The sequence below is a fragment of the Nycticebus coucang genome, chromosome 6 (assembly GCF_027406575.1).
Source record: "Nycticebus coucang isolate mNycCou1 chromosome 6, mNycCou1.pri, whole genome shotgun sequence".
Lineage (NCBI taxonomy): Eukaryota > Metazoa > Chordata > Mammalia > Primates > Lorisidae > Nycticebus > Nycticebus coucang.
The window spans coordinates 77551826-77668084 of NC_069785.1; the positions used below are offsets into that span (position 1 = coordinate 77551826).

Consider the following 116259-nt stretch of genomic DNA (forward strand, 5'->3'; position numbering starts at 1 on the left):
TTATATGAGGTACCTCAAGCAATCAAAATCTTAGAGATATAAAGTAGGATGGCGGTTGTCAGGACTTGGGGAAGAAGAAATGGAGAGTTATTGCTAATGGGAACGATTTCAATTTTACAAGAAGAAAAGTGTTCTAGAGATAGATGGGGTAATGGCTGCACAACACTATGAATGCATTTAAAACCAATGAATTGTACACTTAAAAATGGTTACGATGATAAATTTTATGTATATTTTACCAAAATAAAATATGGAAAAAATTAAAAGTGATCCTCCTGCCTCAGCCTCCCAGGTAGCTGGAATTACAGGCGCATGCCACAATGCCCAGCTAATTTTTCTATTTTTGCTTTTAAGCAGAGATGGGGTCTTCCTCTTGCTCGAGCTAAAACAATGACAACTCCAACCAAAAAATAGCCGGGCATTGTGGTGGGCGCTTGTAGTCCCAGCTACTCGGGAGGCTGAGACAAGAGAATCGCTTAAGCCCAAGAGTTTGAAGTTGCTGTGAGCTGTGTTGCCATGGCATTCTACTGAAGGTGGCATAGTGAGATTCTCTCTCTCTCTCAAAAAACAAAAAAAGCAATTTATATTCATTGAGCATCTATTATGTACCAGATAGGATTGGGTGGGGTGGCTGTAATCCTAGCACTCTGGGAGGCCAAGGCAGGTGGATTGCCTACTCAGAGGTTCAAGACCAGTGTGAGCAAGAGTGAGACCCCTGTCTCTACCACTGTCTCTAATTTTTCTAAAAGTAGAAAAATTAGCTGGGCATTGTGGCAGATGCCTGTAGTCCTAGCTATTCAGGAGGCTGAGACAAGAGGATTGATTGAGCCCAGGAGTTTGAGGTTGCTGTGACCCACAGCACTCTATCCAGGGCAACCGAGTGAGACTCTGTCTCCAAAATAAAAAATAGAATAGAATAATAAAATAAAATAAAAATGGGCAGTGCCTGTGGCTCAGTGAGTAGGGTGCCGGCCCCATATGCCGAGGGTGGCGGGTTCAAACCCAGACCCGGCCAAACTGCAACAAAAAAATAGCCGGGCGTTGTGGCGGGCGCCTGTAGTCCCAGCTGCTCGGGAGGCTGAGGCAGGAGAATCACGTAAGCCCAAGAGTTAGAGGTTGCTGTGAGCCGTGTGATGCCACAGCACTCTACCCGAGGGCGGTACAGTGAGACTCTGTCTCTACAAAAAATAAAATAAAATAAAAATAAAATATTATGTATCAGGTGCTGTGCTGTGCTGGGTAGTGTAGATACGGCAATGAACAAGATTACCGTCATATCTTCTGTTCTCATGAAGCTATGATCTAGTGAAGAAAGAGACACTAAAATGATAAACATGCAAATAAATATTCAATTACAAATTGTAAGGAGTGGTATAAAGAAGAAGCAAGGCTTCTAGGAATGGTTAAACAGAGATGATGACTTTAGGTAAGTTGATCAGGAAGGCTTCTCAAAGGAGGTGGAATTTATTTCATAAGAAGAACAGAGGAAAAACACCTCTAGGCAGAGCAACCAACAAGTGCAAAGACCCTGCGCCAGGGAAGGGCAAATTAGCACCCCTCTCAGGGAAAGCACAGCCTCACCTGTGAAATGACCACAGCTTAGAGACAGAGAGACAGAAGCTCAGAGAGGGGGCATGGCTTCCCCAGAAAAGCAAAAGAACAAGAACTAAAACCTAGATCTTTGGGGCTCATGAACTCAGTGGTATTCTGTCTAAGCATTTAGGGACCTTTGGCAGCAGGGGAAGGGAAGTGGGGGAGAAGATGGCCACTCACTCCCCTGGTGCTGTCCCCACATCAGGGACTGAGGGAGGGAAAAATGTCAGAAGCTGCATGCATGTGCAAATGTGTACACAAGTGCCCTGAACACCAACCACAGACCTCAAACAGGTAAGCTGATAACTTACTGCAGCCACCTTGGGCCTGAGTGGGACCTACCTCTTCTTTGCCCCACCCCCACTCCAACCCTGGAAATGCGCCCTTCCTTAAATGCTGCGGCCAGTGTGTACAAACCTGAGGGTATGTGTCCCTGTGCAGCTGCAAGCTTTTGTGTGTAGCATTCTCAGTGTTTCCCCTTCTCAAGCTTCCCTTGTTCGTTGCCGTATCTCCACCACCCAGCACAGCACAGCACCTGGTACATAATATTTTATTTTTATTTTATTTTATTATTCTATTCTATTTGCACTGAGGGCCCCTGAGCATAGTCACCAGTTCTCATTTTCCTCATTACTTAATAATTTTATCTTCAGAACCATCCTATTAGGTACACACAATTATTCACCCCTTTTTACAGGCTAGGAAACTGAGGCTCAGAGATGTCACATAAAGTGCCCACAGCTAAGTGGTCACAAGGGGTGGGGGCTGGGCAGGATTGCCTCCCCAGCCTGGGATCTTCTGGGCTCTGGCTGAGCGCTCTGGCCCCTGTCCTGTACCCTCAAGTTGGATCCCAAGGGGGTCCTAGCTATCTCTGCCCTTCATTCTCAGACATGCACCTGATGACTTTTACAGGGGGCTGACTTCTCCCAGAGTGAAGTCACCCAGAGAGGGCCCCAGTCCTGGGTAAGTCAGAGAATGCCTCATTGCATCACTGTCTCCCAGGGGGTGTCTGTGCTAAGCCAGCACAAGGCCTAGGACCTATGAAATGAAAACACACGCTACACACAAGCAAGCACCATGATCCTCCACTCAAGGGATGACAGAAGGGCTCCAGGAAGGGCCCCAGTCCCTCCTGTCCCACAAGGTCACCACTGTGCCCGAATTCCACCTTAACACTTCCCACCTGGGCGTCTGGGCTGCCCTGCAGGGGCCCTCTCTTTCTGAGTGTTAAGTGACCTTCCTCCCATTAGCCACTCTCTGGTTACCCTGCCCCAGAGGAAGGGAAATCTGTCCCTCAATGTCGAGCCAAAAGGCTTTCTGGACACTTGCTACAACTGAGGTCTTTAGATTCTGCAAACTTTTTCCAGGGGCAGTATCCACTCTTCAGAAAAAAGCTGCTCATTTGCCTACTCTCACCCACCCAAAAAAGTCGGGCCCACAATCTTTGGGGAAGAGAGTAGCTCATCAGCTGCCTGACTCTTCTCCTTTTTCTGTCTCCATCTCTGTTCTCAGGCCAGGATCTGCCCCAACACCATCTCAGTAAGGAGCCCGAGTATGCAGTCTGGGCCACCCCCTCGTGGCCACTCTGAGAAACGCACGTTTGCCGCAGTGGCTGACTAGAGGTCCCCACCCCAAATAGACAGTCTAAGGAAAAGTGACTTTAAGGCCCGCTACGGTGGCTCACGCCTATAACCCTAGCACTCTGGAAGGCTGAAGTGGGAAGATCGCTTGATCTCAGGAGTTCGAGACCAGCCTGAGCAAGAGCGAGACCCCCATCTCTACTAAAAATATAAAAACTAGCTGGGCATTGTGGCAGGCACCTGCAGTCCCACCTATAAGAGTTTGACCCCAAGAGTTTAAGTTTGCAGTGAGCTATGACATCACAGCACCCTACCAAAGGGTGACAAAGTGAGACTTTGTCTCAGAAAAAAAAAGTGACAGTGGCTCTGCGGCTAGGGCGCCACCCACATGCATCAGGGCTGGAGGGCTCAAACCCAGCCCAGGCCTGCCAAACAACAATGACAACTACAACCAAAAAAAATAGCCAGGAGTTATAGCAGGCTCCTGTAGTCCCAGCTACTTAGGAAGCTGAGGCAAGAGAATCACTTAAGACCAAGAGTTTGGGGTTGCTATGAGCTGTGACACCATGGCACTCTACCTAGGGCAACATAGAAAAAAAAAAAAAATGATGGGCCAGGTGTAGTGGCTCATGTGGGTAATCCCAGCACTTGGGAGGCCAAGGCAAGTGGATTGCCTACACTCACAGGTTCAAGACCAGCCTGAGCCAGAGCGAGACCACATCTCTAAAAATAGCCGGGCATTGTGGTAGGTGCCTATAGACCCAGCTACTTAGGAGGCTGAGGCAAGAGAATCGTTTAAGCCCAAGAGTTTAAGGTTGCTGTGAGCTATGATGCCATAACCCTCTACCAAGGGTGACAAAGTGAGACTCTGTCTTAAACAAAAAAAAAAGTGACTTTGTTTTGCAAATGCAGATTCAAAACAAGCCTTAAGTCCTTTCTATGTGTAAATTCTTTTTTTTTTTTTTTTTTGTAGAGACAGAGTCTCATTTTATGGCCCTCTGTAGAGTGCCGTGGCCTCACACAGCTCACAGCAACCTCCAACTCCTGGGCTTAAGCGATTCTCTTGCCTCAGCCTCCCGAGCAGCTGGGACTACAGGCGCCCGCCACAACGCCCGGCTGTTTTTTGGTTGCAGTTTGGCCGGGGCCGGGTTTGAACCCGCCACCCTCAGTATATGGGGCCGGCGCCTTACTGACTGAGCCACAGATGCCACCCGCTATGTGTAAATTCTGAATAAGCCACTAAGAGTGGTCAGAGGATAGTCTCCTCATTAGCTCCCCATAATTCCTTGGCCTGGTCTTCACAGATTTACCTGAAGTAGAAATTCCTAGTCAACTTCTGTTCTCATACTTCCAGGAACAGGGAGCTCACTGCCCCCACAGGTGATCCATTCATCATTTTTTCTGTGCTAGGGGCACTGGGAACATTGATGGTGTGAATACATCCCTGACCTCCTGGGACTCTCCATCTTGCTCATCAGTGGAGCAAGAAGTGAGCAAACAAGGGTCATAGTTGCAGCATATGCACAGAGATGGGAGTGGCTATTTCCATAAGGACCTACACCCCTACCTACCTTTTCACAGGGATCAAATATTCAAAGAAATAAAATTCCAGAATCTTGGAGATGCCTGGAGTTCTGCTGCCCCTGAGAATCAGCCAAGTTCCCTGAACACCCTCCCTAAGCCAGGACCCTCCTGGTGCTTTGCCCCCCTGGGCAGATGAGGGCAGAGGTGCAGAGGTGCAGAGGTGCAGAGGGGAGGTCACTTGCCAAGGATGACACCTCTCATCATTTGTAGAGTTAGATCAAACTTCAGGCTTGCTGGTGGCTCCTGTAACTCATACAGAATTGCCTAGGCCAACACATGATACCCAGCCTGGCACCAATGACTTGTGCTCCCCCTCAAAGAGCCTGGCCAAGCCAAAGCCTGCTAGGAAGGCTGAGGCAGACTGTGACACTACCAATTTGACTCTAGCCTGTCCCTTCATGAGCCTCCTTCCTGGCCCTGCCTTTAACCCTGCCCCATCTCTGCTTCTCACATGGGGGTCCAGGACCATTGCAACCAGACCCTTCTGCCCAAACTGTTTCCAGTGGGAGGCTGCCCTGCACCAGCATCTCTTAAGTGCTTATGTCAAGACCAGCAGGCACTTCCACCTCATAACACCATTCTGCCAAGCAAATGTAGGTCCCTAAGGCCTTCTGCAGCTGCCATCTAGGGACCCCTTCATGAGGCAGGAGAAAGAGCCCAGAATTTGGGGTGGTTATACAAATCACCCTCTGTGGGCCTTCCTTGTCATACAGGTGATATCTAGATGCTGCTGTTTTCTTGGAAGGATAATGATCAAATGAGAGTAAATATACAAACACTCAGCACATAGTAGATGTTCAACAAAGCATGCTTTCCTGCCCGTCCTCATCTTGCCCTCATTATACAGAAAAATCTAGGGTGTCAGCAACGCTGAGGCCAGTCCAGGAGCCCTAGGGGCCAGCATGGTGGTGGCCTTAGAACCAGAAACCAGCCCCAGGTAGATGACCCTAGAGAGTCCCGGCAGCCGGATAGCCAATCTGGCTGAGCTCCACTAGCATCCCATCTAGAAAAGCCCTCCCAGAGATATATGGGTCCTCTGGGAATGGTTTCTGGATGGAGTGGCTTCTGCCAGCTGAGAATGGATGGCCAACCACCCGTGCTTTCTGGAACTGGCCTATCTTCTTCCCTTTCAGCTGCCCTTGGCTTCCTGCCCTTAGCTACCCAGGGCCAGCATTGCCCAGCACCTGCCCTGCGATGCTCCCAGTTGGGAACAGCCAGCTTGGGCTCCAGCCTGGGACAGAGTCCTCTCGGGTCTCCTAACAACCCACAGCCAATATGCATCTGCCTGGCCAGAGTCATGCCACTTGGCCTACCCGTGTAACTGTGCTCTGCCCACCAGGAGGCGCTGTTCCCCCTCAGACCAGAGCCATCCAACCGGCCAGCGCCATCGCAACCCAAACTTAGTTTTAAAGGAGAGCAGAAGGCAAGTAATAGCCCAAAGTGCAAGGGGAAAACAATGGCCTTTGCCTAATTTCTACTATGGATCTGACACTTCCCACACAAAACCTTACCTCATCATCACTCCCTCCACGACAGGGGGTGGGGGCACCAGTCACAAACAACTGAAACTGGCCTCCTGCTAACATCAGCAAACCATAAATGTACTGGTCATAAATGCAACAGAAAAGATGGAGAACTGAGCTGAGAAAATGGCAGTCACCCAGGGAAGATGAGGCCTCCAGTGCGGTTTGAACAGGATGCTGCCCTGAATCATCTCCCAGGGCCTCTGGCGTCTTCAGTGCTGCTTCCCAGCCACATGCCCTCACTCTAGCTGATGTGCCTCCTCCCCAGCTCCAGTCCTTCAGTCCAGCATCCAGTGGTCACCCATTCAACAAAGGCTAGGTCCCTGTTGACACTCAGCAGGGGAGGGTTCTCAGCTGTGAGCAGGCAGGAGGCTCCAAGCTCATGCTTACTGCCCAGGTGGTGGAGAAGGGCCATGAGGGCTGGCTACACTAATAGCAGCTCAGGACTTGAAGTTGCTGAGGGCCACAGGCTGCAGGAGCCAAAGCATGCCCCGCGGGGGTAAGGGTGGGATTCTCTTGGAGGTAAGAACTGGCTCTGGCTGGAGGGAGATGACTGGGACCTTCAGGGACTACCTCTGTCAGGAGTGTGCTCCTGGAAACCCAGGGGGTAAGGTTAGGGACTGGGGAAAGAAAAATAGGGATGCATGCAGGGACCTTCTCCTTGGAATTGGAGCTCAGTGACCTTTGCACCAGTGACAGCCAGAGACCCCAGGGAGAATTCAGTCACCCGCTTATTCATTCAACACATATTTATTGCTACAGGTTCTGTGCCACCTCATGGAGAGAGAGAAGAAAGGGAGCCAGTTTCTGTCCTCACAGAGCTCACCAGGCCAGATACCCACTCTCTAGAACAGAACTCTGAGCAGCTTAACAGACAAAGGGAAGGGGCGTTTCACTTTAGGTCCTCTGGCCTCCCTGAAGAAGGGCCCGCCAAGCTCATCCCTGACCACAGGTGGCTTCTGGAGCCTCCTCTGTCTCAGGGAGGATCCCTCCCCCATCTCCACGTCACCCGCAACCAGGCAAGGGATCTTTCAAAAGCTCCCCAGTCTCTGACAGCGACAGATGTGGCACACAAGCCACACCTGGGCAGGAAGATTTGCATGTGACTTGCTAAAGCTGGGCCTGAGGCGTACCAGTGCCCACTTGCTCTCCCTTCCCAGCCCAAGCTAAGCAAACCTCTCTCTCCTTTTCCTTACCTACCCCACCCTGAGCCAGGTCTCCAACCTTTGCACTGAGGGAGTCCCAGGGCCTCTTTCTCCCAAATAGTTGCCATGAGGAAGCCAGAACAGCACCAAGGGGGCTCCTAGTCAGCAAAGCAGGGCATGGGAACTCCTGGGTTGAGGTTGATCCAGTGCAAGAATGACACCTGGCAGTTGAAGGTCTCTGGGCAGCATTGAGGGGGAGTGTCAACCTGCAAAAGGCTTTGTGAGCCCAGGACTCCAGGTGGAAATCAGGTAGCTCTGGCCCTGCCCAATCCCAGCTGCTCCAGAGCCTGCAAAGTAGTAAACACACCCTGGGATACTGGGTGAATGGATGAAGGAGGGTTTTCAACAGCCATTGTGAAACTGTAGGCTCAGGAGCAGACAAAAGCCTTGGTCCTACCCTCAGAGAGCCCGAAAGCTGACTGAACGCAGCAGGGGAGAGCTAGGACTACAAAGCCTGTTTTAGGAGTGAGAGAAAAAAATATCTGACTGACAGTGAGTGAAAGTCCACCTTGTGCCAAAGCATGGTGCTAAGCTATTAAGTACATCATCCCACGTTAGCATCGTAATTCCCCCGTGAGGAGCACCCTTCGCTTCTATTTTGGAGATGAGGAAACTAAGGCTCAGAAAGGTTCAGTGACTTTTCCTTAAGGTCATATAGTTGGCAAGAGATGAAGCCAGGACTCTAACTGGAAGCTGTTAAAATAAATCGAGTGAAAATATGTGATGGCACCCCGGGTCCTTCCTCTCCTGACTGGGATCTGATGACTGACTTTCCTCATTAAATCCTTCTTCAGCCTCCTTATCTGCAAAAGGGAGGTAATAATACTTACACTGTGAATATATTAGGAGGATCAAATGACACTAAAAACATGGAGTGCTTAGGATGTGCTGGCACACTGTCAGCCCTACATTACTGTTGCCTATTATTATTAATTGAAATTCGTGTCCCTGCCACTCATTCATCCAGCCAACATCTGATGGCCAGGCTTCAACCCCCAGCAGACAATCAGGACACAAGCACAAAGGGGACAGTCAATGCTATAATCCTGAGAAGGGGGCCTTGGAGGGAGTATTCCGATTGGAGGGATGCAGCCTGAGATGTGGGAAAGGGTCATCTAAGCTTCCTGGAGAACAGTGGTCAATTCTCTACCCAGAAGCAGAAGTGATCTTTTTAACATGCAAATCCGATCAGAGGCGGCTGTGGTGAAACCCTTCTATAGAAGAGGGGCGGGGCCTTCTGCCCTGAGGATAAGGTCTGACGATTTTTGTGGTCCATAGGGAGCCTGTCGGGCTCCATCCACTCTGGCCTCTGCCCCAAGGCTCTGCACCTTGCATCCCCAGTACCCCACCCCACTCTGGCCTGTTTTCTCTTTCCCAAAGCTCAGCCCCTTCTAGCTCCAGGGCCCCTCCAGCCCCTCAGGAACCTTTGTTCCTGATGGTCCTTTGCTATGCACTTGTACCAAACCTGCACAACCTCCTGGGAACTCACATGCCCTTGTGAACAACTGTGCCTCCCACTAGACAGAACATTCCAGCAAGACAGGGACCTAGGAAGAGGAAAATGTGTACCTGGGGGAGGCCTGCATTTGCAGGGATCCCAGGCACCTCAGCCAATTTGTGTCATGGACTCGGCTCTGGGTCTGCCCTTCAGATCCAAATCCAAACTGGGAGGTCCACGAGCCATGACTTTTTTTTTTTTTTTTTTCTGGAGCCATGACTTTTGAGATCAAGAGTCAGCCAGTTCAGCCCTGAGGTGGTAGAGGCCCCTTGAGGCCCTGTGTGCAGGCTGCTGCAAGCCTCACCTCACGAGTGGAATCCTCCCAGTGGCCTCTTGGGTCATCACTGTGCCTACTATCACTAAAGTCATGAAGCCACTAAAGTCATGAAGCCAGCAAACCACCACCAGCAGGACTTCTAGTTACCACCATGAAAGAAACAAAAACTAACTTTGTGGGAAACCCCCTTGACACAACCAGAGCAGTGGAGGGAACAGACCTTGGTCTGTCATGAAAAGTGGTTGTGCATAGTAAGTGCTTAATAAATATTGGTTATTATCATCAGTAATAATAATGAAGTGCCTGGAACATAGAAGTTGCTCCGTGGTCCCAGGGAAAACAGAAGTTGAAGGCAGTCAGCAGCCCCCCCAACTCCCTGCACACCCAGTAACCTCCATTTATGCACAAAGAATCAGAACTGCAGATCACCAAATCTACACAAATGGAGAAACTGAGGCCTACAAGGAAAGGATGTGCCCAAAGTCAGACACCAGCTCTGTCCCCAGAGCCTGGGTTATCCAGGCCAATGCCTCAGCCTCCTAATAAACTCATCTAGTCTTGGACAGTAGGTTTCCAATGTGTGAGTCCCCTAGATTCAGGCAGGCAGGCTTCCTCTCAAAGACACCTTCAGAAAGGTGGGAGCTCAGGTTCTAAGGACAATGAGAGGGGATACCTAGAAGGCCAAGGCTTTGCCTCTACACAAGGCAGGCTCCGCTGCTTGACTTGATGGAGTCCCCAGGAGCCTGCTCTTCCATGGGTCAGGAAGGGAAGAAGTCACAAGGAGGCCCCTCCTGGCCTATAGTTCCCTGAGCCTTTTCAGCAGCTATCGACATCAGTGTGGTCACCCAATCAATGGGTGCCTGGCATTGAGATGATAGGGACCACTGTGACCTCTTCTTACCTTCTCCTAATTTCTGCCGTTCTATGTACTCTCAGCCCCCAGCACTGGTCTGGTCTCCCTGGCCACCTTCCCTTAAGGTCCCCTTTGTACAACTTCCACCCCCAACCCACTCCACAATTCATTAAGATGCTGAAGCAAGGAAGTGGGATTCATACCAAGCCGGAGTGACCCCAAAGCCCACGCCCTTTCTGCTTGGTCCCACTGTCTCCCAGGTGTCCTTCAGTGCTTTCCTCTCTGTGCCTCTACTAGGCCTCTTTCCCAGTGATGCTCCTTCCATAGCCTCTTTTGGGTGGTGGCTTATTCCCAAGGGCCTAGACAGAAGTCGCCTGGTGGGGATGGTGACAATAAGGCCAAAAGACAGTTCCCAAAGCTGGAGGACTGCCACCGTGGGGGCAACTTAGAGGTGCTGTTAGCAAGGAAGCTCAGCCTGAGCACCTGCTCTGCAGGAAATAGAAGGGGACTTTGCTGGAAATCTGCCTTTAATCTTGGTTTCCTGTTTTCTGCCCTAGGGGACCGCCCAGGCGTCTAAGTTTCAAGCTATTTCACACCAGCTTCTCTAAACTGCCATCTCAGAGCAAAGGGGCTGGGGGAGGGGAAGAGGCTAGGTGGAGAGAGGTGCAGCTCTTCCCTCCCCAGGGGACCCTGAGAACACAGTCCATCCATGAGGTTGCATAAGCTCTGGACTTGTGGTGACCAACCCAACTTGCATCAAGCTAGCCCATTTGGCTCCTCTCGTCAAAATCCAGCCAGAAGTCCCAGCACTGGTCCCATTCCCCACATCCTGCAGTTCTCCAGAGCCTGTCCTCTTTTTTACATTCCCCAGCCATGGGGCAGGCCCCACAGGACCAGGGACAAGTGGAAAGCTAGTGTTTAGTTCTCAGTCCTGTCTCAGCATCTGAGTATTTCACAGGTGTCTCAAAATCAGTTTCTCTAAAACCAAGCTTTATTTTTTTTTTGAGACAGAGTCTCATTATGTCATCCTCCATAGAGTGTCGTGATATCACAGCTCACAGCAACCCCAGCTATGTTATTGTTGTAGTTGTTACTGTTGTTTGGCAGATCCCGGCCAGGTTCGAACCCGCCAGCCTTGTTGTATGTGACTGGTGCCCTAACTGCTGAGCTACAGGCACTGAGCCCTCAAGCTTTTTTTTTTTTTTTTTCGCTTTTTTTTTAATTTATTATTTTTGGGCCAGACACAGTGGCTCATGCCTATAATCCCAGCACTCTCAGAAGCCAAGACAGGCAGATCACCTGAGTTCATGGGTTTAAGACCAGCCTGAACTACAGCGAGACCCCTGTCTCTAAAAGTAGCCTGGTGTTACTGAGCCTACCTCAGCCTCCTGAGTAGCTGGGACTTTCAGGTGAGTGCCACCTTGCCCCACTAAGTTTTTTTGTTTTTCTTTTTTTAGAAACTGGGTCTCCCTATGTTGCCTAGGCTGATCTCAGACTGTGAGGTGCAAGTGACTGTCACACCTTAGCCTCCCAAAGTGCTGGGATTACTACTGGCCGGCACCATCATGACTGGCCCCCAAACCAAGATCTTCTGTGTTCCCCTAGCCTGTCCCTCTCCCCAGGCTCTCTCACCTCAGAAAAGAGTACCACCATCTCCCCAGGTGCTCCAGACACACCTGAGGAGTCATGCCTGATTGCTTCTGTGGCCTCACTCCCCACAAACTGCCCCTCATAGAGAGCTGGCATGGGGACTCTCTTTTGTCCATCCATTCTCTATACCCACTGCTTCCACTAGGCATGCCCACCATCTCTGGTCTGGACCATCCAACTGCCTCCTCTCTGGTGTTTTGACCTTTACTCTTTATTATGTCACTCACCTGCTTAAAATCTTTCAATGGCTCCCCATTGCTCATATAATAAAATCCAAACTCTTATTTTATTATGCCACCACATGTTGTTCTGGCCCACAATACCCTACGGCAGTGTATCTCACAGCATGCTTGACCCTATGAGTTAAACTTCCACGGCACACTTAAATTATGTTGATCAAAAAAAAAAAAAAAAAAAGAGCAAAAAAGAATATAGTTACTGTGCTTTAAACGTCTTTCAAAAATAATTTAATTAATGCTCTTTAAATTTTTTCACAGCACACCAGTGTGCTAAGGAGCACTGGTTGAAGATCACTGCCCTACTAGGATCTGGGCCCTTTCTCTTATACCACTCTGCCCTGCTTGCTAGTGTCCTTGCCTTGGCCTTTCTGGCTGTCCCTTGACTCACTGAGCCCTTCTATGCATCAGGGTCTTTAACCATGCTGTTCCCTCCATCTGAAAACCCTCCCCCACTCCTCCAGCACTGCCTCAGTCCCTTCCTGGAGTCTGAAAGCTGAGATCTGTCTTTCTCCCTTGAGTTCTCTCAACCATGGGGTGCTCATGGCCTTCATACCAAGTGTCTGATTCCGCTATTTACTTATCCTCTTAGGCAAGAACCTTAGTGGTCTGTCTTACTCCTTTATCTTTCAGCCTCCAGAGCAATGCCTAGCACTTGGTAGGTATTCAATAAGTATTTGCTGAGTGAATGAATTATGAGGTTGGAAATTAATTGGCTTTTCCCCTGAAGGACAGGTCTGTGGGATGGTGCCCTTTATTGATTTGCTCATGGTTTTATCCCCCCGTGCCTGGGGTTCAGAAAGGTTGAAAAATTTATTTCACTCTGCTGTGAAGAGGTGGATTTAGGATTCAAATTAAGTCTATTTGACTCCAAAGTCCACGTGCTGGGCCACAGCACACCCTGGGGAAAAAGTCAAATGTGTCTAGGGGCAAAGGAGGCTAGGCTGGTGAAAAAACTGAAACAGATTATTAGAGTGTTCTCCTCAAGTCCCCATTCCTTTCTTTCCCACTCTGCCAGCTGATTCAGCCAGGCAAGGGAAGGAGATGTCAATTTCTCCTCTTCAGAAGCCTGTGCAGAGCTGCTGAAGCTCTTTCTTTTGGCTGAGGGAGGGGGGAAGGGGGACATCCGGACTCCACGTTATCATGCCATCTTGACCTCAGAGGAAAGAAAGGGAAGACAACTATGCTGAGTGCCCTCTCCAACCCCTCACCCCCAAACCGTTATCTTGCTGAATCTGCACCATCTCTCTTGAGAGAAGTATATCCTGAGTCTGATCTTACAGAAGAGGAAACCAAGCTCAGAGACCTTAAGTAACTAGCCCAAGGTCACACAGCTAGTTAAGTGTCTCAGCTGAGATTTACTCTGAGATCTGGGCCCCAAACCTATGCTTTCCCCCCATTACACCACACTTATCCCTGAGTTTTACTAGCTGTCTTCTCAAGGGCATCCCTCTTCAAAGGGCTGGCTCCAGCTGGGAAGGTGACCGAGGGGTGCTCTGGATCAGGGGGCCAGCTTGTAGTTTGTCAGGGGTGGGGGGCAAACCCAACTCCTGGCATTCAAGGCTCTTTACAATCTGCTGGCACACTGTCTCCCACAAGGCCCTTCACTCTCCCTGTCACTCCCTGAGCCCCTTCATACTTATTTTGTGTTCCAATACATTGTCAGCATGCCTCGCTTCCCCCTCCTTTATATCCACTGAAGCCTGACCCTTCACCTCCTACCTACACTGGAGTCTCTGGTCTATGTCTCATCACTGCACCCCATTCTGTGTCCCCCATGCCTCAGCACACTGTCCACTCCTGTAGCTCAGAGCAGTTCACTTCCTTGCTCATTATTAACAACGATAAAATAACAGCCCATGCTTAACTGAGGGCTCACCACATGCCAACCACTGCATGCTACCAAGCACTTCAAACTTTAAATGTATTAACTTGGGCAGCACCTGTGGCTCAGTGAGTAGGGCACCTGTGTTTCAGTGAGTAGGGTGCCGGCCTCATATACCCAGTTCAAACCCAGCCCTAGCCAAATTGCAACAAAAAAATAGCTGGGCATTGTGGGGGGCACCTGTAGTCCCAGCTACTCAGGAGGCTGAGGCAAGAGAATTGCCTAAGCCCAAGAGTTGGAGGTTACTGTGAGCTGTGACATCACAGCACTCTACCAAGGGTGACAAAGTGAGACTCTGTATCTAAAAACAAAAATAAACTTTAAATGTGGGTGGTGCCTGTGGCTCAGTGAGTAGGGCACCGGTCCCACATACCAAGGGTGGCGGGTTCAAACCCAGCCATGGCTGAACTGCAACCAAAAAATAGCCAGGCGTTGTGGCGGGCGCCTGTAGTCCCAGCTGCTGGGGAGGCTGAGGCAGGACAATCGCGGAAGCTCAAGAGCTAGAGGTTGCTGTGAGTCCTGTGACATCATGGGACTCTACAGAAGGCGGTAAAGTGAGACTGTCTCTACAAAAAAAAAAAAAACTTTAAATGTATTAACTCATTTCCTCCCTGCAAAACCTTAAGAAGTTGGTGCTATTATATTCCCCATTTTACCAAATGAGGAAACTAAAGCACAGAGAGGTTAAGTAACTTGCCCAAGGTAGCAGAGCTGACAGCTTCCTTATTGCCTACAGGCAGAAAACAAACTCCCAGAAAGACACGTGAGGCTCTTTGGCTCTCTCTTGCCCCAGCCTCGCGAAAACCCATCTCCCACCGCGCTCCCCCACCCACACTACAAGCTGCAGCCGTGCTGAGCTATTTTTAGATCCCAGAAGCCACCAAGCTTTCTCAGCACTCCTGCCTTTGTGCATGCTGTTCCCTTTGCCTGGGTCCCAGCTCTCTGAAGTCTACCCATTAGCCTTCCCTTCTTTTCTTCTTCCTGGAGACCTTGTACGCCACCTCTCCACTGTTATCAGTTATTCCGTTGCGATTGTCTGTGGCCATTCTACTCACACCTGACTGAGCACTCCTTGACAGTAACGAAGTGGTCTTACAAGCAGACCCCAGAGCGGGGTCTGTCACACTGTCAGTACCAGGAAATGTGTGAACGAATGCCTACTGCTGTGAGTGAGGTCCACTATTATGGGAAGGGGGCCTAGGCTCGGTCTCCATCGCTTCTGCAGTCGGGCAGCTGCGCCGAGAGAATGCTGGGCAGTCGCTCCAAGGCCGGCTGGGAGGTACCTTCGGAGCCTTCAACTTAGGCCAGCAGGTGGGGGCAGGGAGTGGGCGCAGACACACCCCCCGCAGTGCTCCAGGCGCCCAGCAGGGGTCGCCGCTCCGCCGGCTCACGCCCCACCGTGCGCTGGGCAGGCCCCCTCGCGCAGGCGCGCTGCCGCGGGCGGAGGATCCGGGCCGCGCTTCCTCTCGTCAGGCCTGCGAGCTTCCTCCCGGCGGAGCCCCGGGCGAGCCGAGGTTGGCTGCGGCCACCGAGCCCGCCGACGCCCTCCCGCTGCCGCTCCACCCCGCACTCTGCCCCAGGGATCTTGCTGGCGCGGAGTCCGAACGGGACGACCGCCTGGCCGCGCCGCCGTCTGGGCCGTCCCTGGCCAGCCGTCCCTCCCGCCCCTCTGGCAGCCGGAGCCTCCGGGGCGTGGAACACTGGGAGCCCCCGCGGTCCCCGAATCGAGCGTCCGGGGCGGCCCCTGGCAGCCGGCGCGACGATCCAAAAATCAAACCTTGCTGGCGGCGTTCGGAAGCGGAACTCTGCCGGAGCCGCGCCGGCTACATTGTTTCCTCCCCCCAACTCCCTCCCGCCCCCCTTCCCCCGCCTTTCTTCCCTCCCCGACCCGGGCCGCGCGGCCATCCCCCTGCCTCTGGCGGTCCCTCCTTCCCTCTTTTTGCACCCACATCTCTTTGTACCGCACCCCCTGGGGACTCCCGCGCCCCTCCCCTCCCCCCTGGCCGCATGGACCGTCCTGCAGGCCGCTGATGCCGCCCTCGGCGAGGTGGCCCGGACCCACAGCACCCCAAGAGAGGTGAGTGCCTGGCAGCCCCGGAGGAGGTGTGTGTCTGGGTGTCCTCTGGAGAGAGGAGAGTGGAGGTCGTATATCTAGCCTCTGTGGCCGCGTCCATTCCCATCCCCCACATCATTTACCCCCTTCTTTCTCGAGTTCGAATTCTCCCAGGAGCCCCTGTCAGACCTAACTCGAAGGGAGCGCACGAGGGAGGTACTGCCCTGCAGCCCCACAGGCCTGTCTTCTCAGGTCATCCCTAGTCCTCCCTGTAAGGAACATAGGGGAAGACGCTCAGGGCTCGGGCCTGGAGAGTGGGCTGGACTTGGGGGAATTTGGCCTTCCCTGCCCAGGGCCTCCTTGCAGGTGCCCTGGCCTGCTTGGTTACAACCCCTCCCTCTTTCTTCCACTGAGGCCCTGCTGGCTGCAGGCAAGCCCAGAGCCCAGCTACCTTACTTGAGCCTTGCTAAAAGCCCAGGTCTTGGGACTGAAGCTGTCACGTAGGCCTAGAAGACCAAGCCTAAGCCAAGGGACCTCTGACCTTTGAATGGGAAACTGGGCAGGTCTTTGATCCTGGGTGAAGGTGACACAGGGAATTGGCACTGTGCCCCCATCTTCTGGCATCCTGGTCAGTCAGTTCTCCCAGGCTCCTCAGGGAGATGTCAGGAGGGGGGTGTGTCCAGCCATCAGATCTTTGGAGCTTGACTATGGGTTCACTTCTCTGCCTATTTTATGGATCAGGGACCTGAGGCTCAAAGGGGGAAGTTGCTACCCCAGGCTTCTGGTAGAGTTAGGCCAGCTGTCCTTTCATCTCCAGCTCTGCAGAGCTGGACTGCTATGGACAGAAGGAAACCAGGAAGGCACCTTCAGCAGGGATGCAGGCCTCCACCCTGGCCCAGGAGGGACCTTGTGGGGTGAGCACGTGCTCCCCTGCAGAGGGCTGGAGGGAGGAAATGGCTTCCGGTCCCAGCTAGGCCCTTCAGGCAGCTTCAGCATCGCCGTGGCATTTCCCTTTGGTTTGCTAGCAGGTGATATGGTGAGTGTATGGCATGGGAGCACCTGTGTGGTATGGCAGTCAATTTAAACAGCCTGGTGGTCACTTCTAGCCCAGGCCTCCCACACATTTGGCCCAGCTGGCACAGGAGCAACCAACCAGGTTCAGAATATGAACAGGATCCAGATGGGCAAAGTGAGAGCCCTATCTCCACTGGCAGTACTTTACAAGCCTGGCATGGGAGCATTGTCATAGTGAGGGCACCTAGAAGACTATTTCAGGCTCCTACTGCCCTGGGGGTGTGGCCACAGCAGGAACCAGGCAAAAGGACGCAGGGGTGAGATTGGGAGCCTTGGAGGATCCTCTTGCTCCCAGGAGAGCAAACCATTTTCAGGAAATTGCTGAGCCATGTCTGGGCACCCTTGGACCTGCTGGCACTTTCATTCTACTCAGGCCCCTATTTGGTTTTTTTTGGGGGGGGTTTTGGTTACCCTGACATGCACAGTGAAGAGGACCCAGATGTCCTGGGCCTGTGAGACTCCCCTCACATAGCCCCACACCCAGCCCTATCTTTCCAGTCTAAAGGGATTTGGCTGGGGCCTGACACAGTTGAGTGCTTTTGTACCAACTGTGAGCTGTGAGGGTGCATCCTGGGGTCCCAGGGCCTTTGTAGAAGGGAGTCTGGCTTGTGGCTAGTACATGTGCAGGAGTGTGTTTTGTTTGTTTGTTGAGATAGAGTCTCACTTTGTTGGCCAGGAGAGTACCATGGGTCATAGCTCACTGCAACCTCAAACTCCTAGGCTCCAGTGACCCTCTTGCCTCAGCCTCCCAAGTAGCTGGGACTACAGGCACCTGCCACAACACCCAGCTAATTTTTCTATTTTTAGTAGAGATGGTGTCTCACTGTTGCTTGCACTGTTCTCCAACTCCTAAACTCAAGGGATCCTCCCGTCTCAGCTTCCTAGAATGCTAGGATTACAGGCATGAGCCACTGTGCCCTGGCCTGGGGAAGCATTTTTTATTTAGTGGATTTGGTGCCATCTTCCTTCTCAAGAGAGGCTGTTCTCTCTGCATTGGGTCAGAGGTGAGGAAAGACCAGAAAATTTTCCACTTCATTGCAGATGCACCAGACCACAAGAGGCAAAGCCACACAGAGTGGCCCATGGCAAGGGTTGGAAAAGGGACATAGTTTAGTTTTCCCCAAGTAGGCAGGAGCTGAATCCCAGGATCCACAGTGTGACATGCTTACCCCCAAAGGGCAGCAACCCTTGGGTCAGTTTTGGGCTCCATCTTTTGAGGGATTTTGAAGCTTGGACATGCAATCCCCAAAGAGCAGAGGTGTTGCATTTGGGAAAGATAAGGTAGGAAGACATCCTTATATATGTGAGGGACTGTCCTACATGGGAAAGGCCATCCCCATGGCAGAAGTGTCCCTAATACTTCAGCTGGATCTGGTGAGCATTTCAGTCCTGGGGAAGTGAACCTAAGCTTATTGTAAGGAAACTGTGTACATACTAATTTTCTTGATTTGGAAAGTAGCAAAACAGCAGTATAGAAAATTTAAACAACAAAACAAAAATCACCCACGATTTTTTTCACTAAGCAATGACTGTGTTAGCATCTTAAAGTTCCCTGCCAGTCTTTCCTGATTTTTTTTCATCACTGTTACTGTTTGAGTGTGCCTGCCATGACACCTTTTTTCATTGAATACTGTGTCTGTGGACATTTCCTCATAGTGCTTGCTACATGGTCTGAGTAATTTTGCCTCTATAAAGCTATAGAATATTCCAAGCAGCTCTGCCACAGCACCTTCACCTGTACTGTTTAACTGGGGTGTGTGTTGTGTCTTATATGTTGATAGGGTAGTGGTTGTCGCTGTGGGCCCCCAAAGCAGCCAGGGTATTACAGAGAACAGGTAACTTGGCACCTGATTGGTTTCAGGCTCAGCCATGCCACTTGGGCCAAGGTAGAGGGATCTTAGATAAGTCACTGATCCTCTGAGTCTCCTTTGTATAAATAGGGGATGGTGATTTACTTCAGAGGAAGGTGTGAAAACAGCATGAACTAGCTAATCAAGGAATTAGAAAGTGCCTGGCGCAATCCCTCTCCTCTGCTTACCCTTACCCAAGTAAGGGTTGGCATTGTTGAAGGAATGTCCACTGCAAGTTGCCTCAACATGTGGGAAGTCATGAGCCAAGGGCCAACATTGGCTGACCATTTACCAACAGAAAGATGAGATTCCCCTCTGAAACCATCTGCTCCTGAGGTTCTGGGCTACTAAGGCCAGGGCCCTGCCTAGACTCTCTGCCTTCCTTTTTCCCTATGCTATGTGATTGGCTGGCTCAGGGCATGGGGCTGGCCCTGGAAATATGGGCTGCTCCTTGGTGTCCTGACCCCACCCATTCCCCTTCCGGTCTCCCAATATCAGAGCTAAGTAGACAAGGCCTCCTCTCTGAGAGCCCAGCTGACTTCTGCCTCCCAACCTAGGCCAGCCCAGCCCAGCCCAGCCCAGCCTCTCCCCAGTAGAAATAGAGGCTTACTTAGCCTGAGACTTGGGCAGGGGACCCAGGCATCCTAGGGACAGCCATGCCAGCCTGATCTTCCCACCCTTTCCCAGTAGCTAAAGAAGGGAAGAAAGCTGGAGGGGGGAGCATTCTAGAGCCTTAGAGCCTCCCAGCTGGGAGTTCGAAGGGATAGATGGGAACATAAACAGTCCACAGAGTCACTGGAGAACTCTTGTGTGTTAACATCCTCCTCCTTGGCAGATGTTCCCTAGGTCTAACCTGCGCGTGTCCTGCTGTGACACCTTGCTTGCTTTTGTTGCACTTCAATGGAGACCATAGTAACTGGGAGTACCCTCCTGGAGCCACCTTGTAGGCAGTAAAAGGAAACCAGTCTTAGCTAGGCATTCCCTGGGCCTAATAGACCATAGCCCCAGATGACCCTAGAGTAGCCCAAGACATCCTAGGCCATTAAATATAGGGGTCGCACAGGCATGTGACCTTGGACTCTGGCTGCCGGACTTTTGCCCGTGGAGTGTCTACCTCCTCCTCAGTCTTGGACCAGGGGAAGTGGGCATTACAACTGCCCTTCTGTCCCACAGCTTGGACTGAGATGAGGTCACAGGGTGGGGTCCTCCCTAAGATGCTGGCCTGGCTCGTGTGAGCCCTTTGGATGTTTCTCAGTTCCCCCTGCCCTTAGTTGGGGACAGGATGGGTGGAGGAGCAGGCCATCCTCCATGCCTGACAGGGAGCACTGCCTCCCTTCCTTCTCTCCTCCCCTCCAGGTCCCTTCATCCACAGGCTGGAAATAGAATCCGCTAAGTAATGATTAAAGTCAAATTCAGACCTAAAAATAAAGAACTGGTGAAGAAAGAACTAGTGCTCCCTGCATGCCTGAGGGGAGAATGACGAGGGAGAGAGGGTGGCTTCAGGTGACTGAGTCCCTGCTCTCTAGTGTCAGAGGTGCTCCACCAATCGAGAGGTGCTCCTTTATCCAGCCTGATGCCCCCTGCAGTGCCCTTTAGTTATAGACTACACTGGCCAGGGCAGACTGGCCGGACCTGACATAGACTCCCATTTTCCCCAGGGGAAAACTGAGACCCAAAAGGGGGAAACAGTTTGTCCAGCAGCTATTTGGGAGCTCCCCTTAGCGGATCCCCTGCAGCTCAGCCCACCCTTTCTGCTTGCTCAGTTTCTCTTCCTGGTTTTGAGGTGCTGCTATGAGGGCAGCTTCTCATCACACACTAGCTGTGCACTGCCTCCAACCGCAGCTTCCCTCCCCCTCCCCTTCCGTGGTCTGGGCCCAGAGTCAAAGAACAAGCAGAAGAGAGGCCACTTGGCCTATTGGAAGCTTTATCGGTGGGTGAAAACCTGGGTGTCATCTGACCCCTGTCCACCCTGGATGCTGCTTCCCAGCCCTGACCAGCCCCGCAACCAGCTTAGTGCATCTGCAGCCTCTGCTATCTAAGCTGTAGGGAAACAAGAGAGGATGAAGAGCAAACCCTGAGAGCTCCCCTGCTGGCTGGTAGGGGAGACTTAGGGGAGGCCTGTGGTTCTAACTTCCTGACAGGGCTGGTAAGAGCTCAGAAGCTGGGGATCTGTGTGGGCTGGAGCATCCTAAAGGGCTTCCTGGAGGGGAAGGACATATGAAAATCTAACAGCATTTAAGGAAGAGGCAATGTTGAGGGCAGAGGTCCTTGTTTGGTGCTTGTGAACTTCTGGGGCTGCTAGCTAGTTGCTGTGTGGCCCTGGTCAAACTCTTGGTCTTTCTGTGCAAGGCCAGGGTATGCAGATGAGCAAGAAGTGGACACAGATGTACCTCTGCCTCCCCAAGCAGAAGATCCAAGCTCTGGGCAGACCTCCCCTCAGTGCCCCACATCTGTCCATTTTCTGGGAGTTATCTTGTCTGCCCAAGGAAAGGTCTCTTGATCAAGGTTCAGACAAAACTGGACTCAAGTCCCTGTTCTACCCAATTGGAAGCTGTGATCTCCCCACCACCCCCCCAGCTGTTTCTTACTCTGTCAGAGATCAACAATACTTGCCTCATAGGGTATTTTGAGGTTTAAATAACTAATGCAAGGTACTGTACCACACTGGGTCAGCAGGCTCTAATTCCCATGCTTTCTTTCCTTTTTTTTTTTTTTAATTCCCATGCTTTGTGCTGATTGTGTTGTTAACTCCCCCTTTTCCCAAGTGGGTAGCAAGTCTGTCCTCCTTGTTGGTCCCCCATAGCTTTGCCCTCCAACTGTGTGTTCTGAGAGTCCTAGTTCTGAAATGGGGAGGCCAGAAATCCCAGACCAAAGTTCTAGACAGTTCATGGACCTCAGCCCTCAGTCTCCCCACCTATAATGTGGCTAGGAGACTTTGGGGTAAAGGACAAAGACAGTTCATGATTTTCAATGGGTCATTGGAGGTTAGTGCTGAGAAGCTGTATGTAAATATAGGCAAATTAAGATGCTAAGACCACAGCCTGTGCTAAGGGGATGGGTGGAGCACAGGCCTGGTTAGGGCCCTAGGGAGGCCCAGAGTCCCCATTGCCCAGCACACGTAGGTAATTAGGCTCCTGAGCAGTAATTAGAAACCTTTCTGGGCCAGGAGAGGCAGCCTCAAGCTGCAGCAGTGCTGGGGAGGAGGCTCCCCGTTAGCCTGCTCTAACCCCAGCCCCCACCTCTCCCAAACCACTAGACGGGATTTCCGGTCCCACTGAGCCATGGGGGCAGGAAAAAAGCCAGCAAATTGCTGTAACTTATCTTTTAGCATTTTCAGCCTTTAAACCTACCCCTCCCCTTAGGGCAGGGGTGCGGAGGGCTGAAGTGAGCCCTGGGCTGGGGTAAGGCAGCAGGCACTAGGCCCAGGCATTCTTCTAGTCCTTTCTGGCCCATGGGGAGGCTTAAGCATCTCCAAGGGTCTTGTGCTCTGTTCTAATGCTGCCAACCCTGGACATCCGTGCAGTGAGGATGCTGGGGAGCCCTGCAGCCTGCTTGGGGGCGGGTGTCACAGCACTGTCAGCCTGGGTGCCCTATGCAAAACTAAGGGTGGAGCTGATTTTATTGCTGCCAAACCAGCCCAACTGCTGGTGCATGCCCCACCCTCAGGTGCACTGCCCTTTTGGAAGGGGCGTGACCAGATCTGAAACTTAATTCTGCCTGCATTTGTACTGTGACCTGTAAACTGGGCTCAGAGTTTCCCTAGGCCTTCTTCAGCCTTAATTAACTCCCTCTGTGCCACATTTTGGATTCTAATCCTGGCTTGCTCCAGCACACCTGTCTCCCTGGCATTTCTCCCTAAAATCCTTCCAGTTCTGGTTCCCCTGCCCCTTCTTCCTCAAAGCCTTCCTAGGTGGCGCCATCTCAACCTCAAGGTACTGAGTGAGCACACTAGGCCTTGGTTGTCCATCCAGTAGCCAGAAGGACAGCAGCCAGCTCTGTGTTTTGGGACTAGGGGGGGTGTCCACCAGCACCCAGCCCCAGGCTAGGCACAATGGAGAAGACCCAGAGAGATCTCTGGTTCCCAAAGGCAGCACCTTCTAGGCCCTTTCCTCTTGCCCACCCTGGCCCACCAAGCATGGCTCTGGGCACACAGAAAGTCTCCTGAAACTCTGGCTCAAAGAATGAAAAGGTAGGTTGCCTTTGCTGTTGCCTGGTGCTTCCAGTGGCTGCCCCCAGAGGATCCAGCTGGGTCCTGTGGCAGGACGAAAGTCTCTGGAGACCACAGCCTTAAGTTCCCCCCAGGTCTGTTGTGCACTTCCCTTTTCACTGGGTATTTTTAGCTGGGTGTAAACAGTTACTAAAGGCTCCCACGCCCCATCAGGCAGAAGAGTTTTGGTGAAGGGGGCAGGGCAAGGAGCCTTGACTTAGCCTGGTCCATATGCCTGGCTTTTGGAGGTTTACAGCTGTCTGCAGAGCAGGCAGAAGGCAACCTGGGAGTTTCTGGGCTCCCAATTCCCCTTTATCCTCCTTCTTTGCCAGCCTGGGCTCCCAAGAAAGGCCTGCCTGAGGCTGTGGCCACTGACCTCAGTGCCTGGGCACAATGCCCAGCCTGTTCCCAGGACCCCGGCACAACAGCTGCTGGGGGCAGGGTTTGGGGCAGGAAGTCAGAAAGAAGCACTGGCCCTATCACATCCCAAGCCCCTGTTCCTTAGCCCTGTGAGGGTAGGGAGGGTAGGGTGAGAGCTGTTGTCCCTGTGGGGTTAAATATAGTCCCATTAGTTAGAACGTCAGTGTGGTACAGCCAGCCTGGCTTCTTCCTTCTCATGCATTCATTCATTCAGCACTGGTTTACTGAGCGGCCACTCTGGGCCCAGCCCAGCTGGGGATGGATGCAAATGTGAGTCAGACCCTAGTTTTCCCCTGCAGAGTTCCTAGTCCACCCTAAACCACAGGCCACAACTAGTGGTATTCTCACTGGAGCACAGGGATGTGTGAGGTGTGGTAGGCCCTGGGCAACACAACTGGGGACCCAAGGAAGGCTCCTGGCAGAGGCAGTTTACAAAAAGTTACTTATTTTCAATTTTATTTTTAGGGAGAAAGTAATAGATGCAAGAAGTTTAAAAAAATTTTTTCCATTAATAGCCGGGCGTTGTGGCGGGCGCCTGTAGTCCCAGCTACTCGGGAGGCTGAGGCAGGAGAATCACCTAAGCCCAGGAGTTTGAGGTTGCTGTGAGCTGTGTGGCACCACGGCACTCTACCGAGGGCAATAAAGTGAAACTCTGTCTCTACAAAAAAAAAAAAAATTTTCCAAAGAACAAAATGGCAAATATATGGTAAAAAGTTAAGTTTCCCTTAAACTTGATCCCTTCCCATCTGAGAGACAACCTCTATGATCAGTTTCCTATATTGTTCATCTTCTTTAAAAACATAGCTTGTAGGGCGGCGGTCCCATATGCCAGAGGTGGTGGGTTCAAACCCAGCCCCGGCCAAAAGAAAAAAAAAAAAAACACAGCTTGTAGTATAGCATAGGTGATTTACACCTAGCTTTTTTTTTTTTTTATTGTTTCAGGTTTGTTGAGGGTACAAAGAATTAGGTTACAATGTTTGCATTTGTTAGATAAAGTCCCTCTTATAATTGTGTTACACCTGGCTTTTTTTGACAGCCTTTTATTTTGAATATTTCAAACTTACCAAAAAGTTGAAATAATAGTATAATGAATATTCACTCATCCTTTGCTCAGATTTACCAGTTCTTAACATTTTGCTACATTGACTTTACTTTTTTTATCTACATATTTTTTTACTAGTTAGTTCTAAGCATCATATCTTTTCCCTTCTAAGAACTTTAGCATGTCTCTCTTACATAATCTCAGTGCCATGATTACACTTATGAAAACTGACATTAATTTAATATTACCTATTATTTTCATTTCGACAATTGCTTCCAAATGATTTTTTTTTTTTTTTTTTGGAGATAGTATCACTTTATTACCCTGGGGTATAGTGTTGGGGCATCATAGCTCACAGCAACCTCAAACTCTTGGGCTCAAGCTATCCTCCTGCCTCAGCCTTCTAAGTAGCTGGGACTACAGGCCCCCACCACAGCGCCCAGCTAACATGATTTTTACCACTGAGGTTTTTTCCCCCAGTGAAGAATCCAATTCAGGATCGTTCATTGAATCTTGTCATGTTTCTCTAGTGTCCTATTTAATCTAGAACATTCTCCAGGCTTTTTATTTTTGTTTCTTATGACATTGATGTTAAGAATCTGTGCCACTTGTTTTGGATTTGTCTGATTGCTTCTTCCTGATTGGAGTGAAGTTAACAGCTCTGGCAGGAATATCACACAGGCGATGCTTTGTCCTCCATGGTACATTATAGGAGGAGGCACTTTGGCCTGTTGATGAGACTTAATTTGATCACTTGGTTGAGGAAGTGTCCACCTGTTCTCCCTGTGGTACAGGTGCTCTTTCCTCTTTCTGATTACCTATGGGATGGTACACAGAAGCTGTGCTTCTACGCTATTCCCCCAACAACTTCCCTTCTATGACTAGAACTGGTATTTTGCCATTTTACTTACTCTGTCATGGGAACTATTCTGTATCAGCACCTAGAGCTCTGTATGGCGCCACCATAGCTGGATGTTATGTTACCGTACTGAGCTATTCCCTTCTAGGGACATCTGGTGATTTTATTTACCCAGTCCCCCACTCGTTGACATAAATGCTGTCTCCCCATCTCTTGCTACTACAAGCAGTACTGTAGGGACTGTTCTGCTGTGTTTTTTTTTTGTTGTTGTTGCAGTTTGGCCAGGGCCGGGTTCGAACCTGCTACCCTTGGTGTGTGGGGCCGGCGCCCTACTCACTGAGCCACAGGCACCGCCCCCTCTGCTGTGTTTTTTTTAAGGCATATGTACAACAGAAGTGATTCTTCGACGGCACCCCCAAGACTGAGTGGAAGTTTCTTGGGTACAGAAGGGAGAAAGAGCAGGGAGGTAATGGTAAGGCAAGGAGGAGCCAAGGTACAGGTGTCCTGGGAACAGCAGATGGGAAAGAAGTCTGGCTGAGATGCTGGAATCCTGCAAATCCCAGAAAGGTCACAAAGTAAGTTAGTAGCAGAGGCAGGTACAGGACTCAGAGCCCCTGGCACCCAGGACAGTGTTCTGCAAAGCCTCCATAGAGTAGCCTGGCCCTGAGTTCAGATAACATGGAGAAGAACCCCCTGCCTGACCCAGGCTGCGTTGTGAAGGTTAAATTTGCAGTTGCCCCTTCAGCCACTCCTCTCAGTCTCCGACCTGGTGGAAAGGTGTCACCTTTTGGGGATGTTGTAAAGAGGGGCTCCAGTCTAGGTACTGGCTGGGGGCCAGCTTGGGCTTATGACTCCACCAGGAGAAGCTGTCCAAGAAGTCAACAGCCCCAGCTTACAGGATGCCTATGGTGAGGCAGGGAGCATTCCTAGTGCTGAGAGCAGCAGCTCTGGTCCTCAGGGCAACCCTTAAAGCAAGAGTTATCAATAATTCATTGTACTGGCTCGGGGCCTATGGCTCAAGCAGCTAAGGCGCCAACCACATATACCAGACCTGGTGAGTTAAAATCCAGCCCGGGGCCACCAAACAACAATGACAGCTGCAACCAAAAAATAGTCGGGTGTTGTGGCGGGGCCTGTAGTCCCAGCTACTTAAGAGGCAGAGGCAGGAGACTCGCTTGAGCCCAGGAGTTGGAGGTTGCTGTGAGCTGTGACGCCACGGCACTCTACCCAGGGCCACAACTTGAGGCTCTGTCTCAAAAAAAAAAAAAAAAAAATCCATTGTACAGATGGGGAAGCTGGGGCCCAGAGTCACAGCCAGTACAGTAAAGGTGATGAGTTTAGCTCCTCTTCTGTCCCCTTTCCAGGTTCTCTGTAGCTGTCAAAGATCAGCTCCTTGAGAAAACCCACCCTGACTGGACCACTCCTGGGCCTGCCCCTCAGAGCTCCACCATCTTTGCCCCTCATGACCACTTCTCTCTCCTCCCTCCTCTCTCTCTGTCTCACTTGCTCTCTGTTACTGTCTCTTGGTAGGTTAGCGTGGTCCTAGCTACCCTGTTTCCTCGAAAATAAGACAGTGTCTTATTTTAAGGTGTGCTCCCAGAGATGTGCTAGGTCTTATTTTCAGGGGACGTCTTATCTTTCCTGTAAGTAGATCTTATTTTCGGAGGATGTCTTATTTTCGGGGAAACAGGGAAACAACTCCTGGGCACAGTGGGGCACGTAAGCCAGGGAGGCACCCCTGAGCAGTCCAGGAGCCTGACACCTGAGCAGGACAGGATGCTGATCAGAGGTGTGACCCCAGGCAAGGCCACCTTGCCCCTCAGCCTCACTCAGGGTCCTCGTGTGCAAAATACGGAAGACAGGGTGGTGCCTATGGCTCAGTGAGTAGGGCGCCAGCCCCATATACCGAGGGTGGCAGGTTCAAACCCAGCCCCAGCCAAACTGCAACGACAACAACAACAAAATAGCCGGGCATTGTGGCAGGGGCATGTAGTCCCAGCTACTCGGGAGGCTGAGGCAAGAGAATTGCCTAAGCCTGGGAGTTGGAGGTTGCTGTGAGCTGAGACACCACAGCACTCTACCAATGGCGATAAAGTGAGACTCAGTCTCTCCAAAAAAAAAAAAAAAATAGGAATGACAGCCCCTCTGTCAGAGTTGTTGGAGAGGTTGATGAGCCATAATGTGCAAGGATAGGACTTGATGTAGAGTAAGTGTTCAGAAAGCAGGGCCTGTTATTATTGTTGTTATTATCATCATGGCAGCAGGGAGGCGGCGGCAGCAGCTGCAGGCCAGGAGGGGAGTGTTTGCAAACTGACAGCTGGAAGGGTGACTAACAGTGCGGCAGCCTCCGCGCCCTCCCGTGATGACTGTGTATTTGGGAAGTAGAGGCATGGGGATGTGGAGAGCTACCAGAGCTCTATTCAGAGGACCTGGAAGTTTGGGGACCCAGCCAACCACAGTGGGACCCAAGTTCAAGTTCTGGGCTGTCATCCCTAACTAGACGTTTGACTTCAGGCAGGTTGTTCAACCACTTGAACTTGGTTTCTGTTTCTGTAAAATAGGCATAAAAAGAGCTCATAGCATGCCCCACCCCCATAGCATGTAGTTCATGGTGGCTCAGAGGTGGTTTCTGTACTCATGGTAGTTCAGTCTCATGAATGCGGAGGGAAGTGGGGGTCCAAGCTCATCCTCCTTGGGCCTCAGTGTTGTTGCCTAGATAGTGGGGGGGTAATGGGCTGACCTTAGGACAGGAAGGGCCATGATTCCGGGGAAGGGGATACACTAGACACTCTCAATTTCAGGATTTCATTCCACCTTCTCCATGGCCTACTTTCAGGGTAAGGGACGTGAGGCTCAGAAGGCTCAAGTCACACACCCCACATTGAACACTCAGAAGAGCAGGTTGTAAGCACAAGTCTGCCTGACTGTGGAACTACATGTGAGGCCTGGAAGTGGTGTCGTGGTCTCTGGCTGTCCTTTCCCCAGCTCTTTCTGCTCTCTTAAGATCACATGCTCCCCTGCTGAAGTCCCAGGCCCCATCACCCACAGAATCAAACCCTGGTTCCTCACATTGGCTCTAGAAGCCTACAGAGTTTCTGTGGGCCCACTTGAAGCTATTCCCTACAGCATCCCCTAAGCAGGGGTGCTCAGGGTAGGCTCTGGAGCCCCAGAGGGGCAGAGTCCACCTCCTACCTCCCCTCACATTTCTCACACTGTGCCTGTCTCCTATGCTGACACCTTTGCACAGGTTGCCATACCAAGCTGGAATGCCTTCCCTGGCCCACCCTCTGTGAGCCCTCCAGTACTCTCCTCTGGGGAACCTGCCTGAGCTCTGCAGTCCTTACTCATTTCACACCCACAGCACTTACACATAAAATGTCCTCTCCCACTGCCTGGCCTGCAGAGTGGGGATGTGTGTGACCATCAGCCTGGCTCCCAGACCTCATCCATTCTGTCAAATGAGCCTGGTCATGGGGCTTACAAAGGAGTTTCTCTTCCAGTATACTGTGGCCATGGAGAAGCCACTGACCATGTTGAGGCCTCTGTTTCCCCACCAGTGGAAAAGAAACAGTATCCCTCTGCTTCCTGAGATGGGTTCTTGCTCTGGGCTGGGGCTTCCATGTGTGTGCACACAGTATTGGATGCTGCTCTTGGGTCATGAAGGTTGGCTGGGATAGCTTTTTTTTTTTTTTTAATTTGGCCAGGGCTGGGTTTGAACCCACCACTTCCGGCATATGGGACCAGCACCCTACGCGCTGAGCCACAGGCACTGCCCTGGCTGGGATAGCTTTTTTGGGGAGTCATATTTATTAAACTAAATATAGAATTGATCCTTAAACAATGCAGGTGTTAGAGGCACCAATCCCCGTGTGCAATCAAAGATGTACATATAGGCTCGGCGCCTGTAGCACAGTGGTTACGGAGTCAGCCACATATACTAAGGATGGCGGGTTCGAACTCGGCCCTGGCCAACTAAACAACAATGACAGCTGCAACAAAAAATAGCTGGGTGTTGTGGTGGGCACCTATAGTCCCAGCTACTTGGGAGACTGAAGCAAGGGAATAGCTTAAGCCCAAGAGTTTGAGGTTGCTATGAGCTGTGACGCTACGGCACTCTACTGAGGGCAACATAGTGAGACTCTGTCCCCCCCCCCAAAAAAAATGTACATATAACCTTTTTTAGTTTTTTGAGACAGTCTCACTCTGCTGCTCCAACTAGCATGCAGTAGTGTCATCACACCTCACTGCAACCTCAAACTCCTGGGCTGAAGTGATCCTCCTACCTGAGCCTCTTGAGGAGCTGGGACTACAGGTGTGTGCCATTACCATCCCCCCAAACTTAACCATTAATAATTTACTTTTGAGAGTGGCTCAGTGAGTATATGGGGCACTGGCCCCATATACTAAGGGTGGCGGGTTCGAACCTGGCCCCGGCCAAACTGCAACAACAACAAAATAATAGTCGGGCGTTGTGGGGGGCGCCTGTAGTCCCAGCTATTTGGGAGGCTGAAGCAAGAGACTTGCTTAAGCCCAAGAGTTGGAGGTTGCTGTGAGCTATGACGTCACAGCACTCTACCAAGGGTGACATAGTGAGACTCTGTCTCAATAATAAATAAATAAATATGGGGAAAAAAATTTTTAAAAAGGTGGCACCTGTGGCTCAAAAGAGTAGGGCACTGGCCCCATATACTGGAGGTGGTGGGTTCAAACCCAGCCCCAACCAAAACAAAAAAAAATAAATAAAATCTTAACAGCTGGACATGGTGGCGCATGCTTGTAATTGTAGTACCTGGGAGACTGAGGCAGAAGGATCACTTGAGGCTGGAATTTGAGACCAGCCTAAGCAACATTGTGAGACTCCAATCTCTATAAAAAAAAAAAACACAAAAATTAGTAGTGGCATGTGCCTATAACCCCAGTTATTTGGGAGACAGAGATGGAGGATCACTTGAGCTCAGTAGTTTGAGGTTGCTGTGAGCTATGATGATGCCATTGCACTCTAGCCTGGGGAACAGAACAAGACCCTGTGTCCAAAAAAAAAAGAAAAGAAAAAGTTATAAGGAAGAGAAAATATATTTACTATCCATTAGGTGGGAGTAGATTATCATAAAGGTCTTCATCCTTGTCTTCACATTGTGTAGACTAAGGATGAGGGAGGTAGAGAAGGGGCTTGATATTGCTGTTTGAAGTGGAAGAGGTAGAGGAAATGAAGCACATTAGGTGTAACTTTTATTGTAAAAAAAGTCCATGTTTGGGGAGGCGCCTGTGGCTCAAAGGAGTAGGGCACCGGCCCCATATGCTAGAGGTGGCGGGTTCAAAAACTGCAAAAAAAGGGCGGTGCCTGTGGCTCAAGGAGTAGGGCGCCGGTCCCATATGCCGGAGGTGGCAGGTTCAAACCTAGCCCCGGCCAAAAAAAAAAAAAAAGTCCACGTTTGAGTGGGCCTGCACACTTCAGGCCTGTGTTGTTCCAGGGCCAACTGCACACCAAAAACGTGTGTCATTCATTAGGGCATAGCTCAGTGACTTGCCATATAAGGAACCCACTCCATGGAGATGAGATAGTCCATATAACTAACACTCAGAGGTCCCCTTGTGCTCCTCCAGGCCTCCCCATCAAGGGCAACTGCCTGATTGGATTGGTTTAGCCAGGTTTTGAACTTTATACAAATAAAATCACATTGTACTTTTCTGTGTCTGGCTTCTTGGTTAATATTATGTTTATAAATTCATCAGTGTTATTTCATAGCTGTAGTGTGTGTTTTGTGTTTGCTGCTGTACAGTATTCCATTTTGTGACTATGTCATAGTATATTCATTTTCTTCTCAGTGGCCTTCCAGGCAGTTTCCAGTTTGAGATTTATCCATGCTGCTATTAGGCTTCTTGTGCCCTGTCCTCTTGTCCACATGTACCTAGAATTGGGATTAGTGTATAGTTAATGTTGCTGCCTGGGCAAGCCTTTGTAAGTGAAGGACATGAGGGCCCAGAGAGCATGAGTGACTTTCCCAGGTCGCGCAACACCTTCCCAGCCTCAGAGCTGCCCTGGGCCCTTCTCCAGCAGACCAGGTAGCTCTGGGCCTAGGGCTGACAGGGTTGCAAGGGCAGATGGCTCCAGGGCTGCTGATCCCTGAGTCTCTGTGCTTCTCTCTGCCATTCTGTTGAGTCTGGAAGGTTCCCTGTAGCCTTAACAATGGTGGGTTCCCTTTGTCCCTCATGAGGGTCTGCAGCCCTCATGTTCCTCCTCCTCTCTATCCAGTGCTCTGAGCCTGCCAGGACTGGTGGGAACAGACCTTGCCTCAAGTCTTAGCCCAGAATACCCTTGGTGCCTGTTCACATTCCTTGGGGAAGGAACCAGATATCAGCAATGTGGGGAGGGGTTTCATTACAACCTCCTTCATTTTCACTCTCCTCCCCACAGCTCTAATGGTACCAAGTGATAGGTCAGCTTTCCTGTGACGCAGGGACACCAGAGCTCCTGAGAAGATGTCTGCAATACAGGTACCACAGGGTGGGGTCTGGGCACATGAGCACCCTGCCACCCCAAGAGTTACTTAGCAGAGGGGAGTGTGTGGGGCTTGGGTCAGTCTACTTCCCTTTTCCCCACTCCTCTGTCCCAGCCTAGGTTTCCAATAAAGGATTCCAGCACAGGTCAGACACAGTCTGGGATTGGTGGGGAATCTCAGGTGCAGGGACCCAGAGTTCTCAGGGGAGGGGCGCTTCACCCAAGCTCACCTATGACCTCACTGGTGTGTAGGCGGGTGGGTGGAAAAGGGCCCTGGGCTGTACCCACCCACATGTCACCTGGCCTACAGGCCGCCTGGCCATCCGGTACAGAATGTATTGCCAAGTACAACTTCCAAGGCACTGCTGACCAGGACCTGCCCTTCTGCAAAGGAGATGTGCTCACCATTGTAGCCGTCACCAAGGTAATTGAGGACCTTACATTCCCATCACACCCTCTTATCTCTAGGGCTTGGTCCCCTTGCAGGGGACAACAGGCCTGAGACCATGTCTGGGTCACCCTCTCCCTAGGACCCCAACTGGTACAAAGCCAAAAACAAGGTGGGCCGTGAAGGCATCATCCCGGCCAATTATGTCCAGAAGCGGGAGGGCGTGAAGGCGGGTACCAAACTCAGCCTCATGCCGTGAGTACCGTGAGGAGGGTCGGGGAAAAATGAGGCAGAGGCCCTGGTCCTTCTTGTAAGAGCATCAGATGAAAGCGGGAGGCCAGAGGAAGGGGCTAGGAGCTGGAGTGTAGGTGAGGGCTTTGAGAGCAGGGGCAGGATGTGGGTGCTAGCCTCACAGAAGAGGAGGATGGGTAGGACAGCAGAAGAGGGACAGGGAGGCCCCAGATGGCTGACTGAACCATCAGTCAGGCAGTTCAGGCACTGAACTATCAAGTCAGGCATCCGGGGAACTGTGGGAAGGTGCCAAACAGAGGGAGCACCTTCAGAAAGGGGAGCCTGGCAGGAGGCACCAGGGTCTGCATCCCTGGACTGCTGTGACCTCTGACCTGGCCACCCCCAGCTGGTTCCATGGCAAGATCACACGGGAGCAGGCCGAGAGGCTTCTGTACCCACCAGAGACGGGCCTGTTCCTGGTACGGGAGAGCACCAACTACCCTGGAGACTACACGCTGTGTGTGAGCTGCGACGGCAAGGTGGAGCACTACCGCATCATGTACCACGCCAGCAAACTCAGCATCGATGAGGAGGTGTACTTTGAGAACCTGATGCAGCTGGTGGAGGTGAGCCGGGGCTGCCAGGCTCACCCACTCCCAAACCCATGCGGGAGCATGTGCACACACCCCTGGCTTCTAACTCCCATCCCCTACTTCTGGTTGGGGACCTAGGCATGTTGTGCAACTTCTGTGGGCCCTCCGTTTCTTTTTTTTTTTTTTTTTGTAGAGACGGTCTCACTTTATGGCCCTCGGTAGAGTGCCGTGGCCTCACGCAGCTCACAGCAACCTCCAACTCCTGGGCTTAAGCGATTCTCTTGCCTCAGCCTCCCGAGTAGCTGGGACTACAGGCGCCCGCCACGAAGCCCGGCTATTTTTTGGTTGCAGTTTGGCCGGGGCCGGGTTTGAACCCGCCACCCTCGGTATATGGGGCCGGCACCTTACCGACTGAGCCACAGGTGCCGCCCGGCCCTCCGTTTCTTCATACCTCAAGAGAGTACCTGTTGCATGCCAGAACTGACCTCTGACCCCAAAGTGCCACTATGAAAAGGGTAGCATTATCCCCATTTTGTAGACCAGGAAACAAAGGTTCAGAGCAATTAAGGGACCTGCCTGAGGTCCCACAGCTATAAACTGAAGGTGTCAGGATTAGAATCTACGTCTGTCTGATCCCAGGACTAACTCTCCTCCATCTAGGCACAGACCTGCATGCCCAGATGTGTGCAGATAAACATGAGCCAGGCACTTTGATCGCCAGAGCCCCTCAGGCTCTTGCATGGATGTGCCCGCATGTCCCTGCAGCTTCCAGGGTCATCTCTACCTACCCTGACCAGGCCATATCTGGCATCCAGTAGCCCCAGGTGGCCTCCCTGATGTCTCTGTACTCTGACTTGGCCTGTGGCTGGGGAGAAGGGGGGTTCTGGGTACAGCCAAGGTTGGTGTCAGAACTGAGTCATAGGCTGTCCTGGTACGGGAGAGGATACTTGTGAGCCCCAAAGTGGTAGTGACAACTGAGTGTCCATTAACTGTGTATGAGGTGACATAGGAAATGGGCCACATGTCAGAGTCATCTTCCTTAACCCCTGTCCTGCCGGAGATGGAGAGGCCCTCCCCTGTTCAAAGGAACTCCTGGCTAGGCAGGACCAGCTTCTGCCGCCCTCTGCTGGTCATACCTGGGCAGTGCATGTGAGCCAATCAGGCCAGGGGAAACAGTGGGGGCTGGCTCTGAATGCCCAGGTCATCCCCCACAGCACTACACCTCAGACGCAGATGGACTCTGTACTCGCCTCATCAAACCAAAGGTCATGGAGGGCACCGTGGCAGCCCAGGATGAATTCTATCGCAGTGAGTGAACCATCACCCACAAGACCTTTTGCCCACCCACTCCTCTCACCCAGGCCTTCTGGCACAGCCCCTGTCCTGTAGGCTCTGGGGACCTCCAAGGAACCCCACATACTTCATCGTCCAGCCTTCTTCTGCCATCCCAGTGATGACGCTCAGCTTCCATGCCTCTCACTGCTCTTCCCCGTAGGTGGCTGGGCACTAAACATGAAGGAACTGAAGCTGCTGCAGACCATCGGGAAGGGGGAGTTTGGAGGTGAGCTGCTGGGGCAGGGTGCCCAGGAGGGGCCAAGGGACCATAGAAAGTCCAGGGAACAGCTTCCACCTCTCTTCCCACAGATGTGATGCTGGGCGATTACCGAGGGAACAAAGTCGCTGTCAAGTGCATTAAGAACGATGCAACTGCTCAGGCCTTCCTGGCTGAGGCCTCAGTCATGACGTGAGTAGGGGCAGGGGTGAGTGAGGAGGTTGCCCCACGGGCAAGGGCTGAGGGAGAGGCTTGGCAGGCTCTGACCACCCTCGTCCTGCCCCAGGCAACTTCGGCACAGCAACCTGGTACAGCTCCTAGGTGTGATCGTGGAGGAGAAGGGGGGGCTCTACATCGTCACTGAGTACATGGCCAAGGTGGGTGCCCACCCAGAGATTGCCTTCCCAGAGCCAAACACTGGGGCTCAGGCTTTCTACCTGCCCCCAGTCCCCCCATTGTACCTTTGAGCTTCTGTTCCCTTAGTCTTCCCACCCCAACTGAGCTTTTTTTTGAGACAGTCTGATTTTGTCACCTTCACTAGAGTACTGTGACATCATAGCTCACAGCAACCTCAAACTCTTAGACTTAAGCAGTTCTCTTGCCTTAGCCTCCCAAGTAGCTGGGACTACAGGTGCCTGCCAAAATGCCCAGCTTTTTTTAGAGACGAGGTTTCACTCCAGCTCAGGCTGGTCTTGAACCTATAAGCTCAGGCAACCCACCTGCCTCAGCCTCCCAAAGTGCTAGAATTATAGGCATGAGCCACAGCACCCAGCCCATAGAGATTTTTTGTTGTTGTTGTTTTGAGACAGGGTCTCACTCTTGTCGCACTGGGTAGAATGCCGTGACATAATAGCTCACAGCAACCTCAAACTTTAGGGCTCAAGCAATTCTTGCCTCAGCTTCCCAAGTAGCTGGGACTATAGGCACCTGCCACAGCATCCAGCTGGTTTTTCTGTTTTTAGTAGATATAGGGTCTTTCTCTTGCTCAGGCCGGTCTCAGACTCCTGAGCTCAAGAAATCCACCTTCCTTGGCCTCCCAGAATGCTAGGATTACAGATGTGAGCCACTGTGCTCAGCCCCCAACTGAGTTTTGAATTTACCTGCCTTGTCCTGGTTCACATTTATTTACCATGAGATGGGACAAACCACATCAGCTCTCCAAGCCTTGGTTTCATGTCTATAGAATGGAGACAATATCAAAGTCTGCCTCTATTTGTGAGAATTAAAAACAATAATGCGTGAATGATTCTGAGCACAGTGTCCACTGGGGATGCCCTCTCTGCTCCTTCCCTGTTCTCACACTTTCCTTGGGTGGCCATTGACCTAGCCACCAAACCCACTGTTTGAGAAGGCTGCAGAGTAAGTCTGATTTATGGGTCTGGTTGGTCTTTCCTGCCCCCCCCAGGGGAGCCTGGTGGACTATCTGCGGTCAAGGGGTCGGTCGGTGCTGGGTGGAGACTGTCTCCTCAAGTTCTCACTGTAAGTGAAGTAGCCCCAAGGCTGGGTGGGATTTGAGGGGTTTCCTGCTCTGCTGTGGGAGCCCCAGTCTGAGGGGGCTTGGGGCTGGTCTGCCCCCAGAGATGTCTGTGAAGCCATGGAATACCTGGAAGGCAATAACTTTGTACACCGGGACCTGGCTGCCCGCAACGTGCTGGTGTCTGAGGACAACGTAGCCAAGGTCAGCGACTTCGGCCTCACCAAGGAAGCTTCTAGCACCCAAGACACAGGCAAACTGCCAGTTAAGTGGACAGCCCCTGAGGCCCTGAGAGAGAAGGTAGGGCTTGCCTCCCACCTGGGGCCTGAGGCATGGTGTCCAGGGGTCCTGGGTCATTCCCCGGCCCTAGATTCCCAGGATCTGACGCTGCTTCTTCAACCCACCTGACAGAAATTCTCCACCAAGTCTGACGTGTGGAGTTTTGGAATCCTCCTCTGGGAAATCTACTCCTTTGGGCGCGTGCCTTATCCAAGAATTGTGAGTATGTGTGCTGAGGCCAGGTTTGTGGGTAGGCCGAGGATGGAGCTTAGAGCAGGGGAGGGATTTACAGGGGTAAGTGGCCTCCAAATCTGAAGACTAGAAACCTCAGGCCTTCCCTGGGGAGCTTCTGGCCACCTCCTGGTAGGGAGGGTAGGGATCCCCTCCAGGGTCAGGCTCTACACTGCTTCCTACCATCCCCCTACCCACAGCCCCTGAAGGACGTTGTCCCTCGGGTGGAGAAGGGCTACAAGATGGATGCCCCTGATGGCTGCCCGTCTGCAGTCTACGAGGTCATGAAGAACTGCTGGCATCTGGATGCCACCATGCGGCCCTCCTTCCTGCAGCTTCGAGAGCAGCTCGAACACATCAAAACTCATGAGCTGCGCCTGTGACCACCAGCCTCTGCCCAGGTCATGGGCCTGTGGGGACTGAACATGGAAGATCATGGACCTGGTGTCCCTGCTTGCTGGGCCTGAGCCTGAACTGAGCCCCAGCAGGCTGGTGGGCCTCTTTCCTCTGTCCTGGCCTGTGCCCCTCTGGTCCCTTCTCTCATGGGCCCAAATGTTGGGCTTGGGAAGCCCACCGAGGGGCCAGGAAGGGGGCTGGAGAGTGGGAGGCCGTGCCCCAGCCTCCCAACACTCGCCTTCTTAGAGTTTTATTCCTTTCCTTTTTTGAGAATTCTTTTTGTGTGTTTATTTTTTATTATTTTTCAAGATAAGGAGAAAGAAAGTACCCAGCAAATGGGCATTTTACAAGAAGTACGAATCTTATTTTTTCTGTCCTGCCCGTGAGGGTGGGGGGACTGAGTCCCACTCCAGGGCCCCATCGCCCCAGCCTTGTTCCCCATTCTGTGTCTCGTGTCCCATGTCGCCTCGGTCGCCCATGTTTGCGCTTTACCATGTTGCACTGTTGCATGCGCCCGAGGCAGACGTCTGTCAGGGGCTTGGATTTCATGTGCCGCTGCTGCCCGCCCACCTGCCTTGTGAGATGGAATTGTAATAAACCACTCCATGAGGATACTGCCGTCCTGCCTCGGCGCTTCCCCTGCCGAGCCTGCCTGTCCTGCCCAGCCGTCCCCCCCATGCCGTATCGTCCATCCCCCTGTCTCTGTGAGTGGGAGCATGGCCGGGAGATGTAGCTGCTGCTTCGTGTCAGCTGCACGAGTGAGTGTCCTGTGTCTGCCCATGGGGGAACGCTCACTGCCTGCCCTGCCTCACTGTCCAACTGCCACACACACAGGCCTGGCCCTGGGGCCCTGTCCACGAGAAGCAGCCTAGGGGTTTCAGCTACCTCTTTTGCTGTGTTGGTCAAGCCTTTGCACAGGGAGGGTTAGAGCCAAGGTTTAGGGGGAGACCATGCCTAACCCAGTGGGGAAAGAAAGTCAGATCCCTGGCCAAGAGTAAGAAAAAGCAATGGTGGGCCTGGGAGTTGAGTGGGGTCCCATTGGTGGGAGACAGGTATATACCATGCTTTAGGAGGGTGTGAGAAAGGAGGCTCTGAGCTCTTGAAGGTTCTCACATTTCATCTGGGATGTAACAGCTTTGTCCCATCCCCATCTCTGCCATGTTCCAAGCTTTATGCCCCCATGTTCCTTTGCGGAGGAAAGGGGAAATTCAGGGCCCATCTGGTAGGGGAAGGGCACAGATGGGGAATGTGGACCTACTGTGGGACTTTCTCTCCCTCAAGTTGTCCAGGGCCGGTGTCAGTACAGAGCCTCTGGAGTTCTCTCTGTGGAGAGAAGCTTAATTCATTCACTAACACAAGCAGGTCCAGCTGGGGCTCTGACCCTTCCTGTCCCAGCAGGATCTGAGATCCAGGGCGTTCTGACTTTGGTGTGTACCTAGTGTCTGTTCCTTAGCCTTATTGTGGGTCCACCCACCATAACCTATCTCGTGGCCCAGTGTGACAGCTCCTTTGCCTCCATTCCATCCTTTGCACACTGCCAGACTAATTTTTCTAAAACTAGACTATTCGTTGAATAATGCATATTTGAGTACCTCCTGTGTGCTAGGACTGGAGTTTAACAGTGAGCAAAACAAACACTGACGTTCGCAGTTGGGAAGATAATCACACATAGATGATGACTAAGTACTATGAAAGAAACGCGTAACATGGGAATCTTTTCTGTAGACTGGGGTGGGAGGGCTACCTGGAAGAAGCAGCTTTTAAACTGAGATGAGAAGATGAACAGGGGACACCAGCAGGACTTCACAGTATTTCAGGAAGAGATGCTGAGACCGGAGGGAGGGCAGCTTTGTCCCAGGACCTCTGAGAAGGCAGGTCAGTGGTTCTCAACCTTCCTAATGCCATGGTCCTTTAATACAGTTCCTGTGGGTCGCAAACCACAGGTTGAGAAACGCTGAGGTAGGTGAAAGTGTGGTACAGACAGCCCAGGGCTGAGGTGAGGCTATAGCTGAGGACTTGGCTTTCACCAAAGTCATGGGAAGGCAGTGCAAGTTTTGAATTGGAGGGTGACATGTCATATAAGTACTTTTGAAATACTTATAAAGAAGGTTTGGAGGGAGTGCAATGAGGACTGGTCCAGATGAGAGAGGATGGTGCAAACTAGATGGGCTCTGGAGAGATACAAGAGGTGAAATTGACCAGACTTGGTAATGGACTCAGTGTGACAGTGGAGGAGAGGGAAGGGACCTTAAGCAAGGCCTGCCTGGCAGGATGGCTGTAGGGAGGGTGGTGTAGGGCCCCAGCTGAGCAAGGGGACTCGTGAGTTCTCCTTAGGGCAGTGTTTTTCAACCTTTTTTACGTCACAGCAACACTTGAACCTATACTTAAACTTCCACTGCACACTTAAATTATGTTGATCAAAAAAAAAGTAAAAAAAAAATGAATATACTTACTATGCTTTGAATGTCTTTTGAAAATAATTTAATTGGGCAGCGCCTGTGGCTCAGTGAGTGGGGCACCGGCCCCAAATACCGAGGGTGGTGGTTTCAAACCCGGCCCCAGCCAAACCACAAGAAAAAAATAGCTGGGCATTGTGGCAGACGCCTGTAGTTCCAGCTACTCAGAGGCTGAGACAAGAGACTCACCTAAGCCCAAGAGCTGGAGGTTGCTGTGAGCTGTGACACCATGGCACTCTACCCAGGGTGACAAAGTGAAACTGTCTCTAAAAAAGAAAAGAAAAAGAAAATAATTTAATTAATGACCTTTAAAATTTTTCAGGACACACTGGTTGAAAAATCACTGCCTTGGGGTATGCTGAGTTTTACATACTCCTTTGAAACTGCCAAAAGGTGTTGAGTCAGTTGCTGGAACCCAGAAGCTAGAGAAGAAAATTTAAGACTTAACTGCAGATAGATTGAGTCTGAACCATGGGCAAAGGGGATTAGGCCACTTTGGGAGGACACATAAAGGAAAAAAAGGCCAGGACTGAGCTTAGAGGACCTAGAAAGATCAAGAATAGGTTGACCTGAAAGGTGCAGAGGGAGGAAGTAAAAGCGTGCCATGTAGTAGAGGGGAGGGAGTCAGCCGGGTCCCTCCTTACCAGAAGGCACAGCGATGAAGGCTGAGCCTGTCTGATGGTTCTAACCTCGTAGAGGACAGCATTACTGATTTTTGCAACACCTATGTTTGGTAGGAGCCAAGTCCAGAAGCAACATGAGAGGTCAGCAATCGTGAAAAATGTGGCTGCAGTAGAGGATGAGAGAGGAAGATATGGGAGAGAGATTTGTCACTGAGGCTTAAGCAAAAGTGACAGCCAATGGAAAGGACATTGGAATTGCAGAGGAGGGAGACTCGCACGCAGTGGTGTAGTAGTGAATGTTCAACAACCAAGTCATTTACAGCATTTGTTACTATCTTACCACAGCCGATTTTAAGCTACCAACCTGACTTTGCTGAATGCAAGTGGGGATTTCAACAATCAGCTCTCACTAGTTGATCCAAACCAGCTGGGGTTCAGAAACTGCAGTGATGTCCATGGCTATGAGGTCACAACAGGCCAGGCAGGCAATATACAGAGAATTGGACAGGTGTAAGACAAACAGGAATGAAGGGACAGAGCCCGACTAAGGGGACCCTGAGCGAAGGCAGACCTTGGTAGCTGGGTGTTCCAATTATTATTTTTATTTTTATTTTTTTGCAGTTTTGGCTGGGGCCAGGATTGAACCTGCCGCCCTCGGCATGTGGGGCCAGCGCCCTACTTCTTGAGCCACAGGTGCTACCCCGTTCAATTCTTTCCACATGGTGACATGGGAGCCCTTCCCCTCTGCCCCACACCATGCCACCATTCCTTCATCGACCCCCTCTCTCCCTCTCCTGACCTTCCTCTCTCAAGTTTCTTGAGTTTTCTGGGGGGTTTTGGTTTTGGATTTTGGAGACAATCTCACTCTGTCGCCCTCAGTAGAATGCCGTGGCATCATAGCTCACTGCAACCTCAAACTCTTGGGCTCAACCGATCCTTCTGCCTCAGCCTCCTAAGGGACTGTAGGCACCTGCCACAACACCTAGCTAAAGTTTCTGTATTTTTGCCCCAAGATCCTTCCCACTGCCTCATCTTTCCCTTCTGCTTTGTGCTGGCCAATGGCATATCCTAGATGAGCAGGACATAGTTCCTACCCCTGAGGAGCTCATGGACTGATGGGGGAACCCCCTCAAGACTCAGGCTGGTACCCAGAAACCTGGTGAGGCATCATCCACTGCCTCACCCAGACAGTGAGGCAGAGGTGGCAGGAGACATGGGGTGGCTGCCCAGACAACTCAGGAAGGCAGGGACAGAGTGAGGGCATTCCTGGCAAAGGAAGGGCACTGCCTGGGCAGAGGTATGAGGTGCCTGTTAACATGTATACATGTGGCTAGGGCTCAGGTGCCAAGAGCTGCAGTTTGACGTTGAGTGAGGCTGAAGAGAAAGTAGGGCCCAGGGTGGTGCCTGTAGCTCAAAGGGATAGGGTGCCGACCCTATATGCCAGAGGTGGAGGGTTCAAACAGCCCTGGCCAAAACCTGCAAGAAAAAAAAAGTAGGGCCCAGGCCCCACCTGCTTTTGCAGGCCTGTTGAGCTTACCTTTACACAAAGGTCTAGGGCGGAGGAGTGACATGATTAGATGTGTATTTTAGGAAGATCATTCTAGTTTTAGTCTGGCCTAAACACAGTGAGACAGTGGGAGGCTGCAGGGAGCTAAGCAGGGGATGAATGATGGGGGCCAGGCTGGAGAAGCAGGTTCGGTAGAGAGGAAGATGAACACAGCTGACATTTTACTGTCTGTCAGTCCTGGTCCAGCACTTTACATGCATTATCTCGTGTGACCCTCCAAACAACTCTTGGAGGTATATGCTGTCACATCCCCATTTTACAGATAAAGAAACTGAGGCTCAGACAGATTAAGGAACCAGGTAACAAATTATGACAGCAGCCAAAAATAAATATAAGAGCTTGCTGACGGCTGGATGTAGGGGATGAGGCAGTGGGAAAGATCTGGGGGCAGTTCTACTCTGGTATGATGTGGGGCGGTGCCATCCATGAGACCCAAGGCCTGGAGGAGAATAGGAGGGGAGCTGGAGAAGAGGAATTTAATTGAGATATGATGTCCGGGGGCCTTAGTGACATCTAAGCAGAGATGTCCCCTGCAGAAAGAGACATTCATTCCAGCTTTCCAGGAAGAGGCTGGGCTGGAAGTATTGACTTGGTAATCAGACACAGAGATGTGCTTGAAGCCATGGTCATGGAATAGCTTGGCCCAGCCAGGAAACAAGCAGAATGAGGGGAAGCAAGCCCTCAGGCTTAACTTAAGAGGCTGCAAAGGTAGAGCAGCTGGCCAGGGAGTAGCAAGGGAGCAGTTAGGAGCAAGGTGAGTGCTAGAGGGGCTCAGGGCACAGAAGAGGGGTGGCTTCAATGATGAGTGGGGGTGAGCACGTGGATGTTGGCAGCATCTTTCAAGGCAGAGACTGGATTGAGAAGAGACCACTTGGGCAGCACCTGTGGCTCAAAGGAGTAGGGCGCTGGCCTCATATGCCGGAGGTGGTGGGTTCAAACCCAGCCCTGGCCAAAAACTGCAAAAAAAAAAAAAAAAAAAGATTACAGAGCACAGGGGCAGCTGCTTAGGCCTTGCTAGAGCATGTCCTGCGGTGTGATGGGGACTGCAGGGGAAAGGCAGGGCCATCAGGATCAGATGGAGGCGAGGTAGCAGCGATAGAGTGGGACCACCTGCCACCAGCTTGACTGTGAAGGCAGTCGGAGAAGGTGGAGGAAGTAGAGTGTTTAGTGTTGAGAAGTGGTGTCTTTTGGCATGTCCTAAAATGTCCCACTTACAAGCCTGAGTTTAATCAATTTATAGAGCTTCAGTCACTGAATCCTGCTGGGGACCAAAAAAGCGTGGTAAAACTTCAGCTATCCAGAATTATTAGCAAGTGGGCGGCGCCTGTGGCTCAGTCGGTAAGGCACCGGCCCCATATACCGAGGGTGGCGGGTTCAAACCCGGCCCCGGCTGAACTGCAACAGAATTATTAGCAAGTAAGTCACTCTGGAAAACTAATCTTTATTTGAATGAAAATGTTTGAAATAGGCTCAGTGCCTGTGGCTCAAGCTGCTAAGGCACCAGCCACATACACCAGAGCTGGCAGGTTCGAATCCAGCCTGGGCCCGCCAAACAACAATGACAGCTGCAACCAAAAAATAGCCGGGCGTTGTGGCAGGCGCCTATAGTCCTAGCTACTTGGGAGATGGAGGCAGGAGAATCGCTTGAGTCCAGGAGTTGGAGGTTGCTGTCAGCGGTGATGCCATGGCACTCTACCCAGGGTGACAGCTTGAGGCTCTGTCTCAAAAAGAAAAAATATTTTCTTTTTTTGGGACAGTCTCACTATGTTGCCCTCGGTAGAGTGCCATGGCATCACAGTTTGCCGCAACCTTAAACTCTTGGGCTTAAGCGATTCTCCTGCCTCAGCCTCTCAAGTAGCTGGGACTACAGGTGCAAAATATAGGCTTTCTTACCAAAGATGTTTTATTATGGAAATTGTCAAGCATATGAAAGTAAAAAGAAGAGTATAACAAACCCACCTTTCAGTTTTAGTAGTTACCAACTCAAGGTCAATGCTGTGTGGTGTACACCCCACCCACACTCCTAAGGCCTTAGAATATTCAGAAGCAAATCCCAGACAAATGGCTCGGTGCCTATAGCACAGTGCTTACGGCATCAGCTGCATATACCTAGGCTGGCAGGTTTGAACCCAGCCCGGGCCAGCTAAACAACAATGACAACTGCAACAGCAACAACAACAACAAAAATAAATAGCCAGGCATTATGGCAGGTGCCTGTATTCCCAGCTACTTGGGAGGCTGAGGCAAGAGAATCACTTAAGCCCAAGAGTTAGAGGTTGCTGTGAGCTATGACACTACAGCACTCTACTGGGGGTGACAGCTTGAGACTTTTGAGACTGTCTCAAAAAAAAAAAAAACAGGGCTGTGCCTGTGGCTCAAAGGGGTGGGGCACCGGCCCCATATGCCAGAGGTGGCGGGTTCAAACCGGCCAAAAAAAACCCCACAATATCATAAATTACTCCTAAAAATTTTAACAATAATTCATTAATCAAATATCCATTGGGGTGGCGCCTGTGGCTCAAGGAGTAGAGTGCCAGCCCCATATACCAGAGGTGGCAGGTTCAAACCTGGCCCCAGCCAAAAACTGCAAAAAAAAAAAAATTCAAATATCCATTGTTCAAATTTCCCCAGTTTCACTTTTTTCGCAATAAGTGGGTTAAAATTTGGCTCCAAAAAGGTCCATGCATTGCATTTACTTGCTCTGTCTCAAGACTCCCTTTCTTTTTCATGTAGTTTATTTGTTGAGAAATTAGAGGATGAGCTCTGGGGGATGTAGACGAGACCAGAGCATCTCATCTGGAGACAAGGGGAAGCTGAGGAGGAGAAAAGCGTAGGTGGACAGATGGCCAAATAGTTGGAACATCCACAGCCAGAGAAAGAGGCAGGACACGTGGACCATCCCTGCAAAAGGGAGGAGAGGCCAGGACTCCTGATGGGTGGGCCTGTGTGTCCCTGAGTGCCCCACCCGCTGCTGGAGCTGAGGGGAGGTGGAAAGATGGCCTGTGCCAGGAGCAGGGGCAGAGCTCAGGTTGGTGAGGGTTCAGGCTGTCCACAGCAGGCTGAGGTGAGGGAGGGGCAGGAACAGGATGTCTGTGTTAGGGAGGAAGGGAGGGAGGGAGAAGACAGGCCAAGCCCAGCTCCTGACCAGTCCCAAGCTCCTCCTGCCTGGCTGGGTTCCAGAAGCCCCTCCCTAGCCTCTCAGCTACAGTCTTGCACAGGGCCTGAACTCAGCTCCTGCACAATGCTTGCGGTCAGTGATCCAGATGCCTTGCTGTGCCTTCTCCTGCTCCTGGCCCCCCATGGTGCAGAGCAGGGGCATCATCCTCGGCGCAGGTTTGAGTATAAGCTCAGCTTCAAAGGCCCAAGGCTGGCATTGCCTGGGGCTGGAATACCCTTCTGGAGCCATCATGGAGGTGAGGGCAGGGGTGGGTACCAGCCATGCCCAGGGTCCCTCAGCATGCTGAAGCAGCTACAACTTGGCGGGAAGTGGGTCTGCTAGGTACAGCCTCTACGGTGGACAGGGCCTGAGGCAGACCATGCCAGGGGCTCCAGGATTCCTTCCAGGTTTGTCTCCTGCTCCACTCCTACCCCCAGTCTCAGTTTTCTCCTCTCTGCTCCTCTTCCTCTCATTGGACCCCCCCTTCTTCTGCCTCTTAAACCTGTGAACATACACGCATGCTGCCATGCTAAGTCCCAGACACAGAAACAAGGCAACTTTGACCAGCACAAACCCTCACTGTCCTGGCTCTGTCCTGTCAGGCCTGTGGCTGTCCATAAGAACTGAGGAACCACCCCCCTACAGGGCATCCTCATGCCCAGCTGTTTCCCCAGAGCAGGCACTAGCCCTTCCTGTATGTGTGCTGGAGTGGAAGCAAGGATGAGACCATCTTAGCCCATAGGTTCTATTCAGAGCCCTCTAAACCCAGACCTATGAAAGGCTATATTCTGCCTAATCTTGTTCCCAAAACAGTTTGTGATGACTTACAGGGACCTATATAATAGAGGTACTTAAATTAGGAGTGAGCAAGAAGAATGAGATGTAGGGTTAGGACAGACCATGGAATGAGTCCAGTTTCCAAAACATATGCTGTGAGATTTGTCCACCTCAGAATTGGGCCACAGATTTAACTCAGAGCCTCCTAGCAGCCAAAGCAAAGAGAGAAAGAAGATTACTGTGTATTTCTATCTATGAATTGTAAGTTCTGAAAAATGGCGATTCCTGACTGAGGCCAGAACAAAACATCCCTTGGAGGTAAGAGGCTCTGTCAATAGTGTCTTTCTTCCAGTCCTCCCTCACAGAGGCACGAGAGGTGGATGGGGTAGGCTGTCTTTCAGTACCAAGCCAGGTGCTGCTGCAGGGCCAGGAGGACAGAGTCTCTGCACTACTCACGTCCCTGGATCTTGCCATGTCTAGGCTATCAAAGATCATGTGGGGGAGCACAGGTACATTCTCCAAGATCACCCATTGTCTACTCATTCATGCATTCCTGAGTCAGTCTCTGGGAGCCCACAGTCCGGAGCAATGTCACACAAACAATCCGCACACAGCCGAATGCATAAGTGTAGCAGGCAGCAGACAGTCCTGGCCATCTGCAAGTCACTGCAGAGGCAGTGGCAGCTTCCAGAGACCCCAGGACTTCAGGCCTTGCACCCTCTGAGCCCCCTGCCCCCACCGTCCCTGGCCTTTGCAGGATAAACAGGATGCATTAGCATCCTCCAGAAAGTCCTGGCAGGGTCTGGGCCCTGGGCCAGGTTCCAGGCTGGCAGGCCAGAGGGGTAGGGGAGCCAGCTGGAGTAGGGCCTCTGAATTCCCTTCTGGTTCCTGCCAAATCTGCCTCGGTTTCTCTCCTCAGTGCTCCCTCCTGGCAGTGGGGTGGGCTTCTTTCTCCCACCCTACCACCACCCACACACTCCACCTTTTCCTCTCCGTCCTCCAGGCCAGTTCCCATCTCCACACCTTTGCCTTCATGCTTCCCTCACCTAGGAATGCCCCCTAGCTCCCTTCTACTCCCAGGAGGCCCCAACCACATCTGGCCACACTAGCGTGTCCCTCCAAGCTCCCATAGCCTGGAGTCCTGAGCCTCCCTGTGGCTGGTCTCTCGGAAAGTGTTCTATGTTCTCTGGCCTCAGGCATTTCCTTTTCCCTCACAAGGCCTCAGTTTCTTCATCTGAAAAACAGGAAGGGTTACACACAAATCTCTCTTGTGGTGGAAAAAGCTTGTACTTTGGAGTCAGATGGAGCTGAATTCCAATTCACTCAGTTCCTTTTATGAGCTTCAGTTTCCTCATCTGTAAAATGGGATCTTATACAAACAGACAAGACCATGGTGGAGCTTAAATGAAGATGCAGACAGGGCTGTCATTCATTGCTGTCCCTTGGCAAAGGCCCCCCAGCTGTTCTGGGCTCTCATTCTCACTTCTCATGAGATTTCTGCATCCGACCAGCTGGCTGTTGTTTAGTGGCAGGCCTTGGCATTCTCATTCCTCCTCCTGGAACCCAGCCCCAGGCAATAAGAGACAGTGAAGTGGGAACAAGGGTGTAATGGGCTTGGGTCCTGAGCTGCCCTGGTCCACAGATACTATCCTGGGCCTGGAAGAAGTGCGGCTGGCACCGTCCCTGAGGAACCGCAGTGGTGCCGTGTGGAGCCGGGCCTCCGTGCCCTTCTCTGCCTGGGAGGTAGAGATGCAGATGAGGGTGACTGGGCCAGGGCGCCGGGGAGCCCAGGGCATGGTGAGTGGCCCCACATAGGCTCAATGGTAAGGGAGGGCAGTGTGGTTCAGGGGGGTGGGTGATGAGCCCTGGGGTTCCAGTGACCCTCAGGAACCCCTGAGCTGAGGGACTGGGGACCTGCAGGCCGTGTGGTACACCCGGGACAGGGGCCACGTAGGCTCTCTCCTGGGGGACTTGGCCTCATGGGACGGCATCGGGATCTTCTTCAACTCCTCTGCCGAGGATATCCAGGTGAGTAGCAGTCTCCTGCCCACTTGCCCACCCATGCCTTCCCCTTCCTCCTGCACCCACCCACAGCTCAGTCTGATTACCCTCCATCCCATGCAGAACAGCCCTGCCATCCGTGTGCTGGCCAGTGATGGGCACAGCTCCTATGAGCAGCTTGGGTAAGGTCTATCTGGACTGCTCCCCAACACCATTCCTAGGCCCAGTGGGGCTCAGAGTCACCCGTATCACCAACGGGTGCCCCTGCACCAATCTCTGGAGCTGCCATCTCTGCTGGCCTCTCACTCTGAACTGGTGGTTGCTCCCTGCTCCCTACCCTCACCCCCAGAACCTCTCCACTCAGTTTCAGCTGTGCCTCCCTAACACAGACTCCTGACACTCACCCAGAGCACACACGTGTAGGGCTAGCTTGAGAACAGGAGTGTGGGGCACCTCCATGCCATTCTGAAGACAAGCCCTGTGGCTGTCTGCCCTCCTTCATGGCCAGGGCAGCCAGTGAGTCAGAGGCGAGGACGATGCCCCGTTACTGGGGTCAGAGGAACACAGAGTGCTCACTCCCTCCATGTCCCTCAGACTTTGCTTGCTCCCACCTGGGAACAAGGAACCACCCAATAGCCCCAAGGGAAGTGACATAGGCTGAGGCCTGTGATAAGCACATTTCTACACCCATTATCTCATCTCATCCCCAACATCTTTGACACTGGGAAGTATTAGATCATTTACAGGTAAGGACACTGGGGACCAGAGAGGTGAAGTGACGTGCCCCAGGTCACAAAGCGATGCGTGCAGAGCTGAAATTTGAGCCCAGACTTGCTTGTGGAGGATCCACACCCTTCCCTGAACCAGCTGCTCCTTCCCTTTCCCTAGATGACGTGGCTTCTGTCCGCTCCAAACCCGGGCTGGCTGCCTCCTCAGTGGCTGGGCCGGTTTGTCAGAGTCTCTCTCAACAAACAATCCTCAGCTCATAACAATTAGGATAATTGTTGGCATTCATTGAGCTGAGCTTACTATGCGCCAGACACTGCACCAAGCCCTTCACATTCACTGTTTCACTGAACCCTCATAACCTTGTTATGAGGTAGTTTCAATTAGCCTCCTCTTTTTAAAGATGGAAACACAGGGTTTGGGAGAGTGAAGTAACTTGCCCGAGGTCACACAGCTTGGAATGCAAACCCGGGCAGCTGCTCTAGCGCTGCTGGCTTGTGTCTTGTGCCGCCTCCCTCCTGGCTGAGGGCAGCAATGCCAGCTGCTCTGGTGTGGGCTGCCCACAGTGTCCCAGAGTCTCTGTGCCTGTGGGTTCATAGAAACTCAGGAATCTGCACTCTTCTTCTAACTCCCCAGAGCTTGTTGTGTTGCCCCTTGGGGAAGGTGGGGCTGGTCACATTGCCCTTGGCCACTAGGACATGTCCTGTGTTATCTCCCTACAGTCCGACCCATGCAGCAGGGAGAGGATAGGCAGGCCCTACCCAGAGGAGCAAGAAGGGGAGGGAAAGAGGGGAAGAGAAGGGCAGGAGGATGAGGTGGTGGGTCAGAGGGAATGAGGGCAGAAAGCCCACTGTTGGTCCATGCCTCTGTCCCCCTGGGGAAGGGTCACAGGGAGGGCCCTGCCCCTTTCTCTGTAAACTCCAAGTCCTGACATTCCACTAGGCAAGGCATCTTCCTTCCCTCCCTCTCTCCTAAGAGAGCAGACTACAGCAAGAGAGACTCAAGCTAGACTACAGAGACACATCCCATACCAGCTCACCCCTTCCCCCACTGTAGTGCCAACCTCATTGGGGAAGGCACTGAGCAGAGTGGCTTCCAGGACTTCCCTCACTAACCAGGGCTTGGGTCCTGTGTGGCCTTGCTGGATTTCAAGTGCCCACAGGGATGGAGCCAACTGGGTGCTGGGCTCCTGTCATCAGGACTTCCGGAACCGGCCGCACCCCTTCCGAGTAAGGATCACCTACTGGCAGCAGAGACTGCGCGTGAGTGGCCCCTCTTGCTTTTGGGGTCCTCCAGGTGGCTCTGGGTAACAGACCACGGCCCCATCAGACTGGTGTCTATGACACAACGCGGGGTCTCTATCCTCCACCCCTACACAGACTCCTAACACTCACCCAGAGCACACACGTGTAGGGCTAGCATGAGAACAGGAGTGTGGGTCACCTCCATGCCATTCTGACACCAAGCCCTGTGGCTGTCTGCCCTCTTTCATGGCCAGGGCAGCCAGTGACTCGGAGGTGAGGACGATGCCCCATTGCTGGGGTCAGAGGACCAGAGTGCTCACTCCCTCCATGTCCCTCAGGTGTCCAACAGCGGCCTTACTCCCGGTGATCCCGATGAGGTCTGTGTGGATGTGGGGCCCCTGCTTTTGGTCTCTGGAGGTTTCTTTGGTGTCTTGGCAGCCACTAGCACCCTGGCAGAAGGATCCCACTGGGCAGGTAAGAGCAGGGTGGTGGAACTAAAGAACCTCCCCGAGCATACTGGGTGTGGGGTCAGCTACTTCCCCACCATGCTACCTGGGCAAGTCATGAGATCTCTCTGGGCCTCAGCTACCATTGGGAGAAGTCATGTGTACCCTGAGATTTGGAAGTCTCAAATTGGATAAAACATGAGAAGCTTTTATTCTAGTGTGGGCCTCATGAGTGCCCCTAGGTGGGAACTGTAGGGCAAGTGGAAGAGGGAAGAAGAGGCATATTCAGGAAAATGGAGCAAAGAGATCTGATGCAATGGGAAGTCCATGGAAGGCTCTGCAGCTGAAAGGCAGGCGAGTGGGAATCTTTGAATGCCAGGATTATAGTCTTTAGACACTGGGCACTGGGGAGCCATGGAAGGTTTCAGAGGAGAAGAATAACATGGTCAGAGCCATGCAAAGTTGCCTCTGCCAGTGGCAGTTATACTCTGGGGCCTGAGGGTGTCGCTTAGTTTGCTGCCATGGCTCTAGCGCAGGGTATTTCAAGATCATCCACTTTTCCCATTCATGGGGTCCACCTCTGCTGAGTGTGAGGTTCAACTTTCACAGCCATCTGCCCATCTACTCACCTGTACCTCATACCTGTCCTGTCAAGCGAGTAAGACAGGGTCAGAGAGCCACCTCCCTGGGATATAATGGAGGCTGGGGGCGAGGGCCAAGGAAGTGGGTTCTGGGTGAAGGAGTCTTATTTCTTCTTCATCTACCCTCTTCCAGATGACCACGATGTCCTATCCTTCCTGACCTTCAGTCTGAGTGAGCCGAGCCCAGAGGTGATGCTAGCCCTGGCTACCTGGGAGAGGCAGACCAGGCACCCTTCCCTCTCCCACGTCATAGTGCCCTCAGACCTGCCATTCCAGCCTTATCCCTACCTGTTCTCTGAGCTCTGCACAGGCCAGGCCTTGTGTTGGGTGATGCTGGGGGCCAGGCTCTGTCTTCAAGGCCTCTCAGGCTGTCTGGACCAGGCTGTTACATTATAGACCAGAGTGATCACAGGGTCTCAAAGGGTGCAGGAAGGAGGCTGTGGGAGCACAGAGGAAGGGAGCTCCCCACTGAACCAGCCAGGGGATAGGGAAGGCTGCCTGCAGGAGCTAAGATTGGAGGAATAGAGGAGGAGCAGCATGTACAGGCCTGAGGCCGCAGCAGGGAAGGGTGTGGGGATCTGAAAGGGACATAGTTCAGAGGGCTGGAAACTACAGGGCTCGGTGTCTAAGCAGAGGGCTCTTCCCTGGGTGGGGTGGTGCTATTTGGTCAGGAAGGCAGACTGGGCTTGTGGGGGAGCCTCTAGATCGTCCATAGGTTCCACCCAACTTTCTGTCTTCCTCCTCCAGCCTTCCCCCCTACCCTTTCTGGAGATGGAGCAGCTCCGCCTGGAGAGGCAGTTAGAAGGGCTGCGGGCAAGGCTGGCTGTGGGCACCAGGGAGGACATAACTCCAAAGCCAACCTCTGAAGCTCTAGGAGATGGTAGGGACCCAGGAAGTGGGCAGGTGGGCCCAGAGCCCATCCAAATCATTAGATCCTCTTCCCTTAGAACCAGGAACTGAACCCTTTAACCAATGGGAAGATGGAGGCCTGAGGAGGCCATATCTAAATGGCCCATCAGACCTAGATGTTCTGTCCTATCCCTACTCCACAACGCAGACACATTTTCTGGGGGAGCATCTTGGAAGCAGCAGTCTCACCTCTGGCAATCCTCTCCAAAATGATCCCCAAAGATAGGCTCTGTTGCCCTCACCCAGCTGGCTGCCCATCCCAGTTCTGTCCCAATCCCCAGAGGAAAGGCTCTTTGACCTGAAGGAGACACTGGACAGACACAGCCGGATCCTCCAGGCTCTCCAGGGTCTCTCCAAGCAGTTGGCCCAGGCTGACAGGCAATGGAAGCAGCAGATGGGAGCCCCAGGCCAGGCCAGGCCTGAGGGAGGCTGGGTAAGTGGCTCTTCTGGCATCCAAGGCTTTACCTGCAGGCTCCAAAGAGGAGCAAAGTCAGGGACCAGCCTTCCAACAAGGTCTGGAAGGAAGGGGACAGGGATGAAATGCTGCAGGTCACCAAACCTGGCAGGGCAGCATACATGGGCACCTCTGCATGTACACGAGAACCACAGGGCTAGGGCTGAGGAAAGGAGATGCCAGGTATTTAGATTCGGGTCTGTAGATGAATGACAGAAATAGACTAGGTGCTAATTTGCATGTAGCTATGCATGTGATTTGCATACAGCTTGCTTAATGCTCAGTTGCATGAAAATCCTCATTTAACTCCACTGCCAGCTGGCTCCTCCCCTGGGGAGTCATGCCTCAGGTCATGCCCAGCTTGCGGCCCTGAGAGCTAAACTCAGCCAAGGTGCTAGGCACTGGGCAGAGGGGCCAGCAGCTCCTGCAGGGTTTGCTGGGCTCTGAGAGCCCAAGGTTTTAATCTTGTGTCCTTGGGCTAGAGCAGCTTAGGCTGCGCTGCTGCAGAGGGAAAGAGGGGAGGGGGCCCACACCCCAGAGCCAAGCCTCTCCGATCCTACCTCCAGTCCCTAGACCCCTCCTGCCAGGTGCCATCTGCCCCAGAAGAGGATGGCCCCCTCTCCAGGTCACTCAGCAATGCAGGGACCCAACCACCCAGTGCTGGGTGTTGACCAGCACTGGCCCCAGCTTGGATTATGCCTTCGTGCTTGTAGCTACCTCTTCTTCAGGTTCCCGGGAGAAGGGAGGCAAACAGGACTGGACTGGGCCTGTGCCCCCTGCAGGGGATACAGCCACTTTTAGGAAGGAGAGAGATTTTGAAAAAGCCCAGGAGTGGCCACTGTCGGGAGTTGGGGGGGAATTACCTTTAGGGAGAAGGGCTTGGGGTGCATGTGCACAAACCAAGATGAACAGGGGATCAAATAAACTTAGTGTGTCCATAACAAGGCGGGCCCTGGTAATCTGGGAAGGCCTCTAGGAGGAGGAAGCTGCAGTATTTTGGGGGGAATGTGGGCTCTGAGAAAAGTGGGGCTGTTCCCTGGGCCCTGGATAAGAGGCTGGTCCTCCTACAGGACTCTGTCAAAGTCAGTACCCTGCTCCGTGGACAGCAGACTCTGCTCCAAACCCTGCAAGCGATGCGGTAAGGGATGGGAGGTGGAGGGGGGACTGCACCTTGCTTCTCAGCCTGAAGTTCCTCTATTAGTCCTTCATTCCTTTTATCATTTCTTGAGTACACAAAGCCTGGCAGGTGGAAGTGCTGGGTTTGCAGTTAGGTTTGTTGATTTGACTTAAATTTAACTGTATCAAGTTTGAAGTTTTGAAAGTCCTCATTCAAAAGCAAGACCACTCTCTGGCCAAGAGCAGTGGCTTGTAATCCCAACACTCTGGGAGGCCGAAGCAGGTAGATCACCTGAGCTCAGGGTTTTTTTTTTTTAATTTTTTTTATTGTTGCAGTTTGGCCAGGGTTGGGTTTAAACTCACCACCCTCAGTATATGGGGCCAGCACCCTACTCACTGAGCCACAGGCACTACCCTGAGCTCAGGAGTTTAAGACCAGCCTGAGCAAGAGCAAGACCCTGTCTTTACAAAAATAAGCTAGACATGGTGGGTACCTATAGTCCCATCTACCTGGAAGGCTGAGGGAAGAGGATCAATTTAACCCAGGAGTTTGAGGTTGCTGTCTATGACAACAGGGCACTCTACTCAGGGCAAGAGAGTGAGACTCTGGGCAGTGCCTGTGGCTCAGTGAGCAGGGCGCTGGCCCCATATACTGAGGGTGGTGGGTTCAAACCCTGCCCCGGCCAAACTGCAACAAACAATAGCTGGGCATTATGGTGGGCGCCTGTAGTCCCAGCTACTTGGGAGGCTGAGGCAAGAGAATCACCTAAGCCCAAGAACTGGAGGTTGCTGTGAGCTGCGACGCCATAGTACCCTACCAAGGGTGACAAAGTGAGACTCTGTCTCTTAAAAAAAAAAAAAAAAAAAAGGCAGGGTGAGACTCCGTCCACTCACCCAAAATAAAGAGCAACTCTCTCTGGGAGAAGCCCAACATGAAGGCCCCCATGGGACATTCCCACCCCAGGGAGGGTTAATAAATCTGAGCCTTCTGGAAAGAAGGGACATTTTATTTATTTATTTATTTATTTATAGAGATAGTCTCCCACTGTTGCCCAGGCTAGAGTACTATGGCCTCAGCCTAGCTCAAAGCAACCTCAAACTCCTGGGTTTATGTGATCCTCCTGCCTCAGCCTCCTGAATAGCTGAGATTACAGGTGCTCTCTACAATGGCTGGCGAAGGGAGGGGACATTTTGATGGGGGTTCTTGGAGGGAGCAGAGCCAGTTGGAGGATCCAGTCCCTTTGGTTTTCCCCTTTCAGCTTCCCAGCATCCCACTTTAGGCCAGGCCTCTGGAGCTACCTATAAAGCCCAGAGGAAAGCAGAGCCCTGGGGATGCTAGGGAGGAAGGAGGCTGTGCCTAAAGCCTAACACCTCTAGATCTGAGTGAGGGTGGCAGATGGGAGGAAGGAAAGGAATTAAATCCCCTGGGGGCTGGGGCTGGAAGGCAGAGCCCATGGGAGGCTGGGGTTGAGACTGACAGCTTTAGAGAGATCCTTACCTGAGCTAAAACTATCTCAGGATCTATGAAGAGGTTTGGGGTGAAAAGACCAGGACTGGCCCATGTGCTGCCCGTGGGAATTATGGAAAAAGATTAAGTGATTCGGGTGCAACCAGAAGGGGTAATAAGTCCTCTCCTTTGGTTTCCACCCCTACTAGGGATGCAGCTGCCCGCATGGCCTCGGGAGCCCAGATCTACCTGCCTGTGGGCACCGAGCATCATTTCTCAGAGCTGGACCAGATCCTGAGCCTTCTGCACAAGAACCTTCGGAGCCCAGGGGTGAGGGGGAAGTACGGTGTAGCAGGAGACCCATCCTGTGGTCCAGGCTCAGCCACCCTTCTTCCACCACTCCTGCTGCCCCAGGACCCTCCCACCTTTGCCCTCCCTGCCCGGCAGCCCTGAAAGGCACAACCATGTCTGTGTCTGTGTCTATGTGTGTCCACGTACAGGGACAGTCATCTCATTTTCTCTCTGCCCTCTCTGCTCTCAGGAGAATCCCATAGACCCAGCACTAGCAGAGATCCCTTGGTCTAACCCCCAGTGACCAGAAGGGAAATGGGCTGGGCTGTGCCCAAAGTCATTCAGACATGGGTGGTGCAGCGGGCCTTTCCCCACACCCCTGCCCTGCTCTTACCCTCACCCTCACTCTCACCCTGTCTTTTGCTCTCTACTTCCTTTCTCTTCTTTTGAGCCGTTAGCCCTTAATGATCCCAGGCTCCAGGCCTTCCCAGCTGCCCCCTCAGATGGAGCCATGGAGCTGGGGCTGGGGAGGCAGCTTTGTAGGTTCCTGGATGAGAGCTGGTGTACCCCAAGCCTGGGGGAGGGAAACAGAGCACAGGCATGGCCCAGAATCCATGTCTCCTTCCTCTTCTGGATAAGAAGCTGAGGCAGGAACTTACACTTGTCCCTTTCAGAAAACAGGCAAGGCTCCTGGTGCACCTGGCTGTCCTCCAGGGACTTTCTTCTCATGCCTGCGGCCAGGCATCTTCCTGTTCTTCCTCCTCATGCAGACTGCAGGCTTCTTCTGCTATGTGCACTTCAGGTGCGCCTCCCTGTGGGCAGGACTTTGCACTCCACCTGGCATCTCCTGGTTCGGGGCTCTAGCCATTCAATTTGAGCAGGGGGCACTCAGGCCCACAGGAAACCTGCCCAGTCCCCAAACAGCAAAGAGCACAATGCAAGCCAGGACCCATTCTTTCACCCGGAACTACTGCCCACCTACTCAGCCTCCAGCTCTATCTGGGTCCTGCCCTCCCAGAGTTCATTCTCTAGAGTGTGAGACTGACAAGTAACTGACAGTATCACCCAGTCAGTCAGTGCTATGATGGAACGAAGCTCAAGGGCTATAGGAGAGCAGGAGAAAACAGTTAATCCAGCTTGAGGAGACCAGGGAATCGGCCTGGAAGGGAAATTTGCTGTGGGTCATGGAGGTGACTAGTTTTCCAGCCTAACAGGATATGTAAAGGCATGGGGGGAGCAGCATGAGAAAAGGCATAGAGGCATGGAAAAAAACTTATTTCAGAGAAAAAATGGCGAGTTCAGTTTGTGAAATTGGGCAAAGAGAATTGAAAAGGTGGGGTGGTCACTATTTTTGCTTGGCGAGTATTTGCTGAATGAATGTGCACCATTTAGAGACGTGGTTGTGCTAAGGGCCTCAAAAATGGGTATGACAGTCCTTCCTGGTAGAATTTCAAGACAAGAAGAGTCGATGTAGGCTGAGATGGTCCTGGAGGAGGATTGAAATGTGCTAAGCTTTAAAAGGCGCAAGGTGGAAATGATCACAGACTATGCACATGCACAGGAATGCAGGGGTGGCAGTCAGCCTGGAGACACCTACACAAACCCAAATGCCAGCAGGAAAGTGTGGATCTTTTGTAGCAAGTCAAGGGAGATATAGAAGGTCCCAGAGCAGGGGAGACTGTGGCACTGTGAGTGCAGTCAGGCAACTGTAAGTCTTGGTTTCAAAAACCCAGAAGGGAGAGACCCAAGTAACCTTCTGTCTTTGGCAGCAGACAGGAGCTGGACAAGAGCCTTCAGGAGTGTTTGTCCACAAGCAGCCTTCCCCTGAGCTCGGCAGCACACATCCCTCCATTGCTGCGGGCTCTGAGGAGGCAGCCCCTACCTCCTGGCATGCATGCCTGAGCCCCTGGAAGCAGGAAGTTGTTTGGGGAATGGAAGAGGGCCTGGCCAGTATCCTCTGTCTCTGGGGCTCAGCTCCTCCCCACACCTTAGGTTTTGGTGAGCTCCCACCAGATTAAAGGTGATTTCCCTTTGCCTGTGCTTTAATATGCTCATTTACCTTCCAGCTTCACCTTAATCTCTTGTGAAGCCTTCCACCTCCTCTGGGTGGGAAGCTGGGAGTGGACTCTGCTTAGTCAAGGAGACGAAAAGGCTTTGAGCCCTGGACCTCAAAGGGAGAGGAAATCATAACTCTAATTTCGTCCCCAAATTCACCCAGAACAAGGAGCAGTGTCTCCCAGTGTCCCTCATGCCCGGGCCCTGCCAGCATCACTGAACAACTCCCCTACCCCCACCCTCTGCTGCTCCAGGGGCAGCAGGGCAGGCGCGTGACCGAGGAACTCTGAAAGGCCAACTCACGGAACCATAACTGGGATTCCCGCTCTCGCTCTCGCTCTCGCCCTCGCCCTGGGTCTCCCTCCCTTTCCCAGCGTCAAGCTCTTTGGGCAGCTGCTGCGTTCAGCGCGTTGGGGGTGGGGGGAGCTGGGAGAGAATGGGAAGGGGCCCAGGGCTGGATTTTTACCCCTAGCTGTTGCCCGGATCTTCCAGCTGAAATCCTGACTATCACTGACCCAGGAAGGGAGAAAGTTAGAGGAGGGTAGGAAATAAGGTTCCAGACGTGTATGAGCTCAGCCCCTTTCCCCAGGGGAGCGACCCCACAACCGCAGGCCCTAATCCGCTGTCAGCAGTGCCCAGTGGAGCTTGGCGTTGATGGAGGCACGTGGGGGAGGCGGGAGCGGCGAGCGGGCACGTGGTCCAGCCTTCTCAGCCCCGTGCATGCCCCCCGCCCCCCCGTGAGGAGGGGTTTGAGGAGGTGGGGGCGGGCCCAGGCGGGGGCGGGCGGCGGGCGGTGCAAAGCGTGGGGCGCGGGCCCGCGGCGGGAGCTGTCCGCAAGCCCTAGTGCTGAACTAGGCGAGGACCTGCTGGGTGCTTGGAGCGTGGTAGCAGGCGCCCAGGGCTCGGGCCGGCGAAGACCATGGCGTTCATGGTGAAGACCATGGTGGGCGGCCAGCTGAAGAACCTCACCGGGAGCCTGGGGGGCGGCGAGGACAAGGGGGACGGAGACAAGTCGGCAGCGGAAGCTCAGGGCATGAGCAGGGAGGAGTATGAAGAGTATCAGAAGCAACTGGTGGAAGAAAAGTGAGTGAGATCCCTTCCTGGCTCCAAGGACCCCTCCACCCCGCACACACTCACACAGCCTCTCGGCCCACCCGTGAGCCGGCGTTAGGTTCCAATCTCCCCTTCCCTACTTTCCTAGACACAGTAAGAGTCTGGGAGGTGTCCTCTGGGCTGACCCCAGACCCACCCCGTCTCAAACTAAGAACCGAGCTCCAGCTCCATACTCCGGCCAAGGGGGAGCGGGGGGAGGGGCGATGGAGCCTGGGATTGGGGAGGGGGTGCACGTGCATTTCTGACAAGCCAGTAATCCCTTAATCCGATCTGGTCCCAGCCGCCTATGTCTTCCCACTGGAACTCCTCTGAGCCTGAGGATCTTAGAAAAGTGCTGCAGCCAGAGGGGCGCAGAATCACGGAGACAGATCCTGAGATGGGGGCGCTCATAGATACGGAGGCTACTTGCGTGCCAGCAGTGCTGGGACAGAGAGGAAACCGGAGCAGAGTTAGGGGCTGGACTAGGGCTAGGCTACTTAGATTCTTATTAGCTGGGCAACTTTAGGCAAGTTCATCTTTCTGTGCTTCCATTTCCTTTTCTGGAAAGTGGAGATAGTAATCATAATATGTCTTATATATTTATAAAGATTAAATGAAAGTGCATGTAAACTGTTTAGCACAGCACCTGAAAGTTGGTAAATCTTCACAGATGGTAACTATTATTTCACCTAAGCTTGATAACAGTTTTGCGAGTTGCAAACTCTTATCCCCATTTTACGGAAGAGGAAAGTAAGTGATTTACCCCAGGACATACCTAAAATGGTAATGTAGCTGGGAGAACCCAAGTTTGTCTCTAATGACTTTCCTACATAACACAGCTTGTCAGTGAGGGAAAGAAAGATGGAGTCAGAGGCCACTAGGGACAAATATTAGGGTCTGCAAAGAGAGCCAGCCAGACTGATACCCCTTCCCTCCTGGCTCAGTCCAGCAGCGGATACAGAGATGAGGCTATAGGGTGCTGTAATGGCAGAGAGCCAACACAGACTAACCTAGGCTGGCCAGGTTACACTCTCATGACACCCAGGCTGGCTACACACAGAGACTGATGCAGCAGCTGCCAGTATTCAAAGGCCCCTGATACCTTCCATTGCAGACCCTCACCTCTCTCTGCCCTAGCAGTGACTCTACCCCTGGTGTCCTCACAGGATGGAGCGGGATGCACAGTTCACACAGAGGAAGGCAGAGCGGGCCACACTGCGGAGCCACTTCCGAGACAAATACCGGCTGCCCAAGGTAAGCTGGCCATGGCTGCAAGGGCAATCAGGACCTTGAGCTCCCAACTCGAATTTTCTTCACCCCATTCTGGACACTGCAGTTCTCAGCTCTAAGACTCACAGGGAGCTCTGTTAGATCCTTCCCTCTCTCACTCATTCACTTGTCCATTCATTTATTAACTTACAATTAACCACCTCCTGCCAAGGGCTTGGCACTGAGGCAAAGCCCAGTTATCAAGGCACTGACAGGTTTGTGCTCCTGGAGCTGATCCAAGCCTCTTCTCTCCTCCACCCCCACTTCCCCAACCCCAGAAAGCAGTAGATTTTACAAGGAGTGAGTGATTTTGGAAAACAAACTTTACCGCAGGTATCAGTAAAAATTCTTAGGGCTTCTGAACATATATGGAAGTAAGGGTGGGGAGAGAAGACCACACCCTCTCTTTGTGCCACATATTTGACCTTCATGTCCTCACCCAACACCCCAATAATGCTGCCAGGTAGCTATCACCCATATCTACAAATGACCAGTTGAGGCTTGGAGAGATTAAGGGACTTGGCTAAGGTCACACAGCTAGTGAGCCATGGAGCTGGGATTAGTCCCTGAGCCTATGAATACTGAGCTTGCACTTGCTCTAGGACCCCAGGCTGCTTTCCAGGGTATGGAGTCTGCCTGCAGAGAGCAAAATACCCCCTTGGCTGGCCAAGCAGCCAGGGAGCTTGTCCCAGGAGCCCCCTGCTCCCACGCTCCCCAAGCACTCAGCACCTGATGGACACGGTGGCTGCTCCTGTTGCCTAAGGAGAGAACTCAAGTGCAAGTCACTCCCAGAACAGTGTGCTCAGAACTGTGCTAGACTCTGAGGGGAAATATAAGTACAGTGCTCTAGCAATCCTGACCTGATCTTTCACTTGAATTGTGAACATCACCTTCACTTATTCAACAAATATTTACAGAGCTGCAGCTGTCTCTGATTCCACACAGGGCACCAGTCTTTTGGAAGTCTGTCGAAGGGAAAACCAGTCCAGAAAGCCTGCCTCTCTGCAAACCCACCTAGGGATGGATGCTTGCACTAAATATTTAGGAGATACAACTCCAGACATGAGGGAATTCTGAGTCCAGTAGAGGAGGCAAGACTTGGATGCAACTGAGTAGGACACAAAGTGGAAAGCCCAAGGCCCCCCACGAGGACAGGGAACTGCAACGGCCATCAGTAGCTGCCATGCAAAGGAAGGACAAGTATTGGAATAAGTGACAGGTTTAATTCTAGCTCTCCTACTTCTTAATTGTTTTATTTATTTATTTATTGTTTCGGGTTAATTTGAGGGTAGAAAGAATAAGGTTACAATGTTTGCATTTGTTAGGTAGAGTCCTTCTTATAATGATCTCCTGGCCTCAAGAGGTATGCCGTGCACCCTAACATTGTGCCCTTTAAGTACGAGCACACCCATACCCCTGCCTCCTCCCCTCTCCCTGCTCCCTCCTTCTCCCACACCCACCTTGAATTTAGTTTTTCTCATATGTGGGGGTGTATTAGCTCATCTACTGGTTTTATATTAGTATTGAGTACATTAGATTCTTGCTCCTCCATTCTTGTGATGCTTTACTAAAAAAAAATGTGTTTCAGCTCCATCCACGTTAATACAAAAGATGTAAAGTCTCCATCTTTTTTGTGGCTGAATAGTATTCCATGGTATACATTTACCACAGCTTATTAATCCATTCCTGCGTTGGTGGGCATTTAGGTTGTTTCCACATTTTGACACCTTGGGCAATTTAAGTTACTTAAGTCACTTAAAGTATTTGCTTAAGTTATCTGAGCCTCAATCTCCTTATTTGTGAAGTGAAGATAACAATATTACACTAAAGGGCGGCGCCTGTGGCTCAGTCGGTAAGGCGCCAGCCCCATATACCGAGGGTAGCGGGTTCAAACCCGGCCCCGGCTGAACTGCAATCAAAAAAATAAAAATAGCTGGGCATTGTGGCGGGCACCTGTAGTCCCAGCTACTCGGGAGGCTGAGGCAAGAGAATCGCTTAAGCCCAGGAGTTGGAGGTTGCTGTGAGCTGTGTGTGGCCACGGCACTCTACCGAGGGCCATAAAGTGAGACTCTGTCTCTACAAAAAAAAAAATATATATATTACACTAAGAATTAAAAGCGCTTAGCTCAGTATCTGCCATTTACTAGATGTTTGATAAATGGTACCCATCACTACTGCTGGTTATAGTCAACACATGATGAGCTGACTGAAACAGTGTGACTCCCAAGTACTTGTACTTTGTCTTTGCACACTGTGACAGTCCTTCAGAATCTCAGAGTGAAGTAAGGTGACATAAATGTGCAAGGGCTCCATTTCCAATCATCAAATATTTGATCCTGGGATGGGAGGGTAGGGGTTGAGCTCATTGGAATATGGGGCTCAAGAATCTAGAGGCCTGGGAACCCAGTCTGGGCCTCCCTTTCCCCCTTCAACTCTGGGTCCTCGCAAACCTTTACCACACACCCCCCACCTCTTCCCTTCAGAACGAGACAGATGAGAGCCAGATCCAGATGGCAGGCGGAGACGTGGAGCTGCCCCGGGAGCTGGCCAGGATGATTGAGGAGGACACAGAGGAGGAGGAAGAGAGGGCCTCGGTCCTCGGGCAGCTGGCCAGCCTCCCTGGCTTGGACCTTGGCTCACTCAAGGACAAGGCCCAGGCCACGCTGGGGGACCTCAAGCAATCAGCTGAGAAGTGCCACATCATGTGACCACTTCCCTGGAGGTGCCCACTGGGATGACCAGGGGGCTGGGCCCTCATGAGGGCTAAAAGTGTATCTCAACTTCTAGGGGCCCATAGTCTATCTGCCCTACCTGAGCCCCAGAACCCTTCTCATCTGCACCCCAAGCCTGCCTTCTGGGCCCCTCCCACTCCACTGGAAGCAACAACCCCATTCCTCACTCTGCCCCTCAGGACCCATTCCCTGTCCTTAGCCTGTGCAGCCTCCCAAGACTGTAGGATTAGGCCCATTCCTCTTTGCCATGGCCCCAAGTTCCTGCATACAAGGAGCACCCATAGAGACTCACAGAGGATACGAAAACTCTGGCATGAGCAGAGGCATAAGCCACAGATGCATCCTGGCACACACAGACACATACGCAAAGTCCAGCTCCCCTGGGTACCCAGCGCCTCCAGACACTGATACTCAGATACTCTCAGAGGACTTTGGACAGATGCTCTCAGCAGACAAGAGGCCTGAGTTCAAGCTTCTACATTTATTGTCATTGCTCTTTCTGGGCCTCATTTCATCATCTGTAAGATGGGAATAGACTGGATAATTTCTAAGATTATTTCTGGCTTGGCCTCCCTGGCCTCTCAGAGCCAAGCCCACACCCCTCCTTGGGCAGGGCCGCAGCTGTAGCCATAGCCTCCAGTGGCTGCCACTGTGGGCTCTGGGAGCCGAGTGACGCCATGCAAGGGGTGTAGTGCCAAGAAGCTGGCACTGAATAGTAGCCCGGACAGCTCCAGGCCTTCTCTGGGGCCAAGGCCCAGCCAATTTCTATTCTGTTCCTATAGAACGCTCTTCTGGATTCCATAGCTGGAATCTCCTTTCCTAGCTCAGTGAAAAATAAAAATCCCAAATGATGTGCCTATCTTCCCACATCTGACTGACTTCCAGGAGTTGTGGAGTTCATGGCCTGCCATGGAGGTGTGCTCTTTACGTCCTTACGTCCTGGAGCTTCATGAAAAGGAGACACCTGGTGGTAGGAGTGGAAATGTCTTGAAATGTCTTATGTGGACCCCCTCCAGGTGCCAGCCCCTGTAAGATGCTTAAGCTCTATCCTCTCAGGGGAGAGAGAGGGGTCTGGGGCCATGACCCTGGACTTTGAAGAGGCTGTGGCAGCCAGCTAGATGGTGACGTACGTACATGGGGCATTACTGAGACCACAGTGGCAGGGGAAGCTCAACCACAGCTGTCTCTGGCACCTTTGCCTCTACCCCTGTCACCTCGGAGATGGAAGATATAAAAGCAGGCAGAGAAACTCCATTCCAGCCCAGCACTGCTGTGTGACTTTGAACAGATCCTTTCCCTCTCTGAGCCTATTTTGCTCCTTGTCAAATGAAGAGTTCCACATCTCCTACACTTGAGTAACAATAATATTGTTTCAAAGGGTGACCATTTATAAAGCCATAGGCATGTCATAGACCGTATCAATAAATGGTAACTAATTCTTTAAAGAAATTAAAAGCCTACATCTCATCCTGCTCACCTGTGACAGGGGCTGCAGGTAGAGAGGGTTTATCCAGGAAACCAGCCGGGAAGCAACCCAAGCAGGTTATCCCAGGAGCCTGGGCAGGAAGAAGGTGCTACAGGCCAGCTCAAGGTACCCCCTTAGGGTTTGGGGCCCTGGTTTGCTGCTAAAGCACCGGCCTGGGGGGAAGCCAGCTGAGATTTATAGGCAGGAATGGCCATCAAAGGACTTGATGGAAGGGCAAAGTTTCCATTAGGTCTCCTTTATAACGTAAAGACAAAGAACACAAACCCATGAAGTAGGTAATGTGGGGGTGGGAGCAAGGGACAGAGCAGGGAGGGGGACACATTGCCTCACTGGGGCATGCTGCTTGGGCTGTCATAGTTGGTCTTGCTCTCCTGAGCATCCAGAGAAAGGACCTGAGCCTCTGAGCTGTCCCCAGGCTGCTTCCTGACCTTCTCCAGAGCTGGAGGAGACTCCAGCCAGAGCCCCAAGCTGGGGGTGGGGTGGGTCATGGGCTGCCTCGGCAGCGTCAGCAGTAAGGCCCACGTCAGCAATCCACCCTCCGGGGCCTTCTGCCTAATGGGATTGGACAGACCCCTTCTCCCTCAGCGCTTTGCAGGGCTGAGAGCGAGAAGCAGGGGCGGCAGCAGCAGGGGACTGGGAGACAGCATTCACTGAACCCTGTCAAAGCAGGGCTACCTGAGGCCCAGGGTCAGGAACTGGGGAGGGCTGGAATGAGGTGATGGTGGCTCTGGGGCAGAAGGAGCCTGTTCTAGACACAGGCAGAGATGGGCAAAACCTGCAGGCTCAGGGCTCCCAGCTCCACTGGCCTCCTGGGCTACCCCTCTTGCTCCCTCCCCATCTCCATCAGCCTGTGCCCCTCTCATCTGTGTCCCCTCACCCTTGCCTCACTCCTGGCTCAGGAGGTGTCTTGCACCATGCCCTCAGCTGGGGGCTGACTGATTCAAGTGGATCCCCTCGTCTATACCCAGCCCCAGCTCCAAGCCCCCAGGCCCCGGATGCAGCCACACCACCCTTCCTATCCTGCTTCTACTGTCTGACAATCACGTGCTCTGTGACTGGTCCACTCACCTGGTGTGATGGGAAGGCCACAAAGCCACTGTGGCCACAAAACCACTCAAACTTCCCTTTTCACAGTGCCTCAAACCCCCACATTTGTGCCCCATAGTTTGGACCCTGATGCTGGGCCCACTCCTTCCTTCTTTACTCTCTCCTTCCTGTTCTTTTTCCCTCTTCCCTTCTTTTTTTTTTTGAGACAGAGTCTCACTATGCTGCCCTCAGTAGAGTGCTGTGGCATCACAGCTCACAGCAACCTCAAACTCTTGGATTTAAGTGATTCTCTTGTCTCAGCATCCCAAGTAACGTCTACAGCTGCCCGCCACAACGCCCGGCTGTTTTTAGAGATGAGGTCTCACTCTGGCTCAAGCTGGTCTTGAACCTGTGAGCTCAGGCAATCCACCCGCCTCGACCTCCCAGAGTGCTAGGATTACAGGTGTAAGCCACCGTGCCCGGCCTTTCCTTCTTCTTCACCTTGCAGGCAGTCTGAGGCTGCAGGACATATCAAAAGGTGGTGAGGGAGCCCTCCAACTCTGAGACTTTTTTAGGGAGTGAGGAGGAAAGATGCTAACCTGTTCTTCACCCCTCATTCTCAGGGACTCTGGCTTCCACAGCACAAAGAGCTTCAGGGAGTCCTGCCCAAGGAGCCCATAGTCCTCTTCTGCCTCCCACCCACCCAGAGGGCTCAGGCCCAACTCCCAGTGGGAAGAAAGGTGCAGAGAGAACAAGTGACTTTCCCAGGGCCAGTTGGTTCCCAGGGGGGAACTGGGGAGGGTGACCAGGGCTTGCAGCACTGAGGATCACCCTTCCCCTCCACAGCCAGATGGTCCCTCTTCAGATACTGGAGGCCCCAGGCAGCACTGGGGACATCTGGGACACATTCTTTGCTAAGCTGAGCTGCTGCAGGCCTATTGACCCAGCTAACGCTCAGCCCTATTAGGAGCTTCTGTCCTGCTACTGCATACCAGAGGCTGGGCTGGGGGTGGGGAGCCTGAGTCCACTGCTGTGCCTCTAGCCCTGTGCCTTCCAGGCAGAGCTGTTCCCAGAGACTGTGTGAGGCTTGGAGAGGGCAGGGGAGCCAGGGTGGCCTGGGTCCAGGAGGCAGCAGTGTTGTTGTGGCTGCTCAGCCTCACTAGCAAGAGCTGCGCATGCACCACTATAGGTGTGCGTCTGTGGGATCTGCAGGCTCTGTGAGCTTGCACCTTGTCCCATGTCCTGTGTGCTGTGGGACTTCAAACATATGGGTACGAGTGTGAGATACTCTGGGGGACAGTGGTCACTGGTGTGCCCATTCCCTCCTCAGTGTTGGCCCATCTTCTTCTCAGGGAGGGCTCGAACAGCAACCTGGCCTCTGGGGACAGAGTCTTTCCAGATGACCTCCTGCAGGAACAAAGATTCGATGTTCTTTCCTGAATCCCCAGTAGGCCAAAGAAGGGGCAGACTGGGCACAGGGACAGCTGCGTCCTTCAATCTGCTCCAGAGGCCATCTGTTTTTCCTACGGGAGACACAGAAGCCCAGGCTTGGGTGCTCCCCCAGCATGGCCCAGTACTAGCTCTGAGCTTAGGGGACTCAGCAGAGGTGGGGAGGACAGGGAAGGGGACGGTCTCCTGAACATGGTGGGGGCAGGGGAGGAGAGCAGTACTGCCCTGCTTTGAGTACTTGCAAAGTGTTGAAGGTGACAGGTGGAAAGCCCTGCTCCTAAAAGGAACAATATACTTTTTGAAAAATCAATTTCCATGTTTTCTATAGGCCTCCACCATTAGAAGAGAGCTCTGTACAGATAGCACCATGTCCTCCTGTGTCCCGGTCTCCAACTGGGTTTCCTCCCTGCTTGGCCACAGGTCCAGCCTAGAGGCCATCCGAGTGCTCTGCCCAGGGAGGGGCCCTTCCCAGGGGTTCCTCCACCAGCCTTTCTTGTACTCAGTTCTCCTGGGGGGCCACTCCTCCCCACCCCAACGTGTAAGAACCTCAGGCCCCTGTTCTCAGCCAACCAGCTATTACAAACAGCAGGGTCTGTGGCCAACACCCTCTCCTGTCATCCTTCAGTTCCATTTATCTTTCACCTGTGCCCATCATTTCCACTCTCCCTTTCACCGTCTTCTCCATCCTCCCTGCTCAGTGGGATCCCTCCATTCCCCTTTCCTTTCCCTCATTTTCCATATTGAGGCTTTTTGCCTGGCCCATTTCCAGAAATAATCTGAAGTACGTTTCTCTCCCTAGATCTGAAAATAACATTTTAATTCTTACTATGTGCCAGGCTCATGCACCTCATTACAAATTCACGTGGGGCACTTATCTTCATCCTCATGTTACAGAGAAACAGGCTAATCAATAGGTCCCTAAGCTTCAAGGCCAAGTAGCAGAGCCAGGATTTCTGTGACTCCTTGCGTTCCATGCTGCTTCCCTCACTCTCAATGGCCAGGTCTGGCCAGGCCCGGGCTTCAGCGAGATTAGTTTCTTCCCAGGGTCTATTCCCCTCCTGGTGTCAGAAGCCCTTTGTTGTACACATGGAAGATGAGCATTGCTTAGTCTAAGGACCTGGTCCCTTGCTGGCTGGAGATGTGCTCCCCCTCCCATAAGTCCCCAGGGATGCTCTCAAGTGCTGGTCAGATTGACACCTAGGAGGAGTTGGGGCAGGGAAGAGCCAGGCACAGAGCCTGCTGAAAATGATCCCAGGTTTTGAGGGGCCTTGGGAGCTGGATATGAGCATGACACCCGGAATGATGCCCTTTTCTCCAATCTGGCCTACTGCTCCCTCTGGGTGTGGAAGGCCAGGGGACCCGGTCTGGGACAGAGCACTTTAGATTGCCCTCTTGCAAAGGGAAAGCCTTTCCCAGCTCTCAGGTCTGTGCTCCTCTCCCCGCAGACGGTGGCTGGTCAGCCTGACTCTCCCAGATGCCGGGGGCTGAGGTCAGAAGGTAGATGTGGCTACCGCTCTCCAACAGCATCACCCTGACCTCCCCCAGCCTCCTCTGCTTTTGCTATGGTCCCTCTCATCCCAGCCTGTGGACAGCAGCTACCTTTCATCTTTTTCCCAGAGCAATAAGAGATGCACAACTACAGAAAATAATTTAATATAGAAACAATGAATTACAGTTTTTATACCCAGCCTCCTATAGGGAGGACAAACTCTTGCCCCAAGGAGGCATTTAAGGATAGAAGGGTTGGAAGTTATCAACACCTCTCTGACCATTTAAAAGACACCCCTAAGTAACTCTAGGTATGTACATTCTCCAGGTTCAATTCACTTTGTCCTCAGAAGCACCCATGTTGCTGAGGTACAGCAGCCCCACTGGAGAAGTGGGAGATCCAGGCCCAGAACTGGGCATCATGGAGCCCATCCTCTGCAGCCTGATGAGTCAGGCAGTCCCCAAGCCTCTCCCATCCAAGCCCAAACTCCAGTGCAAAGCCCACTCTGCATTAGTGTGGTGTGTTCCCAAAGAGGAATGGAGGTGGGAGGGGAGAGGATTGAGGACTCCTCCCCTACACTCCCCAGACCATAGCAGGAGCAAGGCACGGGCTTCTCAAATTTGCCCCACCCCTATAAAGGATATTATGTCATGCTTGAAGGATTAATTTAAAGTTCTGAGATCGTGAGCTCCCAGGAAGGGTGGTGAGTTCTATGGGCTGAGTGCATACTGTGGGCTGGGTGGCCGGTGGGGGGTTTTAGAGTGCCCACTTCAGTGCAAGGACGGAGGTGAGTTGGAATAAGGGATCCCAGGAACAGTGGGCCCAGGGCATGGTTGCTGGGCAGCAGAGAAAAATGCAGGAGCAGAAGTGTACCCTGCAGGGTGCCGCTTATCTTCTTCTTGAGCAAAAAAACGATAGACGACTCCATGCTCTGCAACCCTCAAATGACAAAGGTCTCATGAAGGAAATACTGTTCTTCCTGAATCTTGCCCCTCCCCCTGGGGCCAGGGCCCAGAGCTCCCAGCAGACAACTGGGCCACCAGACCCTCTGGGGACCTGGGATGTTAGAGTCTCACAGCTGCCCATTAAAGAAGCCTGTTCCCCAGGGTTGCAGAGGGCCACTTAATTTGGGACATTAGCCTGAGTTAGTGCACCCCTCCACTCCAGGCAGCTTGTGTCTGTCCAGTCATCCTCTGCAGTCACTGCAGGGTACATGCTGTGGAGGGGTAAGAGAGGGTCAGTCTCAGGCCCGGCAAGAGAGGCAGTGTCCAGGGCCACTCCCCCCCCCCAGGCTTCACTTTCCCTTAGAAGGAGGGTCGGACCCCAAGGCAGGACTCACAGCTACGAACAGATTCCAACAGCCCCTCTTTATCCAGGGTCTCTGCTTCCCAGCGAGACTCCCTCATCTGTGGGACATTGAGGCGGCACAAGGGGTGAGAGGCAGCCACAGACAGACACAAGAGTCACAACCAACAGCTGATGAGCAATGAAAGTGTGAAAGACAGACATGGGATGGAGATTGGAGGACAGATGGCTACAAGCGGAGAGGAGCAGAACCCATAGCCCTTGCCCCCAACATGGCCCCCAGGACCCACCTTGACCTGCTCCTTCAGGTATTCAGCTCGAGCCATGAGGTTCTGAACCTGCTGAGGGAAGACATGCCCTTGGGGGGGGGGGGCTTCCAACTGAACTCTTCCATAGTCCTGACGCTCTCCAGAACCCCCTACCCCACTAGAGCAACCTCCCACTGAGTCCCTTATCTGCTCCTTCCTTTAAAGCCTTCTCTACTGCAACAGACCAGTAGACGCTCTGCTGCTGGGTTCCCAGATCCTCCATTGCCCTGATCTGAGTACGTGAGCCCTAATGGTTTGACTCCTAGGCCTGGAACACCCTGAGAGTAGGGAATCCCAGAGGGAACCCAAGGAGGTTCCCCCCAGATACAAGGAGGGTAGAAGTGGAAGAGGAAGCCCCTCCAACCCTCACATCCCCAGTGAGCACCTCAGTATGAAGCAGCTCCCGCCTCCGGCCTGAGGGCTCCGCTGAAAATAGAGAACATGTGGTGAGGGCACCTCAGCAGCCGAGGGCCCCATGGGACATGGGAGAGTGGAGGGGGGCGGCGGCACTCACCTGCCAGCAGCAGCAGCAGCTCCCCTAGGCTGTGCTGGTACAGGTCCAGGGCGTCCTGCTCCCGACCAGTTTCCTCCTCCTATAGCCACATGACACCAGGTCATTTAGGGTCACAACCTGAATCCCTTTCTACCCCACCAAGACTCCTCCCACTGGCACCAACCTTGGCCATGGCAGCTGAAGCCACTTCCAGGGCAGCTAGGAGGCGTGGCTTATCCTGGGCCATCTCTGGGATGAGGGGACAAATGCTCAGGGGGAGGGAAGCAGCTTGGTGTGTCACCACAGAAGGCCTATCTCAACCTGCACCCAGTCAGGCTGCAACGAGGTTTGCTAGGGGCTTGACAGGCCAGCCAGGAAATGGAGCCTACCTCTAAGCAGGTCTCGGGCAGAGGTCCCCTGCCTAAGCAGGGCCTGATTAGAGGAGGAAACAATGGTCTTGAGCTCCTCAGCCCGGGACACGTACTGCCCCACCTGTAGAAGGGAAAGAGTCTCAGAAGGGGCTGTCTCATCCTCCTCCCTTGCCAAGTCCTCCCTCTGAGTCCCCCAAGTTATAATGTCAAGGGTTGGGTGGCGCCTGTGGCTCAGTGAGTAGGGCACTGCCCCATATACAGACGGTGGTAGGTTTAAACCCAGCCCCAGCCAAACTGCAACAAAAATATTGCCAGGTGTTGTGGCGGGCACCTGTAATCCCAGCTACTTGGGAGGCTGAAGCAAGAGAATTGCCTAAGCCCAGGAGCTGGAGTTTGCTGTGAGCTATGATGCCACGGCACTCTACCAAGGGCAACAAAGTGAGTGTCTGTTGAGGCTGGCCTACTACCTTCCCAGATCTCTGTATGGGACAGGAGAAGAAGCCATTCACCAGAGAGCCCGTGGGCCCCCACCCTCACTCATTTTCTCATGGGGACTCTACCCATTCACCTTTGCTTTAATCGCCTCCTTCCGCTGGGCATCCACTTCATCTGCAGAAGGTAGAATTTACATGAGGAGTCTGGGGGGGCCCTGCCCCGCACAAACCCTCTGGAATCCCCCAAGGTTTATGCTCTGCTTTGTCTTCTGTAAAATTCTGGATGGGGAACTTCTGGACTCCATCCACTGCAGCTATAGATGACTGGGCCTGCTGCACCCAGGGGTTCCAGGCACAGCCTGGGACTCACAGTGCAGGGCAGGCACGAAGAAGTCCAGGGCCTTGCAGTAGAGAGATAAGGCGGTCGCTGCGTCCCCTTCTTGGTCCTTCTTCACAGCCTGCACCACCAGGGCAGTCTGGGGGCCAGGCAGACCAGGAATCAGGTCCACTTCCCTACTCTCCCTCATTCACCAGGATGGGGGAGAATCAGCTGCCTCTGCTAGGCGAAGTCACCCATCACCACCAAAGGGGGCAAATAAGATCCCCAACCTACTCCCAATCCCACCCCATCTCCATGGCCTTGCTCACTGCTTTTGCCAGGCTCTCTCCACTGGGCATGTGTTCTAGGTCCACCCAGGGGTGGGCAAAGAAGTCTTGGAAGGAGATGCGATGGCTGGGGTCCCGTTCCAGGAGCCGCTGTAGCAGATCTCGGCAGTCTCGGGAGAGCAAGGGCCGCAGGGGGAGCTGCAGAGAGGGGGAGGATGGGTACAGATCCCACTGGGCTCCAGCCCCACAGCGCCCAGCCTTGGGTTCTATTAGAAACTCCAGAGATCGATGTCTAACAAGGGAGAATCTGTGACGTGGGAGGAAACAGTCTGTGGGGCAGACCCTTTGCTGCCTGTTGTGGGCTAATCTGAATCCCTGGGACCTGCAGTCCAGAGAGTACCTGACTACCAGGAAGGCCGTCTGGTGCCCTGTGCAGGTGAGAGTGTGGTCTGACACATGGGGCCCTGACTCCCTCAGCCCCCAGTGGCCACTAAGGCTCTGCCAGACCCACCTCGATAACCCGGTTGCTGCGAATCTTCTCTTCTAGCTCTGAGAATGACCTGGAGGCAAAGGGGGGCTGCCCGAAGAGGGCCTCTGTGGAAGGGAGGTAGAGGGGATGCTGGGAGGGGATGGGGTCGAGCCTGGCCCTGCCCACTTCTGGGGAGGTGGCCTGACATCCCTCAGTGCCAGCAGAGTCAGAATCTCACTAGAACCCTCTAGGAATGGCCCAGAGAAGCCTTGACTGAGGCCACACAGGGCAGGTCTCCAGGTCAGGGGCAGGGAAAAGAGGTCTCACCATACAGGATGACCCCCACAGACCAGAGGTCCACACGGGCGTCGTACTGTCCCTGACAAACCATCTCTGGGGCCATGTAGAGGGGGGAGCCACGGAGCACATGCTTCTCATCCCAGGGGGACATGTGCTGTGCAAAGCCAAAATCTGCAGGCGAGAAATCAGACAGCAGGGCTCAAATTCCAGCTGCTTCCACTCCTGGCCTATGAAGCCGCACCCTGGGCTCCTCCCCCGCCCCCAGCCACATCAGGATTAACCCTGCTTCCTAGCCTGTGTTCATTGGCCTGGAACCCCCTCATATGTCTCCCGCTGGGGCTGTAAATCCTACCCAGCCTGTGCAGCCCCCGTAGGCACCCTTTCCCCAGGAAGCCCACTGATCAAACTAGCCACATAAGACAAGGGCCTCCACCTTCTCACTGTCCCCTCTGGCCTTCAGCATCTAGTCAACTCTTGCCCAAATCTTATCAGAGGGTACAAACCACCACACACCACTCTGTGCTACCATAGATAAGAGTCAATAGTCGAACCCCAATATTGATGACAGACAAGTCCTATCCTGATCACAGACTGATCTGTGATGCTGGTCCACATTGAACCCTGGCACCATTCCCAGGCTGAGCCCCAAACCTGAACACACAGTCCCAACTCGGCCACAGACTGAGCCTGAACTCCACCCGTTAGCTGCTGAACTTGAGTGTGGGTAGCCTGAGAAAGGTCCTACCTTTTGGTGACAGGGCTCATTCCTCAATCACTTAGGCTATTACTGTTTGATGACTCAATAGAGAACTTCATGAGAACCAGGGCTGCTGAGTGAGGCCAGGCACAGGGACATTCCTGCGTACCCACTCTCCAAACCTCATCCCTGCTGTTCTGGATTCAGACCTGCCAGTTTCAGGTGGGGCTTCTCCAAGGAGCTCAGCAGAATGTTCTGTGGCTTTAGATCCAGGTGAGAGATATTCCGTTCATGCAGAAACTTCAGGGCACTAGCTGGGGAGCAGCACCCATGCAGAAACAGAGGTCAGAGGAGCCCAGGTCCCACCTGCCTCTTATCTCCCAGGCTTATGTCTGCCTTGTTTCAGCCTGGCTGTTCTACTGAATGCTTTCCATACAAGCAGCAGGCTTTCCTGCCACTGGAAAGTTTGCCACCCTTACCAGAGTGTCCACTTTCCTCTCCTCTGCCCCTTCAAAAGTCTCCACTCCTCCAGAAGCTTCCCTGAATACCACAGCCCAGGGGTCCTCAAACTGTGGCCCACGGGCCACATGAGGCGGTGTGAATTGTATTTGTTCCCGTTTTGTTTTTTACTTCAAAATAAGATATGTGCAGTGTGCATAGGAATTTGTGCATAGTTTTTTTTTTTTTAAACTATAGTCTGGCCCTCCAATGGTCTGAGGGACAGTGAATTGGCCCCCTGTTTAAAAAGTTTAAGGACGCCTGCCCTAGCCCTGTAGGATCTTGGCTCTTTTTGTTAGCACTGGATGTGGGCCCTACACACCTGGCCTTGAATGTTCCACAAACTCCTTGTATTACATTCCACACTGTGGAAACCTGAACCCCACCCCCTCACAGGCAGGGGCTCCTCCCTCATACCTAAAGTGGCATCCCTAGCTAAGGACAGCCACATGAGAAAGACAGCCCTAAAATTCCAACCAGGCAACTGGCAAGTGTGCCAAGGCTCTAAGCCTACACAGAAAACACAGGAAGGAGTGTCAGGCTGGGGTCAGGGGCTTTTACCCAATTGTTGCATGAAGACACGAGCCACCTTCTCAGGCAGAATCCTGCGGGTGTGGATGAAGCGTGACAAGTCACCCCCTGCACAGAACTCCATGATGAGGTAGATGTTGTCACTGTCCCACTGTGGTTAGAAGTAGAGTAGATAGTCTGAAGAGGGTGTCCCTCCTCCAGCCTCCTTTGGGAGTAGCCCCACCGCAGGCCTGCACCTGGAAGTCTTTCAGCTGCACGATGTGGGGGTGTTGAATGCCCTTCAGGATCTCAATCTCTGTCAGGAGGTTTTCCACTGATGCCTTGTTCAGACTTTTCTTGGCCACACACTTTATGGCTACCACCTCACGAGTGTCCTTCTGGGGGAAGAGAATTTGGGAGATCTGCCTTGAGGGGGCCAGGGCCCATGCCTGGCTGGAAAGGTTCTGGTTCCATAACCCCCTGCCTCCTCCTTGGGCCTATCCTCTTCACACCAGCATCCAGGCTTCCCAACTTCCCTTTCTCAGCTAACGAGGCATCTGGATTCTGGAATCCTTGCTTCCCAATCCTTTGCTACATAAGCCTTGTTTCCTTGCATTTTAGAGTGCCCGGCAGAGACATGTCACCTCATTGTTCTAGAACTGCCCACTCTGCCTCCTAACTGGGTCCAGCTTTCTAGAGCCCTGTCCCGGACTCTTCCCAACCCACCCGTAGCCTCCGTTTTCAGCCTGTTCTTTAGCCACTGGTAGCGAGGCCCCACTGAGGTCTCCACCTGACCATCAGGACAAAACAGGTGTGTGTAGTTGTGTTTGCTTTTAAGATGCAAGAGAGAAACTCAGCTTCTCTACTAAGGGTCAGATCCGGACGAGGCGGGCCGCCTGGCCCTACTGTTCTCACGCCGTCCCTGACGTGTGCTAGTCTCCCTAGTAGGCACCCACTTGGCTTTGCTCGGGGTTGGCGGGCACAGGGGCCGGGTGCCCGGCGCCGCCCACACCCACCTTGGCGTAGGCCTTGTACACCGTGGCGTATGTGCCGCTGCCCAGGCGCTCGGTGAGGATGAAGCCGTCCAGGCGCGGGGGCCCCCAGCCCAGCCCCGCCATCCCGGCCGCCCCGCGCCCGTCCAGGCGCTTCCTGGTTGCCGGCGTGCGTTCCGGCCGAGAGAGGGGCGGGCAGAGCGCAGGGCTGCGGCCCGGCCTCGCTGCTGCCTCCACGCTGCCCCCAGCGCCGCCCGCCGGAAGTGCAGGGCGGGGCCGGCCGCCGTGAAGGTGAGCGACTGCGCCTCCCCCGGAGCTCTTCCTCTGCACTTCCTGGGCCACGCCGCCCTGGAAATCACTCGACCGGTCAATCCCTGCAAGTTCCATTTGGGGGCACTGAGGCCCCCGCGAGCCGAACGGAAGTGATAGAGGACGGCAGTCGCAGTCTGCTGGGGAATCCTGGCCAGGTGCAGATGTGCCTAGAGATCAGCCCCGTGAGGGCGAGAGGAGGACCTGGTGGAGGCGTGTGGAGTGGAGAGGAGAATCAAGGGGGTCCCTTAGGGTCCCTCCCCAAGACCAGTGGCTCTGGCCGTGCGCGGTGACTCACGCCTGACATCCTAGCACTCTGGGAGGCCGAGGAGGGTCCCACACACGGCCTCTAAAAATAGCCGGGCATTACAGCAGGTGCCTGTAGTCCCAGCTACTTGGGAGGCTGAGACAAGAGAATCACTTAAACTCAAAAGTTTGAGGTTGCTGTGAACTAAGATGCACTCTACCGAAGGTGACAAAGTGAGACTGTTTAGAAAAACCCAGTGGCTCTAAAAGTAGAGGTACTGTGATAAGAAAGTGCCTTTGGAAAGTCACTTTCCCCAAGACTCCCAATCTATCTTTCACTCTTCTGTGTTAAGGGCTGGATAGACAATGTGTCACAGACCTGCCAGTGAGCATATTCAGGTCCCCTCTCACCCATCCTAGGAAAACCTCAGCCCCTGACACTACCCGACCACTAAGTCCTCCCAAGTCCACCAGACATTAGGACCAATGTTGTCTGAAAATGTCTTTATTTAAGCACAAAAAATTGAGACATAACATATACATTTGTACATGGAGGGAAAAAATACCAGAGGAGTTTACAAAATCCTAGTGGCTGCTGTTATCAATCAGCGGCTCTGGGCCTGCCTGAGCTGGGGGAGAGCCGGAGGGCTGCCTCAGGGTGGGGCCCAGATCTCAAAGGCAGGCAGCTGGCCAGCTTTGTGCGAAGTTCCCTCAGTCCACACGTCCACTCCTGTAGCCTCTTAAGGACAAGGTGCAGGTTTTGACCGTGGACTCCTAGGTGCATGTCAGAGGGGCACACCCAGTGTGGGTAAAAGGTGACCTAGACTTAGGGCATGGGAGAACACTCAGAAAGATGGTTCATCAGTCATGCCTAAAGGATGTAGCTCTGGACTGATTTCCATGGCCCTAAGTCATACAAGCTGGATATTGCTGGGGAAGGGGAGAACCGAGGCTAAGGCACAGGGCAGTGGACCCCCAGGAGGGTAAGTCAGACCATAGCAGGACAGTCAGACCCCACCCTCCTGGACGACGGCCAAAGGCTGAGCAGGATAACTTGGGGTCAGTGTCCTCCCGTTCCTATCCCCAAATCCTGACCAACTGCATTGCACATTCAGAAAGTCTGAAGAAAGTAGAGCTCAGAGAGGGCCCCAGAGGGCATAGGTGCCTAAATGGCTGTGAATCTGTTAATGAGGAACATGAGGCAGGGGAGAGCCTAGGGCTCTCTGATCTGGAACAGAGCTGTCTACCTACCTAGACTGCAACTCGCTAGAAGCGGAGTTTGTGGGAGGCTGGTCCCAGCCTGGGCAGTAAGGGCAGGGCTGTGGAAGCCACAGACTGTGTCTGTGGAGCCTGATTCAGGTCTAGCCTGCTGGGGGAGGAGTGGAGTCACAATACCCTGGCAGAAAACTCCAGCTGGGGTGAGCCCAGTTTAGCCAGTGATCCCAAGTGTGTGGAGATGTCTGTGTGTGTATAAGGGGAGAGAACTGCCTCCTGAGAGACAAAAGAATCCTACCAAACCACCACTAGAGAAGGAAAGACAGCTTTGATTTTTTTGTGTGTGTGTAAAAAAAGTCCCTGTCACTCCCTCCTCTTCCAAGGAGAGCTTGTTGCTGAGGAAGGAGGAAGAGCCACTGTGAGACCTTTGCCAGGTCCATGCTGGGCAAAACCACCATATAAGGCACCCATGGGTAGTGCAGTCAGAAGGCAGGTGAAAGAAAAGGCTAGGGCAGAGGGAAGAGAGTGAAGAGGACTAATTCCCCTGGAAGGCTCCGCGGGCCGCAGAAGAGGCAGCGCTGCGGAAAGTTCTGTTGCTGAAGATGCCCTGGGAAAACTCCTCCTGGGCCTGCTGGAAGCTGGCCCCAGTCCGGCGATACAGGGAGTGCACCTGGGGAAGGAGGCAGAGGTGAGAAAAGCCTGCCCTCTGGGCCCCCAGGATCCTTGCCATGCAGGTTATGGTCCCAGAGAGGTCACTAGAAGCCCAGTACTCCCTCTAGGGCTTTGGAAAAAGGTGCTGCCTCTTTGGGGGCCCAGGCCCTGCTCCAGTGGTGAAGAAAATGTCATGGCAAAGGCAGGAGGGAGGTGCCTGCTTCCTCCGGTCTGCCATTAGCCTGGCATCTGCTACTCACCCGCTTTAGGAGGAAGAGGGAGAGCACAGCACAGAGGGTGAAGAAGCCAGCCACCACCATCATGATGATTGATACGGCTAAGGACTCTTGCTTCAGGGTAGACAGGGCTGCAATCCAACCACTACCAAGGGAAGAGGAAACCAGAGGGAGTAAAATGGGAGTGGGCCCCAGGAGTCCCTGTGAGGATCTCCAAGGGGCTGCTGCGTCCTGACCACCATCTTGGCATTTCTCCAGCAGAGGGAGGCCTGGGGGCCACAGCCCAGGCCTCCATGAAGGTTGACAGACCCACACTGCCCCAGCTTGTCCTCTCCTGGGGCCTCAGAGATGGATTCACCTGGGGAATCCATCTAATTGTATCAGGTATAGAAGGGAAGATGTGGCTGCTACCAACTCAGAGTCAGGAGGTGCACTGGGCTAGGCCCTTTCCTGCTGCCTTGGGGTTGGGGGTCGGCAAAGAAAGCCTGGCTGCTCACTCCTGAGGACGGGCCAACGTGTTGTATTCGTGCTGTCACCTTAGCTGTCATGTTACCTTCCTCACCCTGACCCCCATAAAAGGAATATCCTCACATTTCCTGATTTCAACTTACTGTGAAGCTACAGTAATCAAAGCAGCGTGGGACTGGCATAGGATCAATAGATCAGTGGAGTAGAATAGAGTCCAGAAATAAACTCATATATCTACAAATAATTTTGGACAAGGGTGCCAAAACTATTCAAAAGAAAGAATTGTCTCTTCAACAAATGGTAGGAGAACAAATGGATTTTTTTTTTTTTGGTAGAGACAGAGTCTCACTTTATGGCCCTCGGTAGAGAGCCGTGGCGTCACACAGCTCACAGTACCCTCCAACTCCTGGGCTTAGGCAATTCTCTTGCCTCAGCCTCCCAAGTAGCTGGGACTACAAGCTATTTTTTTTTTTTGGTTGTTACAGGTTGGGGCCAGGTTCGAACCCACCACCCTCGGTATATGGGGCCAGTGCCCTACTCACTGAGCCACAAGCACTGCCCACAAATGGACATTCTTATATAGAACAATGAAGTTAGATCCTTACTTTAATCATATGCTAAAATGGATCAAAGACTATTTCTTCAAAGAAGATATACAAATAATCAACAGGTACATAGAAGATGCTCAAGGGCGGTGCCTGTGGCTCAAGGAGTAGGGCGCCGGCCCCATGTACTGGAGGTGGTGGGTTCAAGCCCGGCCCCGGCCATAAACTGCAACAACAAAGAAAGCATAAAAGATGTTCAATGTCATTAGACATTGAGGAAATGCTAATCACAACTACAATGAAATACCACATCTCTAGTTGGCTATAATTTAAAAAATTTTTTAAATTATATATAAAACTTTTATAATATCGTGGAAAAATAAATTAAAAAATACAGTTTTTTGGTCTTTGACCTATCCCTAACCCAATAGTAGCTAATAGCCTTGACACAGTGAATGCTTTCAGTGAAAGAAAGTACCTTGATTAAAGACAATCAGTAATGAAGAAAGTTGTATTCAAACAAATCATTTATGAATTGTGGGAAAAGTGATACAAGTTTTTCTGTGGTCTTAGTTATGCCTTTATGATCTGTTTACCATTGCTGTACGGAAAGATATTTTTCTTACCTTTGCTGTGTGTATATGGATGCATAATTTTTGAGAATTAAAGACTGTTCTGAATAAACTCAGTTTGCACACTTGGTAAACACATAAAAATAATTTTATAATAAAAAAAGGAAAATAACAAATGTTAGTACTATGATTTGAATGTGTCCTCCAAAAAGCATGTGACCATGCCATGGTTTGAATGTGTCCCCCTTAAAAATAATGTTTTGGGGCCGGGCACGGTGGCTTCACACTTGTAATCCCAGCACTCTCGAGGGCCGAGGCAGGTGGACTGCGTGAGCTCACCAGAACGAGACCAGCCTGAGCAAAAGCAAGACCCCATCTCTAAAAATAGCTGAGTGTTGTGGCAAGCGCCTGTAGTTCCAGCTATCCAGGAGGCTCAGGCAAGTGGATTGCTTGAGCCCAAGAGTTTGAGGTTGTTGTGAGCTATGACATCATATCACTCTACTGAAAGTGACAAAGCGAGACTGTCTCAAACAAAACAAAACAAAACAATTTATTGGCAACTTAATCCTAATCTGACAGTGTTGGGAAAGTGGGGGTTCACTGGAGGTATTTAGGTCATGAGGGCTCCACCCTCAGGAGGGGATTAATCTTGATTATAAGAGAAATGGGGCTTCCCGTTCAATCTCTTGCTCTCTCTTGCCATGTGATATTTTCCACTATATTATGGTGCAGTAAGAAGGCCCTGAATAGATGCAGCTTCTCAATCCTGGACTGCCCAGGCTCCAGAACCGTGAGCCAAATAAACTTTTATTATTGATAAATTACCCAGTCTCAGTGTTCTGTTACAGCAACACAAAATGGACTAAGACATTTGGTGAGGATGAGGAGAAACTAGAATGCTCATATATTACTGCTGGGAATGTAAATTGGTTCAGACACTGTGGGAAATAGTTTGGTGGTTCCTCAGTAAGTTAAAGAGGCCAGGCATGGTGGCTCACACCTGTTATCCTAGCACTCTGAGAGGCCAAGGCAGGAGGATTACTTGAGGTCAGGAGATCAAGACCAGACTGAGCAAGAGTGAGGCCTCATCTCTACAAAAAAATAGAAAAAAATAGCTGGGCACAGTGGCACATGCCTATAGTTTCAGCTGAGGCTGAGGGATGAAGGATGGCTTGAGCCTAGGAGTTTGAGGTTATAGTGAGCTAGGATGATACCACTGCATTCTAGCCTAGAGCAAAAAAAAAAAAATTTTTTTCAACACAAAATTACCTTTATCCTATGACCCAGCAATTCTACTCCTAGGTAAATATCAAAACAAGTTGAAAACAGATACTCAAACAAAAAATCATGCCTATAACTTTAGGATTTTCAGGAGGCTTAGGGCAAGAGGACTGCTTGAGACCAGGAGTTTGAAACTGGCTTGGGCAATGTATTAAGACCCAATCTCTATAAACAATAAAAACAATGGCTCAGCACCTGTAAACTCAGCGGCTAGGGCACCAGCCCCATACACTGGAGCTGGTGGGTTCAAACCCAGCCTGGGACTGCCAAACAACAATGACAAAACTACAACCAAAAAATAGCTAGGAGTTGTGGCAGGCACCTGTAGTCCCAGCTACTTGGGAGGCTGAGGCAAGAGAATTGCTTAAGCCCAAGAGTCTGAGGTTGCTGTGAGGTGTGATGCCACAGCAGTCTACCAAGGGTGACATAGTTAGACTCTGTCTCTAAATAAATAAATAAATAAATAAAATTACCTGGCACATAGTCCTGTAGTCCTTAACTACTTGAGAGGCTGAGGCAGGAGGATCACTTGAGCCCAAGAGTTAAGAGGCTGCAGTGACCTATGATAATGTCACTGCACTCTAGCCTGGGTAACAGTGAGACCCTATCTCAAAAACAAACAACAAAATGTTTATACATGTTTATAGCACCACTATTCACAACAGTAAAAAGGTAGAAAAACAACTCAAATATCCATCAATAAATGGATAATCAAAATATGATGCAGTGGCAACACACCTATAATCTCAACACTTTGGGAGTCTGAGGAAGGAGGAATGCAGGGGGATAGGAGTTCAAGACAAGTTTTCATAATGCATCAAGACCCTGTCTGTAGAAAAAAAAAATTTTTTTTTTTAAGACAGATTCTCAAGTTGTCACCCTGGGTAGAGTACTGTAGTATCATAGCTCACAGCAACCTCCAACTCGGGCTCAAGTGATCCTCTTGCCTCTGTTTTTCTATTTTTAGTAGAGAGGGGGTCTCACTTTTGCTCAGGCTGGTCTCAAACTCCTGAGCTCAAACAATCCACCTGCCTCATTGGTCTCCCAGAGTGCTAGTATTACAGGCATCAGACACTGCGCCCAGGCTAGAGAAAAAAATTTTTAAATTAAGCTGGGCATCCAGCTGCTCAGCTGGCTGTAGCAGGGTTGCTTAAGCCTAGGATGCTATAGTAAGCTACTTTCAGGCCATTGTACTTCAGCCTGTGTAACACAGGGACACCTTGTTTCTTTAAAAAAAAAAAAGGCGGCACCCCGATATACCAAGGGTGGCGGGATCAAACCCGGCCCCGGCTGAACTGCAACCAAAAAATAGCTGGGTGTTGTGGCGGGTGCCTGTAGTCCCAGCTACTCGGGAGACTGAGGCAAGAGAATCGCTTAAGCCCAGGAGTTGGAGGTTGCTGTGAGCTGTGTGATGCCATGGCTTTCTACCGAGGGCCATAAAGTGAGACTCTGTCTCTACAAAAAAAAATAATAATAATAAAATAAAATAACAACAACAAAAAAAAAATGGCCAGGTGCAGTGGTTCATGCCTATAATTCTAACACTCTGGGAGGCTGAAGCAGGTGGATGGCCTGAGCTCACAGGTTTGAGACCAGCCTAAGCCAGAGCAAAAATAGCCAGGCATTGTCACAGGCACCTGTAATCCCAGCTACGTGGAAGGCTGAGGCAAGAGAATCGCTTGAGCCCAAAAGTTTGAGGTTGCTGTGAGCTATGATGCCATAGTACTCCATCAAGTATGACAAAGTGAGACTGTCTCAAAAAACAAAACAAACAAAAAACCCCCAGAAAAACAGAATACCCATACAATAGAATATTATTCAGACATAAAAAGAAAAGCCAGGCACAGTGGCTCACACCTGTAATACTAGCACTCCGGGAGGCTGAGGTGGGTGGATTGCTTGAGCCCACGAGTTCGAGACCAGCCTGAGCAAGATTGAGACCTTATTTCTACTAAAAACAGAAAAACTAGCTGGGTATAGTAGCACATGCCAGTAGTCCCAGCTACTTGGGAGGATAAGGCAAGAGGATCACTTGAGCCCAGGAGTTTGAGGTTGCCATGAGCTATGATGCCACGGAATACAATCCCAGGGTAACAAAGGGAGAGTATGTCTCCAAAAGAAAACATTATGCTAAGTGAAGGAAGCCAGACACAAAAGAGAAGACCATGTAGCACATGATTCCATTTATATGAAATTTCCAGAATAGGTAAAACCATAGAGAAAAAAAGCAGTTAAGTGGCTGCCAAAGCCTAGAGAAGGAAGGAATGAGGAGTGCCTGTTTACTGGGTATGGCGTTTCTTTTTTGGAGCCTGTCTCCATATCAAGAACTAAATGATAGTAATGACTATAAAACACTGTAAATGTACTAAATGCCACAGAATTGTATAGTTTCAAATGGATTCAGTGGTAAATAAAATAATAAATGTTATGTTATGTGTATTTCTTTTTTTTTTGACACAGTTTCACTATGTCTCCCTTGGTAGAATGCCGTGACATCATAGCTCACAGCAACCTTGAACTCCTGGGCTTAAGCAAGTCTCTTGCTTCAGCCTCCCAAGTAGCTGAGACTACAGGCGCCCACCACAATGTCCGGCTACTGTTGTAGTTGCAGTTGTTGTTTAGCAGGCCCAGCCAGGGTTCGAACCTGCCAGCTCTGGTGTATCTGGCCGGTGCACTAACCTCTAAGCTATGGGTGCCAAGCCAATGTTATGTATATTTTACAATTAAAAATAGGAGATTGGGCGGCACCTGTGGCTCAAAGGAGTAGGGCGCTGACCCCGTATGCCGGAGGTGGTGGGTTCAAGCCCAGCCCCAGCCAAAAAAAAAAAAAGAGATTGTTGGGCGTGGTGGCTCACACCTGTAATCCCAGCACTGTGGGAGGCTGAGGCTTGAGCTCAGGAGTTCGAGGCTTGTCTGATCGAGAGTGAGACCCCAACTCATGAAAAAAATGGAAAAACCCAGCTGGGCGCAGTGGCGAGTGCCTGTAATCCCAGCAGCCTTGGAGGCTGAGGCAGCAGGATGCCCATAGCCGGAGTCTGAGGTTGCAGTGAGCAACAACCACCACTGCACTCTGCTCAGGGCACAGGGTAAAACTCTGCCTCGACAAAAAAAAAAAAAAAAAAAAAAGGTGATTATGGGCGGCACCTGTGGCTCAGTGGGTAGGACACTGGCCCCATATACCTAGGGTGGCGGGTTCAAACCCAGCCCCGGCCAAACTGCAACAAAAAATAGCCAGGCATTGTGGCGAGTGCCTGTAGTCCCAGCTACTCGAGAGGCTGAGGCAAGAGAATTGCCTAAGCCCAGGAGTTGGACGTTGCTGTGAGCTATGATGCTATAGCACTCAACTGAGGGCAACAAAGTGAGACTCTGTCTCAAAAAACAAACAACAAAAAAAAAAAGTAGGGGATTATATTCATCCACTCATGGATGTTGTGAGGCACCATCAGAAAATGGCTAGAGAGTGGGCGGTGCCTGTGGCTCAAGGAGTAGGGCATCGGCCCCATATACCAGGGGCGGTGGGTTCAAGCCTGGCTGCAGCCAAAACTAAAAAAAAAAAAAAAAAAAAAAACCTATTTAAAATAAAAAGGAAAAGAAAAAGGCCAGAGAGGGTTTTGGAGAGGCATTAGGAGGTGCAGAGCTCATTGAGGTAAACCCAGGCAGGGCAGTGAGGACAGAGCCAGGGCCAGAATTCAAGCTTTCTGATTCTTAGTCCAGGTGCACAGAGCAGTTACGTGTCACAGCTTTTCTATCAGGACCTTGCTTAGCGAACAGTGAAATTTGGTCATTGGTCAAAAGGGGCCAGATTAGACAGCAAGGCCAGAAGGAAGAGGGGCATAGACATAGGAGGGCAGTGTGTGCTTGCTTGGAGGGCGAGGGGAGGCAGCTCTCCTCTCCCTCTGGACTTGCAGCTCTGTCCAAAGGAGGGGACCAAAACAGTGCTACCCTTCCAGGCTCAGGCTCTCTGCCAAGTGCTAGCCTGACCTTTCTGCAATGCTCCCTATGCACTGAGGCAGAAAGGAAAACATCAGCCATCAGCTTTTCTTTTCTTTTTTTTTTGTAGAGACAGAGTCTCACTTTATGGCCCTGGGTAGAGTGCCGTGGCCTCTCACAGCTCACAGCAACCTCCAACTCCTGGGCTTAAGCGATTCTCCTGCCTCAGCCTCCCGAGCAGCTGGGACTACAGGCGTCCGCCACAACGCCCGGCTATTTTTTGGTTGCAGTTTGGCCGGGGCTGGGTTTGAACCGCCACCCTCGGTATATGGGGCCGGCGCTTTACCGACTGAGCCACAGGCGCCACCCCTTTTCTTTTTTTTTTTTTGAAACAGAGTCTCACTTTGTTACTGTGGCTAGAGTACAGTAGCATCGTCATAGCTCATAGCAACCTCAAACTCCTGGGTTCAAGTCTTCCTTCTGCATCAGCGTCCTCAGTAGCTGGGACTACAGGTAACATGATGCTCAGATAATTTTTCTATTTTTAGCATAGATGAGGGTCTTGCTCTTACTCAGGCTGGTCTTGAACTCCTGAGCTCAAGCAATCCTCCCATGTTGGCCTCCCAGGGTTCTAGGATTATAGGCATGAGCCACTGAGCCCACCCAATCAGTGAGGGCAGTTGAGAAGAAGCCTGTCCAGGCCTGGCTAGGGCCCTGTCTCCTGAAGTTATAAGGCTGCTGGAGAAAGTCACAGCTTAGGATCAGCCTCCAGTACAGTGCAGCAGAAGAAAAGAAAGGCTGCAATCTAGTACAAGACACAGCCCTGGTAGCCTAAAGATTCAAGCCAAGTTCACCCACAATACCCTAAAAAGTGGAGCAAGGAAAGATGATAAGTGGCTACTGACTGGTGAAGGACTAGAGAGAGGACCCAAAGCTGGCTCGCTACCTCTCTCTGCCACAGGAGAAGCAAGGTCCTGTGGGACTCTCTGGGCAGCTAGGAAACAGGGCAAGAGAAGCTGAGCCCCACATCCAAAGCCTAATTCTCACTCTGATGCCCCAGATCTCACCTGTCCCCCAGGCCAGGGATGCCAACCAACTGGATGACGTAGATCCCTATTTGACAAAAAAATACAAAGAAGAACACGAAGAAGCTGAAAGAGTTGTCAGATCTGTGGAGAGAAAGGGAAAAAGAAGTCACAGGAGGGCTTGGGCCATGCTCCTCAACATTCCTTACCTGGTGACATCTCTCCTCACCAAGAGCCAGGAGGCATAATAGGCAAGGGACAGAACTCTTAAAATGTCCATGAGGACGCACATACACACGGACATCTACCACCATAATCAGGAAGGCCTCGCCTTTCACTGCCCTCCAATTTTAAATATTTTTTTTTTTGCAGTTTTTGGTTGGGACTGGGTTTGAACCCACCACCTCCGGCATATGTGGCCGGCGCCCTATTCTGTTGAGCCACAGGCACCACCTTAATTTTCTTTTTTAGAGACAGAATCTCACTTTGCCACCCTCCGTAGAGTGCAGAGGTGTCACAGCTCACAGCAATCACCAGATCTTGGGCTTAAGCGATTCTCTTGCCTCAGCCTCCCCAGTAGCTGGGACTACAGGTGCCCACCACAACACCCGGCTATTTTTTTATTGCAGTTTCGCCCCGGCCGAATTTGAACCCACCACTCTTGGTATATGAGGCCGGCGCCCTACCCACTGAGCCACAGGCGCTGCCCTGCTTGCCAATTTAAAGGGTCAGTGCTTGAACCCTTCCTCAAAGAGCTGATAGAGTTGCTTCCCCAAAAGACAACATAAAGATGGACCATTTCCCCTCCTGGAGTGTTTATCTGCATTTTGTAACAGGCAAGAAAATCTAAGCCAAAGGCATAGATCTTTAATAATAAAACTGGGCAGCAATAACAAAACTATTTTTCGGGCGGCTCCTGTGGTTCAGTGAGTAGGGTGCTGGCCCCATATACCAATGGTGGTGGGTTCAAACCCGACCCCAGCCAAATTGTAACAAAAAAATAGCTGGGCGGGGCAGCGCCTGTGGCTCAGCGGGTAGGGCACCGGTCCCATATGCCGGAGGTGGCGGGTTCAAACCCAGCCCCGGCCAAATTAAAAAAAAAAAAAAAAAATAGCTGGGCGTTGTGGTGAGCACCTGTAGTCCCAGCTACTTAGGAAGCTGAGGCAAGAGAATCATCTAAGCCCAAGAGCTGGAGGTTGCTATGAGCTATGACGCCACAGCACTCTACCAAGGGTGACAAGGTGAGACTGTCTCAAAAAAAATAAAAAATAAAAAATAAAACTATTTTTCAATAATAAAACTTCCAGGTGGAAGAAAAGATATTTGGGGAGTGGACAAAACTCAAGGGCTGAGCCCTGCCCCCTTTGTGTCTTTCTGCACGTAAGTGCAGTGAGGGTTCAGGGCCTGCCAGGATCTTGGATGGTTCGGTCGTCACTGCCTCAGCCACGCTTCCCCTCCCAGCCCTGAAAGCATCAATCTGAGGTACAACTACAAAATCCCTGGGTCTGTAAGGTGTCTCCATTAATGTTGACAATACTTCATCTAAGCATCGGTGGGTGCTTGAGTTTTCAAGGAGCATAGTAAGCAAGGACAGATAAGCCACTGAGCGCACCTGCCTGACATTCTCTAAGAAGAACAGCTCAGAGCTCTCTAAAGAGGGTCCCTCCCATGGGCGGCGCCTGTGGCTCAGTGAGCAGGGCGCCGGCCCCATATACCAAGGGTGGCAGGTTCAAACCCGGCCCTGGCCAAATTGCAACAAAAAAATAGCCAGGCGTTGTGGCGGGCGCCTGTAGTCCCAGCTACTCAGGAGCCTGAGGCAGGAGAATCACCTAAGCCCAGGAGTTGGGGGTTGCTGTGCTGTGTGTGTGACTCCACGGCACTCTACCGAGGGCAATAAAGTGAAATTCTGTCTCTACAAATAAAAGAGGGTCCCTCCCTCTCCCCAGTGACTGAAATACCACTGCACCAGCCAGTGGTACAGTGGGCAGGGTGATGGCAAGTAAGGCTCCTTATCCCATCTGCTCTGGCTAAGGGGAGAATGGGAAAGCAGAGTTCCCCACCATTCTATTCTGCTCTAAGACTAGGCTGGGGTCCGAGGGCTCATGGCCCCTTAGCAAAACCCTCACCCCGTGCCCCCAGCCCCACTCACCGAAAGGCCTTATAGATGGGTCGGTACCAACAAAGGAAGGCACAGGGGGTGAAGATCACAAACCACAGGATTGAAAGGCCAAAGTCCACTCCATTGGAGGGGCTGCCTGAGAACCAGGCCATGCAGGCAAGCAGGTTCAGAAACAGCGTCACTGAATGCACTGGGGAGGGGAGGAGAGAGAGACGGCTGTGCCAAGGTGGTTGAAGGGCTCCCCACATGGCAAGCCACTCCCTAGGAGAGGTGAGATCTGTGCTGTGAGGACAGCTGTAGAAGTGGAGGACCTTGGCCTGTACCTAGGCAGGGATAGTTCCCAAATCCTGGTTTTCTGGGACCTTAAAACCAGGGACCAAACTAAGTTCCTGAGAGGTGATGGGATAGCTCAGGTTTAGGGGAGGGGGAGGATCCTTGAGGAATGAAGTTTTTCTCTTAGCAAGTCTTTCCCTGGCCCTTGATGGTCCTCAGAGGTATAGGGAGAATTTTTCCTCACCCCTTGGAGGCAAGGGGCCTGTCAAGAGGGGCAGCCTTCACCTGAGAAGGGTTTTTTAGTGCAGTGAGCTCCATGTGGGAGTCTCTGGCTAGTCCCATACTGCCTGATCTGTAGGTTGGACTGCCCCTTTCAACAAGGTTCCTGGACAGGGAGTGGCCGGTGGGCAGAAGGGTGGCATCAGCAGAGAGCTGCACATTAGTGAGGAGCAGCCAGAGCAAAGATGGGGAGCTCAAGTCTCACCCTCTTCACCCTTGAGCACAGAGGGCAAGAGTAGGACTCACACATCCAGAGATAGTACAGCATCTTGCATATCCGCTGGTGGTCGGCAGGGATCTCTGTGGAGAAATCCTGGTAGAAGCAGGGCTTGACAGGGCACCATGAGGGAAGGGGTGGCCAGTTGTTCTCTCTCACTGTGTGGTAAGAGGAAAGAGCAATGAGGTGAGGACCCAGCTTCAGAAGCAACATTGGCCAGGCGCCATGGCTCACGCCTATAATCTCAGCACTGTGGGAGGCCAAGGCAGGAGCATTGTTTGAGGATGGGAGCTCAAGACCAACATACAAAAAACAGTGAGACCTTGACTTTACAAAAAATAAGAAAAATTAGCCGGGCACTGTGGTGGACTCCTGTAGTCCCAGTTACCCAAAAGACCGAGACAGGAGGATCACTGGAGCCTAGGAGTTCAAGATTACAGAGAACTGTGACTGCCCCACTCTAGCCTGGGCAACATAATGAGACCGCGTCTCTAAAAAAGAAAAAAAAAGGCTGGACACGGTGGCTCATGCCTGTAATCCTAACACTCTGGGAGGCCGAGGCGGGTGGATCACTTGAGTTCAGGAGTTCGAGACCAGCCTGAGCAAGAGCAAGACCCCGTCTCTACTAAAAATAGAAAAACTGAAGCAAGAGGATGCTTGAGCCCAAGAGTTGGAGGTTGCTGCGAGCTGTGATGCCATGATACTCTTCCCTGGGCAACAGCTTGAGACTCTGTAGCAAAAAAAAAAAGAAAGAAAGAAAAGAAAAAAGCAGCAGCGGCATTGAGGAGTTAGCGCCACACCAGCAGTTTACAGGCCAAACCAGGGCTTCCAGAGGGGCTTTGGCAAGCTGGGATTGGGGTCTGCATGGAGCAAGGAGTAGAATGGGAAAGGATAATGGGACCCAAAGAGACACCCACAAGCTCACTCTAAGATAATGGACCCAAATGCACTGGAAAAACAGACAGTTAAATAATCTGAGTGACCATTTTTAACAACTAGCCCAATAAGTATGATAACTTAGGTCATCATCATGAACAAGGAGTCATGATGCTATGCTATGGAAGAATCTTAAGAGCTGGAAAGGAGTGCCGAAATAATCCACACCCATTAGGATGACCCTGAAGGTCTTCTGACTCTCAACTTACTGCTCCTCCCCAGGACCACACTGAAAGCTCCACAAAGCTCCAAGCTGCCCAGGAAGAAAGTGGTGCAGGGTGAGTGCTGGGAGGGTCACCATACAGGGCTCAGGACACTCCACTGCCCTAGGCAGGGCAGCCCCAGGGCAACAGCCTTTCTTACCATGCAAGTTGGCCGCGGAGTTCTGCAGCTCTCGTTCCTTGCGGTCAAGCTCGGCAGCTTTCCTGTCCAGTTCTTCCTGTTGCCGGAGCAGGCCTGCCTGGGCTGCAGATGCCACAGCCTAGAGATAAATGGGGAGGTGGGGACGGGGGGGACGGCCGGACACAAGAAAGTGTCAGCCTGGGCAGGCAGGAAGAAGAGCTTTGCCCTACACAGGAAAATGAAGAAGGGCATCCCAAACGTAGTCCCAACCCACAGAGTGTCTTAGGTTCCAGAGACCACCATAGAGAGGCTAAGGGGACCTGTGTCCCACTAGCCCCACACCACTCTGGCCTCTTGGCCATTACCAGCATTATCAGGCTCTTCTCTCCCCTGGTCCCTAAGCTTGAAATAGGAGGACTATCCCCCAGTGTTCCCCCTTCTCTCCCCAGTACTGCAGTCCAAGCGGAGTTCAGTGATAGTGAGCTTTGAAGGGATAAAGACCTCACAAGAGACTAACCTATAGCCAAATCTACTCAGAGACCTGAGCTTCATGTGAAGAGCCCAGGTGCTTATGTGTGAAGGGGGCATGGTGCAAACCTGCTAGCAGTGTGTGACAGGGGAGATACGTGAGGGCAAACTGTGTACTTGAGCCCTGGCATCTGTAAAAGCACAGGAGCTGCCTCCCTGAGTCCCCCTGGACTGAGACTGGCTATCCCCCAGGTCAGCCTCTTAGGCATGGCCCTACACTGACTGGTTTTCATGGTGTGTAGTCCAAGCTTATCTCCTCTTCAGGCAGAGCAAGGTCCCCGAGTAGGGCAATGAGGGACTGTAAGTAAGATTGAGCAGCCCTGGGCTGAACTGGCTGCTGCCACTATTTGGCCCAAGTTCCTAGAGAATAAGACCACAGTCCATTTTAGAAAGTAAATGTCAAACTGGTCATCTCATAGGATGACAAGCCAGGTGTATGTATATACACACACACACACACACACACACACCTCCAGAAGGAGCTCTCTAAGGAGCTACAGTTGCCTTCAGGAGGTGAGTTCCAGGCACTGGGGCCAGAACCAGAAGTGACCACACTGGAGGTCTCAGTTTCATCTCCCCAAAGTCTATGAGTTCAGTTGAACAGGTCCCTACAGCCCACCACCCAGCTGACCGTCAGGGCAGCACCACACATAAGGCATGTTTCACCTCCACAGGCTCTGGGGCCCTGCAGGCAGGCTCCAGGCACCTGCCCTCCCCCTGCTCATCTACACTTGGCCTACCTGCGGAAGCTTTCGCATGTAGCTGTCTCTGAGAATACTATCTCCTCCTAGTAGCATCTGCCTCTCTGAGAGCTCACTCACTGCCAGGAATCGAGTAGGCAGGAACTTGCTGGCCTGTCTAAGCAGGAGCTGCAACACACAACTCCACTGAGGGTCACGTTCGTGCGGGCAGCATGGAGCATGGGGCCAGGGTGGTAAGGCAGCCGAGTGGAGTGTCAGGCACAAAACAGGCAAGACTCACCGTATTTGGTATAGGTGAGGGAAACAGGAAGGCAGGCAGGAATTAATGAGGTTAAAAAACAAAGGGAGATTCTGGGCCCCAAGGAAGAGATTACAAGCCAAAGACCCCATGAGGATCTGGAGGGGCAGAGCAAGAACAAGTGTGCTCTCTCTGGATACCCCAAGGTCTCAGCTTGGAAGAGCTTATATTTTGGTGATGGCAGTGGGGTGAGGACATAGACCAACCTCTCAACTTCCAAGTGACTAGCTCCAAAGAAATTGGCAAGAGGGCCCTTGAAGGGGAGTCAGGGATTAAGGCTCTCTGCCCGCTCCCCAGTCTTAGGGCTCAGCTACTAGTCTGAGGATTCCCTCACTGGGGAGAGGCCAAAGGGTCCCCTGTTGGCAGTACCTGGGGGGTTGGCTGGGTTGGTTCCACGGAGGGCTGGAGAACTGCCGGCTGTGAAGGTCCAGGGAGTTGTGTGACGGGAACTGGAACCGTTGTCGCTGCATTTGTCTGTGTGGGACAGATCAAAGGAAGGAAGGGAGAGGGACCCCACTAGTTGGGAACCAGGGGGCAAACCCGCAGCAAGGTAAGTGAGGGGCACTCCCTGGGGGCCTGCACTGGGCCTTCTTCTGCAGCTTCTCAGCCAACAGGCCTCAGGTTCATGGTGATTAGACACAGAAAGCCTGGCCTCACTGGATCCAGAGCTCTCTAGCACTGCCCTGGACTCCAGAAGGGTCCCCCAGAAGGGACCAAGATTATGGATCCAAAAGAAGAATTTCAGAGAGCCTCTTCTGACTACCCTACTCCCTAAGTGCATGTTAGGATTGCCCCTCTGAGGATTTCAGCTTCTCAGAGCTGCTTTTGTATCTGCCAAGGCTCCTTGCCCCAGAGATCCCAGCACCCCGAGGACCACAGGACTCAGAAAGAAGGCATGTTCACCAACCTCTGAGAAGGGGTTGAATTCAGCCAGGCCACTCTGCGGAGCATTGGTCAGTTGGGTCACAGAGGGATCCTGAAAAGGTGAAAAAGAGCCATTAGATGCTGGGGAGAGAAGAGAGCCCTGGCTGAAATAGACTGCATCTCCTCCTCCCCACAGTATCCTGAGAAGCTTCTCCTGCAGCCCTCTGTGCCTGCCTGTGCCTCTCCACACAGCTGGAATCATTTCTCCCTTTCTGGAAAAAGTTCAGACCCACTGACTTCCTAGAAGAGACCCAGAGCATATTTTACACCCTGAGGCCTAGGTGTAGACACCACGCAGGTTCTTGTCAGAGACCATACGGACTCAAAATGGTTCATAATATTTGCCTCCAGGGAGTGTGTTATGTTTTGGGGGGTGGGGGAGAGGAGGCAGGTGTAGTGAGGGTAGAGTACTGAGGGTAGAGACTTGCTCTTCAGTTTGTAACCTATTTATACTGTTTTATTATTCTACAGAAAGCATTTATTCCTCATGTATTATTTACTTACTTTTGGGAAAGGGTATTGCTCTATCACCCTGGGTGGAATGCAATGGCATTATCACAGCTCGCTGCAACCTCAAAACTTCTGGGCTCCAGTGATCCTCCTGCCTAAGCCTCCAGAATAGCTGAGACTATAGGCATGCACCACTATTCCTGGCTAATTTTTCTATTTTTTGTAGAGACAGGGTCTTGCTCTTGCTTAGGCTGGTCTCAAGCAATCCTCCCACTTTAGCCTCCCAAAGTGCTAGAATTACTGGTGTGAGCCATCATGCCCTGCCCTTCCTCTTATTTTTAAAAAGACAGTCTAAGGTTCTAGAACAAAAACATGCAGCTGGGACCCAGTGCGGTGGCTCACTCCTGTAATCCTAGCACTTGGGAGGCCAGGGCAGGTGGATTGCCTGAGCTCACGGGTTTGAGACCAGCCTGAGCCAGAGTGAGACCTTATCTCTAAAAATAGCCAGGCGGTGTGGCGGAGGCCTGTAGTCCCAGCTTCTCCAGAGGCTGAGGCAAGAGAATTGCTTGAGTGCAAGAGTTTGAGGTTGCTGTGAGCTATGATGCCACAGCACTCTACGGAGGGCAACAAAGTGAGACTCTGTCTCCAAAAAACAAAACAAACAAAAAAACATGCCGGCCCTATATGCTGAGGGTGGCGGGTTCAAATCCAGCCCCAGCCAAAAAACTGCAAAAAAAAAAGGTTGCTAGTACTGATTTTATTAAATCAGGCACATTTGCTAGGACCAGAGATATGAAAGGCTCAGATGAAAGCCAAGAAAATGCTTTTGGTTTTTTTTCTTTCTTTTTTTTTTTGTAGAGACAGAGTTTCACTGTACCACCCTCGGGTAGAGTGCCGTGGCGTCACACAGCTCACAGCAACCTCTAACTCTTGGGCTTACGTGATTCTCTTGCCTCAGCCTCCCAAGCAGCTGGGACTACAGGCGCCCACCAGAACACACGGCTTTTTTTTCGTTGCAGTTTGGCCAGGGCTGGGTTTGAACCCGCCACCCTCGGCATATGGGGCCGGTGCCCTACTCACTGAGCCACAGACGCCGCCCTTTTTTTTTTGGTTTTTGGCCGGGGCTAGGTTTGAACCCGCCACTTCCGGCATATGGGACCGGCGCCCTATTCCTTGAGCCACAGTCGCCGCCCTTGTTTTTTTTCTTTTTTTTGTTTTTTATTCTTTTCAGAAAATGCAAGAATGTTCTCAGAACATAGCCTTGTCATGAGTTTTCAATCCTCCCTTTCCTATCTAATCTCTGCATGGGGCTCTTGCCATCCACTTTGCTCAAGTGTGCCACTGCCCCATCCTGGAAACATGCAGGGCTCAGGTCCAGCTTCACAGCCATGCCCAGGCTCTGAAACAAATAGCCGTGAGGGTGGCCAGACTGCCCCCTGCCCGAAGTCCTGCACCCCACCCCACCATCACTCAACCAGAAGCTTCAGTCCTTCAGGCCTAGCCTCACACCTCTTCCAACCCAATTCTTTTTTTTTTTTCTTTTGAGACAGAGTCTTACTATGTTGCCCTCGGTAGAATGCTGTGGCATCACATCTCACAGCAACCTCAGACTCTTGGGCTTAAGAGATTCTCTTGCCTCAGCCTCCCGAGTAACTGGGACTATAGGCACCCGCCACAATACCCGGCTATTTTTTGGTTGCAGTTATCATTGTTGTTTAGCAGGCCCAGGCTGGGTTCGAACCCATCAGCCTCTGTGTATGTGGCTAGTGCTCTACTCACTGAGCTATGAGCACCAAGCCCAACCCAATTCATTCTCTTTTTTTTAGAGACAGAGTCTTACTTTGTCACCCTCGGTAGAGTGCTGTGGCATCACAACTCACAGCAACCTCTAACTCCCAAGTAGCTGGGACTACAGGCGCCCGCCACAACGCCCGGCTATTTTTTTGTTGCAGTTTGGCCGGGGCCGGGTTTGAACCCACCACCCTCAGTATATGGGGCTGGTGCCCTACCCACTGAGCCACAAGCGCCCCCAACCCAATTAATTCTTAAACACAATACTGACTTTACACAAACCCTCAGAGAGTGACCCCCCTAAATGTATAGATGTAGAAACTGACCATGGTGAATGAACTTGTCCTACAACTCTAAATAGGAGCTTAATCCTTATTCTGAATATCTATAGGGCTGGAGGTCAGCACTAAATGTCCTTTTCTGCAGATTTTACTAATGTGTTTTATCACAGGCCTTATCACAGACACTGACTCTTATCTTCCCACCTGGGCCACCAGTTCCTGTATCAAACTACCCCTGGGGCCTCGCCCACAGCTAGGCACATAGCCAGAATTTGCTCTGTGTCTCTGGACAGGCCTCATCCTATGCAGCCCCATTCCCCACCCCCTCCTCTCTCTCTGCTGGACACCACCTGTGCTCTGGTGGCTCCTGCAGCTTAGAAAAAGTGATGTGAGGTTCAGGAGGCCACCTGATGCTGGAGGGACGGGCCCTGAGGCCATTTCATGACTGAACAACCAGTGGTTTTCTCCCAGAATTATGTGGCTTCCTGCAAGGAAGATTTTGGGCTTAGTATCTGTTCCCCTTTCAGACTTGGCAGACACCCAGCCACAGCTGAGTGAGTGAGCTGAAGTCGGTGAAATCAGATCCACCATCCACAGAACTGGTTACTCGAGTCTGAGTCACAACGACAGAGGAATGGAGGGGCAGCTGGGCAGCTCTGGTAGTAGTTTCAGGTGCTGGCATAAATATACCCGGCCATGGCATACACATTTAATAGGCAACCTCCAGACCCATGGAGAGATGCCATTTCCTTTACCAATGGCAGATAGGAGGGCATTCTGGGGCTGCAATGGGGATGGTAGGGATGACGATTCTGTCCATTCTGATCCTTCCTCCTTCTCCTAAAGTCTTAAAGACCTGGCCCTTGGATCCTTCGCCAGGCTCATCATTAGCAGATCCTGTCCCCTCTTTGCAACCAGCTGCATCTGTCGGGCCTCCACTTCCTCCAGGAAGCAATGTAGGCAAGAGAAAGAGGCACCTACATCACAGCAGCATCCACCTTGCCTAGAAAGAGGAACCTAAAATACTCTGAGACGTGTGGTTATCTCCCATCTGAGGAAACTTGCGCTCCTTCTGAGAAATGTGGGTGGCTTTAAGAGAAGCTGAGGCCTGGCAAGAAAGGCAGGGAGGAGAGACTGGGGAAGGGAGTTGACATTTACTGAGCGTCTACTCTGTGCCAGGCTCACACAATGATGCTGTTGTGAGATTCTTATCACCCTAGAACTGGCCAGTGTGTCGAGCTGTCAGAAAAGAAGGTTCTACCAGCCTTTCTCAACCTGCTTCCTTGAGAAATTTATGGCCTACTGTCCTAAGAAATCCACAATCATAGTGACTTGACTTCTCTCCTATGCTTCAGGGACAGTGCTAGTTATAGGCCACCCTTGAGAGAATGAAACAGTTGCTCCAGTCAGCTTGTGTTCTGCGGCTCAGCTGAGGACCCCTGCTGAGAAAGGCTACAACGCATCTTCTCACTTAACCTTCAAGCAACCCTTGAAGAAGAGTATTTACATTTTGCAGCTGGAAATGCCCAAGCTCGGAGAGGGGGTCAGCAGCTTGTTTAAGATCTCAGGGGTAGTGGCTGAGTCAGATCCTGAATTCAAGTCTGTTTGTTTCCAGAGACACAAGACAGTAAACGTGACAGGGCAGAGCATCCCAAAGCCTGGTGCCTGACAGGTGGAAGGTGCTCAGTCAGTATGTGATGAATGAATGAACTCCACTCCAGAATGACACTGACAGAGGCTTCTACTTGTTTCCTATAGGATTTCAAAGAGCTGGCTCCTGGCAAATACCTTTAGTAAAATAGTATATGCAGAAAGTCTTATGGTCTGGCAGCTGAAGTTTCTGATCAGCCATCCTAACCAGTGTGATTTTTCATAGTTTGCCTATGAAAAATCACTACTATCATTTTAAAGTCAATTATTTTGGAGTAATTCAGATTAGTTCATTCTAGTTTTTCTTTTTTTTTTTTTTTTGTAGAGACAAGAGTCTCACTTTACCGCCTTCGGTAGAGTGCCATGATGTCACAGGACTCACAGCAACCTCTAGCTCTTGGGCTTCCACGATTCTCCTGTCTCAGCCTCCCGAGCAGCTGGGACTACAGGCGCCCGCCACAACGCCCGACTATTTTTTGGTTGCAGTTCAGCCAGGGCCGGGTTTGAACCCGCCACTCTCGGTATATGGGGCCGGCGCCCTACCCGCTGAGCCACAGGCGCCGCCCCTCATTCTAGTTTTTCAATTAGCAGCTGCTATGCAGGTGGATTACCTGAGCTGAGTGTAATATAATTGTTATACACCTAATGTGATTTCGGGCATAAATAAGTGTGTGTTTATCTATGCTTCTACAGTAACTGGCCTCTTTAGAAAAATTTATTAAGGCTCGGCGCCAGCCACATACACCTGAGCTGGCAGGTTTGAATCCAGCCCGGACCCGCGAAACAATGATGGCTGCAACCAAAAAATAGCCAGGCATTGTGGCGGGCACCTGTAGTCCGAGCTACTTGGGAGGCAGAGACAGGAGACTCGCTTGAACCCAGGAGTTGGAGGTTGCTGTGAGCTGTGATGCCACGGCACTCTCCCCAGGGAGACAGCTTGAGGCTCTGTCTCAAAAAAAAAAAAAAAAAAAAACCAGAATAAGAAAAATTTATTAATATTCTACTTTCTTTTTTATTTTTTTTATTTTGGCCAGGGCTAGGTTTGAACCTGCCACCTCTGGCATATGGGACCGGCACCCTACTCCTTGAGCCACAGGCACCGCCCAATATTCTACTTTCAATCACTAAAAATTTAGCTCATAAAATTTACTCAGTAGTGCTTGCGAATACGAACAGAAATTTACGTTAATGGAAAAAGAATCATTAAATCTAACAATGGGGAACCAAAAAAAAAAAAAGCAAGTCTTTCTAGTAAGGATTACAATGACCACCTCAGTGAGGACCATCTGCAGCCTTTACTCCAAGTCACAAATAGGATATCAACAGCATCAACCTTTTTTCTCCTTCACAAAGCATCAACTAGCTCTTAAGTGGGTCAAGTAATTTAAAAGGATTGTAAGGGCTGTCTCACCCATAAAGAAGTAACCTAGGGCGGCGCCTGTGGCTCAGTCGGTAAGGCGCCGGCCCCATATACCAAGTGTGGCGGGTTCAAACCCGGCCCCGGCCAAACTGCAACCAAAAAATAGCTGGGTGTTGTGGCGGGCGCCTGTAGTCCCAGCTACACGGGAGGCTGACGCAAGAGAATCGCTTAAGCCCAGGAGTTGGAGGTTGCTGTGAGCTGTGTGAGGCCATGGCACTCTACCGAGGGCCATAAAGTGAGACTCTGTCTCTACAAAAAAAAAAAAAAAAGAAGTAACCTAAAACCCCCTCAGTGCCACTCAGAATGGCTAATACCTCTTACTGAATTTAAAACAAATAAAAAGCTCTTGGGAAGCTGAAGCAAGAGAATCACTTAAGCCCAGGAGTTTGAGGTTGCTGTGAGCTGTGATGTCACGGCACTCGACCCAGGGCAACATAGTGGAACTCTGTTTAAAAAAAAAAAAGGCAAAAAAAACACAAAAAACAAAAAAAAATTAAAAAAAAAAAAAAGGCAGCACCATAGTTCAGTGGGGGGCATACACCAAGGCTGGCAGGTTTGAATCTGGCCCAGGCCAGCTAAAGCAACAACGACAACTGCAATAGAAAAATAGCTGAGTGGCTTGGCGCCTGTGTATCAAGAAGTTCAGGCGCTAGCCACATAACCTGAGCTGGCGGTTTTGAATCCAGCCCCAGCCCGCCAAACAGCAATGATGGCTGCAACCAGAAAAAATAGCCGAGCGTTGTGGCAGGCACCTGTAGTCCCAGCTACTTGGGAGGCAGAGGCAGCAGAATCGCTTGAGCCTAGGAGTTGGAGGTTGCTGTGAGCTGTGATGCCACGGCACTCTACCCAGGGCGACAGCTTGAGGCTCTGTCTCAAAAAAAAAAAAAATAATAATAATCTTGGGTGGTGCCTGTGGTTCAGTGGGTAGGGCGCTAACCCCACATACCGAGGGTGGTAGGTTAAATCCCAGCCCCTGCCAAACTGCAACAGACAAAAAGCTGGGTGTTGTGGCGGGCGCCTATAGTCCCAGCTGCTCAGAAGGCTGAGGCAAGAGAATCACCTAAGCCCAGGAGTTGGAGGTTACTGTGAGCTGTGTGACACCACGACCCTCTACCAAGGGTGATAAAATGAGACTGACTCTACAAAAAAAAAAAAAAAAAGAAAGAAAGAAAAATAGCTGGGTGTTGTGTTGTGGCAGGTGCCTATACTCCCAGCTACTTAGGAGGCTGAGGCAAGACAATTGCTTAAGCCCAAGAGTTTGAGGTTGCTGTGAGCTATGACACCACAACACTCTACCCAGGGCGACAGCTTGAGACTTTATCTCAAAAAAAAAAAAAAAACAAAAAAAAAACGCCGGCCCCATATGCCAGAGGTGGCGGGTTCAAACCCAGCCCTGGCAAAAAAAAAAAAAAAAAGAAAAAAGAGAGGAGCACATCTGCATCAGAAGATGTCAGATGTGGAGGAGCTTCTGAAAGGCAACCACAAGATGCATTCACACAGCAGACGAACCATTTTCACTGAGAAGCAATTGGAAGCTTTAAAAGTCTTGTACGATAAGAACCCATACCCAAACCCCAGCCTTCAGAAAGAGATGGCCTCAAAAATAGACGTACATCCGGGTGGCACCTGTGGCTCAGTGAGTAGGGTGCCAGCCCCATATACTGAGGGTGGTGGGTTCAAACCCGGCCCCGGCCAAACTGCAACAACAAAAAAAAATCGCCGGGCGCTGAGGCAGGCACCTGTGTTCCCAGTTACTCAGGAGGCTAAGGCAAGAGAATCGCCTAAGCCCAAGAGCTGGATGTTACTGTGAGCTCTGACGCCACAGCATTCTACTGAGGGCGACAAAGTGAGACTCTGTCTCTTAAAAAAAAAAAAAAAAATAGACATCCATCCAACAGTACTGCAGGTTTGGTTCAAGAACCACAGAGCAAAACTCAAGAAAGCAAAATGCAAGGACCTTCAGCAACAACCTCAAGCTCAACAGCAGCCAGTGCCCGAGGGTGGAATCAAGACCAGTCCCTCCCAAGATACAGACACACAACCCAGAACCCCCAGCGACAACTATCTGATAGCCCGTATTTATGCAGATTCCCAGGCACCCTCATACCAACTCAGCCTGTACCCCAGTGTTAAGGCCCCTGCAGATATCTTCCTTGGCCACAGAATAGTCCATTTTGGCTGCTGTCAAGACATTTACTGCCTATATCCCACTGTAGAATCCCAGGTCGGTGCCCCCTGCTTCCCTTCTAATGTTCTTGGTTGTAAACTTCTGCAAAGTAGGGACAGACCCTAGATGTAAAAGGTCACATGTAGGGCGGCGCCTGTGGCTCAGTCGGTAAGGCGCTGGCCCCATATACCGAGGGTGACGGGTTCAAACCCGGCCCCGGCTGAATTGCAACCAAAAAATAGCCGGGCGTTGTGGCGGGCGCCTGTAGTCCCAGCTACTCGGGAGGCTGAGGCAAGAGAATCGCTTCAGCCCAGGAGTTGGAGGTTGCTATGAGCTGTGTGAGGCCACGGCACTCTACCGAGGGCGATAAAGTGAGACTCTGTCTCTACAAAAAAAAAAAAAAAAAAAAAAAGGTCACATGTAATGATTCCCACTCGAAAATCCTAGCGGTAGACAGACACCACACAGACAGGTGGAGTTCAGAAACACATGGTACAAGAGAAAGACTCACGAGGCTACATCCTGTGAAATTCCATCTTGAGTGAGTTCTGAGAGAAGCAGGGAAAACTCAGATTAGTGGCTGTTCATGTGGGCAGAATTAAAATGCTTCATATCTTAATTAGGATGGGAGAAACCTGGGTAAATACATTCATTAAAACCCTAAGAACTGTTAAAAAAAAAACAAAGAAACAAACCCAAAACGGAAACAAATACAAAGCTCTTAAACTCAGTTCTTTTCATTCAGCAAACAGTTTCAGGGTGAGGAACATTCCAGGATGAACAGGACACAACTCTTGCCCTTTTGGAATCCACAGTCTGGTACCTAGGACAAGACACACACCCAAGAACATGCTGTGGACCACAGCAAGGTGCAGAGACGTGACAGGAAGGAGGGGACACACCTGGCAGGGCTTTGGGAAAGGCCAAGTTGCAGGAGGAAGGAAGAAGGCAAGCAAAGGCCTGGGTCAGTAGGGCCCATCACTGCCACAGGGCGGGGGGGACATTTCTATGCAGCTGGAACACGACGGTACTGATAGAAGAGAGGCAGGCAGAGTCAGCTGAAGCTCTGACTACCTTGTTCATGGCAAGGGCCATGAAAAAACACACTTGTTTTCATAGGTTTGGAAATCTCTTTCTACATACTTCATAGGTCCTGCCTATATCTGAGCTCTCTGTGACTTTTCCTTGCTTTCGCTTCCTGTACTCCACCCAAACTCCCAGTGTGAGGTTTATTTTAGGCTCCAAATAAACACACTGAATAAATACCTCATGTTTCAACATGAGTTTGGGGGAGGGCAAAGTATATTTAAAAAAATAAAAAAAACAATAAAAATAAATAGGGCCGGGGGAGGTGGCTCACACCTGTAATCCTAGCACTCTGGGAGGCTGAGGCGGGTGGATTGCCTGAGCTCAAGAGTTCAAGACCAGCCTGAGCAAGATGGAGAACCCATCTCTAAAAAAAATAGCCAGGCATTGTGGTGGGCACCTGTAGTCCCAACTAATCAGGAAGCTGAGGCAGGCAGATTGCTTGAGTCCAGGAATTTCAGGTTATTGTATGCTATGACGCCATGGCACTCTACCTAGAGTGACAAAGTTAAGACTCTGTCTCAAAAAATAAATACCTAGGCTCGGCACCTGTAGCTCAGTGGCTAGGGTGCCAGCCATATACACTGGAGCTGGTGGGTTCAAATCCAGCCCGGGCCTGCCAAACAATAATGACAACTACAACCAAAAACTAGCGGGACGTTGTGGCAGGCGCCTGTAGTCCCAGCTATTTGGGAGGTCGCAGCAAGAGAATCATTGAGGCCAAAGAGTCTGAGGTTGCTGTGAGCTGTGGATGCCACAGCACTACCAAGGGCACCACAGTGAGACTCTCTCAAAAATAAATAAATAAAAAATAAACAAATAGGCTCGGCACCTGTGGCTCAAGTGGCTAAGGCACCAGCTATATACACCTGAGCTGGTGGTTTCGAATCCAGCTTGGGCCCACCAAACAACAATGATGGCTGCAACCAAAAAATAGCCGGGCATTGTGGCGGGCACCCGTAGTCCCAGCTACTTGGGAGGCAGAGGCAAGAGAATCACTTGAGCCCAGGAGTCAGAGGTTACTGTGAGCTGTGATGCCACAGCACTCTACCCAGGACGACAGCTTGAGGCTCTGTCTCAAAAAAAAAAAAAAAAAACGGGCGGCGCCTGTGGCTCAGTCGGTAAGGCGCTGGCCCCACATACTGAGGGTGGCGGGTTCAAACCCGGCCCCGGCCAAACTGCAACCAAAAAATAGCCGGGCGTTGTGGCGGGCGCCTGTGGTCCCAGCTGCTTGGGAGGCTGAGGCAAGAGAATCACTTAAGCCCAGGAGTTGGAGGTTGCTGTGAGCTGTGTGAGGCTACGGCACTCTACCGAGGGCCATAGAGTGAGACTCTGTCTCTACAAAAAAAAAAAACAACAACAAACAACAAAATACAAATAAACACATATTCATACATGCATAGACTGGGCAGGTGCAGTGGCTCACACCTGTAATCCTAGCACTCAGAGGCCAAGGCAGGATTACTTGAGCTCAGGAGTTTGAGACCAGTCTGAGAAAAACAAGATCGCATCTCTACCAAAAATATAAAAAAGTGAGCCAGGCATTATGGTGGGTGCCCGTAGTCCCAGCTACTTGGGAGGCTGATGCAAGAGGATCGCTTAAGCCCAAGAGTTTGAGGTTGTTGTAAGCTATGATGACCACACAGCACTCTACCTAGGGTGACAAAGCGAGACTCTGTCTCAAAAAAAAAAAAAAGTAAATAAATAATAAAAGTAAAAACTTGGCAGCGTCCGTAGCTCAATGGTTAAGGCACCAGCCACATACACCTGGACTGGTGGGTTTGAACCCAGTCCAGGCCTGCTAAACAACAATGACAACTACAACAAAAAATATAGCTGGGCATTATGGCAGGCACCTGTAGTTCCAGCTAATTGGGAGGCTTAGGCAAGAGAATCGCTTAAGCCCAAGAGTTGGTGGTTGCTGTGACCTATGACGCCACAGCACTCTACCAAGGGCAACACAGTGAGACTCTGTCTCAAAAAAAGGTAAAAACTTTATGGACTAAAAAAATCTTAGAGCCATTCTCTGTGGGAGACAGAGAGTTACCAAGACATTGGAATCTCTGTGAAGTTCTATTTGCTTTGGAGATGAGGCTGTGTGTCACAGAACAAGAAAAGACAATCATCCCCAGAGTGGCTGGCTGGGTGCACAAAGAGCCTCAACTGTCCTTGGTTGCTCTGTGACCTGGAACCTGAGAAGCCATCGTAAAGAAACAGGACAGCTCAGGCGCAGTGGTTCATGCCTATAATCCCAGCACTCTGCGAGACTGAGGCAGGTAGATCACCTGAGCTCAGGAGTTCAAGACCAGCCTGAGCAAGAGCAAGAGCAAGACCCTGTCTCTATGAAAAACAGAAAAATTAGCTAGGCATTGTGGTGGGCACCTGTAGTCCTTGAGCCCAAAAGTTTGAGGTTGTTAAGCTACAATGACACTACCTGGGGCAACAGAGTGAGGAAAAAAAAGAAAAGTAGGACAAAGCATGTAAAAATTGGTACCTGTAATGATATTCATTGCACTAGGATTTATAATAGGAAAAAAAAAAAGCAAGAAACATTAGAGAGCACAATATGTGGTACATATCTTCCTTAAAAGCCTAAACAGCAATTAATAATCACAACTAGCCTGTTGTGATGGGGCACATCTACAGTCTCAGCTACTTGGGAAGCTGAGGTGAGAGGATGACTTGAGCCCAGCAGTTTTGGACCAGCCTTGGCAACGTAGCAAGAAAAAAAAAAAAAAAAAAAAGCAAGACCCCATCTCTACCAAAATAGAAAAACTGAGGCAAGAGGATAGCTTGAGCCTAGGAGTTGGAGGTTGCTGTGAACTATGTCGCCATGGCACTCCACCCAGGGCCGCAGCTTTTTTTTTTTTTTGAGACAGAGCCTCAAGCTGTCGCCCTGGGTAGAGTGCCATGACATCACAGCTCCAGCAACCTCCAACTCCTGGGCTCAAGTGATTCTCCTGCCTCAGCCTCCCAAGTAGCTGGGACTATAGGCACCCGCCACAACGCCTGGCTATTTTTTGGTTGCAGCTGTCATTGTTGTTTGGCGGGCCCGGGCTAGATTCGAACCCACCAGCTCAGGTGTACTCTTTCTTTAACATTTTTTTTTTTTTTTTGTAGAGACAGAGTCTCACTGTACCGCCCTCGGTAGAGTGCCGTGGCATTACACGGCTCACAGCAACCTCTAACTCTTGGGCTTACGTGATTCTCTTGCCTCAGCCTCCCCAGTAGCTGGGACTACAAGCGCCCGCCACGACGCCCGGCTATTTTTTGTTTTTTTTGCAGTTTGGCCGGGGCTGGGTTTGAACCCGCCACCCTCGGCATATGGGGCCGGCGCCCTACTCACTGAGCCACAGGCGCCGCCCATGGTGTACTCTTTCTTAAAAAAAAAAAAAAAAAAATCACAGACATGAAGACAGTACAATACAGAAAAGCCTTTGTCACATAAATACCAAATTTCTTTTCTCTTTTTTTTTTTGAGATATAGTCTCACTCTGTCACCTAGGCTAGAGTACCGTGCATGGCACCAGTCTAGCTCATAGCAATCTCAAACTTGGGTACAAAGGGTCCTCCTGTCTGAGCCTCTCAAGCAGCTGGGACTACAGGTGCACACTATAATGCCTAACACACTTTTTCATATTTTTAGTAGAGATGGCGGTCTTGCTTTTGCTCTTGCTCAGGCTGGTATGAAACTCCTGAGCTCGGGATCCTCCAGCCTTGGCTTCCCAGAGTCGTAGGATTATAGGTGTAAGCCACTGAGCTCAGCCATGAATAGCAATTACAATTTTTTCTTTTTCTTTTTTTTTTTAGAGACAGAGTCTCACTTTACTGCCCTCGGTAGAGTGCTGTGGCATCACGCGGCTCACAGCAACCTCCAACTCTTGGACTTACGTGATTCTCTTGCCTCAGCCTCCCAAGCAGCTGGGACTACAGGCGCCCGCCACAACACCCGGCTATTTTTTTGTTGCAGTTTGGCTGGGGCTGGGTTTGAACCCGCCACCCTCCGTATATGAGGCCGGCACCCTACTCACTGAGCCACAGGCGCCGCCCAATTATAATTTTTTCAATCATTGTTGTGAGCTACACAGCACTCTACTGGGACAACAGAGTGAGGAAAAAAAAGAAATAGGACAAAAGCATGTAAAAATCTGTACCTGCAATGATACTCATTGAACCAGGATTTATAATAGGAAAAAAAAGCAAGAAATATCAGAGAGCAGTATGTCTTGGTACATATCTCCCATGGCACTGAGAATCAAACTGTGTGGAGAGGGGAGCCGTAAGTATCAGGGAACCATTCTGCAGAGGTAGGGCCAGACAGTAGGATTTTGGACTTGACCCATAGGCAGTGGGGAACAACACGAGATTTGTAGGCAACAGGTGACATGATTGTTCTGGCAGCAGTGAGGAGAGTGCACTGCAGATGGAAGGATGATGGCAGGAAGACTTGCTGGGACACACCATCTATATAAGTGATAGGAGTGGCGTATAGGATGGCAGCTGGGGATGGAGAAGGGACGGACTCTGGAGACTCTCCTCAGGACAATGCCAAGGGCTCAGTAACTCTAGTGGAAGACCTGCAGGCAGGAAAGGGAAAAGGAAGGAATGGAGAGGAGAAACAGGTTTTTCAAGGATGGGTGTAGGAGGGTAAAAAGATCTGAGAAAACAATGAATTGGACTGGAGATAGAGTTGTGGAATACATCTGGTTGGAACGGTCGGGAAGGCCCAGGTGCGAGTTGGAAATACTGGTTTGAAGCTCAAGAGAAGGTTGAGGGCTACATAACTACATGGCTTCTGAAGTCACAGAAGTGAAGGCAGAAAATGAGAATATGGTCAAGGACAGAATTCTGGGGTACTCCCAAATGACTGAGACAGAAAGTGAAGACAGGCTGAGGTGGGGAGTATTGTCACGGTTAGAGAGACCAAGGATGGAGAGAATTTCAAGAGACTGGCCTAAACAAGTGCATGTATCACAATCAGGAGATGTGCCTCAGGCTCATGATTCCCCGAGAGAGCATGGGATCTAAGATGGAGGAGGTGCTGGGGCTGCAATGAACAGGAGCATTATTTCCGAGCTCTCCTGCCAGATGAGAAGTTCTGGCAGGCCACTGACCATGCACTGTGGCCATCCACCTCGTCTCCTACACAGAGTGATGTGCACTGACATGCGAACATCCCAAAGCAGCACTCACTGGACAGGTCACACCTTGCAAATGTGCTCTCTTCTCTTAATGAGCAGCGAGTGCTCCTTGTTTGTCCTGAAGACAGGATTATGCTACACCAAGTGATACCAAAGATAATTTAGAAGTTAAGAACAAAGTTCATCTGTCTCTCTACTCAAGTTCTAACACCCTGCCTAGCTACGTGTGCCAACTGTAAGGAACACCCCATCTGGGCATCTGTGAACACTGTCATTTTCAAATTTCTTGAGACAAGGCTTTTGTTACAGAGGAAAGTTCTACCAGATCCATCTGGTGGCTCCAAGAGTTTTCAAAGTTACAGTCAAGCTGGAACCGACCCTCTCTGGGGAGTGGCAAAGCCCCCGGTGTCTGTGCAGGGAACTTCATGTAACTTAGTTCACACCCAAATCACGTTTCTGCCACCGTTTTCTCCTCTCACAGGAGAGAAATGTTTCAAACCCTTGGGAAGCAGCCACACCACTAAGATTATCTTTTAACTGCAAGGAGGCAATGTGTGAAAGTGATATTGTGTGACTTGGCAACTCCCAAACACTGAAAGACTTCCTCTGAAAGGCTTCCTCTGTTCGCCACCACCACCTATTCCACCCCCCCTCCTTAAGATCACTGCTGTCTGCCTGGAATAATCTGGCAGAAGTGCCGAGTGGGAAAGCAGCCCTGGCATTTGCCTGGGTGGTTTGATTTTTAGTGGACTGCTGAAAAATGGACAGGGCAATGCCTCCCTTTAGCTTTCCACCCCTTCGTCACCTGACAAGACTCAACTTCTGGGAGCAGACATCCTGCATCAGGGCAAAGCAGGGGCCCAAATACCCAGAAGGTACTCAGCAGAAGCACCATAATTACCAGAGAAATGATGGGCATAACAGCGGAGGTTGTGAAATTGGCACACTTGGCTCACCCCTTCCTGCTTCCCCCTAGAAGTTTGGTAAACCTTTGGGGCGTGCTCTTGACTTCACTTTCTATTCAAAGCTCTTACTTTGCAGGAAGTTTTCCAATAATCCTAATTATACACGTAACTACGTGCAAGAAAGAGGTCATAAACACCCACAGCCACAATGCAGGCTGGGGGAGTAGGAGCTAGATAAAGAGACTTAGATGGGGAAATCAACTTAAAAGCACACCGGGAGTTTCACAGGACACCACAAGATTGAGCAGAAAAAGAGTTCCATGGTTAAATAACTTTGAGAGGGTGGCACCTGTGGCTCAGTGGGTAGGGCGCCGGCCCCATATACCAAGGGTGGCAGGTTCAAACCCGGCCCTGGTCAAACGGCAAACAAAAAATAGCTGGGCATTGTGGCAGGCGCCTGTAGTCCCAGCTACTTGGAGGCTGAGGCAAGAGAATCGCCTAAGCCCAGGAGTTGGAAGTTGCTATGAGCTGTGACGCTACGGCACTCTACTGAGGGTGATAAAGTGAGACTGTCGCTACAAAAATAAATAAATAAATAAATAACTTTGAGAAATGCTGGTCCATTTAAAGCTAAGCAAATATATTTTTTGTAGGATTTCTCAGAGCCTTTAAGGATTCCCAAGCCTATCTGAGTAAAGAATCCTGAGCACTTTTTAAGGACTGGCTTTACTCAGAAACTATACTACTTTAAAGTAATGTTTTAAAAAGCACAATAAGGGCGGCGCCTGTGGCTCAAAGGGGTAGGGTGCCGGTCCCATATGCCAGAGGTGGTGGGTTCAAACCCAGCCCTGGCCAAAAAATAAATAAATAAATAAATAAATAAAAAGCACAATAAAATCTGCATTATTCCACCCCCTCACACTATAGGGGGAAAAGGCAGCTTAGCTAATATTAATTTGTTACTTTCACCAGTACTGGTACTGTCATTTCAAGAAGGTGACAAGGTGATTATGTAACATTCTTTCCTCAGGCAGCCTAAAATATCCCCAAGGCAGTTTAATACCACTGTCTACGTTTTTTTTTTTTTTTTGTAGAGACAGAGTCTCATTTTATGGCCCTCGGTAGAGTGCTGTGGCCTCACACAGCTCACAGCAACCTCCAACTCCTGGGCTTAAGCGATTCTCTTGCCTCAGCCCCCCAAGTAGCTGGGACTACAGGCGCCCGCCACAACGCCCGGCTATTTTTTGGTTGCAGTTTGGCCGGGGCGGGGTTTGAACCCGTCACCCTCAGTATATGGGGCCGGCGCCTTACTGACTGAGCCACAGGCGCCGCCCCCAATGTCTAAGTTTTTTTTTTTTTTTGCAGTTTTTGGCTGGGGCCGGGTTTGAACCCACCACCTCCGGTATATGGGGCTGGCGTCCTACTCCTTTGAGCCACAGGCGATGCCCCCAATGTCTAAGTTTTAAAAGCCTTTGAAACATGGGTGGCACCTGTGGCTAAAGGAGTAGGGCACCGGTCCTATATGCCGGAGGTGGCGGGTTCAAACCCAGCCCCGGCCAAAAAAAAACAAAACAAAACCATAAAAGCCTTTGAAACAGCACTATCTTCAGAATGACCCAGGTCTTCCCCTTCTTACTGCCAATTAGCTGGGTGACGAATCATCTTCATCTCTCAACTGAGTAAGGTAGAATAACAGCCATGGACTCTGAATGCTGAGTATATCTTTGTAATCCACTATTACATGGGGTGATGGAAAAAAAAACAACTGCTCTGGAAACTGAATAGGTGTGACGGTTTCTGAGTGTACTGCCTCTCCACTTGCTCTCTCTTGAACTCTGTGCCAACACCCTGAGTAAATGAGGCTGGGTTCACACCCAAGCACCAAGGGCTGCACCTCCCAACGCCCTAGCCCTAGTAGTCAGAGCAGACACTACCTTCTTTAGGAAAGGTAGCACAGCTCTGACAAAGAGAAGGTGCTTTGGGACCTCACATCTAAAGCTGCTTCTCCCCACACAATTGGGCACCCAGAGGAAAAACCCAGCCCAGGGCGAGGAGGAGCAAAGCCAGCCAGCGCTCTTTTTCCTACACAGGATTTCCCACCAGATGTGGCTGGTTGACAGGACCACAGCTGCTTCCTGTCCTGCCATATCCTGAGGCTGCTTGATGAACAGACTTGTCTTGCTTTAATGCAGAAGTTACTTCTACAATAGTTTGCACAGTCATTTCTGGGGCTAGAGATGAGGTTTAAGATTTTCAAGCAGCTACTAATACAGGGCTGAACTGCTAGCACTGGAGAAAAGTTCTCTCCATCTTTGGGCCAATAACTGACTGCTTCTGACTGTTAGACAGCAGCAGATATTTTATTTGATTCTGACAGGCCAAAAAAAAAAAAAATCACATACCACACATACCTAAAGGCTACTAACTCTTTATTAAAACCCAAACCCAGTAGTATACAGCAGTTTTGTAATTAAAGCAAAACAGTTACCAAAAGACACTGGCAATAAAAATGCAAATGTCCTTTCTTTACTCAACCAATAGAGATGACTGTTTGCCTTACATAAGAGACACATCCTTGCAAAGGCTCTATCAAGAAGTATTAAGCTACAAGAGGAATGTTCAGAATTCCCTGATGTTCTCAGGAACAAGCAACCAGAATTTGCCTTGAGGGCTCCTTTTGGCTAAGAAAGGCCAAGAAAGAAGCATAAAATTTTCATTCTCCCCACAGCATTTAAATATTGAGTTCAAGTCTCCTTTGATTTTGCTCTGACCCTTGAAGGAATTCAAGGTGAGAAAGGTTATACTATGAATCACAGGAAGGACCCTCCAGGACTTCCCTCACACCTGCCGGAAACTTTGAAGCTGCCAATGACCAAATTAAAAGGACAGGCTACATGAGTTAATGTGTCTGGTGACATCCTGACAGAGCAGAACATTAGGGCTCATAAATCACCAGTCAGCACAAACAAGCTTCCCTAAAACTGGTTTTGAGCAGACATGAAACAAAAGGCACAGTAGCTCTGGAGCTAACTGGAGCTCCAGCCCATGCTACAGAAAAAGGACACCCCTGTGCTCTCTCAGCAGAAAGGTTTTGGCTTTAAGTAGAAAGACTCCTTCTTCCTCAATTATTTGTTCAAAAGGTCAGGCCAGCTCATAGGTCAGTACATCTGAACCTCACTGCCTTCCCCCACCGGTCCATGAGACTAACATCCAAAAGTCTGGGCTTCCAGACTTTTTTGGAACCCCTCATCCCTCCTTCCTCACTAACTGGGCCAAAGTCCATTCCAAACTAGATCCATGGCCAAGGTGCGGAATTCTTATCAAAGCCGTTTTTTTAAAACTTTAGTTACCTTCTCACTCTTCCTGAAAAAATCTCACCTATACCAAATCTTTCCTATACAGTATACTATAGTTTGGCTAGTGGTAGTGCTGGTAACGAGAGATGTCTTGGGCTTTTCCTACATTTCTCCATCCCATCTTCCACCTCTTACGTTGCTGTCACCCCCTCTCCTAAGGTAACTTCAAGACAGGTGTCTTCCCAAGACTACAGGTATGTGGTAGTCACATTTTGCTTCTATCCCTGAAGCTAGGGAATCTCCTTAAGGGTCCGACCGTGCCTGCTCCAGTGCCCTTCGTCCAGTTAGAGCTATATCCCAGGGTGCTAGAAAATCTCACCACTACCGGGGCTACAGCGCCCCGCCCCACTCTGCCTTGCCACCTGCTGCTAGTCCCGCCCTACAGACGCCACGATAGGACAGCCCTCAAAGCACGCTCTCCCATTGGGCAGATGGCCCGTCCCTCCTACGCCACGTCTCCCGGCTCCGGCGAAAGAGGCCCAGGCGACGGCCCTTGGCCCTAGAAGAGATCTGAGTTCGGGGCTGTACCTGGAAGGGGTTTACATCCACTGGGTCCGCGAAGGGGTTAGTGTCGAAGGCCGACATGGCGGTCGGGACTGACTTGGCAAGCTCAGTGAGCACTCCTGCCTCCGGGTACCCAGACCCAGCGGCGCTCTGGGTAGACTCTCCACTTCCGGGAGCACGGCAGCCGTTGTGGCGCAGGCGCAGCGCCCTCCCAGAGGGGCGTGGCCGTGTTGCGTCACAGATGTTTGCCCCACCCTCCTGCCATGCACACAACAGAGCGAGGGTGGGCGTTCTCCTTTGCGTCCACGCCTTCCTTCTGAAGTGAAGTCAGGGGTACTGGCTGGGCAGAGACTAGAGGGCCAGAGGCAAGACCAGAGTCCTTCCCAACTGCCTATCAGTCTGATACATTTATATGTCTAAAGCAAACTCCCAAAAGTGGGACAAGAAACTTAATCCCTTATTTTACCCTGAAGCAAATTTGGGAAGTTTCGAACTAGTCCTTGGCAGAGGACAAGGATGACTGAGGCAATTTTGGGACTCGAGTTGGGATTTGAACCTGGGTATCAAGCATTAAGTGAATGGAGGAGTTCAGCAATAAAATCTCAGTCATGGGGGAGATGGCTGATTGACTCTCCACAAATCTACCTTATTTATTCATCTCTTTCTGTGGCTCAGCTCAGCTGTCACTGAATCCACCCACTCATTTTCCAACCTGGACTATTACAGGGCTGTTAACTAACTGGTCAATAGTTCTTAACGTTGTCACCAGAGATCTATTTAAGGAGGGGTAAAATTATCAAGAAACTTTGTATAAAAAAAGAAAATTAAGGAAAAAAAAAAGAAAAGAAACTTTCTGTGTTCAATTTCCCGACGGGGAACTAAAAAACAATTGTTAAAATCTTTTTTTTTTGGAGACAGTCTCCCTATGTCACCCTCAATAGAGTGCTATGGCATCACAGCTCACAGCAACCTCAAACTCTTAGGCTTAAATGATTCTCTTGCCTCAGCTTCCCAAGTAGCTGGGACTACAGGCACCTGTCACAATGCCCGGCTAGCTTTCTGTTGCAGTTTTCATTGTTGTTTAGCAGGCCCAGGCTGAGTTCGAACCTGCCAGCCCCAGTGTATGTAGCCAGCGCTGTAACCACTGAGCTATGGGTGCCGAGCCTAAAATTTTTCTTTTCTGGGCGGCGCCTGTGGCTCAGTGAGTAGGGCGCCGGCCCCATATGCTGGGGGTGGCGGGTTCAAGCCCAGCCCCAACCAAACTGCAACAACAACAACAAAAAAAAAAAATAGCCGGGCGTTGTGGCGGGCGCCTGTAGTCCCAGCTGCTCAGGAGGCTGAGGCAAGAGAATCGGTAAGCCCAAGAGTTAGAGGTTGCTGTGAGCCGTGTGACGCCACGGCACTCTACCCAAGGGCGGTACAGTGAGACTCTGTCTCTACAAAAAAGAAAAAAATTTTTTCTTTTCTTATTTTTTTGGAGATACAGCCTCAAGCTGTTGCCTTGGGTAGAGTGCTTTGACATCACAGCTCACAGCAACTTCCAACTCCAGTGTTTAAATGATTCTCCTGTCTCCGCCTCCCAAGTAGCTGGGACTACATGTGCCACCAGCTCAGGTGTATGTGGCTGGCGCCTTAGCCACTTGAGCCACAGGTGCTGAGCCAAATTTTTCAATTAATTTCTTAGTTTTCCCTCAAAGTCTTGCATGATCTGCTCCCACCCATTTCTCCTTCCTACCCCTTCTCTTGTCCAACTCCTTGCATTTCAGCCATCCTGGTGTTTTTTCAGTTCCTCAAACTTCCCTGGTTCTCTCTGGTCTCAGGGCCTTTGCACATATGTTCCCTCAATCTGGTATGCTCTTAGCCCATACACCCCCTGTCTTCGTCTGGGTAACTTACACTTACCATTCAAATCCAAGCTCAGATGCCCTTTCCTCAAGGGTATCTTCCCCTTACTCTCTAAATCAACCCTTCTCAGCATCATTTTTTCTTTTCTTTCCTTCTTTCTTTTTTTTTTTTTTTTTTGTGTGTGGTTTTCGGCCGGAGCTGGGCTTGAACCCGCCACCTCCGGCATATGGGACCAGTGCCCTACCCCTTTGAGCCACAGGTGCCGCCCCTTCTCAGCATCATAAATTCTCCGATCACCCTGTACTTTTCCTTCACAATACCTATTGCAGATCGTGTAAACTAGAAATAAAACCCTAAACTCCGGGCCAACTGAACAGACATCCTCTTGGCCAAGAGGAATCCTCCCTAGAAAGACCTTAAAACTGAGTTCCCAGCCATGAAAAGAAGGGAGATCTAAATGCCTCCTTATAAACCCATACCAGTTGCAAACAGGACCTAAGGCCAAGAAAGGTAAAAGTTAAATCACACCTGCATGCCACCAATTTGCTTAACAGATCACTGCGAGTATGTCTGGCTTGCTCTTTGATAAGCAGACTCCCTTATCTTAGCTCAGATGTTCCTTTTTCCTAATTCTACCTAAGCCTTTAGACCAGTAGTTCTCAACCTTCCTAATGCCATGGCCCTTTAATACAGTTTCTGTGGGTCATGATCCACAGGTTGAGAACTGCTGCTTTAAACAAAGCTTTATTTCTCTCTCTCTCTTTTTTTTTTTTGAGACAGAGTTGCATTTTGTCCACCTCGGTAGAGTGCTATGGTGTCACAGCTCACAGCCACCTCAAACTCTTGGGCTTAAGCGATTCTCTTGCCTCAGCCTCACAAGTAGCTGGGACTACAGGCACACCCACAACTCCCAGCAAATTTTTTATTTTTTTTTTTTGAGACAGTCTCACTTTGTCACCCTTGGTAGAGTGCCATGGTGTCGTATCTCACAGCAACCTCAAACTCCTGGGTTCAAGTGATTCTCTTGCCTCAAGCTCCCAAGTAGCTGGCACTACAGGCGCCCCCCACAATGCCCGGTTATTTTTAGAGACAGAGAGCTGGGACTACATGCGCCCCCCACAATGCCTAATTATTTTTAGAGACAGGGTCTCCCTCTGGCTCAGGCTGGTCTTGAACTTGTAAGCTCAGGCAATCCACCCGCCTCAGCCTCCCAAGTGCTAGGATTACAGGTGTGAGTTACTGCACCTGGCTAACTCCCAACTATTTTTATTTATTTATTTATTTTTGACAGAGAGTCTCACTATGTCACCCTCGGTAGAGTGCTATGGTGTCACAGCTCACAGCAACCTCCAACTCTTGGGTTTAAGTGATTCTCTTGCTTCAGCCTCCCAAGTAGCTGGGACTACAGGTGCCTGCCACAACGCCTGGCTATTTTTTGGTTGTAGTTGTCATTGTTTGGCAGGCCTGGGCTGGATTCGAACCTGCCAGCTCTGGTGTATGTGGCTGGCGCCCTAGTTGCTGAGCCATGGGTACCAAGCCCATATTATGCATTTATTCAGTCATTCATTTATTCAACAAGGGAGAAGGTATAGCAGAATGGAGTTCTTAGCTTTTGGACCAGCTATTTCACTTCCTCAAGACGACTTTTTCTTATTTTTCTTTTCTTTTTTTTTTTTTTTTTTTTTTTGGTTTTTGGCCAAGGCTAGGTTTGAACCCATCACCTCCGGCATATGGAACCGGCGCCCTACTCCTTGAGCCACAGGCACCACCCCTCTTATTTTTCTTATTATTTTTTTTATGAGACAGTCTCACTCAGTTGCCCTGGGTAGAGTGCTGTGGAATCATTATAGTTCACAGCAACCTCAGACTCCTGGGCTCAAGCAATCCTCCTGCGTCAGCCTCCTGTGTAGCTGGGATTACAGGGACCTACCACAATGCCTGGCTAGTTTTTCTATTTTTAGTAGAGACGGGGTCTCACTCTTGCTCAGACTGGTCTCGAAGTCTTGAGCCACTTATTACTTCTTCTTTTTTTTTTTTTTTGTAGAGACAGAGTTTCACTGTACCGCCCTCAGGTAGAATGCTATGACTTCACACGACTCACAGTAACCTCCAACTCTTGGGCTTATGCGATTCTCTTGCCTCAGCCTCCCAAGCAGCTGGGACTACAGGCGCCCACCACAACACCCGGCTATTTTTTTGTTGCAGTTTGGCCGGGGCTGGATTTGAACCCGCCACCCTGGGCATATGGGGCTGGTGCCCTACTCACTGACCACAGGCACCACCCACTTATTACTTCTTAAGACAGCACTTCTCAACCTTCCTAATGCCTAATTCCTTTAATATAGTTCCTCATGTTTTGGTGACTCTTGACCATAAAATTATTTTTGTTGCTACTTCATAACTGTAATTTTGCTACTGTTATGAATCATAATGTAAATATCTGATATGCAGGATGGTCTTAGGTGACACCTGTGAAAGGGTCTTTTGACCCCTAAAGGGGTCATGACCCACAGGTTGAGAACCACTGTCTTAAGAGATTACAAAGGTTTCAGGAGCTGTATGCTTGGAAATGGGAGGAAGATGAAATATATCCTTCACACCCTCAATGAATCCCCAACAATAAAAAAAAAAAAAGAAAGAAATATATCCTTCACAATATCACAAGAAAAGTAAGAGAATTCTTAGAGCTTTGTACAGTATCCAGTGTATAACAAACAATAAAAGTTAGCTGCTATTATAGCCTGAACTTTTGGTGAGGCACTGGCAGAAATGTGAAGCTGAATTAGACATACGGGCTAGAAGAGAAGAGTGGAAAGCAGATCATCACTAGATAATAGAATGTGATCAGTTCTTCTAGATTGTAGTAACTAGAGATAGTCGACCTAAAAAGAAGAGACTGAGGCCCGTGTGTTGCTCATGCCCAGACTTGTAGAGCTTTGGGAGGCCAAAGTGGGAGAACTGCTTGAGCTCAGAAGTTCCAGACCAGGATGGCACCTGTGGCTCAAAGGAGTAGGGCACTGGCCCCATATACCGGAGGTGGTGGGTTCAAACCCAGCCCCGGCCAAAAACTGCAAAAAAAAAAAAAAAGAAGAAGTTCTAGACCAGCCTGAGCAAGAGTGAGACCCTGTCTCTACTAAAAATAGAAAAATTAGCCAGCCTGTAATATCAGCCAGCTACTTGGGAGGCTAAGGCAGGAGGATTACTTGAACACAGAAGTTGAGGTTGCTGTGAGCTGTGATGACACCACTGCACTCTAACCCAAGTGAAAGAGTAATACACTGTGTCAAAAAAAAATTAAGGAAGAGGCTGAGGCACAAAATATAGTTTATATAGTTTACTTGAGCCAACATTAAGACAGCTCTGAGCCTAGAAGGCTCAAACCCAAGTAACCTCCAGTATGAACTCTCTTCCACCTTGTTACAAGTTCTACCTTGTTACAAGAGAGGGGGTTTATAGGCAAGAAAAGGGGGACAAGGAGTAGACTGATAACACAGTTGTTTGTCAGGAATTCTCATTGGTTTATAGAAATAAAATTGATTAGTGATTGGCTATACATCATTAAGCTATAGAGCATGAGTTACAGTGTCCTGTATGGTATGAAATTATTAGGTTTAATTATAGCTACTTACGGGGCAAGCAAGCATCTTCAAGAAAGGAATACACAGAGGGATGGAGGGAGGGGGATGGGTGGGGCCTTAGTGTGTGTCACACTTTATGGGGGCAAGACATGATTGCAAGAGGGACTTTACCTAACAATTGTAATCAGTGTAACTGGCTTATTGTACCCTCAATGAATCCCCAACAATTAAAAAAAAAAAAAAAAAAGACAACAAATACAAACATAGGGGTGGTGCCTGTGGCTCAAGGAGTAGGGCGCCGGTCCCATATGCCAGAGGTGGCGGGTTCAAACCCAGCCCTGGCCAAAAACCACAAAAAAAAAAAAACAAAAAAACAAAAAAACAAATACAAACATAAAAAAAAAAAAGAAAGGAATACACACCATGTCAAGATCTATATAGAGGAAAGAGTAAAAGTAGTTCAGTGCCTGTGCCTCAGAGGAGTAGGGCGCCGGCCCCATATACCGGAGGTGGCGGGTTCAA

General features: G+C 51.2%; 5 protein-coding genes across 11 annotated transcripts; 3 read left to right on the forward strand and 2 right to left on the reverse strand.

Moving 5' to 3' along the window:
• Positions 1-15328: 15328 nt before the first annotated feature.
• On the forward strand, positions 15329-37678 carry CSK (C-terminal Src kinase). The gene is made up of 13 exons (XM_053596008.1): positions 15329-15961; positions 31805-31884; positions 32199-32312; positions 32419-32531; positions 32914-33133; positions 34315-34408; positions 34596-34661; positions 34745-34844; positions 34939-35029; positions 36058-36131; positions 36231-36426; positions 36538-36624; positions 36837-37678. Exons 2-13 carry the CDS (start codon positions 31870-31872, stop codon positions 37017-37019), a joined length of 1353 nt encoding a protein of 450 aa, XP_053451983.1. The 5' UTR covers positions 15329-15961; positions 31805-31869; the 3' UTR covers positions 37020-37678.
• A 7232-nt stretch (positions 37679-44910) lies between these two features.
• On the forward strand, positions 44911-57426 carry LMAN1L (lectin, mannose binding 1 like). 5 transcript variants are annotated; one of them, XM_053596000.1, is made up of 13 exons: positions 44911-45091; positions 47255-47409; positions 47533-47640; positions 47737-47795; positions 49493-49601; positions 49922-50057; positions 50804-50859; positions 51418-51550; positions 51861-52012; positions 53104-53171; positions 54806-54926; positions 55562-55689; positions 56657-57426. In XM_053596000.1, exons 1-13 carry the CDS (start codon positions 44920-44922, stop codon positions 56787-56789), a joined length of 1530 nt encoding a protein of 509 aa, XP_053451975.1. In that variant the 5' UTR covers positions 44911-44919; the 3' UTR covers positions 56790-57426. The 5 variants fall into 5 exon arrangements, with proteins under 5 accessions (XP_053451975.1, XP_053451977.1, XP_053451972.1 ...); XM_053596002.1 differs by having other exon boundaries at positions 49502-49601; positions 56660-57426; XM_053595997.1 differs by having other exon boundaries at positions 47533-47795.
• A 264-nt stretch (positions 57427-57690) lies between these two features.
• Positions 57691-63441, forward strand: CPLX3 (complexin 3). The gene is made up of 3 exons (XM_053596032.1): positions 57691-58025; positions 59201-59288; positions 61787-63441. Exons 1-3 carry the CDS (start codon positions 57862-57864, stop codon positions 62009-62011), a joined length of 477 nt encoding a protein of 158 aa, XP_053452007.1. The 5' UTR covers positions 57691-57861; the 3' UTR covers positions 62012-63441.
• A 4198-nt stretch (positions 63442-67639) lies between these two features.
• Positions 67640-74718, reverse strand: ULK3 (unc-51 like kinase 3). 2 transcript variants are annotated; one of them, XM_053596006.1, is made up of 16 exons: positions 74493-74718; positions 73734-73874; positions 73528-73648; positions 72678-72782; positions 71799-71942; positions 71514-71596; positions 71045-71200; positions 70767-70872; positions 70531-70571; positions 69981-70083; positions 69776-69840; positions 69613-69691; positions 69484-69524; positions 69081-69131; positions 68825-68891; positions 67640-68701 (listed from the first exon to the last, which is right to left on the reverse strand). In XM_053596006.1, exons 1-16 carry the CDS (start codon positions 74592-74594, stop codon positions 68685-68687), a joined length of 1422 nt encoding a protein of 473 aa, XP_053451981.1. In that variant the 5' UTR covers positions 74595-74718; the 3' UTR covers positions 67640-68684. The 2 variants fall into 2 exon arrangements, with proteins under 2 accessions (XP_053451981.1, XP_053451982.1); XM_053596007.1 differs by having other exon boundaries at positions 69081-69128; positions 74493-74717.
• Positions 74719-75512: 794 nt separating this feature from the next.
• SCAMP2 (secretory carrier membrane protein 2) lies at positions 75513-110510 on the reverse strand. 2 transcript variants are annotated; one of them, XM_053596015.1, is made up of 10 exons: positions 110339-110486; positions 91547-91615; positions 91009-91113; positions 90381-90509; positions 89134-89251; positions 87864-87992; positions 87096-87255; positions 84989-85090; positions 77150-77270; positions 75513-76908 (listed from the first exon to the last, which is right to left on the reverse strand). In XM_053596015.1, the coding sequence occupies exons 1-10, from the start codon at positions 110393-110395 to the stop codon at positions 76774-76776; spliced, it is 1125 nt and encodes a 374-aa protein (XP_053451990.1). In that variant the 5' UTR covers positions 110396-110486; the 3' UTR covers positions 75513-76773. The 2 variants fall into 2 exon arrangements, with proteins under 2 accessions (XP_053451990.1, XP_053451989.1); XM_053596014.1 differs by lacking the exon at positions 90381-90509 and having other exon boundaries at positions 110339-110510.
• Positions 110511-116259: the final 5749 nt, after the last annotated feature.

Coding starts and splice junctions, on each gene's coding strand:
- CSK (XM_053596008.1), top strand. Junction 34,662..34,744: donor CGGGAAGGGGGAGTTTGGAG/GTGAGCTGCTGG, acceptor CTCTTCCCACAG/ATGTGATGCTGGGCGATTAC. Junction 36,625..36,836: donor GCGTGCCTTATCCAAGAATT/GTGAGTATGTGT, acceptor CCCTACCCACAG/CCCCTGAAGGACGTTGTCCC.
- SCAMP2 (XM_053596015.1), bottom strand. CDS start 110,395: ATGTCGGCCTTCGACACTAACCCCTTCGCGGACCCAGTGGATGTAAAC. Junction 85,091..87,095: donor CCCATCTATAAGGCCTTTCG/GTGAGTGGGGCT, acceptor TTCTCTCCACAG/ATCTGACAACTCTTTCAGCT. Junction 77,271..84,988: donor ATCCCTGGCCTGGGGGACAG/GTGAGATCTGGG, acceptor TTCCCTTGGTAG/TGGTTGGATTGCAGCCCTGT.
- CPLX3 (XM_053596032.1), top strand. CDS start 57,862: ATGGCGTTCATGGTGAAGACCATGGTGGGCGGCCAGCTGAAGAACCTC. Junction 58,026..59,200: donor AAGCAACTGGTGGAAGAAAA/GTGAGTGAGATC, acceptor GTGTCCTCACAG/GATGGAGCGGGATGCACAGT. Junction 59,289..61,786: donor ACAAATACCGGCTGCCCAAG/GTAAGCTGGCCA, acceptor TCTTCCCTTCAG/AACGAGACAGATGAGAGCCA.
- LMAN1L (XM_053595997.1), top strand. CDS start 44,920: ATGCTTGCGGTCAGTGATCCAGATGCCTTGCTGTGCCTTCTCCTGCTC. Junction 45,092..47,254: donor CTTCTGGAGCCATCATGGAG/GTGAGGGCAGGG, acceptor CCTGGTCCACAG/ATACTATCCTGGGCCTGGAA. Junction 53,172..54,805: donor CAAACCCTGCAAGCGATGCG/GTAAGGGATGGG, acceptor CACCCCTACTAG/GGATGCAGCTGCCCGCATGG.
- ULK3 (XM_053596006.1), bottom strand. CDS start 74,594: ATGGCGGGGCTGGGCTGGGGGCCCCCGCGCCTGGACGGCTTCATCCTC. Junction 69,841..69,980: donor TGCCCGAGACCTGCTTAGAG/GTAGGCTCCATT, acceptor CCCTCATCCCAG/AGATGGCCCAGGATAAGCCA. Junction 69,692..69,775: donor CTTCAGCTGCCATGGCCAAG/GTTGGTGCCAGT, acceptor ATGTGGCTATAG/GAGGAGGAAACTGGTCGGGA.